The following is a 143,075-nucleotide window of genomic DNA, read 5'->3' as shown; positions in this document are numbered from 1 at the left end:
AGATGCACCAGAAGAGGGCATTGGCTTCCATTATAGATGGTTGTGAGCCACCATGTGGTTGCTGGGAATTGAAATCAGGACCTCTGGAAGAACAGTCAGTGCTCTCAATCACTGAGCCATTTCACCAGCTGAATAGGGCATTTCTTAAGTTATTGATGTGAGAGAGCCTAGCCCACTGTGGGTGTGGTCATGCCCTGTAATATTGGTCCTGGGTTCTGTAGAAAGCAGACTACGTGGGCCAGGAGGGGCAAGCCAGTGAGCAGCACTTCTCCTCAGGTTCTCCATCTGCTCCTGCCTTGTTTGATTTCCTGTCCGGATTGTCCCTATTACTCTTCTCATATTTTATCCTTACAGTTGCCATATTTTCCTTAAATGAGTTGTAGTTTTCCATATATAGTCTACAGAGTCCCACCTCCATGTCTCCTGCTTAACCATTTAGCATGTCAACAGGGTATTTACCCACATATGCCTATCTAAACTGTACTTAATCTTCAGAACTCAGATCAACAAGTCCATCCTTTATGAGTCTCCCCTGAACTTCCCTCTGGAATCAAGTGCTCCTTTTCTGAACTGTTGTATTGCCTTACTCTATATTATACTGTATATGACAGCTTCCTGTTTGAATGTCTTTCTCTTCTCCAATTAAAATGGAATTCTAAAGGATAGATCTTATCCTTTTGTAACTATTTTTTAGATTTACTTTGATTATTTTTAGGGGAGAGAGGGGCAGTTTATGTGGTACCCTGGAAGGCATTGGGTAACCTTGAAGCATACAGTTGTGAATCACAAAGTATGGGTGCTAGGAACTGAATTCATGTTCTCTGCAAGAATGGTATAGTCCATTATTTAACAGCCATCTCTCCAGCCCTAGCAAATGTCATCATATTCCTCATAATATTTTACATTAGCCATTTCATGTAAAATTATTTCATGGATATTTGTGGGGTGAAGCAGCATGTGCAAGAATGAATTAACCATCAAGAATGAATGGTTAAATGGATGATTGGTGTGCCAGTATTGCCTAGATTTGAGAAAACCAAAATCAGACCAAATGGTTGGCTGGGCTTCACTTGGATCTTTCTTAGCTGCTTCTTCCAGGTGAGACGACTGGGGCCAAGAAAGACTAAATCCTCCTAGGAGTCACACTGCCCATTCCCAATATAGAGCTCTTAATTCTAAACCATTCTGCTCAATATTGGTCTTTTATTTCTCAGTGTCTGGCACATATATCATGGAATTAACTTTAGGAACACACATGTACACTATTTCTTTTTGTACCCTTCTTACTAATACTTTCTTAGTTCTATGCCTTCCTAGAAATCATAAATGACTTTACCATAACAGAAGATGTCATGCTCAGGATAAGTCATACAGTTGTGGCAACACAGTCCAAAAAGCGTCACTTAAAATCAAATCTAATTCCCCTAGTAGAGTCTATGGGCACGCAGGGCCTTAGCTATTATCAAAATCAACGGAACCAGGCATGGTGGCACATGCCTGTGCTCTTAGTAATTGGTAGACTGAGGCAGAAGGATCTCAATTTGAGGCTAGATTGGATTACATAGAAAGACCTGTCAGAAGAAGGAGAGGAGGTGAGGAGACGGGAAGAGAGGAAAGAAAGAAAGAATAAAAAAAAAAAAAGAAAGAACCACACAACAGGGAAACCTAAGCAATAATCTATCATAGCTGCCTCAAGCTATTGCTTCATAAGCAAGGCCCACATAATGTCAATAGCAGCTGACAAATCATTTCACAAAGCCACATTCCTAGATGAAAAGCTATAGGTGACCAATGGCTACTCAAATGGAAAATCAGATTCCTCTAGGGTCTTTACTGATAGACTGTTCAATTCTTATTGTATGTGCAACACTAATGAGGTCACGAACTTGAGCAGGGATGAAAGGGAGAAAACTATGCATACAGTATGCATATATAAAGTTTTTGTTTTTAGAGAAGCAGAAGAAAACAGCTTTGTGGAAGAGTCTTCATGCCTTTGGCCACAACACCAGGATGTCTTTGGTTTATAGCTACCTAAACTTGGTTCAGATTCTACCAAAGGACATTCTAAGACTGAGCATCTATCTTGTCCTTCTGAAAACTGACCAGAGGAAAAAAAACACAACCCTCCAGGTCCTATCATAAAACAATCATCATACCTAAAAGATCAGGGGCCACCCCTCTGAGACAGAGTAGACAGGTGCTAGGGAATGTTGCTGGAACACAGCAGTGCAATGACCACTGCTAAGCATGCAGACTAAGCCCTACTCAAAGGAACTTCTGGGAAATGTTTGCACAACTTCATTTGTGTGAACAGCACTTGCTGATAAAACTCAGGATGCAGGCTGTGGCTGTTAGCACCTCTGGGCTGGGTCCTGAAACTCCCTTGATAGTCTTTCTGCATGCTAGAGAAAGAAAACTCTGGGGGCTGGCAGTATCAGAGATCAGTCTAGAAGAAACGGTATCTCCTGCCTGGACTTTCCAAGGATAGTATGCTAAGTAGCCTTGTGCCTTTATCTCCTGAAGGCCTCAAAGCTGAGCAATCCCTAAATCCCCCAAGCCACATCAAACCCAACTAGGCACTCTGACCAGTAAATAAATAAATAAATAAATAAATAAATAAATAAGAAACCTTCTTCCAGGAGCCTCTGGCATCAAAGGAGTACTTCCTCCACAATGGACCCTAGACCACTTTGGGCTCCCGGCTAAACTTTCTCCACCAGAGCCTCTACTGTGAGTTCCCTACTAAGGGTCTGTAGTGCTCTGCCTCAAATTTAAATTTTGCTGATTGTATCTTTGCCATCTAAATCACTCCTATGTCCTTCACATTTTATGTAACATAAAAACAAGTCCAAACACCTTTAAGAAATGAAGTTCAATTGTTTAGCCAAAAAAAAAAAAAAAAAAAAAACCAAAAACCAAAAAAAAAAAAAACCCCAAAACAAAACAAAACAAAAAAACCAAGAGACGATTGCTGCCACATCATACAAAGAGGCACGTGATATTTGGAGTGTAATGCTTTTAAGAAAAGAAGTGAATACCTTTGATTATCTTGAGCTATCAATTGTAACTGGTGATAAATTAGGTGACCTGGAGTATCAGATTTTCTACAACTTAGAAACATCTGCAGAAAATTCAGAAAATGATTTTGCTGGCTTCTTGCTCTTTCTCTCTCTGGAAAAATTGATGAAGGAAAAGAATGAGCTGTATGATAAAATTGAACAGCTTCAGATGCAGATAAACAATCTAAAGGTTTCTAAATGTCCCCTCGAAGAGAATCTTCTCTCCAGCAGCCATAGAACTAGAGTTGCAGAAAACCAAACTGAAGCTTTCACTATAAGGTTGGCTGAATTCTATCAGATCACTATGGACTAAGGCTGGCCTTCAACAACAACAAAAACATCAGAAAGCCCACATACACATGGAATCTGAACAACTCTTTTCTCAATGACAACTGCTTTGTGGAAGAGTCTCCATTCCTCTGGACACAACACCAGGATGTCTTTGGTTTATAGCTAATAAAATAATAAATGTGGAGGAAATGGACAATTTTCTAGACCAAGTACCAAAGCTAAATCAGGATCAGATAAACCATCTAAACAGTCCTGTAACTCCTAATAAATTCCTACTCAGTTCTTTATAGAGATAGAAAGAGCAATTTGCAAATTCATTTGGAATAACAAAAAACCCAGATAGCGAAAATTATCCTCAAGAATAAAAGAACTTCTGGGGGAATCACCATCCCTGACCTCAAGCAGTATTACAGAGAAATAGTCATAAAAACTGTATGGTATTGGTACAGAGACCGGCAGGTAGATCAGTGGAATAGAATTAAGACCCAGAAATGAACCCACACATCTACAGTCACTTGATTTTTGACAAAGGAGCTAAAACCATCCAGAGGAAAAAAGATAGCATTTTCAACAAATGGTGCTGGTTCAGCATGTGGAAGAATGCAAATTGATCCATTCTTACTGCCCTGCATGAAGCTTAAGTCCAAGTGGATCAAGGACCTCCACATTGAACCAGATACACTCAATCTAATAGAAAAAAAATTGGGGAAGAGTCTTGAACACATGGGCACTGGGGAAAATTTCCCAAACAAAATACCAATGGCTTATGCTCTAAGATCAAGAATTGATAAATGGGACCTCATAAAACTGCAAAGCTTCTGTAAGGCAAAGGACACTGTCATTAGGACAAAATGGCAACCAACATATTGGGAAAAGATCTTTACCAATCCTACATCTGATAGAGGGCCAATATCCAATATATACAAAGAACTCAAAAAGTTAGACTCCAGAGAATCAAATAACCCTATTAAAAATGGGGAACAGAGCTAAACAAAGAATTCCCAAATGAGAAATATCATGGCTGAGAAGCACCTAAAGGAATGCTCATCAGTTAAATGCAAATCACAACAACCCTGAGATTCCACCCCACACCAGTCAGAATGGCTAAGATATAAAACTCTGGTGACAACAGATGCTGGCGAGGATATGGAGAAAGAGGAACACTCCTCCATTAGTGGGATTGCAAGCTGGTATAGCCACTGTGGAAATCAGTCTGGCAGTTCCTCAGAAAATTGGACATTGAATTACCTGAGGACCCAGCTATACCTCTCCTGGGCATATAAAAGATGCTCCAACATACAACAAAGACACATGCTCCACTATGTTTATAGCAGCCTTATTTTATAATAGCCAGAAGCTGGAAGGAACCCAGATGTCCCTCAACAGAGGAATGGATACTGAAAATGTGCATTACATAATGGAATACTACTCAGCTATTAAAAGTAATGACTTCATGAAATTCATAGGCAAATGGATGAAACTAGAAAATATCATTCTGAGTGAGGTAAACCAATCAGAAAACACACACACATGGTATGCACTCACTGATATTAGTCCAAAAAGCTTGGTTTACCCAACATACAATCCACAGACCACATGAAGCTCAAGAAGAAGGATGACCAAGTGCAGATGCTTCAGTTCTTCTTAGAAAGGGGAACAAAAATATTCATAGGAGGAGATATGGAGACAAAGTTTGGAGCAGAGACTGAAGAAAAGCCATCCAGAGACTCCACCTGGGAATCCAGTCCATATACATACAGCCATCAAATCCAGTCACTATTGCTGATACCACGAAGTGCATGCTGGCAGGAGCTTGATAATGTTGTCTCCTGAGAGGCTGTGCCAGAGCATGCCAAATTCAGAGGCAAATGCTCACAGCCAACTATTGAAGTGAGAACAGGGTCCCCATTAGAGGAGTTAGAGAAAGGATTGAAGGAGCTGAAGGGGTTTGCAACCTCATAAGAACAATATCAACCAACCAGATCTCCTAGGGACTAAACCACCATCCAAAGAGTACACATGGAGACCCCTGGCTCCAGCTGCATATGTAGCAGGATGGCCTTGTTGGGCACCAATGGTAGGAGAATCCCTTGGTCCTGCCAAGGCTCCATGCCCCAGTGTAGGGAAATTTCAGGGTGGGGAGGCAGAAAGGGGTGAATGGGTGGGGAGCACCCTCATAGAAGCAAGGGTGGGGGAATGGCATAGGAGGTTTATGGACAGGAACCGGGAAAGGGGATAACATTTGAAATGTAAATATAAAAATATCCAATAAAAAATAAAAGAAAAAAATGCCCTATAGGCTTGCCTGCAGTTCAATCTCATGGATGCATTTTCTCAATTGAATTACCCACCTCTTAAATGACTTTAGCTTCTGGCTATTAGAAGTAAGGCTGCTATGAACACAGTGGAGCTTGTATCCTTGTTATATTTTGGAACACCTTTTGGGTATATGCCCAGGAGTGGTATAGCTGGGTCCTCAGGTAGCGCTATGTCCAATTTTCTGGGGATCCAACAGACTGATTTCCAGAGTGGTTGTAGCAGCTTTCAATCCCACCAACAATGGAAGAGTGTTCCTTTCTCCACATCCTTGCCAGCATCTGTTGTCACCTGAGTTTTTTATCTTAGCCATTCTGACTGGTGTGAGGTGGAGTCTCAGGGTTGTTTTGATTTGCATTTCCCTGATGACTCAGGATATTGAACATTTCTTTAGGTGCTTCTTGGCTATTCAATGTTCCTCAGTTGAGAATTCTTTGTTTGTACCCCATTTTTCATAGGGTTATTTTGGGGCTGGAGAAACGGCTCAGTGGTTAAAGCACTGACTGCTCTTTCAGAGGTCCTGACTTCCGCAGACCTCCTTCCACAGGGTCGGAACTATATCACACTCTGGGGAAGGACAACTGCAGGACGCGCCTGGTGAACTGACAGTGAAGTTGATGTCTGCCCAATGGTTTCCCAAGGGTGGGAGTTTGACAAGGTTTGCCAATGTACAGGATGCAAAAGTAGGCAGGTGGGATCCCAGAGCCTTTCATGTTGCCGCCCGTCTCTCAAGACTGAAGTGGCTTATCCCAAGTCCCACCCACTGCTTTACGGAGCCCATCTCTCCACACTCTCAAGATGGATTTCTCTCTGTGGTCAGTTAGGCCACTGTGTGGTTTCCCCTGCCGGATCCCCTTGTGGTTGGAGGGCAAACATTTTCTTGCCTGCTGGTGTGTGTGTATGCGTGTGTGTGTGTGTGTGTGTGTGTGTGTGTGTGTGTGCGCTCGCGTATGCGCTACACAGGAGGGTTTTATTTTACTTCCCTTGAATGGAATGGCAGTTATCCAACAGGCCTGGGAGCATGTATAAATAGAGGGACACGTAAGCCTGCATTTAATATCCAGAACATAAACCAGCCACCCCGTGTGCTACACTGTCATGTTTTGATTAAAGGCTGCTGACAGCTCTACAGACCATACTGTGAGGCCGGCAAACCAACTAATCCCATTGCTGTAGTTCAGGCACAGACGGGCACGTTCACTGCCAGGAACAGTTTCTCTCCAGCAACCAGCAACTCTGAGCTACTTTTGCCTTTTCTTTTTTCTTTCTTTTTCTTTTTATTCTTGTTTCGAGTTTATTTGTAAAAACAGCATAGGACACTGGTCATCTGCAAATAGTGTGTAGGTAGGTGTGTCACAGCCGTCCGTCTGTCTTCACACTGGCAGGAGCCCTTTCTATGGGGCCTTCACAGGAGCCTGGGCACCCTTGGGGGCCTGGGCCGGAGCTGAAGTCTGGGCCTTAGCTGGAGCTTTGGCCTCTGCCTTGGTTTGTACCTCTGGCTTTGGTTGGCAGAGCCTACGACCCTTGGCCATGTAGCTTCGAATCCATTTCCCAAGCTCGGGGTGAGCCATGAACACCACACAGCTGAGTTTGCGGCTGGGCCCCTTTGGCCTCTTGGGCCTTGACGGCCTGAGGCTTCACAAGGGCCTCGATGGCCTCTGCAAGTGCAGTCATTGCTTTTGCGTTGTTGGCCTGCAGCTTCTTCAGGCCTTTCTTTTTGTGCTACTTAGCAAAGCGCATGTTCCTCAGGAACGGGGGGAATCAACCCCCTTAAGAGATTCGTATCTTTGTGACTGGGGTTTCTTGATGCCATTTCTGTGCCATTTGCGGGACTGGCTGTGTGTGGTGTGGTTCTTGGACTTGGCCACGTCTGCAGGCTCCTGCAGTGCCTGGACCGGAAGAGGAGACTACTTTTGCCTTTTCTACCTCAGCTTCCTGTTACCTCTGAACCATGGCCAGAGGCCAAGTGCACATGGAAGACCGAACTGGACATGGAATCCCAAACAGTTGTCTTCTTTGATTCTTGACTTTTTTTTGTGCCAATAGTCATTCCCCAGTGTCTCTTGGACTTTAGAGCCATTTCAAAGGGGCCCATTGAAAAGTCTGCTTTTTTTTTTAAAATTTTTTTTCTTTTTTCAGTTTCCACACAAGAATGTCACTTTATGGCATATATGGCACAAAACAGAAACCTTTACTTCTAGTCAGTTCATCAATTGGATGAAAGTCATCTATCTTCTGTTTAAAACCATTACAGCTCCAGTGTCTGTGTAAAGAATGGTCTGTTTCCCAAGATCATCTCTCATTACTCTACTGTTCACTCCCTCTAGTTTAATTCTCTCTTTCTCTGCTAGCAACAGCATTTCCATCCACCTAGGCCTTCATGACCGTTCTCATTCCTCTGTGTCTTTCTCAAGACAGCACGGATTGTTTCCTAGTATTTGTTCAGTGACTAATTTATTACATGTGGTATTTTCTTTATCACCTTGTCTGCTGACTGCAGCAGACAGATTTTAGATTGGAATATAGATCTCTTGAGGATTAGAAACTCCGAAGGGAAAGGGGAGGGATCTGTGTGTCTTTGTAACACACACAGCGATGAATAGTCTGTTTGTTGATTGAATAACAATCCACTCTTGAAAAAACAGAATTCTGAGTACTTGCTAGTAAATCCAGTGAAATTTCAGTGGCATTCTCTGCCTAAATCCTGGGGAGCTGGGATACGCAGCAGTAATTCAAGTTATTTTCAGGCATCCAAGGGAGCCCAGAGAACATCATACCCCTGCTGCCCCAGAGCCCTCCAGAATGTCAGCTTGGAACTGAGCTTCCAGGTCGGATTGCTTTTAGTGCTTTTGGTTTCTCAGGATTTCATTTAATGAACTCAGAAGACCTAATTTTTACGATTGTTATCCTTTAAGAGCCTTAAAAGTTTCTACAAATCAATCAGAATTAAAAGGCCATGGACTAACATTTTATAAGATATTAAAGAAAATGTATAAGAAGTAAATTACTTTTATAGCAAATGTAGGGATTTTGTGCGTATGATAATGATGTTTGAAACTAGGGCCTCGTACATGCTAGATAAGTGCTCTATTATGGAGCCAAGCCCCTAGACACCCAAACAGCCTTTGAAATGCCTTACATATCTAAATATATCATCTCTGACTGTAAAAGTTGTTTTTAAATAGTTGATTTGACTTTAATTTATCTACATTATTTTTAAGCATGTGTGTGTGTGTGTGTGTGTGTGTGTGTGTGTGTGTGTGTGTGTGTGTTCACATGAATGTAGACACCCATGGAGGACAGAAGCATTGGATCCCCTGGAAGCTGGAGTTACAGGCAATCAAGAGCTGCTTGACCAAGGTGCTGTAAACCAAACTTAAGTCCCCTTTGAGAGAAAGAAGTGTACTTAACTGCTGAGCCATGTCTCCATCCCTGGACTTGACTTTGGAAACAATTTAAAGCTATTTTTGACTAATAAGATGGAGATTCCCATATGGTGTTTCCATTTAGTGTGTGCATACGCATGTGCTCCCCCAACACACAGATACAAGAATCTTGGATATGCATATAAAATGACTTCAAAGATACCCCAAAAGAGAATTGTCAGAAATGTAGTACATTTGAAAAATTATTCTGGTAGTAACAACTCCCATTTACTGAGTGGGTGCTGGAAACCAAACGAGTTCCCTGTCAGAGAAAATAAGTGTACCTAAATACTGAGCTGTGTCTCCCCAGTCCCTGGGTTCAACTTTTTGTGGGTTATTAAGTACTCCATCTCTCCATCTTAAAAAAAAAAATCTCACTTGAAGATAAAAACATTCCTGTGAGAGGCATTTTATTTTTAATGAGCTCTGAGTTCTGTTTTGAGGCTGCAGGTTATAACCAGGACAGGAATTTGGATTTCTCAGACTCCAAAGTCCATGCCCTACCATAAACCCCATCATAAAGGACAGACACCAGCTAGATAGATCTGGGTACATGTGCAAGGTAGCCCAGGGCTGCTCATATCTCAGCTCCAGGGTGTCACCTGACTGCTTGTAACATCTTGAGGGTTTTCTGACAAATCTCCAGAGCTAGAAGGAGCAGTTTTTAAGAAGGAGAGGGGTTCTAATTCACAGTTGCTCTAACGTTGGTTTTGGCATTCCTTTGTCACATGCATAGGGAAGGTCCCTGAACTGGAGGCATTCAATGTTAAGAAACTTCTAGATAAACTGTATTGGTACAGATAAATCAGAGTTCATATTACTTAGCATAGGATGAGATTTTTTTTGAGATAGTAATCCCCTGTGTAGCCCTGGCTGGCCTGCATCTCACACATATTCACCTACCTCTGACTCCTGAGTGATGGAATTAAAGGTACGTGCCATCATGCCCAGTGGGTGCCATGACTTACTTGTGCTTGTGATAACTGATGCCCTGACTCTTTGGACATCAGTTTACCCCTACTTTTTTTACCCCTAATTTTCTTTTTTTTAACTCCTAATTTTCAGTGCTAATTTAGTGCAGCACCATGAGCAATGGATGTCATATACAGGAGATGCAATGATCCAACAGGGAGAAGGATCCTGAGAATGGAAGATGAAAGACAGAGGACCACATAGACATAGACTTCAAGTAAGGATGCAAAGATGATTTCAGTTAGCAAGCTGGAGAAAGATTGAATTAAAATGACTATTTGCATTAGAGTTGTGGCATCTGGAAGATAGACTAAAAAATCTTTGGGTTCATGGGAATAAGAAGAATTCATTGTGATAGAGTTAGGGAAAACTTCAGGGAAGAGTCACATCTGATTTAATGCTTGAAGAGTGGGCAAGACCCTGACAAAGAGGAAGAGAAAGATTAGTGGGAAAAACATGAGGTAGAAGTGGCCTAATGGTCAAAATGAAAATTGACTCTTCCAGAGAATCCTGGTTCAATTCTCAGCACCCACACAGTAGCTCGCAACATCTGTAAATACAGTTTCAGATGATTCAACTGAAGATCTGAGGATTCTGGCCTCCAGTGGTAATGGATGTACATGTGGTACATAAATATACATACATATAAATAAATCTAAAGAGAAGATATTGTTGTTGTTGCTGATGATGCTGGTAATGATGATGATGTGTGTGGGTATGCCCTATGGGTAAGTGTGAAGGCAAGAGAATAGTCTTTGATATCTTTCCTCAGATATAATCAACATTCTTTTTTGAGACAGGGTCTCTCACTAGTCTTGAGTTCGCCAAACAGGCTGGGCTTTCCACTGGGCTAGTGAGCCTGAGAGATCTATCTTTGCCTCCCAAGTTCTGGCTGGGACTTCAAGCACACCACACCCAGCTTTTGAAAATGTGGGTTCTAAGGATCAAATTCAAGTCCCCATGCTTGAAGACAAATGTTTTAGTGATTAAGTGAGCTCACTAGCCTAATAGTTTAGGTTTAATATACAATGGCACTGATGAAGGCTTTAGAGCAGGGGAATTTTTTCCTGGAGATGTCTTCCTTGGCGTATGCAGCGTTAGCTGTATGACGTGGTGGGACAGTGTGTGTTTATTCTTTCCTGTCCAGAGCAGCTCTCCCAAGGAAAATGAATTTATACTGTTATTCCTGTCGGTCCCAACTTCTGTTTGATACTCTGCCATTCCTCATGTCTTTCCTTGCACATCTTTGGCAAGAGAGGAAACAGTATCATCTCATTCGTATTTCCTGCTAAGGTTTAAGTCAAGTGTTTGCTTTCACAGCCATTATCAAATGTCCTTTCTGGCGAATCAGAAGGATCGTGGACTAGGCAGTTAACCGTTGTCTAGCAGATGAAAACCCAGGTGAGTTTATGAAGGAAAAAGTTGGGAAAAGAAGCATACAGGCAGAGGTGCCGTATGGGTCAAAGCATAGATCAGCACACAACGGCTTGAGAAATATCTTAAAATAGAAGGTGCTTCTCCTGAGATTCACACTCCAGGTCCTGGCAGGTAGCCCACCCTTATCATTATTAATTTCTGGAGTTCATATCAGGCACCGCACCCTGGTGTTAAGCTGTTAACCTCCAGAATCAAGGTCACAGACACTGAAGAGAATTCCTCTGTCTCAAGCTGTGGCTTTGTCGAATCTTCTATTCAGACATACCACAAAGGGTAAATATTCCATCTAATCCCATGATTCTGGGATTCTATAAATACTTTGGTGCCTCCCACTCATTTATGCCAGGACACACACACACACACACACACACACACACACACACACTCACACACACTCACATACACACACAGAGAGGGGAGAGGGAGAGTGAAAGGGAGAGGGAGACTATAGTAATGGCATCATTAACTACTACCAAAGAAAGAATTTGGCCCCCACTCCCCATGTGTGTCCTTAGAAGCTTAGGTGTCTCTTTGTGGCTCTGATTTCTTCTATTACTCAAAAGAATAAAATCTAAAATAACGTGGAAATAGCAAAGCATTTCTAGAGCTGTCTTTTCACAATGAAAATCTGTCCTAGGTTGAGAGACAAATTTCATTCTCAGAGTCAGGAGATGTTTAGAGTTTATCCAGTTTCCCCTGCTATGTGCTATGAAATTACAGTCAAGCCATCAGCAGAGGGCCCTCTCAGCCATAGAGCTGGTAGGAACGCTTGGAAGGCTAACCAATATGAGTGGGTGAACCTCTGACTGTGAGTGTTAAACTTAACATTCCATACAAATCTCGGGAGTGTTCTTTTTATTTTCATGAAGTACAACATTGATATTTGATAGGTGTTGCATTAAATATGCAGATTACACCAGTAATATTAATTCTTCTAGCCCGTGAGTAGAAAATACTTTTCTTATTTGTTTGTGTCATCTTTAATTTCTTTTGTCAATATTTAATGATTTTCACTGTAGAGACCTTTCACCTCCTTGCTTAAATAGAATAAGAATAATAAAAAATAAGGTCTTAAACTTTTTTCTATGTTTAATTATTTATGATGTATATGTATGAATGTGATGTCATATATGTGGAGGCATTTGGGGTACTGGGAATTGAACTTAGGTACTCCAGAAGAGCAGCAAGTGTTCTTAACCACTGAACCATCTTTCTAGTCCCCGTAGTTTCTTTTCTTTCCTTTCTTCCCTCTTGTTCCTCCTTTCCTCCCTCCCCTTCTTCCCTCCTTCCTTCTTCTCCTCTTTCTTCCCCCTTTTTCTTTCTTAAGGCAATTAGAAATGCGAGCACGCTTCTTGATTTTGTATATGTGCTTTGTATCCTGTAACTTTATATTTATTAGCTCTAACAGCTCTTTTACTAGAGTTCTTAGGGTGTTCTCTATGTATGATCAAGCCATCTATAAACAGACTATTTGATTTCCTTTCCTCTAACCTGGCTGGTCTTTGATTCTTTCTCTTGTTTAGTTACTCTGGCTAGGACTTTTAGTCCTATGCTGAATAGACGTGGTGAAAATGGATATCCTTGCCTTGTTCCTGATTTTGGAGATCATAGTTAAGTGAAATAAGCCTGGCACACAAAGACACTCATAGGTGGAATCCAAGCTCACAGAACTATAGACAAGTACAGTGGTTACCAGATGCTGAAGATGAGGTAATGAGAGATATTGGGTAAAGGTACCTGTTGTAGCCAGACAGAAAGAATAAGTTTTGGTGTTGGGTTATACAGGTTAACCACAGTCAACAATACTATGTCATGTGATTCAAAATAGCTAAACGGGGCTGGGGAGGTGGCTGAGTGATAAAGAGCATATACTGTTCCTCCAGAGGACTGGGGTTCAATTCCCAGCAACTATATTAGGTGGCTCCCAACCTCCTGTAACTGTAGCTCTGGGCCAGAGCTTCCGTGGGTACCTGTTCTCATGTGCATATACTTATGCTTAGTTAAAAATATAATAATAAAATATTTTAAAAACAAAAATACCACAATATAGCTATAAGAGAGGATTTTAAAGGTTCTTATCACAGAAAAGTAGCAGATGGTTGAAATGATGGATAAATGATATATCTTAAGCTGTCCCTTACACAGTTTATAAAGTACCAAGCCCAACATTGTATTCTCTAAAGATGGCTGTCTTAGTGAGGGTTTTATTTCTGGGAACAGATCCATGTCCAAGACAACTCTTATAGTTTTCAATTAGCAATAATCGCGCCTCGGATAAACCTCATTGGCTACGATACTGCCACTGTGCAAAGCTAAGACAACTCTTATAAAGGACAATATTTAATTGGGGCTGGCTTACTGTCTCAGAGGTTCAGTCCATTATCAAGCACGGCAGTGTCCAGGCAGGTATGGGGCGGGAGGAGGTGAGAGTTCTCCATCTTGTTCTGAAGGCAAAGAGGAGAAGACTAATTTCCAGGCAGTGAGGACTAGGGTCTCAAAGCCTAAGTCCTAACACACTTCCTCCAACAAGGCTACACCCACTCTAACAAGGGCACACCTCTTTTAGTGCCACTCCCTGGGTCAAGTATATTCAAACCACCACAATAATTGTTAGTTCAATTAAAACAAATTCAAAGTAACTTTATAGAGAACCCATCCTGAAAACAGAGTGCTTTAGCAAGAAGATATTTGTCAGCATTTACATTAAATGACTCTGTTTAAATTCCTGGACCAAGTTCAGCACAATGTTTAGGCTCAATGAAACACACAGCCAAGTTATCCTTCAAAGAAACCAAGAAGCAGGGCAACTCCTTGTCCAACCATTTTAATGTTTCTGGCTGGGCCATTTGGCAGCTCCTAATTATCAAATCACAGAGCCATCAGTCACTGCCCTAGGTCTGGACCAAAGCTCTACGGATGCCAGAACGCTCATTGGCATTTGCTCAGATTCACCCAGCTGACTGGAGAGCACCTGGTGGACAAGGCTCCTGTAGTGGAGCTAACGGCCATTCCCTGCTGGGTACAGAAGGCTAACATCCCTGAATGAAAATGGAGAGACTATGTAGTGAAAATATAGGTGGGGAGAAGAAATTGGATACAGATGAAATGATATTTTTCTGCAGGTAGAGCCTCTTGGGGGATATTCTGGATTTCCTCTTTGAAGTCCATACCAATTCAACACCCAGTCTGGCTCTAATCACTTGGAATTTGCTAGACTGCAGATGTCCAGATTTTCCTATCTAATTCTCCTCTGCCTGGTCCCTATCAACTTGAAGTTCATAATCAGCGTCCTTTGTTGTGCATTATCTGAGATGTGTTACCGTGAGTTAAGTCCCTTCTTTTTTTTTTTTCCTTTTTTTCGGAGCTGGGGATCAAACCTAGGGCCTTGTGCTTGCTAGGCAAGCGCTCTACCACTGAGCTAAATCCCCAACCCCTTAAGTCCCTTCTTGTTTGCCACCAGGTATGTTTCTATGAGAAAATAGTGAGAAAAGTCTACCAAATTTCTTGACCAGATTGAAGAGGCTCCTTGGTCTTTCACTGTGGGCAATGGGGACATATCTGGTTAGCACAGAAGGCTTTCGACCTTTTCAAATTCTAGGGAAAAGAATAGACCACATTATGACCGAATGTTTACCTCATCAAACAGTATTGAACACAGCAATAAGGCCCAATGACGATGGGAAGACTTGCATAGACACTCAGGAGGAAGTGGAGGGAAAGCAGGGTTTGTGAGGTCAGGGCTCATCTGCATGTTCCGGACAGGCTTCCAGCAAGGAACATGTCTTCCTTGGGATGGAAAGGTCGATGCATAGAAGCAGAAACTGGGGAAGCCAGAGTGGCCCGAGGGTGGTGGGAAACTCCATGATTCCTGTTTGTCCTGGCTGCTTTCGTTCAGATGGTTCTCATCAACCACGTTCAGATTGATTTCATTTGCAAAGCTCTCCTGGCAGCCTCCGTGGATGAGGCTTGGTGGCAAACTTTCTGGCACTTTCTGATCCTGTCCAGGCCTTGTCTCCTTGTGTAGTTTCTTGGCACTTGGGCTGTGCAGCAGAAATTGGCTAAGTGGAGGCTGCTGCTGAACAAAGCCAAATGTAAAACAGAGCCCTGGCAAGCCAAAGCAAGGGAGTTTTCTTAGCCTGGGGGAGGGAGCGAAGTGGATAGGAAAGCGAGAGGTTTCCTCAGAACCCTACGGAATCAGGCTCTGGGGAAGGTTTGTCATGGTAGCACCTTATCAGCATCCTTGCTAATTATGGAAGGCCAAAGGTTCGGTCTCCTGTGTGCTTTGGTCCACTAGTGGGCACTCTATAAAATGTCTGGGTCCCACTCAGTGCTACCTTCTCATTTTCTGGTCCTCATGAGACTCTGACTCCTCTTATTCCTCTGACTCCTTGTCAGTCTTCAGCTCTATCTTCTCTTGGCTGCTTCTCCGCCTCCCCCTCCAACTCCCTAAGCCCAGCTGCCTCCCAGCCCACCATTTCCCACATATGTCCCAGGTCTACTCTTCCCCTGGAAGGCATCTTGCCTATATCCCCTTGCTCGTCACATTGCTCCTGCAAGTAGAGAGTGTCTGTCTGGAGCAATGGCAATTCCTTCCCGTCCTGTCAACTGGGAAGGGACCACTGCTGCCAGGTACCATTCTCTCTATTTTTCCAAAATAGACAGTGTGTGTTTTGTTGCTCAGGTCCTGCACCTTGGCTGTCTGGCGCTCATTTTATTCCTGACATACGTCCTATAAACTCTCTCTCTCTCTCTCTCTCTCTCTCTCTCTCTCTCTCTAGCAACCACGTATATTCACATGCATTCAGTGCAGGTTTACAGTAACATGGCTTATTATCCAAAAGGTACATAATGACAGATGTGAGACATTTTTATCTTCTGAGTTAGGTAGGGTTTCATTGCTGTGAAGAGACACCATGACCACAGTAACTCTTATAAAGGAAAACATTTCACTGGAGTTGGCTTACAGTTAGAGGTTTAGTCTTTTGTTGTCATGGTGGGAAGCATGGCCACACACAGGCAGACACAGTGCTGGAGAAGGAGTTGAGAATTCTACATCTGGATTGGCAGGAAGCAGGAAGTGAAGCTGACACTGGCTAGGCTTGAACTTCTGAGATCTCAAAACCTACCTCCAGTGACACACCTCCTCCAATGAAGCCACACCTAGTCCAACAAGGCCACACCTTCTAATAGTGCCACTCCTTTTGGGCCTAGGGGGACCATTTTTATTCAAACAATCATATCCCCCATCTTTCTAGTTTTACTCTGTAAATAAGTCCTCTATCCTTCCCAATATGCATGTGCAAAGGAGAAAAATACGTGTGTGTGTGTGTGTGTGTGTGTGTGTGTGTGTGTGTGTTCATGTTTCTACCACTAGTAGGACACTGCTTTATTATATTTTTAAAAACTCTTTTACTTTTGAAATTAAGGTATAATCACATTATTTCTCCCTTCATTTTCACTCCCTGATCCTTCTCATGTACCCACTTGTTCTTTCTCGAGTTCACAGACTCTATTTCTTTAATTGTTGTTACACATACATACGTGCATTTGTTCTTAAATATATGAATACAATGTGCTCAGTCCATATAATTACTTGAATGTGTATGATTTCCAGACTGACCACTTGGTGTTACGTAACTGCTGGTTTTATATCAACCTGACATTTATCTGAGAGGAGGGTACCTCAACTGAAACTCTCTGTAAGATCAGGGTAGGCAAGCCTGTAGAGTATTTTATTAATAAGTGATTGAAGGGGGAGGGTCCAGCCCATTGTGAGTGGTCCTGGCTTTCATTAAAAAAAAAGCAGGCTGAGGGTTGGAGATGTGATTCCATGTTTAAGTGCACTAGCTGTTCTTCCTTAGGTCTTGAGTTCAATTCTCAGCAAATGCACAGCAGTTCATAACCATCTATAATGGGATCTGTTGCTCTTTTCTGGCATGCAAGTAGGCAGAGCATTCATACATTAAAAGAATACACAAATAAATAATATTAAAAAACAAAATAAAACAGGCTGAGCAAGCCATGGGGAACAAACCAGTGACCAGTGCTCCTCCATACCTTCTGTGTCAGCTCCTGCCTCTAGGTTCCTGCCCTGTTTGAGTTCCTGTCTTGACTTCCTTCAGTGATGAGCAAGCAGTGCTGTGGAAGTGTAAGCTGAATAAAATCTTTCTTCTCCAACTTGCTTTTTGATCATGGTGTTTCATTGCAGCAATAGAAACTGAAACTGAGACAACTTTTCTCTCTCAATTTTGTGTGCTCCTTTTTAAATTCACTGAGTCCACTCAGTACCGCCAGTAGATGCATGGGGTCATCTACTAGAAATGAGGGCATCCTCTAGGGGTCAAAACCCGAAAGGCAATCAAAACTCTCCCTTCCTCAATAGCAGTCCTAGTTACCGTTCTATTGCTATGAAGAGACATCATGATCAAGGCAGCTTATAAAGACATTTAACTGAGGGCTTGCTTATATAGTTTCAGGGATAAATCCATTTCCATCGTGGTGGGAAGGGTGGTGGCATGTAGGCAGGAGGGTATATCACCAGAGCAGTTGTGGAGAACTCATACCTGATCTGCAGGTAGAGAGAGAATAAGACTGGGCCTGGTGGGGGCTTTTGAAACCCCAAAGCCACCCCCAGTGACACACCTCCTTCAACAAGGGCACACCCCAATCCTTCCCGAAGAGTTTCACTAACTGGGGACCCAGCATTCAAACATATGATCCCATGATGGCCATTCTCATTCAAACTACTGTAACAACTATGGATCGTCAATAGCTCTTTGGCTAGTGGTGGAACTTCATAAGCTCCTACTTAACCATGGTGGGATTGGTTGGTTTGATACTGTACAGGTCTTGTGCAGTCAATCACAGCCACTGTGAGTTCATGGCAAGCTGTTTATTTTGTTCTGTACCTTACTTGTTCCACTTTTGAAATGGCTGTACGGTATTTCACTGAATTCTATACATTTATAATGTAATTAGTCATACTCAGAAGGGCATCAGGTTGTTTTTAACTGATGTTATAAAAAGTAACTTCTAATGATCCCCATAACTTATGTTTATTTTCCAAGCTTCCACTCTCCTAAGGTGGAGGACCAGGGTTAGAGTTCTATATTTCTGCTAAGCCCAACACTAAAATAAAGTGCCACACATATGGTTGGATGTTGTGTATAATTCCTATAAACCTGCTTTAAGCTCTGGGCAGACTGTGCTATACCCCCACCTGGAGAATATTGGATCCGAGGATGAAACACACACACACACACACACAGAGAGAGAGAGAGAGAGAGAGAGAGAGAGAGAGAGAGAGAGAGAGAGAGGGAGAGGGAGAGGGAGAGAGAGAGAGAGAGAGAGAGAGAGAGAGAGAGAGAGAGAGAGAGAGAGAGAGCGCTCAATTTCAACCTGCTTATTGGCTCAATTACTAGGTGATTCTAATTTCCCATGGCTAGCGTGCCCTTCCCAATAATCTTAACACCTTTTAATCTGCCCTCAGCTTAGTGATCCTGTTACCTTCTCCTTGTTTAACAAGCCTCAACTGCCCTCACCTTAGTTGTGTTTCTAATCTTCCACCTGGAGAAGTGGCCTATGACCACTCCACCCAAGATCACATGGTTGGTTACCTTTTCTCCCTCTGAAGCATGGTGAAATCCCCCTTTCTCTTCCTTAGTCTCTTAGCCTGCCTGCAGAGACTCAGAAGTTCCACTCCTTTTCTTCTGCCCAGAAACTAGCCTCTGTCATCTTTATTGATTGATCAAGAACCAAATAGGGAATAGGACCTCAGCATCAGAACCACCACCTACAGTCAGACCTGTGAAGCTTTCTTTTGTTTGTTTTGCCTTTTTTTTCTTTTACTAAAAACATTATTAACACATATTAATTGTGGACATCAATAATAATGAATCTCATTATAACATTTCTATACATGTATTATAATAAGCATTATTAACAATCACCTTCTTCAAAAAACAGAGACCGAAGGAACACCCATTCAGAGCCTGCCCCACATGTGGCCCATACATATACAGCCACCCAATTAGACAAGATGGATGAAGCAAAGAAGTGCAGGCCGACAGGAGCCGGATGTAGATCTCTCCTGAGAGACACAGCCAGAATACAGCAAATACAGAGGCAAATGCCAGCAGCAATCCACTGAACTGAGAACAGGACCCCCGTTGATGGAATCAGAAAAAGGACTGAAAGAGCTCGAAGGGGCTTGAGACCCCATATGAACAACAATGCCAAGCAACCAGAGCTTCCAGGGACTAAGCCACTACCTAAAGACTATACATGGACTGACCCTGGACTCTGACCTCATAGGTAGCAATGCATATCCTAGTAAGAGCACCAGTGGAAGGGGAAGCCCTGGGTCCTGCTAAGACTGAACCCCCAGTGAACTAGATTGTTGGGGGGAGCGCGGCAATGGGGGGAGGGTGGGGAGGGGAATACCCATAAAGAAGGGGAGGGGGAGGGATTAGGGGGATGTTTGCCCGGAAACTGGGAAAGGGAATAACAATCGAAATGTATATAAGAAATACTCAAGTTAATAAAAAAAAAAAGAAAAAAAAATAATCACCTTCTTCCCCCCACCTTTTCTCCAACAGGCTGTGATACACAGCATTTATGCTTCAGATCCGGCTGTCCACTGGGTTAAGTAACTACACACTGTTTCTCCACCACTTCTTACATTCAGGGATTTTTGTAGCTGAAATGCCATTCCAACCTGTCACCTAACTGAATTTTATATATTAATTCTATAATTTGCCACACACATTCACATCTCATCCCTTTATTTATTAATTAAACTTTTTAATAAATAATGTCAGTGGGGTATTAACTGGGTGAAGAAAGTAGGGTCCACAGAAGCTGAGTTTGAAGGTTGCCCAAAGTCATCTACTTGATAATGACAGAGATAAAACTTGAAACCAGTCAACTTATCTTGTATTCTTCCTCTCCTTTCTGTCTCTCTCTGCCTCTGACTCTCTCTGCCTCTGTTTCTCTATGTCATATCTATGAAATCAAACTTTTGCTTTTGGAATATGATAGGAGACTGAAACTCTAGAAAATTCTTCCCAAGATTTATTTCAATCGACAATTATAGTAAACTATTCAAACAAGAGGAATTATGGATAAATTTACTAATTGATTACATCTATCTGTTAGGACAGTGCACAATGGCATTTGTCTGTTGTGGAGGACCAGTCTGGAAGGCTCTGACTGGAAGCTTGTGTCTAATGAGGAAGTCAGGATGTGGGCCTGCAATTAGGGAAAAAGGACAGCAGGAAAGAACATACACATGTGGAGGGTACACATTGTGCATACTTACCCATCCATCACTTGCAGGACTTGGAAAGGACCTTTGCACTAATTCATGTCAGGTCATGCAATGCTCTACCCAGCAGATGGGGCAATTCCCAAAGGCAGACAAAGGACTCACAACTGATGGTATCCAGACAGAGGGTTAGGCTCTGTGCTCATCTCAGAATGATCTTGTCTCTCAAGGACTCAAGCCCAGCTCAGTAAGACTCTTCACTCCCTAAAGATGGGATTTCTCTCCAGTAGCTTCAAAGCTACAGGGTCTGGGCAGGTTTACCACTTGTGTCTACTGCACACGCTCAGAGCACTGCTTCTGCTGCTTCTGCTGCTAAAGAGTACAGAGGACCTATGCCTACAGAAGAAATCTGCACGTTTTAGGGAGTACTGCTAAAAGACCGTGAAATGCAGAGGTAGTGTCTGGGGTGATTGTGGGCTCGACAAGTGAACTGGAGACTTTAGGTGGAAGCAGGAGCTGCTGAGGAGCTCTGAGGAAAGGTGACAAACCTCTCACCATTTTGTTTGTTTGCTAATTTATTTATTGGATTTGGTAGGATTTAAAGTTATTTTTATTTTGTGAGTATGAATGTTTTGTCTATGTATGTATCTGTATACCACTTGCAAGCCTGGTTTCTAGGGAGGCCAGAAGAGGGTATCTGATCCCACTGGGATTGGAGTTACAGACAACTGTGAGTCACCACATAGGGAATTGAGCCTGGGTCTTCTGCAAAGGCATCCAGTGCTCTTTTTTTTTTTTTTTTTTTTTTTTTTTGGTTCTTTTTTTCGGAGCTGGGGACCTGGAGCTGGGGACCTGGGGACGGAACCCAGGGCCTTGCGCTTCCTAGGTAAGCGCTCTACCACTGAGCTAAATCCCCAGCCCCCAGTGCTCTTAACTAATGAGCCATCTCTCCAGCAGCCTTGTTGCTTATCTGTATTTCACATACTTGTTCTCTGAACACCACTAACATATGTGAAGAACAGAAGTAGTGTTCGTAGATTTACTTGTTGGGAAAGTCTTACTTGAAGGGGAAGAAACCAGAATTTTGTCACATCTAAAAGAAAAATAAAACTCTTAAAGGGATTGCAGAAATGACTCAGTGGTTCAGAACACTAAGCTGCTCTTCCAGGGATCCTGGGTTCAATTCCCAGTAACCACATGGTGGGTCACAAGCATCTGTTATGGGATCTGATTCCATCTTGTGATGTGCATGAAGACAGAACACTCATATATATGAAGTACACGAATAAACAAATCTTTTTTTTTAAAGTCACTGTGAATAAAGTGAGGATAGGGTTAGAAGGTGGTCACATGGACCAGGAAAGGGTTAGGTAGCCATGCTGTGGCCAAGGATTCATAGATTCCGAGAAGGTGGCAGTGATGAGAGATAGAGAAGTATTGATACTTCAGCATCAGTGGACTGGTTGGCTGAGAAAGGAGGGGGAAAACAAAAGAGAGCCCATAGGTATAAGAACTGTGGGAGGAAGAGTGTTGAATCTGAGGGGAAAAAATGGAGCCAGGCCTAGTCATTGCAGAAGGGTAGTGAGTGCAACAGGCCTGACTGCTGTTCTCTAGATCACTGGCTGCAGGGTGTCCTTAGGCCAACATCTGGGAACCTGGCTTTCAGAATGACTCCCAAATGGTTAAGTGATAAGGTGGTTAGACTATGCAATCAATAGGAAGGTCTACTAGATTTTTGATAGTATTAAGAAGAAGGGGGCAACATGAATGGTCAACCTCAACTAAGCCCCATATCATCAAGTGTCTAATGGACTTCCTAACATGGAAATATCACCCCTGTGCTGCTGGGTTTTTGAGGCCAGGGGAGAGTGAATGAATCCCACTCTTCACAGAAGGGAGCTGGCATAGGCAGGCCGCATGTGGATTTCCCCAGATTCTGCCTGTGTGTGAACTGCCCATATTATTGATATGAGTATCTTTACTGCACCTCTATAACAAACCCTAGTCAGAGTTCAGCTGCAGACTGGGTCTTGAGTCCTGGAGAATCTCCAAGAGCTGGTGTGTTTTTAGGAGGTCCTTGACTCAAAAACCTCAGGATTTACACTTACACAGAGCACAGAAGAAACCAAAACCCAGAGGAACAGATGACGTCAGCCAGGAAGCGTGAGGTAGAACCTCTAGGATTCCACAACTGAGGCCTAAACAAAAGGAGACAACATACACAGGAGGGCCAGAGCTCAGGCGACGATTGAGGAATGTCTGCTGGATCCAGCACAAAGTCATTAATGACCTTGGCCAGACAGTTCCTGTGGGCAGTTGTGGGGAGAACTGGCTCGTTAGGGGTCGTGAGAGGGAAGCTGTCCTCTCAAATATGAGAGGGGCAGGGACATGTGAGAGAAGTGCACACATTTTGAAAGATGGAAGAAAAAGTGAGTCTTGGAGCAAGATCTAGAAACGCAAGTGAGATGTACTATGTGGCTCACAAAGCATGTGGTCCAGCATCGATAGTAGGAAGGAATCCAGTGTCCTGGAGTATCTGGAAAGCAATGTGCTTGCAACGTGTTCAGCCCACCCTGAGGATGACAGTGACCTTTAATTCAGGACTTGACTAATGAGCAGAAGATCATAGAAGTGTAGGAAATCAACATTCTGGAAGAGGGGAGATCATATGTGGATGTCTGGAAAGAGAGACAGTCCGTGCTTCTGAGGGGTGTGGAGAGCACGGGGGAGTGGGAAATGACAGGAGTGAGTGGACTTGGCCCTGTCGACATTCTAGAACGTGCAATGGTCAGTGGAGCGAGAGGTGGGAAGTATGAACCTCAAGGAGGTGGAAAGCTGGCTGTCTCCAAGGGACACATTTTGACAGGAGAAACATATCCTCCCATGTAATAAGAACAGAGTACCCCCAAAGAATTTTAGTCTGACAGGGTTGTTCACTCCTTTAATTCCAGCACTTGGGAGATAGAGGAAGGCAGGTCTCTGTGAGCTCAAGGCCAGCCTGGTCCACAATGTGAGTTCCAAGACAGCCAGGGCCACATTGTGAGACAAATACCTTTTTTTTCCCCTCACAGTGATTTTCTAAACAAGATCAGATCCTTTCAGTTTTCCACTGTAACCCTTCAATGGCTTTCCAATACCCTAAGGATATAAATCCAACTGCTTGACAGTTCCGTGGGAACTGTCGCCTGCTCGATGCCAGCCTCCATTCTCACCATTCTTCCTCTGGTGCCAGCTTCTCTTGTCAGTTTCTTCCCAATACTTTTCTCACCTAAGAGCTCCATGCATGGTGCTTGAAGCCTAGGAGCGTCTCTTAACCTGCTTATGATTGATCTCCCCTCAAATTATCACTGTGAGGATGGGGTGGGGAGGGGTTTTTGTTTTTGTTTTTTAAAGGATGGTTTCAGCAATTAGGTGTAACTTTAGAATTAGTGGGAGAAATAGATGGAGTTCTAAAACTTCTGTTTTCTGTGAATGAGGGTGTTTTTTTTTCTACCATGAATAAGGGAATGAAATATTCCTTCAATCTGACATAACTGTATGCGAGGAAAACAGAAGGGGACTTTTGCAAATAAGACTCAAAGTGGAGAAGGAGATATTCTTTAAGATTATAACACATTACAGATAGGCTGGCAGGAAGCCAAGACTGGCACTGGGAGAAATCATTTGTCTTTATGTGTGCTGTGTTGGTCTGGTTCCATTGTGGACCTTCCTCTCCCTTCCTCCATTGCTGGGATCTGAAGAGTTATCTCTACTCAATAGTGAGATGCTTTCATGGCTTGTAGATCATGGGCAGCCAAGATATAGTGCAAGTGGTGGGAACCAGAGGGCTTCGTTGATGACGGGGAACAAAGGCTGAGTCATGAGGAACCATGTGAACATTGATTTGTGTCTCTCCTAAGAGCTGAATAATGAACTGATAAACTAGTAGAGTTAATTATTGTATCTTCATTATTTATGGAATTGACATAAATTGTAATATGCTTCTCTACTCCAGAATAATGTAAAATTGTAATGTTCTAGATTTGTCTCTGCTGGATCTGTTGACAGTGTCTCTTCCCTGTCTACTGTGATAAGAAATGCATTGTTGTGTTCTACTGAGTACTAGAGCCTAATGCTTCTTATCACAGTGAAATGTGGCAGCATTGTGAACTTGAGACTAGTGGAGAAATCACAAAATCATTTTCCTGGAAACCTAGAGCTAGAGCTGTCTGCCTCGGTCCCTGGAACAGTTCCCAGTGGACACTATGATCTATAGTGGCACGCGATGGTCTGTGGTATAACTTTACCAGTTGTGTGGATTCTGCTTGATTCTATAATGAATATGAATATTGAGCAGAATGAGTCCAGAGTGGGTCTCTGCAGTGGAGGACAAGGAAAACTCAACAAAGTAGGCGGCCTGAGAGAGGAACCTGTGCCTTGGAAAGCATTAGAACTCCAGTCAGGTCTTCATGCTTCTGTTGGCCCTTGATGAGCTGGAGAGTAAGTATACATCTCATTCTGGGTTGTGCATATATCTGTGGCAGGCCCCTTGCATATTAGAAGAATGTACTTAAGGGAAGCTGGCAACCTCAGAAAGGGCTGAATATACCCATCTGAGGCTGGAGTATTGGGAAGAAAGTCAGTGGGTCAAGGGTGTTGAGATGTTCAATGTCCTTAAGGTGCTCGAACATAGAGTTTAAACGACCCAGGAAATGACACAGCGACAAGGGAGTAGAGGCAGATGAAGAAAGTACATAACATGGGGATGGTCAATGATCTGAGGCCATGAGGATGAAGGATGTGTGGTAGGGCTAGTGAAAGATCTGGAAAGATGGTAAGTTGTGGTCAGGGAGCAGGATATTTAGATTTATGACTTCAGAGGTGGAGAAGCTCTGAGTAATCCACAAGTCAGGAAGTGGTCGTGGGAGGGGCACTGTTGACCCTTGTCATCACTGGGACCCGGTCTTTGATCTGACACTGACAAGGCTCCTCTCTCTCCTTTTAGCATCTGATGTGCCTCCCAACTCCCCTTTCTCCTCTTTCTTGTCCGGCAAGAGGAACTCAACAGCATCTCTTCTTATTTCCGGGGAAATTTATTCCACATGTGTCTGATTCACTTGAGTTTACAGAAACTCGAAATCTCTAGTGTCCAAATAGCCTTTCAACTCTTTTTTTTCCCCTTCCCTTTCTTAGAAACAGGAAGTTGTGTTTGGCTGAGGACAACTCTCTCAGTGCTCCTGAGTCAAGATGTTTGGAATGGGGAACAGCGAGGCCTGGGGAAGGTTTCATTACTTTCCTCCTTGCTGGTGTGATTGTACATCACCTGCCAGGAGAGGTGAGGGGGAGCACTAGAATGTTCTGATCTCTTCTCTGAGCCAAGGCTAGAAGGAAAGTGCGTTCTAAAGGAGGCAGATGTCTTCCTCCTTCTCTGCCTTAGCTTGAAGTTTCAGTGTTTACATACTGGCATTTTTTCTCCCTTACCAGCAGTTTCTGAGAGGAACTCCTTTTTCTCTTCTGTGGTGTTTATCTGGGCTAGTCTGTAATGTTAAGAAAGGATGGCTACTTCTTTAGTGGAATGTCAGAGAATCTTCCCATTTGAAGCACAAACCAGGGAAATATGTGAGCTAGAAACAGATAGGTGCCTGGGAAGGGTCCCAATCTTCCTGAGGTAGAATGGGAGTCTCAGCTCACTTACAGTTTTCCATTAGTTCCTTTGGTGTGTTAGATAATATTGTTTAGAATATTCTTTCTCTATCTCTTCTCTAGCCTACATTTTTCTCCTTCCCCATTTTTTTTCCTGTGCTGGGGAATCAAAACCCAGGATTTCACTCATGCCAGCCATGCTTTCAACCCCAGAGCTACACTCCCAGACCTTCTACAATGTTTTCCCATGCAAAGCACATATATAGTGTTTGCTCCTTGAATAGTTGCCCATGAGCCTGCAGAAACGTCAGCTTCCATGGGTGACTTCTCTTTTATGTTTCATGCACAGAGATTTCCTCATAAAGCCATGCTGTCCTCCTGCCATGGGCCACCAAACTGCGAACCACAGTTTATCTTCTGTAATCTCAGGAGGAAGGTCTGTTTCCCACTTCCTCTGCCCTTTGTCTGCTCGTTCTGAATGATTTTAAGGTGGCTGAGGATCTGAATGATGAAGAATTTAGGGGTGTGGATTGTTGGCAGGGATGCACCCCTTTTCACTTGGGGAATTCCCTTCCCAAACTTTTAGTCTCTGCTCATGTATTTGGGAATAACAGACACAGGAGAAACCCCAGACAAGAATTCACTTGATCTTTAATTTTTATGACAGAGTCTCATTTTGTAGCCTAGACTAGCACTGAATTTAAGATCCTCTAGTCATGGCTTCATGAGTGCTAGGGCTGCATTGGTGTGCCACCATGACTGATTCTGGATTTACTTATCATAAGGATGAAAAATTGGGAAAGAAAGGAAGAAACAAACAAACTGAAAATCGATGCCAATGCACTACCTTTGGAATATTTTGGCTAGATGCTTCGAGTATCCAGGTTAGTGGCTGAGTTACCTGCTGAATCAGGGCCTTAGGGCCTCCAATGAGAAAGCACGGGTACCACTTTCCAGGAGCAACGGGTATAAGGCGCAACCGCTCAGCAGAGGAAATCCAGTCTTTCCTTCTATGAGCTAAAAGGGTGGCTGTGGTTGGCTAGGGCCTACAACGGTGTGGTCTTCCTCCACAGCTCTGTTTGTTGAGTGCTGAGCTGCAGCTGTTGAATTTCCAGACACAAACAAGTATGTATTCTGTGAGCCTTGCTGAGCCCACACAGCAAGGGAGAGCCAAGCCGGATTCCATTCTGCCTTGCACATAAGCAACTCTGTTGCCAGCTGAACTCCAGGGCAAACACTGTGTCTGGTAACGATACTGGCGGGCGGATGGCACAGCTGGCCTGACATGGGCAGTTAGTGAGGACACACTTGTCTTTGATTATTTGGGAGAGAGTGAGGAACGGAAGGGCATACAAGACTTGCAGCAAACACACACCAGCCTCAGCAAACTGGGGCACAGAAAGGGGGGAAAGTCCCTGCGTTTATCAGCCAGGAACAACATGCCTGTGTGCACATGCTTGTTTAGATTTGCGTAAGTCCTGCCTCCTACTCACTAAAAAACTAGACGGACATGAAAAAGGCACCAAGCAGACAAGTAGATGTCAACTGTCTAGAGGCCAGCGGAGAAGGACAGTGGTGGTTGCAGTGCTACTGGCTTTACCTTGTGCCCCAAGGGTCTAAGTTCTTATTTATACTCGGACTCCATTTAGCATTGTGTTTGTCCCTGTGTCTTGAGAGAAACTTGGAACGAAGGAAAAAGGGTAATGAAAAACAGGAAGATGTAAATAGAAGGCATTTCCCTTCTATTGCTAGAATGTCATTTATTTTTTCCTTTCTTTTCTCTTTTCGTGTGTGTGTGTGTGTGTGTGTGTGTGTGTGTGTGTGTGTGTGTATTTATGCATGTGGCAGTCAGAGGCTGATATCAGCTGTCATTTTTGATTATCTTCCACTTTCTTTATTGAGGCAAGGCATCTGGCTGAACCCTGCGATGACGGTTACTCTAGCCAGTCAGTCTGCCTGTCGTGCCCTGTCGCTGCCTCTTGAGCTTGGAATCACACGCAGGCTGTCCAGCCCACTTGGCTTTTGACATGGGTACAGAAGATGTGAACTCCTAACTTCATATGTGTACACCAGGCACTTTATGCATGGAATCATCTCCTCGGCTCCTAGGGTGTATATATATATATATATAATATATATATATATATATTATATATATATTTTAATGTCCACGTCATCTCATCCATTTGTGACCAAGGACTGGATTCCTTATATGGAAGACAGCCTGAGTGCTCTGCTGAACCTTGAGAGAGATGAGGAAGACAGGAGTTTAGAGGCTCTTGGGGAGACTTCCAATGGGTAGGGACTGGTCCAGGTTAATAGTGCTCATTGGGAAGCTGGAGTACAAAGAGTTTCAAGATAAGGATGAAATGTGGTGGTGGTGGGGTCACATGTTGAGCAGGAAGGGATGTCTCTGGAGTGATGGCCCCTAGGCAGAGGGTGTGAATTCTGGGATCCTAAAAGGCTCTTATGTTTTTTGTTTTTATTTTGCTTTTTGTTTGTTTTTGTTTTTGCTTAAATAAGGCAGGTCAGCACATAAGAAGGCTGATACAGCAGCTTGCTGAGTAGAACAATACTATTTCTCCAGAATAACAAGTCCCTGCCTCCAAAATAGATAGACAGACAGACAGACAGATTGATAGATAACCAGGTATGGTGGTACATACCTGCAATTCCAGCACTTGGGAGGTAGAGATAGGAGGATTAGAAGTTCAAGACCACCCTTGACTACATGGAGAGTTTAAGGTTAGCCTGGACTACATGAGATCCTCTCTCTAAATCAGAAAACACAATGAACATCAATGAAAAGATAGGGATCCCAGAGTCCTAAACTACATAACCTACAGGTTGGAATTTTCTTAAATGCAGGGTTCTTGGAATGCAGTCTCTAAAACTTCAGCCCTCCTATCACCTGATGGTTGCTGGGTATGCAGATCCACAGTCTGCTCAGCCATCATGTTGGACTGAGCCCTTTACAAGGCACTGGGGTTTGAGAACCACACTGATGTGCATCACACAGATGAACAGCTGCTTGCATGAGCTGGATTTAGCAGGCCTTTTAGATCCTAAGGCATCACTTTCTTACTGAAAGTTGAAGATACCCAGGGAAGACAGCGGCTGCCCTGTGTGTACCCCAGGTAAGCTCTGTTTAACCTTTGCCTTTGGATGCTGGGCCTCTGCCTCTTCCAAAGAAGTAATGAACCAGACTAGACAGTTTCATTGGTGTAAGATCACACTTTAGTTCAGAGACATATTTGCATAAATACTTGAAAGGGGTCCGCCCCAGCAGGAGGCAGCCTGAGAACAAGTGGCTTTCTATAACCCTGTGATGGACACCACCACCTTTTGAGACAACAGAGTTTTAATACTGAAAACAGCCATGGCCATTTCTGAAGATGGCTCGAAGATATCTATGGAGAGTGCCTTGGCACTCACCACTAACACCTGGCCTTATACACCAAGTTCCTCCCGCTGTGAGGTAGATTGATTATTGGAGAAACCAAAGAGAAAAAAAATTCTTCTTTCTCATTTAACCTTTCTAGTCCTTTGCAAAGAGGCTGGTTCTGAAATCTCACCTTTGGATCAATAAGCACACTTTTACCTTTTAACCTATACCATCTTCTTGGTCATAAACAAGGTCCAGTCCACTAGACAGTCAACTTTACAGTCTGTTACCCTTACATCCTCTTCTCTCTTCCTTATGAATTAGGTGGTACCCAAAGGGTTGTAGTAATAGAAGGCCTGGAAGGGCCATGCCATCTTGATATGTAGTGTCACCTCAGAGGAGACCTTTGTCTGTACGCCAGTAGCCCAAATCCATAAGCCTTAGACATGTCCACCAAGGGGATCAGAGGAGACATGGCTGGCTTCCACAGGGCTTGGCATCCTCAGGTTTCAGAGCCTCATCACAGGTGTCAGAGGCCTGACCTGAGGGGTCCCTGCATTCCACAGTCCGCCGCTGCCAGCCACCTCCACATGTGCTTGGACATTCAGACCAGTCCCCCAGCACCCACTCTGCATAGGGCAAGGACTGAATGATGTTGGTGCTTGCTCTTTCTTTGCTACTCTGCACGTTGAAGTCCGTGTCATTGGGGACGAAGAAGGTATATTTGACTTTTGGAGGGAAGACCTCACCAGACACAGTCAGGAGCTGTACTGTAAGAGGCTCAGGGAGGGCTTGGAAGCTCTGCAGCCGCTCCAGGGTGGCCATGGAACCACTGTACTTTAGGATGGTCCCCTTCATCAAGATGTCTTGCTCTATGGCAGAGATGGCTAGGTTACCATTGAGCAGGTACTGCCCATTGGCTGTCTTCAGTGCCAGGTAGCTGCCGTCATTCTGGACCCCTGGGTGGCTCCGTTGTTTCACATCAATATTTGTGGCACCAGCTGGGATGGTGACAATGTCATTGTAGCCATAACTATGATAGAGACAGAAAAACTCTGTTAGGGTTGGTGGCTTCCCAGCCTGGAAACTGAAATGGGTCCCCCAGCTGGTTGGGGGTGAACGGACAGAAGCAACTAGCAAATAACAAAGTGATTGACTCGAAGTTCAAAACAAATTAGATGCCAAGGCAGACAGAATTGTCTTGGGCATTGGGCTTTCTATGGCTTTCTGCTTCATCTGGCAATCTACTGCAGTGACTGAAGCAGTTAGATGCATTGATTTTGACAGCAACATAGGAGAGCCTAGGAGAAAAGGGCAGGCAACATACATTTACTACTTTGCAGTGGTAAAACTGGGCTTGGCTACCTCCAGACTCAGAGCTCAAACTCTTGTGGAAACATATGAGTCCTTTCCTTAGGCCAGAACCCAACCAGGACAGAGGACTGACACTGTCTCTTTGAATCAACCTGCATCTAGTGTTTGATTATTATGGACCTGGGAAGGGTGGGACATAAAGCTTGCTTCTTTGGAACCACTTCTTGAGTGTGCCCAAACACCAGGAGCACCATGGTTCTTAGTGATGGAATACTACTGGGGGAAATGCTTCCAGTCCATTGTAAACATGGGGCTTTATGTAGGATGTCAAAACCCAGTTACTATGGGAATCTGGGCTATTCAGGGTTGGGATAAACTATTAAGAAAGACCATCAGGTGGATTCCTTGCTATTCTTTCTGTATGTGCAGTCTAAGGTTAGGGGAGCTTTCTAAGGCCATATGTTTAGGAGGTAGGAGAAAGTGGTTAAGGTACCCATGATCTGAATAGCTCATGTTTTTTTTCATACTTATTTGAACTTACATTTGAAAACACTCCAGTGTTTTCTGGTTCTATTTTTTTTTTTGAGATATGTACTACCATAACATATGTAAAGAAGAAGATAGAAGAGAGGGGAGGGAGTGAAGGAGAAAGGAAGGAAAGGAGAGAGAGGAGGGATATGGAGAATTATGGAACAAGCTTCACTAGGTATAAAACCAGTCAGTAAAGGGACAAAAGCTCAGGTACTGGAGCTGGCTAGAAGGCTTAAATGCTAGAAAGTCACATGGATGTACTTGACACCAGAGAGACAAAAAAAACATTTGACCTTGACCTTGCTCTCCAGGAAGTGCAAGGGACAAACAATTGCCTGGTACTTAAAGAACCTGGTTTGCCACCCAGAGATGCCCTGGTTTTAATCTCGAGGATGGCAGGAAGAAGGAAAATGAAGAGGAAGAGGAAACAGAGGAAGAAAAAGAAATTCAGGTTTTCTGTCTATCACCAACTCTCAGTGTGACCTTAGAAGACTCAGCTAATCTTTTCCTGTCTCGGTCCCTTAATCTCAAGGTAGGGAATAACAGTTTTGTCCTTGTCTGGTAGAATAAAAGCACTTTGGAGAGCCCCAGGTGCTCTAACGCATGTGGGGTGCTCTAATGAATGTGGGGTGCTTGGGTGTGAGATTCTCTCCGAGCTCTTAGACCCGCAAGGCTACGGAACCACTGGTTTGCATCCTCTGCTCTGACGAAGGTCCAGTCACGGGAGTCAGGGCTCACTGGCCTTGGGGTTACATATCCTCTCCATAACAGGCCTAGGGGAAATGCTTTGTGGCTGAGCCCTGTGTTACTCAGTGTTGCTCTCCTGCTAACTGACTCAGAGCTGACGCATTCCCATCCATGTAGCCTTCAGCTCTAATAAAATAACGGCTACCCCAACCCATTCTCTTCAGAGCCAGACTCTGTTCCAGGTGCCCCACGCCTCCCACCTCAGTAAATCCTGACAATGACTGTGAGAAGAGGCAGCCACTGGAGCCTTGAAGTCTTTATAAGACCCCCTCACCCATCAACACAATTATTAACTACCAGCTGTTATCTAAGCTGGAGGCTATGAGTGTCCAAGGCCCTTTATGTTCCTCTGCCTAGGTACAACCTCTAGGAGACTCACCTGAAGGGGGTGAAAGAACCTGAGACCTTCCTACAGGCAGTGCCTTTGCCCCCACACACCCCACACTTGTCCAGCTTCTTAGGTGAGTTCACCACATGGTCACAGCCAGCCTTAACGCACTGTCCCCGCACACAGATGGCCAGAGTATCCGGTCCGCACAGAGTGCCATCGATCACCTGGGAAACGAAAGATAAGAGGGGGCACGTAGCACACAGAAACTGTCTGCAGGAGGACATCTCTGTCAGAGTCCAGGGGATTCTTTCTTACCTTAGTTTCAAACACTTTGAACTCACTCCTCCCACGGGCTCTGCAAAACAGTTTGCATCGGTCTCGGGGGGACACTCCTGAGTATTTGGGGACCCACTGAAGGAAATTCCCATCCAGGTCCGTGTGGTTGTAGGCATTATATTTTTCACACTGCTGCTCCCTGAAGCTTTTTCCTGAGAAGAGTAAGAAAAAGCATGGAGGACTGCTGAAGGACTCTGGTAAAGATCTAAATCTGGGCCTCCTTTTTCTCTAGGCTTTGGGCTCAGACCAAGGACACAGGCAAAAGCCCACTATTTCTAGACATACCTGGGTCAGGGAGGTATGCATGACCTTTTCTCAAAGGTCCATGAAAAGGAGCCATCCAGCCTCACACTTGGATTTCTGATACAAATATCTTTTCCATTTGAGGATGTATGATTGATACAGAGCTATATTTTCAGGACTCTGTGTTTATACTTTATGATGATTTCCCTAGTAACATCAAATATGTGGCAAGGGCACTTCTAGCCCTGGTCTTGCCTCTACAGCTCACTTTCTGTAATTCTGAATATCTATGGGAGAGCTCCATCTGCAGGTACTATAATTACTCCCCAACCAGAATTACCTATTCTTTCGATAATTGGTTTGGTATTCCTTATTATGCTCCAGAACGAGACTGGCACCTGGCATCCTGGACGTTCAAGCATCTCCCTGTGCTATTTCTAATCTATCATGGCATATTCTGCTAAATTCAGGAAAACTTGTCATTTCAAATGGCTGCATATAACTCTCATAATCCCAAGCCCAGGCACCCCTTGGGGACCCAGTACTCAGCTTCCGGTGATCTTCTCCACTGCTCATACATGAAAGCACATGTGCACAGCCTTCCGACCAATCTACCATTCAGATGTGAGTGTTTTCCTTGCACAATCCTGAATGAAGCCTGTTCTTCCCACCATGCATCTCTACCCTGGTTGTGCATCGGAATGGCCCACGGGGACTTCTAAACACAGATGCACAGTGCTGAGCTTGTTAGCTCATGTTGCTGAAGGGGTCCTGGCTGTACTTGGAAAAACATCGGGGTGACCTGACGGGAGAGTTGTCGTGGACAATCCACGAATGCTGGTTCGGGCTTTAAGGACTTTTTGTGGTCTGTCTTTGACATGCTGCAACTCCTGTTTGGCTCCTCCTGAGCAATCGATGGGGTTTATCATGCCTGTCTCTTCCTGGCATATAACTCTCTGTCTTGCCAGCATATCATCCTCTGGACCACTCTTGGCCTAAACTCTCTGAGCTTCCTTCTCTGATTTCCCCATATGCTCAGGGTTGCAGAGTAAGCCACGATTACTGTGCTGTGCAGAAGAGTTCACCATTAGACATTTTGCAAAGTCCTTGAGGACAGAGACCATGTTGCGTGCATTTATACCTTCTGCATCTATTGTGGTTACAGACACAGAGGCACTGACTGACACTTGATAGAAATGACTGATCTCTAAGTTAAAATCATTCATGCCTACCTTGGAGACTCTCATTAGTCTTCATTACCAGAAAGAAGTTTCTAGAGCTTATACTGAGGCTGAGCCTCCCTGTTTAGCAAAACTGTGGAGCCTACAGATTTCCTGATTAGATACCCAGCCCAATGCCAGGGCATCTATCTTGGAATTTCTCCTAAAGCTTCCCTTGCCTTTTCATGCTGCCAGTGCTTCCTGGAGCTGCCCAAACTGACACTGGAGGGGAAGGTGGCAAAAAAAAAAATCTGATTCCCTTTCCTAAGTTGGCTACTGCCCCCTTTCCACTTTGAATTCATGAGTGTGCTTTCTAGCATGACCTAGCGGGTGAGCAAGGGGAGTCAGAGGTGGTGTTCCTTCTGTGGAAGGCTGTCAGGCAGTTGCTATGGCTCCAAGGGAAGATGGGCAGCTCTTCTCAGAAGGAATGTACCCAGGAATCAATCACACCCAGAAACCCTCCCTCCTGCCTGGGCTGAGTGCTGGCTGGAGAGACCTTGGAGGTTTGGCTCTGACACTTGCTTTGGAAAGAGCTGCCATCTGCACAGAGAAGGGTTCAGATGCCTCCGAGAGGATTACTACCTTCCACTTAATCTGTCTTCAAAGGTCCCTCTCAGATTTGGTCGGGAGAGACATGCTTTGTCTCTCTCAACAGTTCGGAAGACCAGGACAAGAGTAATCTCTTTTTTGATATCACCATCCTCTTCCTAAAGTAAGGGTTCCCAAGCTTGGCATCTCGCAGAGCACATATCGATCTGGATGAGGGCTCTGTACCTGGGGAGATCCCCTCTCCTCCTCTTGGGACCTGGTGCACCTACACCATGAGCTATTCTGACAGATTAATTACCATTTGGTGGACATTCCTCTGTCTTGCAAGATTGGTACTTGACTCTCTCTCCCAGGCAAAATCTTCCTCCATTCTGAGGTGCTGGATTATCACACTCACGGTTCGAAAACTGTATCCCTCCACCACAGGTGCGAGAACATTGTCCCCAGGGTCCCCAGGGACCCCAGTCTCCATCTACCACAGCCTGCAACACACAATGACACTGAATCAGGACCAAAGGAGAAGAGGTTTCAGTCCTCTATGCCACCTGGTGGCGTGGGCCTAACTTCCTTGCCTGAGTGTCTGGACTTCTGCAAGTGATTTAATTGCTTGGTTAATGATAGTGTGGCTTAGTTGGATGTGGCTTCATGAGCAGTGTATATAAGCAGCACCTTACCCTATTCAGGTGCCCAACACAATAACGGCTGACTGAGTATGGGAGAGTCTTTCATGGGTAAGTTTGGGTCTGGTGCAAATTTCCATTGGTGCTCATGCTGCCCTCAATGGGCAGGGTCTGGAGTCAATGTAGCTGCCTCACTCGGGGAGAACATATGACCCTAGTAGTGGACCAAGACAATGGTTCTTCGAAATAACCAACAGTGCACAATCCCCACCAATCCTTTTCCAGCTCCAGTGTCACTAGTGCTGAGGCTGAGAATCCTTGGTCTAAAGAAATGGCTGCTGAGAGGTCTTGGCAGAATTCTATAAGCTATTGGCTCCAGTGCTAGGCCAGTGCTAGGCAACATACAGGATCACTTCCAAGTTCATAACTGACTTAGGAGAACAAAGCCTTTCCTTTGACAGTGCCATCAAGGATTCTAAATCACCTCTTTTCCTATTATTAAAGCAACATATTGCCCATATAAAATGAAAGCAGAAGACTGTAAAAATAAACACAGGGAGGAAGAAAGAGAAAAAAAAAAGCTTTAAAAATGTACCACTGCCCAGAAAGATACCACTCCCATGATTGTCATAGTATCCTCCCATCCCTTTGCTCTCAACATAAAATCCTACAGCAGTGATGAACTGATTTGACAGGGGCATGCTACTGCGACAGGGCCATGATACTGTGTACAAAGCTCAGTTTCCAACCCTGGCCTCTTCGTTTGGAGGATAGATGATCCTGTGACTGTTTTATGCCACTCTCAAGGTTCCGCCTCTGAGACAGGTAGTTGGACCCTTCTTCTCTGTCAGCACTATGAGAAGAGAATGAATGGGGAGATCGGGAGGTGGCTGAGCTGGAATCCATGAACACTGCACTAGCTCAGGCTTCTGGTGAGAATGTGTGGCTTCCACAGCCCAGGGAGGCTCCCCAGTCAACACAAGAGCATGCCACCAAGGACAGCCCTTGGAACGTGCTCAGGCCACCGTGGCGATTCAGTGCTGGGCAGGGCCCAGGCTGTGGAACTCATCGGATGGCATTTCATCACGAAGGCTCCATGGCTTGCAGTAGGAGAAATGTGATCAGCCTTGCTGTTTGGATGTATTAAGAGCAGAGAGAAGACGTGAACCACTTAAAACCCTCACTGGCATTGCCTTGGGGTTTCAAGCAAGTTTCCTCTGTACTGGGCCAAGGTTTCTCTCTCTGGACACAGGCCACTCGGATCCCTTCTCCCTTCCTCTCAGAGTATGACATTCTTACCATTACAGTTACTCTCTGATTTCTACTAAGGAACTCAGCTCAAACATGGCAAGCTATCGATACTCAGCCCTTATGAAATGCTCCTACTCCGTGTCACTCTCTATTTATAGTGGATTCCTCTGGGCTCTCACTTGCTGAGTGCCCACCTTCTGGCCTTCATGCCTTTACCCATCTGCACAAGCCCTCAAAACACCCATAAACAACACCAAGGAGGAGATGCTAAACTTTGAGGAGCAGTGCAACATCCCATTGACCATGAGCAAGCTTCAGTGCTCCCCATGTGTGGGGGTAATTACGGTTTGTTTTGTTGAAAGATGACTGGTTTTTTTCTCATGAGTAACACTTGCAGCTTGGCCTGAAGCATCTTAGATCCTGACTGTCACATGTAGGAGGGGCCTTTGCCTTCTCATTGTGTTTTCCCTCTTCTCTTTCTTTCCATTTCCCTTACCTTGGGATTCTCTACTTCCTCCCGGAGCACACAGCTACCATCCAGGCACAGGTGCCCAGGGCCACAGGGCGTACCATCAGCCCAGAGCAAGCTGCCATTCTTTGTGTGGCAAATGGGCTCATCACTATCCCGATGACGGCACCAGAGCTGGACACAGATGTCCTCCACAGAGGTGTTGGGGCAGTGTCGGAAATCAGGCCCAAAGATCTGCTTGCACTGCTGGTCCAGCTCATAGAGGGTGCTGTGGCCTGGGAGGCCCGTGGGGAGGGGCAGAACTGAGGTGGGGGCATCCAGGAGGCAGTCTCCTGAGAATTGAAGAAACAGATGAGTCAGAACAAGGGCAAGGCTCCGCTCTCAGCTTTGCATAATCTCCTACACTGAGCTCCTGCACTAAACTCCAATTCTGAATGACGTACTTTAGTGTCCAGGCAGCCCAGTTTCTTCATCCCTGATCTAAACACCACCAACATCCAACCATGTACATAGAACTTGTTTAATTCTGGGCAACTGTGGCAAACATTTCTGCAGGACGAGTTTTCTCGGGCTGTCCGGAATGTGTCGGCTGTATTTCCTGTGATATTTCAGTATGCACCTCATGATGGCCAGCCACTTGCAGTATAAAACCACATCCCACATAAAGTTTAAGAACCCTGACGTGCAAAGTAAGCCTGAATATTGACATTCGTACACTATTTTTGCCTTGGCTATATCTCTGCCTCCTTCAGAAGAAGCTAGAGTACTTGCTTCACTGCTTTGTTTCACAATCTAAACATCTTTAACTGAGCACCCTTGCCCTCGATCCTGGCTCTCATATGACCTGCCCGTCACAGGCTTTTTGTCATTTCTGAGGTGCTATTCAGTCTACCACCCCAGCCCGGAACATTCTCTTCTCTGCTCTTTCAAACTACAGCCTTCCATTCCTCTACGTTCTGCTTAAACTCACTGCCTCTGGACAGCCTTCTCAGACTAATTCCTTCTGTGTTGGAACGAATAAATCTAAGTCAGCCCAGAGCCCAGGCTATGGGAAGATGAGGACAAGGAGGAGCATTCTGGGGGGATGCTTAGCATGCCTTTCTAGAATGACGTGCCGCTGAAGGCTTTCCCCACCCTATGAGCTTTGTGAGAAAGCACAGCTGCAGGGAGTCCCCAGGCCACAGCAGGTGCCAACAGCCGTGAACAGCTCTGTAGCAGATGGGTGGGGAGAATATGAGGGGAGCTGAGTGGGGCATACCGTGACCATCATCCAGGAGCTCCGTGAGGTAGACAGCACTGCAGGGAGACCAGGGCAGCGTCTTGTTCACGTGGATGAAGAATGGCGCCATCATGTGGTACTTGCCCATGGGCCCAAACAGTCTCACGCATGGCTTAGAATCATCATGGGGCATGCTGAGGACGTGTCCTGGTTGTGGGTAAGGGAAGCAGAGAGCTGTGGTCCATTCCAGCTGTCCATACCTCCAAGTGCCTTGTTCTGCCTATATGATCCCTACATGGTCACCAGTGTTGAAGGTCTCAGCAGTTTTTTCCTGTTACCACCTCCCATTGGCATGGTCATGGGGACTCCCTGAACACATTTATTTTGGGTCTTATTCTAAGTGTCCTACTTCCAAGAAGTCTTTCAAGGACCATTGGAGACCCCTTTAGTTTTGGACCAAAGAGGATCTCACATCCCCTTTTACTATTGGTTGTCTAACATGGCTCTCTCTTCATAATCCACCTCCCCATGAAGCCCGACTACTTAGCTTCCTTAGATTGTCATGGTAACCATTTCTTCCATATTTTGGCATTCTCTGGGTAATGCTGCTATTGGCCCAGGACACCAATTTGGCATTTCGGTTTTATGCTCGGCGTAGGAATGGAGTTAGTAATATCAAGTACAACATCTGTACACATGGAACTACTTTGCCAATGGCTACCTGTGAGACCGCCTCCTTCTCGGAAGCCAGGCAGCGCCGCTGACTTCTGAAGCAAGTTGCTGGTATGATAAGTCTTACCTAGTTCATGGGCCAGGGTGTAGGCTGCCTGCAGTCCCTCATCCTTGATCACTGAGCAGCTCTTGTTGGGGTCACAGATGGTGCCAACATCTGCCATCCCCAGGGTGTCACACTGCTCTCCCTTCCTGCAGAAGTTCTGTTTGGTGAAGAGAGCATGCTAGGTTATTAGGATAGGCACAGAGACAAGAGGTAAGTGCCCAATGTCCCACTCAGTCTTTGGAGAGATAACACCTGATGGTAGGAGCATTGCTGAGCCTTCTAACATGTTATTTTTTAAAAATGGGAAAATCAGTAGAGCTCAGCACCTAGGCAGTCCACCTAGTTGTTCCAACTCTTTGTTTTTTCTGTCTTGGTTGTGACAGTTGGTTCACTCATGCCTTTTTTTCTAACCTGGAGAGGGGCCCAAGAAACATATCACTGTTAAGACAACACCAACATTAACACTAGCACCATATGTGCATGTGTGTGCACACACGAGTACACACACACACACACACACACACACACACACACACACACACACACACGGCAGTGTGGGGGGCAGTGAGTGACAGTTGGCCTGTCTGGGACTTCAAAGGCCTGCATTAGGAGGTGGATCTTCCCAATCGCTCAGAGGCTAGCCCTGCAGTAAGACTGCATGGGCTTAACTTTGGTTACTACTGCTGTATGGCCTCTTTTACCTCGGTTGCAAAATGGATACATCACCACTTTATTTCCACCCGTGGCTTCTGTGAGGACCAGTGACCTGGGCCTGACATACTCGACAGTGCCCACTGGTCTTCAGGAAAGCTGTTTAAGTCACTGTAGCCACCCTCCCGTGTGAAAACTCCAGGGATCCTTAGGCGACCATTCCTATGCCTAACCAGACTGAAGACAGAACCCCTTTCCCATTCTCATTTCCAGACTTCTCCCAGGGCTGCTTGAGCCTGCTTCCTCTTGGTCTGACCTCAGCAGACAGCTGGTCCCAAACATTTGGAAAAGTGCCCCTATTAGATTCTTCTCCCCTTGCAAAGGCCTCACACTTGTCCTCATGACCCTCTTCTCATCATTCCAGCAAGAGGCCTCCAAAGTCCAGCTGGGGCCAGCAGGGAGACAGTTCCCATGTTTGGGCAAGCCTCAAAGCCCTCCCTTTGATCTGCCCATCACATCTTCCAAAAGCCTCCCCAGGCTTTCAGAACCAGCCCACACACCTGTCTGGTGAACAAGATGGCCGTGTCATAGTGCTCGGGGTGGCGGTCGCTGGGCTTGTTGAAGCGCCGCTGCCAGGAGCAGAAGTTGCGCAGTGTGAGCCCCCCGTTGTCCGACACCTCCGGGCCCCATCCTTCCTCTTCCACTATTAGCACTTTCACCACCACAAGGTTGATGGAGTTCCTGATGCTCGGGTGCTTGTAGATTCGGGCTGCCATTGACATCACTGTGAGGATGTGGTTCTACCAGGAAGGGGGAAGAGTGGGAGAATGCCAATCACTTTCATTGCCTTGGCTGCCCACTCCTACCACCTCATTAGGAGATGCTTATCTTATAAATGTCAGGCTCTGACTGGGCTTTGTAGACATGCAGCATCCCATGAGGAGTAGAAAAACATTTGAGGATTTGGTGTTATTTCCCCAGAGAAGATCAAGCCTCAGTGGCTGGCCCAAGATCACAAACTAATGAACCATCATCTGATCCCTGTCCTGTTAGATCACAAAACTTACGCACTGAATATCTAGATCAGCTTATGGGTGACCTACTTCCTAATAATTAATTAAAATTCAACACACACGGTCCTTCCATTGCACCAGCAACATTTCAAATGCAGCAACAATTGTACATGAAACATGGCTGCTGCATGGGAACTGCAAATAAAACATTCTCTTGGGTCGAATGGCTTATTCTGACTGCCCAGGACACCAACCTTGCCAAGCATCCCCATCTTCCCTGGCTTCACTCCAGAAGCAACAGTCTGAGGTCTTACAGTCAGTGGAATTTCCCTCTTAGAATCTGTCTGAGCATTTTCCTGCTGTTCACTGGGATAACTTCTACTTTTCAGCATGAGAACTGTTAACTCTGAAAACTTTACTCTAATAATTACCATTAGCAACAGCTACCCTGCAGTAGTCACTGGCCATAGTTGACGCATTACCTCATTAGCTTCTCATAGCGACTCTAGATGAGGCATTGCTGTTCTGCTTATGAATGGAAGTCACTCAAGTTCAATAAATTCTTGAAGATCACACTACTTTCTTAAAGCCAAAATGCTGGCTCAGGTGTGTGTGTGTGTGTGTGTGTGTGTGTGTGTGTGTGTGTGTGTGTGTGTGTGTTTCACACTCCTTCCTAGAGTTCAGCCTTCTGGTTTCTTCATGAACAGTCCCCGCCCCCTCTCCCAGTATTTATTCACTTCTATTTGGAGCTTGAGAGAAGCCAGAGGGCCTAATGAGACTCACATACAGAGAGGATCCCACCTGCTTGCCGTTCCCCCAGGCCAACTGAAAGGCCTATAGCCTTACATCATTAGTTGGCCTCTGGCCTATCCTAGAGCTTCCAACTGCCTTTTTTTTTTTCTGGATTCCAAGGCTTTGAGGGGAGGCCAGATGAGAGCTTATTGTCCTGCTTTGGGGACCTTGTGGATTATTTTTCAGAGGCAGAGACAGCGGGTGACAAGCTGGCATGCCTTGAGCCCCTGGTGTGGCCAGCTGAGCAATTGCTTGCATGCTTTGCCTTTTTTGCTTCCTAGAGCCTCACCGCCCTCAGCTCCTCTCTCTCTGTTCTCCTGTGGTCTAAAAGGTGGGAGTAGAAGGGGAGGGAAGGCTATGGAGGGGACATTCCATTGAGGAAGGCCTTATGTGGGAGTTCCAGATGCATTCCATTATTTGTGCATGGGACCTGTCTGTTCATCCTGCAGGCGGTAGACCAGATGTTTCATTACTCCTACAAACAACTTGGCAGGTTTCTCAGCTCAGGTGACTCAGCATGCCATGCACTCCAGCTTGTTTAGGTTGATGTAAACATCTTATCAGCAAAGCTGCAACTTGGCATTTGTTCCCTGAGTCGGATGGCTGAGGGGGAAATATGCAACTACATCATTATGCAACGGAGGGTGAGTCCTGAGGAATGGTAGCTTGGGAGACAAGTTCCTGGCCAGATTTTGAGGGAGGACAGACAGTCTCCTGGTCTGTCTAGTGAGAGTAGAATCTGACTGGACCAACCCCTGGGGATCTCTTCTGGAGAAATCTACAACTATCCTTCCAGGGTTTCTTTCTCTTGAGTCCCAGTTCTGTGGTATGAAAACTAGGGAGGGTGAGGTCTTTTTAAAACAGTCTGGGGCCAAGATGCTGGCTTCTAGGTTTTCAAGAAGGTGGTTTAAAATGAGGTGTTGAAGATTTGGGGGACCCAAAATAGTCTGTATTCTGTATACTCAAGCTCACCAGGTCAGACCTGACTTAGGCAGAGTGACAGATGATTCCCTAGTCCCTCAGGGGAAAGGTAACAGGCTCCACGGAGGGAGGACAGCATAGGGAACTCAGGAGATCCTTTTCTCCAGATATTGAGCTGTGGTCAGACTGAGAAGGCCAAGGAATCATTGCCTCAGGCAACAGCTGACTATGAAGACAGCCTAAATTCTTTCCTATCACCAACTATCTCAGAAGATAATCTGCATGGGGAGGACCACAAAGATTCTGTGGTCCAATGTTCCTTTTAGAAGCTCCAGTCTCTGTCTCACTGAGAAGTAGGGCATCCCCATTATCTCCCATGGCCAGCTCTATCATCTAGATGCAATGGCAGGAGCTTTGCATCACAGTTCATCTCATAGCTCTCCAGGGACAAGGATTGCCAAGCTTGGGATAAGCCTGTCACCTGGCATCTGTATGCTTCTGATTCCCCATCTGTCCTCTCTAGATCCTGAAGGATGGACCTGACTTACTGATACAGGGAGCAGGCCCAGGTGCCAGTCGAGGAAAAGGTCAAATGGCTTGCTCGACCTGCCACCTGGTGTCTATTTATCCCTTCTTACCACACAAGTACAAACTGTGAGCTAAAGAGTGGGGATGAGATTCTTCCCCTATTGACTGAGGCCCCTGCTGTTTGGCAGGAACCTCCAGAACTATGCCAGAGTGGTAGGAGCCCATGGTCTCCACAGTCAAGGTGAGTCAAGCAACCTAAGTTTCCTCAGGTAAAGGTGGCATTTGTCTGGGGACCTTCTCAGTATACCCAGAATTCTTTGAGCTACAAGTAAAAAAATCCTTCTCCGGGATCCTAGATGCTCCTATGGCAGTGAAACCCTACTGTTGGGATTCTTGTGGAAGCCAAGCTTGGCAAAGTACACTAGCAGCCATGCCTCATCCTGGCTACCATGTCACCTGTACTTTGTAGCTCTTTGCTTAATGGCTTCCACACAGGAAGAACAAAGTCCTATATGGCATGTCTGGGGACATCAGAAAAGTGGCAATGTATGTCCACATGTGGTATCCTTAGTTCTCCTTCCTGATATGACCCTACGGCCTAGGATAGCTCTGTAAGTAGGAAAGGGAGAAGCAAAGGGAGAGGGAAGAGTGAGACTCACGTAGCCATCCTTTATCACACCTTGTTCCCCAAACAGCAAAAGGTGTTGTTGCAGAAGCTACCCTTCTTCAGAACTGCCAGAAGCTAATCATAAACACTCAGAGCTAGAGCAGTCTGAAAAGATGGTCTCTTTGCCATGTGGGACAGCAAAGCTGAAACGCAGTAGCTAGCATTCCAGTGATGAGTAGCCACACCGTTGTACCCGCACTGTCAAATGCTTTTAATCACCAACAGCAACTCTAGGAATAGAACTGTGCCTTGCCAAGCACCAACTACCTACCAGGCTCTGATGAGTTTCATGTTTTGTTACTTTCTGGGGACAGTCTTAGGACTTGGGTATGACTGGTCCCATTTCCCTGGTGAAGAAACCGAGGTGCAGAGAGATGGATAGTTGCCTTGGACCTCTCAGTTACATCTCTTTTCCTTCTAAGGCTATGTTCCCGGCTACTACACTATCATCAATCTTGGTTGCTACAAGGAAAACCAAACCCAAAGTTTGCAAGCAAATAAGCAAGCCCTGTCCTGAACTACACATACCCAAACACTTGGGTATTTGGATATTTTCTTTGGGAAATAGTCAGTGTCTTTGGTCATTCTCATTGCAGCAAGGGATGGCAAGGACACATTGTTTGGAAGGTGGGCTGAACATAATTAATGTAACATTCCTTTCTCCCACGAAAGCTGGCCTAAATATAGAGCTGATGAAGCCTAGACCTGTGTGTCACCGAAACCAGCTCACTATTGACATCAAAAGATGGCATTATTTGTTTTTATGCAGCCAGGCAGAGATGCCTCTGGGCAAGCCAGGGTATAGGATAACTATAGAACTAAGGCTTCTGGGGATCATTCACTGCAGAAGGACATGAGATGACCATAACAGCGTCTCTCTAGAATCAGCTCCCAGGACCTTGCATCCGGAAATGCTCTGGTCTGTTTTGAGGAGGAAGAACCACTCCTAGACTCTCCCTGCTGAGAAATAGGTTTAGAAGGTCTGGAACCTTCCCTGCTGGAACTCTGTTCTGCTCCAAGCCCACCCAGGGGACACTTAGCAGCATCTGAGATGTACGCAAAGTTAGTGGACTCTCCTGAGATGGTCCCTCTTTTCAGAAAGGCTCTCCTTTCCCAACTCTGACAGAAATCACGGATGTCCAGGCTTCAGTATTCCAGAGCTACTGAAGCAGGTCATCTGGTTCTGTTCATGTTATGCTGTTATGCTGACTTCTGCTTGAGGTTCAGGTGTGCTGCTCACACAGGGGCTTTCTCTGTGAAAGCCACCACCAAGTCCTGGTTCTTTAAGACCTGGCTTATTCAAAGCCAACTCCTCCATGTAGAAGCCAGTCCTTAACATGTAACCTGTAAGGAGGCTATGAGCAATCCATCCAGACAGATAGGAGTCACTCTGGGGTGCCTTTGGGTAATGGGTGGATGTTTGATGGTGACAATAAAAGCCCCTGGCTCTTTAAGGAACTTGGACAAGGTAATGATCTCTAGTCTAAACATTTGTGAGACTGTCTTATGATGAGCCCTTAACTCTGAAGCCAGATAAGAAAGTGGGAGGGAGGGGCCCCTCTTGTGAAGGGATTAAGTGAACTCACTTCCAGAATTCTTTCAAATGTCATTGTCACTTAGGCAATGACACCAGTCTGGATCATAGCCAATTCTTTCTTGAAGCTTTGAAGGCAATGCTGGTTTCTTTTTAGAACGGGGCTTGGCACTTCGATGGGGTATCTTGACCCTGCTGGATTTAAGGAGCCGTACCACAATGAGGACAGTTGGTAGAGGGTGAATAGAACTACAGATCTTCCTCATGAGAAGATACAGTATGGTACAGAGACTAAGAGTGATAGACTTAGGTTCAGGAAACCTGGGGTGTGTGCTACCAGTGTGACCTTAGGGAACTTCCAAATCCTTTTTGAGCTTATATTCTTCTTCCCCTGTCTCTCTCACAAGCATTTTCGCTGAGATCATGCGTGTAAAACCATTCTGTAAGTGGAAAGTGCTCAGAGAGTAGCTGAACCTTTTAGAAACTGGGCTCATGGTGAAACAGTCTCACAGATGCTCAGACCAGAGCGCATTACCTTGTCCAAGTGCCTTGCTGTTCCTTAGAGCGTTAGGGACGCCGCATTACCCAAAGGCATCCCAAAGTGACTTCAACCTGTCCAAATGGATTCTCAGAGCCTCCTCCCAGGTTACTTGTTAAGGACTGGAGGAGGTGGCTTTGAGTAAGACAGGTCTTAAAGTACCCAGACTTGGTGGTTTTCACAGAGATATGAGCAACACACCTGGACCTCAAGCAGAAGTCAGCATAATCTGGGTCTGAACCAGATGTCCTGCTTCTGTAGCTCTGGGACACTGGAGCCTGGACAGCTGTGAGATTTGGGGATGTCAAATACCCCAAGTACCTCCTTGAAGGAAATGTTTAACAACTCGCTGTTTAAATGAGGAGTTGAGAGAGCAGCTAGGGAAGGCATTTTGGCTCTGCATTCTGAAAAACTGACTTGTCTCAAAATCTCTCCATGTTCTTGTTGGTCTTTCTACTTTTTGGATTTCAAGCAGATGGCAGGGTCTTATTTGGGGGCAGATATAATTTTTAGCTTTGGGTTTGTTTCTGGAGAAGCCTAGAGCCAGATGTAGTGGTCTTGGGGAATTGGAAAGCCCCTCCCTCGACCTTCTCTACTTCTCTAATACATACCAGGAGAAAGGACTCAGAAGAAATGGTTGGTACCTCCTCTTAGGGCAGGCAGAGAATCAAATATGACATCAGCACAGATCAAACCTTAAGGGGCCAATGGCCCAGAGCGGTTTTGCAGTGTTTTGAGCGGAGCCAATACCACAAGACCATGCAGAGAGCCTGTCCCAGGTTTCATTGGTCTGTGCAGCAGATAGAACAGCCATCGGGTGGACCGCTTGCCCACAGTCCTTCCTGTTCTCCCCACATGGTTTGCTCCGGAACTTTCTCATCAAGCACCTCTTCATCACAGGAGGTGGGAAAGACCAGATGACAAGCAGAAGGTGTGCTGTGTCTTTGTCTGGTCATTCTGCAAAGGTAACATCCATGCCCATGGCACCCAAAGCAGATTCAGGCTCAGGCAGAATCTAACTAGGATAGGGACCCTGATCAAGGACACCATCACTGCCAACGTGCTGACTGGGCTGTTGCAGTGTTGGGATTCCTGACTGGGGGAATTATGAGCTCTGGACAGTTTCCTCTAGCTGAGCTAACATTTATGGTTTCATATATTCCAGAAAATGGGACCCTTACCTCTTCTGCTTCTGGTAAGATTTTTGCCCTATCTTGGGAGGGGAGGTAGTGGGAGCACTTCTTGCTGAGTCAGCACCAACTGCGTGTAGTAAGGAACGCTCAGCTACTAGCAATAATGTCTTGGACTCAATTTTTCTGCCAAGGTCAGTTGAAAGCTGTAAGGGTGGCTGGGTGGACCAACCTCAGCCCTGGTTCCTTTGAATACAATAACTGGAAAAGTTCATCCTTCAGCCCTGCTCCCTCCCCTTTCTCGCCGAAACTTCAGTTTTCTGGGCTGAGCCCCCAGGCAGAAATTCTGTTCTCCTTCCTTCTTGAGCTGGATGCTGGCATTGCCAAGTTCTGCCGGGGCTGAGCGCCAGGTTGGCAAGGTAGCCCATGCCCCTTGATCAGAACCAGCTGGGCGTACAGAAGTTGGGCAGCGTCTTCCCAGGTTCGTTTCCCTCTAACGACTTTTACTTACAGACACCTCAGTTCTGTACCCAAAGACAGTCACAGCCACCTTGTCCCAGCCCAGCTTCCTCTCCTAGGGAGTCTCAGAGAATCCCAGTATAGTAGAGAGTTGAGGGAAGCGGAACCAGAAAGGACAGGGTTCTTTCAAAAACACAGTTTTTAGATCCTTTTGGGAGAAGCAGGTGCCTGGGAAGGGCAGGAGACTCAGGATGCGGGCTCAGATGAGACAGAGCCAGCGCCTCTGCTGTAAATTGGAAGGGATTTAAGGATTGGGAAGTAGGAAGCCGGGGTGGCAGAAGTTAATGGAGTTACTGCTGTTTCTCAGAAAGAAGAAAGTCCCCTTCGGGGTTGGGCTTGGGAACCCGAGGGATTTTTCTCTCCCAATGGGAAAGGAAGAATTGAAAACCTCCGGGAAGCAATAGATTGTTAGAGGAAGCAATAGATTGTTAGACAGGGTCTGCGGAAGGCTCTCGAGTCCTACCTGCAGGTCCGTCCCATAGAAGGCAGCCATGGACGCATCAGCCACCAGAAGTATTTCCACGAAGCGAGCCTCGGATACAAATCTCTTGCTCCTAGTTTTGGATCCGAAGGGTGGTGTCACTTCGCGGGAGTCTTCTGTCTCTTTGCGCAACCCCTCTTTGTCCCGCTCCCTGTCCTCTTCGTTGTCACGTCTTCTCTGTCCCTGCCCATCACCCATCTCCACCTCCCATTCTAGTCCTTGAGGGAGGGGGAAGACCTCCGCGGCAGCGAGCCCGGGGTCCTCGCGGCGCTGTCCCGGCCCCCAGCGCTGCAGGCGATGCGGCTGGTCCAGGGAGTCCCCAGCGCCCTGTGGCTGGATGGTGAACTCCTCTCCAGCCAGCAAGAATGAGCCGCTCAGCCCACCACACAGGCTCATCGCCGCCAGCGACTCCCGCTCTCCATTCACTGTGCCAGAGAAGAAGCAGCCGCGCAGCCCCGGCTCGCCCCCGGCCGCCGCGCTCGAGCCCCCGAGTCGCTCGATCTTGAACTCCGGCGCCAGGAAGCTGGCGTCCGGCGCCAGGCGCAGCACGAAGCTCTGGCCGAAGGCGGACAGGTGGAAGGCGAGCTCGCTCGCGCTGCTGGGCAACCGCGTGGGCACCACTAGCTCCGAGGCCTGCGTCCGGGTTCCCGGCCTCGCCGGGGCGCCGCAGACGAGTGGTGGCGGCGGCAGCTGCAATAGCAGCAGCAGGAGGGGAGGCCACCGGGTGGCGGTGGGGTCGCGGAGCATGGGGGCAGAGGGCTGCGGAGCGGGGGAGAGGGAAAAAGACTGCCGCGCTCGGGCAGGTGCTGGTGGCCCGAGGCGGCCGGGCCGCTCTGTCCAGGAAAAATGATCAATCGGATGAGGAGACCCACTCGGCCAGCGGCAGCAGGCGTGGCGGTCCCCTGGCGGCCCCTCTGGATCGCGCAGCCCGCTCCTCCTGCGCCAGCCAAGCCAGCCAACCTACAGAACTCGAGCAGCTGGCGCCCCGGGCTGCGAGCGCGCGTCCTCCGCGGCGTCCCGTGCAGTCGCCTCCTTCCTCGGGAAACACCGAGTGGGCTGCCGAGCCCTTAGTATTTATACTTCCTTCCCGGCTTTGACATAAGAGGTTTATTTTTGATCGCTCACTATTCCCGTTTCCCCTCCCCTGGGGTCAGAGACAGAAACAGAAAAGGAGAGGAGGGGAAAAAAGGGATGAAATGTAAAACCAATCAGGAGTCAGTGAGCCCCTCCCGACAGTTAAGTAGTTAAGTGTCAACTACAGCTTTTTTTCCCTTTCTACATGACCACGTGAAGACCCACGCCAATTCCTGTAATGCTGGACACTCTCTGAAGGCAAGTCCTGGATGGGAGAGACACTAGCTTCTTCTTGTGCTAGAGCTAGGTGCTGGGGACAGACACACTCTGCACTGGTCTCAGCGACAGTATTCAGATTCCTGTACAAACCTGGCAGTGTTAAAAGAGGTTTGTGGGGAAGGTTCTAAAGTCCTTAACGGTCAAATACAAAGTGAGAGGTGGGAAAGTCATACTGAAACCACACTGTCCATTAAGAACCACCGCAGAACTTTAAGAATGCCACTGGTCAAGGCTGGCAAGGACGCTTAATGGCTTGCTTCTGAGCATAGTGGGGTGAAAGGCTACCACCAGCAAGGCAAAATAAATTCAACACCACTAATTTCCCATTTCCTATTGGTAGGAAGTACTTCACCAGTCTGCCTTCTGACATACAGTTCTTCCAGTTGCCTTGGTGACATGGGGAAAGGTGGCCAGGTCCCTTCGATGGCATTGCCCACAGCTCCAAATACATATCAATGTGTAAGAAGTTAACTCACTCTGCCATACACCACACCTTCCTGCCGAAGAGAGTGGGATCCAGGAAGAGTGATGGCGGTCTTAAGACCACAGAACGCAACATTTGTATCCACTACATTATTAAGGGTGCAGGTCCAGATTGAACTCAGAATCATGTTCTCTCAGTACCAGTACAATTCCCAGGCCCCTGCCCTGCGTCCTTTCTGAGTGGCAAATTACGGAGGGCACAGCACTTGGCAGCTAGCCTATTCCCAACTACGACGCAGCTTTTTGCTTATGTGGACAGAGGGTGCCTACAGCAGAGTCTTCTTTCCGTTTAGCCAGCCCAATCCATTTCTGTAGCTGTGAAGGATTCCTTAGGGCTTGTTACCCACGAAGAGGAGGCTCTTAAAGTGACGTATGTCACTACAGAACCTAGGGAAAGGCCCCGACACCCCAAGTTCTCTCCATTTTAATAGCAGTGCAAAGGAGCGGTTGAGAACCTTCAAGGTGCAGAATCTCCTTCTTTTCCTATACAGAGAACTGGAAGTTTGGGTGAAACACTCCTAGAGGCAGGGGAACGGGAAGCATCTCTGCTTTTTACCAAAAATGAGCAAGATGCTCATCCCTCAACAGTTTAATATCCCTGGGACAGTGTGACCTGTACAGTTAAATGGGCAATCCCATTCGCCTCAGGGCTGTGGTGACATTTCAATTACTGGTCTTTGCTATTAAGTTCCTTGTTCATTATTTTCCAGTTTGGAACTCTGTTGTTTTTTTCCTGGTTGTTTTTTTCTTTCTTGATACAGGTTCTCACCGCATAGTCCAGGCTGGCCTCAAACTTCTTAGCTTTTCACCTTCTAGACTTCTGAGTGCCGAGGTCACAGATAAGTGCTGCGGCCTCACGCCTGGCTTTCAACTTTTGGTTTTCAATAGTAGTTAGGCCCTTCACTTGAGCCTTCTTTCTCCTTTGTGACTATCCTATCCGAGAGCCCAGCTTCTCCTTTCTCCTTACATGTTAGTAGCTATAACCAGGCTGGGGAAAATTAAATGTCGCTTGTGTTTTCATTTGGGAAAGCTCTGCAAACTGCAGCTGCTACTGTTGTAAAACAGAAAAACTGCCTTTGGAGACAGACACTGAACTGTGGACTTCATCTCTGCCCCACTTTATTAACAACCACAACTACAACCACACAATAATTGCTGTCTGGCAAACTATCCTGGGAGCCGGCCTGGCTGCTAGGTAGAAACCTGCCGGCTTCATCCTTGTGCCCTTATGGTAACTTCCAGGGATGTGCCTGCAGTTTGCAATGCAGCCACAAGGTGTCATCCGTACCTTAGTTATGCTTAACCCAAGCCTTGCAGGGATGGTGGGTGACTTGTAGAGAAGCCCCTGAGAAATTTGGTGGGTGAAGTCCATGCAGCAAAACAAACACTATCCCAGCCCACCAGGGAAAATCCCAAATGGGTCGATCGTGGACTTCCTACATTGCCATCTTGAGCCTCAATATAATTGCCAAAAGGCTTGGCAAACTGTGGTGCCCGGACTAAGGCTGCTTTCATATATTACACGGACTAAATAAAAATGTTTTATGTATTTTCAGTGGTAAATAAACAAGTAAACTATTACTATTTCACGACGTTGAAAACGCCATGAAATCCAAACTTCCGTGTTTGGAAGAAAGTTTACTGGCCACAGACATTCACAGGACCCTGGTTGCATTTGAGCTGTAGAGGATATGGAAGAACGAGCTTAGAATATTTACTATCTGGCTATTTCTAGAAAGAGGTTGTTGACCAAATGTAAAACAGCATTGGTTTGAATTTCTTAAATTTGGAGCGTGGGAGATAGATGCCACCTATAGGATTCTTAGGAAGTAAGAAGCTCAAAATAATATATATATATATTTTGCTGTGAATATGAATAGGAAATTATCTGAAAAGTTAAGATGTCTTCAACTCTATGTTTAACAGCTATTCATTATTTAATTGGCATTTAAATGATTAATTGCTTTTGTATCGGCTTAAACTTTAGGCTTCACATGCGCCCATGAAGGTCAGAGGAAGGCATGGGATCCCCTGGAACTGGAGCTACAGATAGTTGTAAGCTGCCAGATGGGTGCTGGGAATCAAAACTGAGGTCCCCTGGACGAGTGGCCGGTGTGTTTAAGGGCTGATCTTTCTCTCTAGCTTCTTCATTTTTCTTGACATATTCATTTATTTATGTGTGTGTTTGTGTGAGTATTTGTCCATTTGCACATAATTCTACACATGCATGGAGACCAGAAGAAGGCCCTAGGTATCCTGCCTTACCATCCTCTGCCTATTCTTTTGAGGCAGGTTCTCTCCCTGAGCCTGGGATTTGCTTTTTCTTGACTAGGATGGAAACCAGCAAAACCCAGAGATTTTTTCCGTCTCCATTTCTCTTGGAACTGGTTATGGGGCTTGCATGGGCACTCACGAATATACAGCACGCTCTCTCAACTGGTGCATGGCTTTTGCAGCTCTGAATGTTTGTTATCTGAAGTTTTAAATTAATTCATACTATCTCTGCCTATCACTAGTAAGAGACTTACCCCATGCCTTTGTAGTGTGTACTAAGTTCTGGTGGTCTCTAGGCTTCCAGATTCTTTCAAAACCGGGTGAGACACTAGTGGCCAACTAATCCACTTCCGCTTGCATTTTGAAGAAGAGGGCAAACGCAAACTTACCCAGAGTTGTGTACATGATGGTGGCTTTCCTGCCGTAAAGGCTATGGTCCCTTCTACAGGGAGACAGAGATTCCTTTGTAATTTGTGTTTCTCCATTAACACTGAGTTTCAACTGTGGGTGAGGCTTTGTCTTGTGTGTCCACTTTCACTGACTTGGTCTCATTTGCTCCTTAGTGGTGATAGCTACTCTCTTTTGAGTGCTTGCAGTTGCTAAATGCTGACCTGAGGGGGCGGGGAGGGTTACACAGGTGATGTGCAGGCTTGGGGTACTTGTGTAAAGTGCTTACGGTTCCTTGGGTAACACTCGGGAGATACAGGATTCTTCACATGTGCAAACTGCTAATCATTGTTTTGGGAAGAACATCTCACACAGAGTTAAGCCATCATATTATAGAACTAGAGAGGAATGTTGGGATACAATAGACCAATGGACCAATGTCCTTCTTTGGGAGGATGCTTAAAAGTCTCTCTCTCTCTCTCTCTCTCTCTCTCTCTCTCTCTCTCTCTCTCTCTCTCATCTGGCCCTTCTGTCAAGGTTTCAAAGAAAGAAAGAAAATGGCTCCTCTCAAAGTCCAGCCACAGCCCTTAAATATACATACATAAGCAAAGTTCACTCTTTTTAAACCTTTATGTGCCATAAGTAAGTTCATTTTCTGTTATTTAGACTATCATGAGGTGGCCACAACTCCACCTAACAGTCACTGGAGAAAGGGCTTCACAGTGCCTCTCTGTCCTGCCATGGAACACGCATCTCAGGCATGCCTCAATCCATTTCCAGCATCGATTTCGCATCGACTCACACCTGTTTTCTCCCGTACACAGGCTTCAGTGTTCGTCCGTCACGTGTAAGAGAGGCTCCACCGGTACCTCTAGCTTCTCGGTCCTTTCTTAGTCCCAAGTGAAACCTCTGGGATAAAACTCAGTATTTCCAGAACCATTTGTTCATGTGCTCAAGTCGGCCGTGGCAGAGAACCAGTTCTTCTGATTAATCCCTGCTCTCATCTGGCTTCTGTGGTGTGCTCGGACAGTGTTCACAGCCATGCTTCCGGTTGTGTTATGGCTATCACCGGGAAGCAGACTAGCATGAACGACCTTATGGTAATACTGACTTCTTCTCCCTAACAAGAGTTTAATGGATTTAGAGAAGCAAAAGTGCCAATAACCCTGCTTGTGCTTTCTGTGTATGCTAATGAGTGCACAAAGTTGCTTAAGAGATGGCCCCTGTCTTCCAAGACACACACACACACACACACACACACCACACACACACACACACACACACACACACACACACACACACACACACACACACACACACACACACACACACAAGGCTGTAGCTGTCCAGGGTTCCAGATAGAATGCCTCCACAATTACAATCTGTGATTACTATGAAATTGACTTGCAAGGGTTCCTTGGATATTTTAACACTAACTATGGCCACAGTGAGAATAATGGCGTGGCTGCCTGTGACCAGAAGGTGGTGCTGTTGGAACTTGGTATTTCTAGAAGTAGCTATCATGTCATGTAAGATTAGAAAGAGCAGTCCTTCCTAATTTTACAGACCAGAAAGCTGAATGTTCACCAGATTCCTGGCAGCCGCTCGTTGAAGGAGGACAGCTGCCCATCTTATTTAACGGAACCTGTGTGCTTCTTTCCTTGCTAACTTTTCTTCACCTCCATCCTTGGTCTTCATTAAGACCAGCGCCTCTCAACTCAAGAGAAGCAGAAAAAGCTGAGATGTTTCCAGTGCCTGAGACCACCTCCGTCTCAAGAATGCCCTGGCTCCCGTACACCCAATTAGTTACTAATGCAAGCAGTACATTTCCCTAAATTGCCAGTATTTATTGCAACCACCAGATGGGAGTCTTGTTACATTTACCTTTCCTAGCTGCTCTAAGAGGGTCTGAAACCTCCTTAAACAATGGTCTCATCTCCATATAACTGTTTCTCAAGCGTGCGCGTGCGCTCTCTCTCTCTCTCTCTCTCTCTCTCTCTCTCTCTCTCTCTCTCTCTTTCTCTCTCCTGATTTTGTACCCGTTTAACCTTATTTCAAAAGGAGAGGGGAGAGGAATAAAAGGAGGTAGGCACTTCAGGATAGAGAATGATTTTTCAGACATGGCAAGGTGCTTACTAAAGATTATCAAGGGAACTGAGGGAAAAGCTAGCAAGTCATTTATTAATATGTTTACTATAAGTTAGAATGTGACGTGTCATGGCACAACTAACAGTTATAAATTACCACCACCACCACCACCACCACCACCACCACCACCACCACAGTCATCATTGACCTTGTGCTTTGAGGACCAGCAGAGAATCAGTAAGCCAGGAACACTTAGGCTTGGTAGTAACAACCACTAGGAACGTTCAAGTTGTAAGACAGCTGACAAAAGAGACCCAAGAGAAATTAACAACGAAAGGGTTTCAGGCACTGTCAGTGCAGCATGGGAGGGTCCAGGGCCACAGGCCATGTCTTCTTCAGCAATTGGGCTGCCTACCGCTGCGTGCTTCCAGGCAGAACTCTGTAACCGTAATCGGTCGGTGGAAGTATTCAAGCAATAGCAAGAGACACATGTAAGGGGGTTGGGGATTTAGCTCAGTGGTAGAGCGCTTGCCTAGGAAGCGCAAGGCCCTGGGTTCGGTCCCCAGCTCCGGGAAAAAAAAAAAAAGAACAAAAAAAAAAAAAAAAGAGACACATGTAAGAATGTTCAAAAGGAGGATTCTGAAGGGGAAAGGAGATGATATTGTAAGACTCGCCTGTTGGGATTATCAAATATTATTGAATGATGGGACATTCTTTTGATTCTGGGTAAGAACATCTAGTTTCTATTATTTGCTGTGTCTTGAGACATCATGCTTATTGAGAATTCTTCCCCTGTCCGCCAGTCTTCCTTATGTTGCAGGGATTATACTGTCCCCAAGTGTCCTTTCAGGCAGCCCAGTCTGTTTGGGTCTCATCCTGCTTGTTTTTTTCATTAAAGAATTTTGAAGAGAGGCATAGACAGTATAGGGGTTAGGACCTAAGAGATCCCCTTTCTGACAGATATGGAATGAGACTCTTAAGTCATCTGACCAGAGCCACATGGTTGATGGGAGGTTAAGGCTGGACCTTGGGTTCTCAACGCAGGTTGTCTCCATGTCACATGTGCATAGTGTGACCGAGAACCCATAACTGTCCATTGACAGGGCTGCCAGCAGAACTTGGCTTATCAGGGTGCAGGGGCTGTACTGATGTATTCCAGTGTTCTTCTTAGCACAGTGGATTCTGCACTTTCATTCTGACCCCTTCCTTTTATGATTGTCTTCTTTTAAAAGTGAGATATTTTTTATTTTCTAATTTTGCTTATGTGAATGTGTGTGCATGCCTGTGTGCATTTATGTGCACCATATGCATGCAAGTTCTCATAGAGGCCATAGGATGTCGAATCCCCTGGAGAGTTAACAGGTAGCTGTGAGTCAATACGGTGCTGGAAAATGAACTTGGGTCTTCTACAAGAACAGTAAAGGCTGTTAACTGCATCTAGCCATCTCTCTAGCCCTTTATGTTTTCTTTCAGTAAAAGAATATCCCATCACAGAAGAATTTGAAGTCTCCTGATTTTAGTCATAATGAGTGACTACAGAGGAGTGCCGCAGTTTACATGAACTCACTGAGAACATGAAGCTGACTTTTGTTTGTCTTAAAGGTGATTGGGAAAGGGGCCAGGCCTGAGGACACAGAAAGAGAATGGGTTTACAGCCTCAAGAAGTAGAGGCAGAGGGAGGACCAGATGTGGCTTTCATTGGATTATTGCATTATGTGTGTGTATAGTTCTCCCACCTAACCTACTTGCTGATCCACTTATACACACACACATGCACACAACAACCTTCCTACCCACTCATATACACACACAGGTACACACATACATATACACACACAACTTACCTACCCATTCATTTACACACACATACACACACATACAACCTTCCTACCCATCCATCTACACACACACACACACACACACACACACAACTAACCTACCCATTCATTTACACACATTCACAACCTTCCTATGCACCTATACACATGCATACACACACTACACACACTACACACACACACACACACACACACACACACACACACACACGAGTGGTGATAAGAAACAAGGCTCACTTTTCTTTTTTCTTTTTTTTCTTTTTTCTTTTTTTTCGGAGCTGGGGACCGAACCCAGAGCCTTGCGCTTGCTAGGCAAGCGCTCTACCACTGAGCTAAATCCCCAACCCCAAGGCTCACTTTTCTATTTTTCTTTCCTACTTTTCTCTTGCTTGACCCCTGGCTTCCACTTCATTCTCCTCTCTTCTCCTTGACTTTATTCACAGTTTTTCTTCTTTCTGCATCTTGTTCCTTCCTGCCTTTCCTCTCCTAGCTGCTCTCCACCTGTATCTTCACTCTCCCCCCCCCCACCCCCCGGGGCTGGGGACCGAACCCAGGACCTTGCGCTTCCTAGGTAAGCGCTCTACCACTGAGCCAAATCCCAACCCCTGTATCTTCACTCTTAATCATTTCACAAACCTCCCGTGTGCCAGAGCTGGTTCTAGACATCGGGACAAAGAAATGAGGAAAGGTAGTCCTGATGTTCCGATTGTCTGTTTCATCAAGACAGCCCTGGTCTCTCTTGAGACAGTCAAGTAACTGCCAGGTGACATTACAGGTGCAAGAGTGACACTGTATGGAAAAGCCTGGAGCAGAGAATGAAAGCTGAGTGAACACTGCCAGTGGACTAAAGCATTAAGTTATCTGAGCCCAGAGATATGTGTGTTTTGATGGGAAGAGAGCAGGTTGTGAAAGATTCTGTCTGGGTGTTTTTCTTTTCTTCTTAACTTCAATGAATGAATAGTTTATTAGGCACTAGAAGGAGAAAACTCTTACAAATGTGCAGCTGCATGTGCGTACATGCTCTCCCACACACTGACATTGAAGTGCCAGGTGGCTCTGATAAGAGGCGGGAATTGGCTGGATACATTGTAGCAAGTCTGTATTCCCAGCATTAGGAAGGCCGAGGCAGGTGGGATGCAAGTCTGAGGTTAGGCTGTGGGAAGATCCTGATTTAGAAAAGGCTGGAAATGCAACTCTGTGGTAGAGCACTTGCCTATCACGCCCAAGGCCCTGAGCTAAATCCTCAGTCCTAGAGACAGAGAGCACCTTCACAGGTTCGCAGTGTGGGAAACTGCCGAGGAACACTGCTGGGGAAGTTTGGGTGGGGGGCAGTGTATGAAAAGATGAACTGTCTTCCGGGCAGCCATCTAGACGCACCAAGGGCTTTTAAGCAGGGAAATGACATGGCTGCCTTGCTGTAGTTGGTAATTATCACAGAGACCCTCAGCTGGCTAAGGTGCAGAGGACAGGAGACTTCGGAATTCTCCGCCCCAGATGAGGCATCTGTATCACGTTCCCTCCTTGATATTGATAGGCCCAATGGTATTTGTGAAGGAACGGGCGGGAAGACTGTAAGAGACAAGGGGTGGTGGGTGACAAAAGAAAAGCATCATTCAGACAAGAACCTACCTCAATTGTGATAATATATACACAAGCCCCATGCAAACTCAAGCCAGAACGAATCCCTGCAAGAAGAGGGACATCAACACGGATGCTTTGCACGCATGTACGCCTGTACACAGTGTGTGTGCCTGGTGCCTATGGGGACCAGACCGTCCCTGGGAACTGGAGTTATGGGTGGTTGCGAACTGTCACGTGGGTGCTGGAAATCAAACCTGGGTCCTCTGGAAGAGGAACCTGTGCTCACAGGATTTACTCACTTCTCCACCTCTGGAGTGGAACGGAGAGATGGAGGAAGCTGGGAGGAAGGCAACGTCTATCCACTAGGTTACTGCCAAAGAGAGAAAGCCTGAGAGATGAGCATCTTACCGCACAGTTCAAAATGAGTCGCCAGACCAAAGACTCGGGGGCAGAAACCGACTTACTGCAAGCCTCCCCATCATGACGCTATTGGTGTCAGGAAAATGCTGGCTGGCTGGAGCATGGTTAGCAGGTAGGCTCAGCTGCCGCTCTGCTTCTGCTGGTCTTCACTGGCGAGCGTCATGTGTCTTAGAGTTGCATTCAGCCTGCGTGCTGACAGCAAAGATCGTCCTTTCTGGGTACTATCTGAGGCTCCGCTATCAGAACTTGGCTCTGAGAAATGATTTGACTCTTTTAAGGTGTAAATAAATACATACCGATGGGAGCCATTTTTGAGCTGTTATGACTTTCGCGTCAGTGTGAATGAAATGCTGGCAACACAGTCTAGAGAAAAGGGAGTGAAGATGCGTGGGAAGAGTGAGAGAGCCACAGAAAGCATAGTGGTGGTGGGAGGGGCAGCCAGCGAATGTGTGCACAGAGGGAGGCAGGCAGGCTCTGAGGAGACAGGAGTGGGGATGTGGAGGGGGCGCGGGGGAGTGTGCGAAAAGGTGTTTGCCATCTCTGGGTTTGCACAGGCCTTACTCTCTAATTTTTGCCTAAACGGAGTGAGCGGGAATCCACAACTCATCCCAGTTCTTCTTCTCAGAACAAATAAACTTCAAACTCCTGAAGCGAGAACTGTGTCACACTTTCTAATTACGAGTCCCAAATGGTGCTACTCACGCTGCTGATCCAATGTGTCTGTGCTCGTGAGAATAAGAATGTTGTCTCTAAGGAACAGGATAAGGAACTCAAAGCTCCAGGAGACTAGAGCGTGTAGCTAGTGCCTCCAAATGAAGCAGCATCAGACAACACTGCCTAGGGCCTGGCTTGTGGACCTCTGGTTGAACTGTGATTGTCCTGTTGGTCCTCTTTCTCCGCCATGACTCATTGTGCTCACACCATGCATAAACCTTTATAGTATTTCAAACATCTAATCAATTGGAGAAGAGACTTTTTTCTACTTTTTTTTTTTTTGGCCCTGGACAGGGCTGGCTATCCTTCTAGAAGTCAAAGAAGGGGCTACATGGAACCAAAGCTATGGGTAATATCTATGTGTGTGTGCTTCGGTGTCCTTTCAAGGGGAGGCTCCTCACTGTTTATGATGCTTTCTGAGGTTCCCAAATCATTAAGAATCTTTGTGCTGGAGCCCTGGTGAGTCCTGCAGATTTCCAGTAAGTTGAGTCCTCCCAGTGGTGCGGTGGCGGAGTGGTGCCTAATTAAAATAAGTGATGTGGGAAACACTCTCTTGGACTTCAACGTGAGCAGTGCCATTCTATTCTGAGAGTTGACTATAGATTTTTTTTTCTTTGTAGAAGCTCCAAAGAAGGTAGACAACACCACCTTAGACTCTTGTGTTAATTGTTGACCCAGGCAACTCATTGGATTGGATTCTTAGGAATTCCATGTAAGCCAACTTGCATGTGTTTAAGGAGTGTGCGATAGAGTCACCCATGGATGGATACTGAAGGTAGTGAACGTGGAAACAGGAGGGCCGAGGGGTCCCTGTGTAGAACTTAATATAAAATAAGTGTCATGGTCTTAACTCTGCCATGGACTCTTAACAAGGAGATTTGTGTCACTCATTCAAAGTCTGTGAGTCTTATTTATTTTTCTTGCTTAAATTCTTTGCTATTTTAAAACATTTCTTATTGTTGTCTATTATTGTTTTTTTATTTTTTTTATCAACTTGAGTATTTCTTATTTACATTTCGATTGTTATTCCCTTTCCCGGTTTCCAGGCCAACATCCCCCTAACCCCTCCCCCTCCCCTTCTTTATGGGTGTTCCCCTCCCCATCCTCCCCCCATTGCCGCCCTCCCTCCCAAAATCACGTTCACTGGGGGTTCAGTCTTAGGAGGACCAAGGGCTTCCCCTTCCACTGGTGATCTTACTAGGATATTCATTGCTACCTATGAGTTCAGAGTCCAGGGTCAGTCCATGTATAGTCTTTAGGTAGTGGCTTAGTCCCTGGAAGCTCTGGTTGCTTGGCATTGTTGTTCATATGGGGTCTCAAGCCCCTTCGAGCTCTTCCAGTTCTTTCTCTGATTCCTTCATTGTTGTCTATTATTAATGAATGTGTTTATATATAATGTGTGCATGTGATATGATATGTGTGCGAGAGAGAGAGAGAGAGAGAGAGAGCACATATGTGTGTGTGCTATGGTATGCCTGTGGAGGTCAGAGAACAACTTCTAGGAGAGGTTTTATCCTTCCACTATGGTTCTTGGATGGAAGTTTGGTCATAAGACTTGCTTAGAAATTTCCTTATCTATTGGGCTATCATGCTACCTCAAGACTAAGTTTATCTTACCCAAAGGAGAGGTATTAAAGATTCCTATTAGTCATAAGGGTAAAGTGAGAAGATATGTGTGAATTCTAAATTACATAGAATTTTGTAGGTTCCTGGTGTTCTACTAGAAAGAAAAATGGGTTGGTGGAGGAAATGAATTTACTTCTGGAGAATGATGAAAATTTAAACACTCTTTAATTTTTAGCAACTTCATATATGTAATCCATAGAGCTTGGTTATATCTATTCTGATCTCCCCTTCCTACTCCCCAGCCTGTCCTTCTCCTGTCACCATGTCCTCTGGAATGGTGGACTTTATCTCGGAGCTTCATCCAGTATCTAGAGGCTGTTCTCCATTACTATCCAGATGGAGCCTGAGGCTACAGGGCAAGCCCAATCTCAGAGGTTCTATCGTGGATAGAGTTTGGAACTTGTTTGGCAAAGCAATTGGATTGCTTTTGAAGTCTCTGGGCAGGAGTCAAGAACTTACATTTTAGCCATTTCAGTTCATCTCCACCGAAGGCATCCAGCCAGCTAAAAGCCAAAGGTGTGGTTACGAAGCCAACAGACAAGAAGTCCAAAGCAATTGACATTGGGGTGTGTACATGTGAAGCTATAAAGTAAATGGCTGAGTTGGGGAGCCTGAGCTCCGGGGGTGGTGGCTGGTATTTAAGACTATACGAGTGGAATTCAGGTCAGAAGAAGGACACAGTCTGGAATTACTTGCTGAGTTTGCGTAAGCCGAAGCAAGACCCTTGGTTCTGATCTGGCATTCGAAGGAACTAGTACAGGAAGTGACAGAGGAACTTCTACTTAAGTAGTTAAACCCAGAGAAAAGAACAGGAGTGGGTGGCTCAGAGGGAAAGTAGAGTTAAATATTTCCCTGAGCAATGAAGAATGAACCCAGCCCAGAGCTGTCATTCACAGGGACTTAGATGAACCTTCCCATCTGGAAGGATCGCTGTGAAGGGCCAAGCGGTGGTAGAAGCCAGTGGGCGCTCTCAGCTCCATGGTTTAACACTCCCTTGGTCCTCCAAGGTGCTCCTCAGTAAGGCTGGACCAATCTACTTCCCGTTTATTTTGCTTTTTTTTCTCCTCTTTGGTGTAGATTCCATGACGAGCAGGTGACTGCCTGACAACTTTTCAGGATCTTTGACAAAGAGTGATAAAGACATAAGAAGAATCGATAAGTCCACGCATCCATTTTCATGCTGTGGTGTAGAGCAAGGTCTAAATCCCAACTCGGTGAGCCAATGATTTAGTCTCCAATCTGAGAAATCAAAATGCTTCCAATCATTTTTCGAAAAATCTCGTCCAACCAGCACAGTGCTTGCTCCGCTAGCCTCCATGGTATGCTGCTTGGTTCATCTTGGTATTTTGGGAAGGACTCCCAGGATGCCCGGGCCAATATATTTGGTATTCACGTTAGAAAATCACCAGCCTTGCCTCTGACAGAAGCAAAATATAACCCGATTGTGGCTTCACCTGGCCTCGGTGCTTCCTGTCGAACTGACCTTCTCCCTGGAACCCCCTGAATGAACCTAGCCCAGCCATGCAGCCAACTCCTGTGCTGGAGACAGTCATGGAGATTGGCACAGAGGAAAAAGGAGCCGTGGTTTTGATGAGTTTCCAGGGCATGATGGCTGCAGCCCTGTCTCAGCCTCCTGGCTGGCTTTGTACAAACCAATTTACTCATTTGAACTTTCGATGTCTCAACCCTGAAATGAAGGTTCTGGGTGAGGTAATGAGCTAGTAGCTCCAGTTTGTGTCGGAGAGGTGGAGGGGCTAGGGGAGGAGTCATGGAGAATTGCAAAGGCAGTCAGTGTATTGGGGAGTCTACATCATGGGGCAGGTTTACTCCACCTGGTAGGTAAAATAGCTTGTCAGTTTTATAGCTATGGCTCACTAAGCTGAGCATAGAGCAGGTTTAATCATTCAATCAGGATTTATGGAGAGTCCGGAGGGCCCAGGACTATGCCAGGTCTGGAGGACTAGAATAGTGAGCAAGTCAAACAAGGTCCCACTCTTGTTCTGTCAGGTGTGTGTGTGTGTGTGTGTGTGTGTGTGTGTGTGTGTGTGTCCAGGGCCAAAGGGATTGCTTGGTAGACAGAGATATCTGCACTGCCTGAGATCCAGCCTCAGACCCCACAAGGTGGCAGGAGAGAACAGATTCCTGGTGAGTGTTTTGTGACCTCCACATTTCTGCCTTGCAGTCATACATGCAAACACATATGTGTACACTCCAAAAATAGAGATAGGTGCTAGGATTTAAACACAATATGCCATCATAATGGCACTGTGACATTTAGCTTTGGTGGCTTGGAGAGAGTCCTGGGAGGAGCTGCTTGTCGGGTGAGACTTCAAGAGTATTAAAGACGAGACTGAAATGTTGTTTAAGAGTGACAACACGGTTAGGCTCCTGATCTCTCTCTGGGAGGGAGGAGGTGTTACCTTTACCTCCCAAGGATAATCACATCATAGAGGACAGAGAGAAGCAAGGGGGTGGTACCTGTGGGGTCCTATCGCAGGGATTGGGCAACTGAGGCCACAATGGAGTCCCTTGCAGAGAAGGGGAGGATGTTTCTTCAGAAGGCCATGATGTCAACGGAAGGGCTTGGTAAAGCTTGGTATCGGTGGTCATGGTGACAATGATGATGGTGGCGATGATGATGATTGCAGGCAACATCTCTAGTAGATAATATTTTAAGAGACAATTTTACATATTCTAAACACTGTTCTTCCCTTTGGAAGTGTTCGTTATAGAATCTTCACAACTATTGGAGCTATCCTTGTCCCCTCCCCCATTTTAACAAAGGAGAAACTGAAGAATAGGAAATAGGAAAATATTGCAATGTGCCCAAGAGTTTGCAGCTGGTATTTGGTATCTGATTTCTGTTCTCTCTCTCTCTCTCTCTCTCTCTCTCTCTCTCTCTCTCTCTCTCTCACACACACACACACACACACACACACACACACATATTCTCTCTCTTGTTATCATATATGTAAAGAGTTCCATTGATTTCACATCTATCTATCTATCTATCTATCTATCTATCTATCTATCTATCTATCATCTATGTTTCATTACGCTGATCCCGTGCCTTTACCTGTGCGACACTGCCATCTGTAGGCCTCAGTCAAATCGTCATAAATACCTGATGTGGAAGTGTCTTTAGAAGTCAGAGCTTTCCAATGAGGTCCTTCCAATGGCAGAGGACCCCTTACCTAGATTGATCCCTGCTCACTCGACAGACAAGGAAATCTGGACTCTAAGAATCAGATCAGTAATAAAAGCACTGTGAGTTCTGAGTTCTCTTAACTTTGATTCATCTGTGCTTTCTACCCCCATATCCCACTGCCTTGACTTCCTCACTGGAAACCCCTGGCAGAAGTGACCAAATAGAATTGTCTTCCCAACACTAAAGAAGATAATACACACACAAAACTTTTGGTCCAGTACGTAGCCCCTAGTAAGTGTGCAACACACATGTCAGCGTCTTTGAGTCATTCCACAAGGTCAGGCTCCATGCTCAGGTATGCACTCTTTGGGCTGGGGAGGGGAGATTTGAAGTTCTTGGGAGGGGACACGTTTTCCTCTCCCAGGGTTTGCATGTTGATTGATAGGCAGTGAGACCTTGTTCAAACCCCCTCATAGTGAAAGTTAGATGTGATTGGGAATCTTGTAACCCACATCAAAACTGTCCGGTGTAGGGAAGGAACTGCCCACTCTAAATAAACGACTTTTCGTTGCTGAGCTGCTCTTTGAACACTCAGACACAAGGCCTTTGTAAAGTGTAACTCCCTTTTACACACATTCCTCCCATATGGCTACTTTCCCTTTCATTTATAGAGCATAAACACCCATCTCTTCTTACTCATTCAGCATAATGAATTTCAGATCCTTTGTCTCAGTTGAGGAGGAGCCTCAGTAGGATTATGGGCATCTGTCAGTCTTCCTGTTGCAAGGCCCTGGAGGGCTTGTTCAAGGTTCTTTATGGGGAGAAGATAATAGGCTCTTTGCTGGTGGACCTGACCAAGCTTTCTCCTTCCTTTGACAATGGAACCTGTTTCCGTGAGCAGACACATCTCACCTTCATAAAGAGCACCTTCTTTATCGTTAAACCAGTCACACTCCCTTCAAGCGTTCTCTTTCCCTTGCAAGCCAGGGAGATTTGTTTCTTCAAAGATTTTTCTAGTTGTCAAGAAAGACTAGGCAGGAAAGCCTCCTTACTCTATTGGGTTTCTTTTTGGTTGGGGGGAGATTCTGCACAGATTTATTTATTTTATTTTATGTACACAATTGCTTTGTCTGCGTGTGTGACAGGGCGTGTCTGTGCCTAAAGAGGTTAGAATGCATCAGATCCCCATGTGCTGGAGTTATGGATGGCTGTGAGCCACTGTGGTGGGTGCTGGGAACTGAACCTGGGTTCTCTGCAAGGACAAGCAAAGGCCCTTAACCACTGAGCTATATCTCCAGTTCCAGATTCTGCAAAGATATTGGAATCTCGAGGTCTGGTGCTACGTACAGGTACCCAGCCTTCTCTCCAAGCTGGATCGGAATGTTACAACGTGATTGTGGTGATTGTGCTTTCTCCGGCTGATCCACACTCAGTCTTCTATTCCAGTGCCTTGCCCTACACTTGGGTGAGGATCAAAATACATACAGAGGACGCAAGGTCTACTTTCTATTGCCCACCAGTCTGTTGGCTCGCCCCGCTAGAAGACAGCCAGCATTTGCTTGTCTGTTCCCTTCAGGCACTAGGATACTAATAAATGTGTGTATTAAGGGCTTGCCACCTCTCTTCAAGCCCTGCTAGCTAGCACTAGCTGTACCTCCACCAGGACCTAGTTTGAAAGCCAATTGCTATGTGGCTGTATGGGGAGATGGAGACACTAAGTGGAAGTCCATTTGAATTCCCACCTTCGGGGCTGGGGATTTAGCTCAGTGGTAGAGCACTTGCCTAGGAAGCGCAAGGCCCTGGGTTCGGTCCCCAGCTCCGAAAAAAAGAACCAAAAAAAAAAAAAAAAAAAAAAAAGAATTCCCACCTTCTTCTGCTCTTTTCTGGAAGCTCTGGGCTGTGTGTGTTGGGGGGCGGGGGGTTGAAGGCCTCAGTGGCTCAGGACCAGAGACAACAATCAGATAGTTAGGAAGTGATGGAGTTTTGAGAGTTTATCATCTTTGTTTTAAAATGCAATTTATTTAGTTATAAGCTTATATCATTTAGTTTTAAATGATGGTTGCATTTAACATCTGCCTGGCAGAGATCCTGAAAACCCGGGAGTCTGGTCTGAGCCCATCTAGCACAGTGCTGACCCCACAGGGCAGCCCCTGTGGGCCCGGGTGGCTCTGGGTTCAAGAAGGACTGGCTGTATTTCTTGAAGGTTGTTCTCCCAACACTAGGACGTTTAAAGGGCCCTCCTCAGTTTGAGGTCCGTTTGGAGACTTGATGGTTAAGAAGCAGGGTGGGAGCTTTTGCAATGGGAGGAAAGAGGTGGGTCTGGAAAAGGAGGTCAGTGCTGTGCTCCCGGAGCCAGCTGCCTTGGGAAGGCTAAGACTCAGGGAGTTCACAGATGTCCACAAGGCAGTAGTAACTGATGCATCTCTTCACTGGGGTACCTAGCGCAAAAAACCGCGAGTAGGTTCCAGCGTTCGTTTCTTAGGTCAGCCCACGCCTCCTGCCTCAGCATAACGCCACTCCCTCCCCTCCAAGTGGCTCTTGCTCAGGAGGCGGGACCGAGTTCTCCAGTGGCCCCTGGAGGCTCCAGGCTGCGAGCTCTGGGAGGCTGGGAGAGGAGTTAGGGGAGGGGCGCTGACTGGGCAGTCCAAAGAGGAGGGGGCCTTTAATAGGCTCGCCCAGCGCCTAGTTTGCTGCACCGCGAACGGCTACGGTTCGCAGAGCAGCCCGCCACCTCGCGTCACTTCTCCACCGCAAATTTTCGCCTGTGCACTTGACAGCGATCCTACTAGAGCTCCCAGAGCGCGTTTTGCTTAGGGAGGAACAGGTAGGAGGCGCGGGCTGCCCTGTGCACGCTCGCTGTTCTGGGAGGAGTCTCCCGGACTTGGTTGGCTGTCCTTTCTGGGAACTGCCCATTGTCCCGGGCGTTGGTGTGTGGGCTACAAGGGGACAGTGCTTGCCGTGGGAGCCGGGCTAAGTTTCATCCCAGAGCGCGTCTGTGCGCGGCCCGGCGCCATGCTTCTACTGGGCATCTCAATCCTGGCTCTTGCCTGGCGACCTGCTAGCAGCTCCGAGCCAGAGTGGGAGGTGGTCGTTCCAATCCGACGGGACCCGGACATCAATGGCCGCCACTACTACAGGAGGGGTACGGAGGACTCCGGGGATCAGGGTCTCATTTTTCAGATCACAGCTTTTCAGCAGGACTTTTATCTACACCTGACGCCAGATGCCCAGTTCCTGGCTCCCGCCTTTGCTACTGAGTATCTAGGTGTCCCCCTGCAGAGGCTCACTGGCAGCTCTCTAGACCTGCGACGCTGCTTCTATTCCGGGTATGTGAACGCGGAGCCAGACTCCTTTGCTGCTGTAAGCCTATGCGGGGGTCTCCGCGGAGCCTTTGGCTACCAAGGTGCGGAGTATGTCATTAGCCCTCTGCCCAACACCAGCGCGCCTGAGGCGCAGCGTCATAGCCAGGGCGCACACCTTCTCCAGCGCCGGGGTGCTCCCGTAGGGCCTTCCGGAGACCCTACCTCTCGCTGCGGGGTGGCCTCGGGCTGGAACCCCGCCATCCTGAGGGCCTTGGACCCTTATAAACCACGGCGGACGGGCGTGGGCGAAAGCCACAACCGGCGCAGGTCTGGGCGCGCCAAGCGCTTCGTGTCTATACCACGGTACGTGGAGACACTGGTGGTGGCGGACGAGTCAATGGTCAAGTTTCACGGCGCGGATTTGGAACATTATCTGCTGACGCTGCTGGCCACGGCGGCGCGACTCTACCGCCACCCCAGCATCCTCAACCCTATCAACATCGTTGTGGTCAAGGTGTTACTCTTAGGAGATCGTGACACTGGGCCCAAGGTCACAGGCAACGCGGCCCTGACTCTGCGCAACTTCTGTGCCTGGCAGAAAAAGTTGAACAAAGTGAGCGACAAGCACCCCGAGTACTGGGACACAGCCATCCTCTTCACCAGACAGGTGAGTTGATCTGTCACCTCTTTGGGTTCAACCCTATTTTTCTTAGGGTCATTGAGTTTAGAACTCCAAAGATCCTTGTCCCCTTTGGAGACACCCAATGTCCCCTTTAAACTGGTTTCTTTCGAATCCTAGCAATGGAAGTTCTAAATAGAGTCCTCTCCTAGGCTCAGCAGAGCTTCCACCTCATGTGTTTCTGGGAGGTTGGAGGAGATCCTGCTTTTTTCCGAAGGTGTTGTCCTGATGGGGCCAATCAGCGCCTTCTGGACCAGGCACTGAGGGGCTGGAACCTGGGAAGTTGCCGCCCCTGAGCTGCAGTTTGTCTTAGAGGCCGATAGGAGGCGCTATGAGGATGATGTTGTAGATGGTGGGAATGGGAACTCGTTCCCCTCTCCTCTGTGGGTGGCTAAGTTTTCTCTGACGTCTCCTAGCAGGCTAACGTTTGCTGGATGGAGTACTGGAAGGAGATTCAAGGTCAGTGCCCGCTACATTTCTAGTGGGCAACATGTCGTTCTTTCTCTATCTTGGGACTGGGAATCCTGGATTGAGATGGAGGGGATCATGGCAATAGTTTGTGAGTTGCTGTGAAAGGCCAGACTTGAGTATACGCTCCACCGCCGCTTTTCCCTACATCCTTTTCTGTTGGGCCTTGTCCATAGGATTCCTAGCGCGCAGTCTCGGAAGGCCACCTGTTGGAACTGGAGCCATTTCACTTGGAGCTTCACTTAGAATTGAGCTGGGGAAACTGCCTTTCAGTTTTCTCTGATCCTTGTTAGTAGATGGTGACCTGTTCACCTAGCTGTGTTCTAAGCAGTAGAGCAGGTAAGAGTGCTTACGCTTTAGTCCGAAGACCCTCCGTCGAGGGCAGGACTTCTGCTCTGCCCTTGTGCAAGGTGGTGTGAGCCTAGTCGAGAGTATTTGGACAGTCCAGCTGCAGGCTTGGGAAGATGGGACTAGAGACAGATCTAGATGTGGGAAGAGAGCCCTGCCTTCCTAGCGTCTTTAGCAGATCTTCTATCTCAAGAAGCTATTAACCTGTGAACATTTAGATCCCTAAATGTTCACCTAAAAGTTGGGTGCTGTGAAGATCTGGATTCCTGAAATTCTTTAGACGCTGGAGAAGAGTCATCCAAATGCCCTGCTTTCTCTGATTTTGGAGCTGTGATTTGAATCCCTGCAGCATCCTTGTTTTTATTTATTTTTTATCATCAGAACCACGGCATTCTGGCCACCGTACAGGGTTCTTTGTTACCTCCATGGCTCTCAGTCTCCTTGTTTCTAAACGGCCACTTAGAGTTGGTCTGGCGCCCACGAGCTGGAGCCGGAGTCTTCCACAGTAACCCATTTGGCACGGCTAGTCCTTTCTTGCGCTGGAACTTCCTCCTTTCCCAGCCTCTTCTCCTCCCACCACCTGGTTTCTCTAGGGAGGTCTTTGGCCCGAGCCTTGTTTCCTTGTGCTCATTCTTCCAACTGAGGTCTGTTGAGCGGCCGCAGCCCCAGCCCTAGAAGCCCTGCTTGAGTCACGGGGAAACTGCGGAAGAGGCTTCAGCTTCTGCACCCAGGTTGCTGGGAGAAAAAGCAAAGGCCAAGGACAGGATATCTTAATGAGTGAAGCAGCTGCTGTCCCTTCCGCTACCTGAGATGACCCTGTGGAGGTCACTCCCTGGCTCTAGAGTATCAGAGCTCAGTCCAGTTAAGGCTGACTTTTGGAGCCCACCCCGAGAAGAGCCCCCGCTGGGAAAGTAGGCCGCTCCATCAGAAGAGGTGGTCTTTCTGAAGAAGCAATCAAACAGCATGGCAGCTTCTGTTTCTCAGTGGTGGTCCCCCAGTGGGCCATGTCATCTGAGCATAGTGGGTAAAAGCAGCACGGCCACTTGGGTCAGGAGCGGTGATGTGTGGATGTGAGTGTGAGAAGCTGGTTTTCTCTTAGGTATTTAGAGGGTAAAGCTAGAGGGTCATCAAGGTTCCAGTGTCAAGCTTGGATAAACAGCTCCTCCCCCACCTCCTCACCAGCTCGGATTTTGGGGCCTGCCGTGCTCTCAGAGTCCTAGGAACATCTCATTCCTGAGGCACAACCCCTCCTCCCACAAATCTCCCCGGGGAAGGTACAGTATTGGATGAGAACACGGGCAAACAGCTGTTCTTTCTAGACCAAGACAAATGTGGTCTCCAGGAACCTTAGCTGTCCGGAAGAGAGAATACATTGATCATACAGCAAGTGTTTTGACAATTGGAAGAGTTTCTGTAAGGATTCAGAATAAGCTCGTGGACAAAGAGAGCACATCTGATTTTGCAAAGCAGCCAGCATCCAGGCTCCTAACAGCAGGGTGAGGTCAGCCCAGGAACAGATCGAGCCAGAGTCCTTCTCATTTATGTCTGCGAAGAGTGCGACTTCTCTGGCTTCTCCTTGCATGGGGGCTGCAGATGCCAGGTACTTACTGCTGTGACTCCTTAGGCCCTGGTTTGCTGAGCCCCCCCCCCCCCCCCCCTGTTCTTAGGCCCAGTGCCTCTGCTGCTTCTGTAACCCTTTGTGGTACAAATGGCTTTTGTCCATTCATTCCTTCGTTCTCTTGTGCATCTGTGACTTTCAGGTACCATTCTGGCTGGAGCTGTTCATTCTAAGAAGGTGTGGCCCAAGCCCTCGTAGGAACTGTCAGTGTGACCAAGAGCTGTCAATCACAGCATAGTATGTTAAGTGCTTCCCTGTGGGGCCCTCTCTCTCTCTCTCTCTCTCTCTCTCTCTCTCTCTCTCTCTCTCTCTCTCTCTCTCTGTGCAGAAAGGGTTCCTGGCTTATGGAGCACTGGAGTGAGGAGCTGTCTATCTCTGTTATAAATGACCTTCTCTCCAACTGCTTCGCTATTTGTAATGTTCCCTCTTCTGACATGACTTCATTTTCCTTTTTATGACTTGCACTTTACATCTCCCTCCTGCTTTCACGCATTTTATTTCTCTTTGCTCAGTGTCATTTCACAGCATTCTCCTTCCCTTCTTCCTCCTTTGGGGATTATCGAGGTGGACTCCACTGTCTTACAGTCTTCATCCACACTCCAAACTTTCCCGTTCACAACCCCGAAGCCTGACATTGATTATTGTGGTATTTGGTTTTGAGCGGTGCCATATTTTCTGGGGGAGGACTGGTGTGTGTGTGTGTGTGTGTGTGTGTGTGTGTGTGTGTGTGTGTGTGTGTGTGTGACACCCGCATGTGCATGTGCGAATGAGTGTATCTGCCCTTGGAGGTCAGACATGTAAGATTCCCCCTAAAGCTGGAGTCATAAGTGGTTTTGTGCTGCTTGACTTGGGAGCTGGGAACTGAGCTCAGATCAGTATGTGCTCTTAACTGTTAAGCCATTTTTCCAGATCCTATGTGTTGGGCACGGAGTGGGATGTTTTCTATACTGTGCAGAGCAGAATCTTTAAGGAAGCAGAGCTTGATGTTTGCTATGAATCAAGTACTTGCAGTGGGTAGTGCATTCAGTGTTCAGATTAACAGCTATGAGTTGTAAAGTGACGATTCGTGTTTTATATCCACCTCCCGACATGGTGAGAAGGAATTGCTATTGCATCAGGCTCTGTTCTGAAGTCAGACTTTGGAAGCTATTAGGAGAGAGGGGCCCTTCTTTACTTGCTCCCTCCCCACCCTCTTCATATTCTTACTTCATATTTTCTTACGACACAGCTCAGGTTGGCTTCAAAGTCCTCATCCTCCTGCCTCATCCTCCTTCCTTTCACCCACTGCTTTTGTTAAAAACATTGTTTATTTTATGTGCATTAGATGATTCACCACATGTGTGCATGAGCATCACGGGTGCTCTTGGTACCTTCCTGAGTCACAAGAAGGCTTTGGATCCTGTGGAACCGGAGTTCTGGATGGTGTGAGCCACCATGTGGATGCTGGGAACTGAAAGTGCTTTTAACGATTGAGCCATCTCTCCGGCTCCAATCCTTCTTTTTAACACAGGGTTAGTTGACCAAAGCAATCTCTCCTTCCTTAGGTATTGCTCTCTACCTTCCTTTGAACTCCGCCATGGCTGTTTTCTTCCCTCCACACCTCAGTGCGCTTCCCACTGTGTCTTGATTCCTTGACTTGGACACATGGTCCAATGAAAAGGCCACTGGCTTGGAGTTGAGTAGAGCCGAGTTAGAATCTCAGCACTTGGACTTCCTGTCACTGGAATGTGAGTCTATTTGAACTCTGCTTTCCTCATCTTTAGCCGGCATGATACTCCCTTGTGGGGGCCATTTTGAGGATGAGCTCTTTATCATCTAGCATAGTCATCCAATGGGAGCATTTCTCATTTGTATTACCTCAGCAGTTTCTCTAGCTATGTTTCTTGTTCTTCCACAAGTACATACAGATTCCCTTGCCAAAATGTAAATTTAAGATAGTCTTGATTTAAAGCATTCTATCTCATTGCCCTTGCAATCCTACTTGCCTGATTAATACCTTTGTATTTGTGTGGGGATTATGGGTGCCAGTACTTGCCAATCCCTTTAAGGCAGGGATCACGTCATATCTTTGTAGCCCCGCACAGGCCCATGTATCTGGTGGTTCATCAAGTGCATGGAGGGTTCAGGGGGAAGTGTGGGCTGCTCGAAGCTATAGAGTACTTGGGTACTTTGCCTCGGCCTGGGGACTATTAATCCAACGTTCAGGCTGTCAGACTTCAGTGTTGATTTCTTCTGGCACTTCTCCTTGGATCTCTGCCGAGAGGCTTTGCCCTAGCGAAAGGTAGGGCCCCTTCAAGGAGCATGTTAATCCACTCTGGAGTCAGAAGACAGGGTGCACAGCTGGGACAGGGTCAGTGTCTATGCAGGTGTGAGGCAAGGAGCCAGTCGCTTGTTCAACCAGCATGGCCTATATCATATGCCACTGTTAGCCTTTAATCTAACCAGTTCCCTCTCCCCCGGGCTCTCCCTACCTATGATCACCAGCACTGTCTTGACCTGGTGGTCTAGGGCGGCTGATCATTCCTTCTTGAGTATCTTCTGCATCTTCGTCTCGGAATAGTTGTACTCCAGAAGCGATAAGGAATCCCAGCTAGAGCTCAGTCCAGGGCCTGTACTCCCCACCTTTCTGCTCTACTCTACTCAACCAGGGGATCTTTGCAACCCTGGGATAATTACTCACCGAACGTGGGTCTCTTCTGTAAAACAAGGCTTAGCAATGGCATCTCTTTCAAAAGGGGGATTCAGCAAGTAGTCCAGGTAGAACTCATGCCGCAGCAGCATCTGGGACCCTGTGGCAGCCCAATAAAGGCTCGCTGTCATCATAGAGGTGACAAGTGCCCTCTCTTGAAGTCCTAGTTTCTAGAGAAGTCCAGCTTTCCTGCAAGGGTTGGCTTCTGTTCTTCCTCAGCGAGGAAATTCCTGTCCTTTGGACTATTCTAGTCTCTTGCGGTAATACTATTTTTCTACATCTGGAAGGATTTACATGAATGATCACACCGCATTTGTTAATAGTGCTAACCCACCTTCCGGACTTTGCCCTATACCCCTTTTAACTTAATTGCATAAGTTCTGAATTGCCAGATTGCACTCCTGGAAAAGCAAATCCATAATTAGAAATCATAAACAAATGGATTTTGCGATGGACCAAAAAATGGTGTTACATGGCATGGCTTAGGGTGGGAAATGAGTTAAGGGCCCTGTTGTTGCTTTCTGTGGGTGATCGTGGTATCCTTCCTAGTTAGATATAATTTGGAGCAAAGAACACTGCTGTGTTGACCCCAGTGTCTAAAGCTATGAATTCAAGATCCTAAGCTTCACTTGATAGTACACGGCCTTAGGTGTGTTACCTTTGCTGATCAGCAAAGTGAGAGGCTGGTTCTGAAGTTCTTTGACCATCCTGGATGCTAGAATACGGTTCTCATGATGGACCCTGGCTCACAAACTTGGTCACATGAGAACACATAGATTCTTCCCTGCCAAATTAAAATAAAATAACTGTGTTTGGGTTTTTTTGGTTCCCCTTCTCTTCTCCCTTTGTACTGCTGGAAAACAGCATCTCAGTTTGCACATGTGAAACAGAGGAGGTAAGGAAGAGTGTAAGGTTAGTGGGGAATTTTGGTAACAATTGTGTGTGGAGCAATGTTGGTAAAGAGGGACCTGGCCACCACAGAGTGCCAGCCTTAATTACTTAAAACACCAATCCTATCGAGGAAAAGTCAGGAAACGAGTATAGGAGGATTAAGTTCTTGGCTAAGATGATTCTTGGATCCTCTGGGAAAAGCAACTGTGACTGTAAGAGAAAATGGCAAATTTCCAGACAGAATGAATTGGGTAGGGACCGGGCTGAAAGGTGCCTTCGTCTTCTGGGATAAAGAAACAGGACAGATTCTGTATTTTAGAGCTGGTGCCTGAGCTAAGGAGGTTAAAGCAATTCAAGTGGCTCTAAGTTCATTCAAGAAGGGTGGAGACATTCCGTGCTCTGCATCTTAGATTTGTCGTCTGCTTCCTTTACTGGGTGAAGGGGGACAGACTCTCTGTCCTAGCAGCATGCCTTCTCACCTCAAAGATGCTGGTGACCGGCTGGTGACTGGGGGACCTCTGTCTCCTGCTACACCCTTCCCCTCAGGACCTTGCTGGCTTTTCCTTGTTCCTTTTGTTTAATCCATGAAGTGGAGGCTTCTGGACAGAAAGAAGAGCTTGCTCCTGGCCAGGAAGGACCTACAATTGCATGTGTGTAAGAGGGAGATTCACTCTCTGTAAAGAAAAGATGTCTAGATGCAGAGACGCCCCCCACCAGCTACAGAAGCTGCTACAGGGGAGTTAGGATCTCACATCAGTGCTGGTTCTGCTCTGGTCACTTCTGAGGGGCAGGGTGGGAACAGGCAGTGTAGTGACAGTTGAGGCAGAGGAACCTGTGTTTCCCTGTGAGTTATAGTGCTCAGCATGCTCTAGCCGGTACCTTAGTGGGTCCTTATGGTTCTAAAAGTAGGCAGTGCTCTGTGTTCTTGTCGTAACCAACAGTGCCAAAAGGTACTGAGCATTTAGACTGGAGAAAGAAGGAAAGGCTTAAGCTATCGGATGGTTCAAGTTCTAGTTGAGAACTGGTTCTCTTCCAGGGCAGCAAACAGATATTGAGGGAAGGAGGGATTTGGCCAAAGACACACACCCACTTAGCACGGGGACCCAGTTTTCTAGGCTTCTGTGCCTATGTCTCCCCCCTTCTCTTGCTTGGGACGTGGGTGAGTGTGTGGGTGGTCTGGGAACCACGGAATGTGCTTGTCCTATAGGCTTTGGGCTTCACTCATAGGGCTAACAACTCCAGGTCACCACCTCCACCAACTGGGATCCTGTGATTTGGTGTTCAGGGACACGGTGCTCTGGCCGAACTTTTGTTCCGTTACTATGTGTTTCTCTCAGATCTTCCCTTTTTCTCTCCTGTCCCAAGCTTGCCTGTGATATTTTGACAGTGGTTGTTTCTTAGCTTTTTAGAGCTCTTGGGGGAGTGCTTTCTAGAACATGAGGCCTTTGAAAAAGGAAAGGAAAGGAAAGGAAGGAAAAGGAAAGAAAAAGAAGGAAAAGGAAAGGAAAGGAAAAGGAAAGAAAAGGAAGGGAAAGGAAAGGAAAGGAAAGGAAAGGGAGGGAAGGGAAAGGAAGGGAAGAGAAGGAAAAGGAAGGGAAAGGAAGGGAAAGGAAGGGAAAGGAAGGGAAAGGAAGGGAATTTGAAGTCTCTAGCGAAGCTCCTGGAAGTGGAAGAGAAACATCACTCACACAGGCAGGAAAACAAAGGTTGGGCATTCATAGTGCCTGTCACTGACTCTGACCCCTTGGGTTCAGGCTGGTCACCCTCATGATTTTCTTTGGCCAGGAAAACTGTTAACTCATTAGGAGGTGTGACTATCACCTGCCTGTGGGAAGCTGAGTTTGACTGCCCGGGTGGTAAACTTCTGAGTGCTTTGGATTAAACTTCGCTGATTCTGACTGTACTATGACCCATGCCTTCTGGCCCCAATAACCCTGCTGCTTCCCACTCCCCCTCAGAACAGCATATGTACACACACACACACACACACACACACACACACACACTCACATACACATATACACATATACACACACAAGTACACTCATAAAGATAAATACATAGATATACACAGACACATACCCATAGACACACACACACACATAGAGACAAACACAAACACATATCCACACTCAGACACACACACACAGAGACACACCCATCCACACTCAGACACACAGACAGACATACACAGAGACATCCACCCACCCACACTCAGACACAGACAGACACACACAAACACACACACACACACACACACACACACACACACACACACACACACACACAAAGGGAACAAAATTGAGTAGAGTTCTGCATGCATGTTTACCTTGACCTCCTAGATTTCACAGAAGAGTATGACGTCTTCTCAAGTATTGCTGAGCCACTGGTGGTGACATCTAAATCCCCAGGCATACAGACCCTCAGGTCATGACTCTGCAATGTGATCCGAGACTCCTGAAGCATCAGCTTCTTGTGCGTGGGAGGGGATAATTAGCCCTTGCTTTAGTGGACTGCAGTGAAGATTAGATAGAGTCATGCATGTGTAACGCATGCGTGGTGTCAGCACTTAGTGAACTGTGGCCATGATTAATTACAAGCCTTAGTTTCCACTCTTCACAAATAGATAAGACTGTCGTGAGGACCAAATCCCCATATGCTTTAAAGACAATGACGTAAAGAAGAGTTTGTTGATGTGACTGACTTAACATCCACCTTCTCAGGGAAACAAATTGTGCATGAGTGTTTTATCCCATTTCCAATTTCTTAGTTCTCAAGGTTACCAGATGATTCACGGGCCTATAACACTGAATAAAGTCTTTGAGAAAAAAGACCTTAGCATCCCCTGGAAATGCTTCCTAATACAGTGTGCTGCTGGGAGGCCTACCTTCTGCAGCATCAGGCTTCTAGATCTTTCTGCTTAGGTGATGATCTCTAGCTTTTATCCCTTGCAACTCTTGAGCCTATGTTCCCCTCGGGCTTTGGTAGCTCATTAAACTGTGTGTACACAGTGGCTCAGGTCCACCTCTTTCTGCTTCCTGTCAGCTCAAGGAAGCCAAGTCTCTGGCGGGGGTTAGATCTTTGGCCGGCCAACCTGTGGCTGGGAATCTGAACTTAATTCAGAGTTGTCCAAAAAGTCATCACTCTACAAAAATAGAGACTGCTCAGAGTTGCCTGTGGATGGCGAATGTGGTTGCTTTTTACCCCAATGTGCCTCAGGAAGCCATGATCAGAACCTCAGTCTACTGCGGGAGTCACTGTTTTTCTGACCTTCTCTATATAAAGCTGTGGCCCTTGTCGTTTAATTTTGTACCACTTCATTTCCTCCCACAGGACTTCATGGATAGGGTGCACCCTTCTTTGTAGCCACACAGCTTTCTTCTTGGGGCCACCTCCTTTGGCCTGGGTTGATTCCATGAATAGTTCCACAGGCCTTTAGCAAGAAAGCTCTGTCTGGCTGGCCACTGTGAATACCCTCAGGATGCCCTTCATTTTCCTCAGGCTCCTTCTGTTACTATGTCTAATTTTAGTCTGGTTTTTCGTCTCTTCCCTTGGCAGGACCTATGCGGGGCTACCACCTGTGACACCTTGGGCATGGCTGATGTGGGCACCATGTGTGATCCCAAGAGAAGCTGCTCTGTCATCGAGGACGATGGGCTTCCGTCGGCCTTCACCACTGCCCATGAGCTGGGTAAGGCTGGAGGCAGGGAGGCTTTCCTCCAGGGTTGATCTGGATTTGCACTGGGTGCTTTGGTGGGAGAGGAAATATTTACCTCTGCTTCCTCCTCTTCAGGAGATGTAGGGAATCCTTTCTTGGGTCCAGAAGCTGCCTTGATGTGGGCTTTCATTCTTGTCTAATTGCTGTAGCCCAGTTGACACTTGGGTACTTGGGGTGGAATATGTTAAAGACAAGGTGACACACTCCTGTCCTTACCTAGCTCACAGCCCAAGGGAGGAGATAGGAGACACATGGTAGCACAGGGTCTGTAGGTCATCTACAAAACAGACGGTGCTGATAGCCAGTTTTGAAAACCACTGCAGGGCTTTCTTGCTTCTCCCATTGCCTCTTGCAGCCCTTCCTGCCCATTCTCAGATCTTTGCTCCTGCCCCATGAATCATTTTGCTTCATCCCACAGGCCATGTGTTCAACATGCCCCATGACAACGTGAAGGTGTGTGAGGAGGTGTTTGGGAAGCTCAGAGCCAACCACATGATGTCTCCGACACTCATCCAGATCGACCGTGCCAACCCCTGGTCAGCCTGCAGTGCTGCCATTATCACCGACTTCCTGGACAGCGGGCACGGTAAGCCAGGTGGTGGAGAGGGGCAGGGCTGAGTGGGAAGGGCTCGGTGGCAATGTTTACTATCCCTTTAGATGTCCTCTGTACCCGAAAGGTGACAAGGAGTTGGGTTCTGCCTCACCTAGTTTAGTTATCTCTTGCTTCACTTTCTCCCTACTATTTACATTATAAGCCAGCCAGGCTCACCTTTTCCAGCTTGTCCCAACTAATGGCCCTGGATCTATGCAGGTGACTGCCTCCTGGACCAGCCCAGCAAGCCCATCACCCTGCCTGAGGACCTGCCAGGCACAAGCTACAGTTTGAGCCAACAGTGCGAGCTGGCCTTTGGGGTGGGCTCTAAGCCCTGCCCATATATGCAGTACTGTACAAAGCTGTGGTGCACCGGCAAGGCCAAGGGGCAGATGGTGTGCCAGACTCGCCACTTCCCCTGGGCAGATGGCACCAGCTGTGGTGAGGGCAAGTTCTGCCTCAAGGGAGCCTGCGTGGAGAGACACAACCCAAACAAGTACCGGGTGAGCTCTTGTGTCAGGGAATGCTGGGAGACGGATGAGCCTGGGCCTCCATTGCCTTGGTTTGGATGGAAGTTGCTGGTCACATTATGACTGTGCCACATTCCATTGCAGTGCCTCCATTTTCTGTCTGTGGACTTCTCTCTCTCTCTCTCTCTCTCTCTCTCTCTCTCTCTCTCCCTCTCTCTCCTTCTCTCTCTCTCTCTCTCTCTCCCTCTCTCTCTCTCTCGTGTGTGTATGTGTGTGATGTATATGTGTGGTGTATGCTTACATGTGACATGTGTGTGTATGAATATGTATGTGTGTGATATGCATTTATGTATGAGTGTGTGATGTATTCATGTGTGTGATGTATACATGTGTGTGCGGGGATGTGTGTGTGTGTGTGCGTTTGTGTGATTTATGCTTGTGTGTGCCTGTCCAAGTGCATTTGACAGAGATTTATGCCAGATTGTTTTCCTCAACTGAATTTTCACTTTATTTTTTTGAGGCAGGGTCTCTCACTGAATCAAGCACTTTCTAATGAGCCTGTGGGCTGTACCTATCTCTGTTCTGTAGCTCTGAGGTCACAGGCACCTACCACAGCAAACTTTCATGCGGGTGCTGGAGGTCTGGATCTAGGTACTTGCATAGCAAATACTTTATCTAATGAACCCCCATGTCACCTCCGGTCCCCTATTTTCTTTTTGACACTAAGACTGGAGAAACACTATAGCGGGCCAGGTAATGTCATGAGGCTTTGTATACAAGAGAGGCTTTGGGCAGGACTGGGGATTCTTAGTTCTAAGCCCTGGGCTTTCCTGTGTGGGGAAGAGCTCTGGCATAGAACTAAAGGTCTTAATGTGAGTAGCTCTCACCCCGGCTCTATCTTCCTTCCATCCCCAGGGGGTGGTTCACACAGATGAGCCAGGCTTAGGAGTGAGATGAGGCAAACCCAGAGTATGTACTTCAGTGACCTGTCACATCCCGAACTCAGATACACGTGTGCTTCTTTTTTAAGAGGAAGTATAACTGAACAAAAGTTTCCCTCCAGATAAACAAGACTAGCAATTAATCTGGACCCACAGCACTCCAAGTCTTCTTTGAATGCGATTCAGAGTTTATGTTCTTTAGGCCTTGTGTTAGGGAGGCAAAGGCATCTGTACTTTTCCAGCAGGAGCAGGAAGCCCATGCTTGACCCTGGGGATGAGTGCCCCTCCTACCCTTGCCCATGGTTGGGAGAAGACACGGTCAGGTCAAGTGCAAAGTGACAGCATTACAAATGCGTGCTTTTCAAGTACCGAATCCATCCATGGTCTGGAAATGGCTGTGGTGCAGTGTTATTTTCTCAAAATCCTTTTCTCAAACCTGAGAATGTATAGTTAACCAAACCTGCACCTACTTACCAGGCCAATTCCAAGTTTGGGGCTTTAAGAAATATTCATGACGAGAAAACAATAGGTAACTCAGGTTGCCAGAGAGACCGCAGTCTAGTCCCCTGTCATGGGGGACACTACCTTGATCAGTCAAAGACCAGTGGATTATTCTATAAGTGACTGCAGCCTTGAGGGACACCTTTAGCATCCTCATTCAAAACATCTATCTGTCCTGGTGTCAAATTGTTCCACTTATTACCACCCAGATTTTTGGATTCCAGCAATTCTTCAGTCTGAACCTATAGTCGCTCACATAACTGTCTTTCTGTTTCCTTCCCATGACCCCCCCCCTACTTCTTCCCTGTTGTGCTGAGAGGCTGCAGTCCATTGGTCAAAAATCACCTTTGACCCCCTCCCCATCTCTCTGTGTCATAGCCTCTTAGATTAGCCACCACCTTGGCTCAGTCCGGTTCTCTCTCCGCATGTGTGCCTGCATAGGTGAATGTGGCTGGAGTCAAATGTATAGTTGTGCTCACTGGTCTCAGTTCAAATAAAAACTCTGGAGACTCAGAAGGGTGGTAACAAGTGTGGAGGGCAGAGGTCAACCTCGGGTGTCATTCCCTGTGCACACAGATAGGCCGTGTACCGCTGAGCCGCGTCTCCAGCCCCAAACTACTTCTATGTTTAAATGAATCTTGGCAAGTCCATTTGGACACCTGATAAACATTTTAAACACAGCAGCTATAAAAATGGGCTCCTCACCACATCCCCTAAACCGGCTTTGGCAACTGTACCTTCCACTTGTTTACGCCAAAACCCATTTTCTCATACGCTTAGCATCTAATATCTTAGCCATTCCCATTGACCCTGTGTTCAAAATTGACTCAGAACCTCATTTCTCACTGCTTCCTTGCTGTCAAACCGTTCCAGGCCGCATTCCCTCTTGCCTGGAATTTGGCAGTCTTTCTGCATCAGCTCTCCGCGTTTCTGATCTTACAGACTGTCACAAACAGAGCAGCCAGTGGGATCCCTTTAAAATAGGAGTTAGACTCTGCCACTTTCCTGTTCGCACCCTGCAGGGCCTTTGCACTGAGCTTGGCAGAAGACAGCACAGTCTCTGCTTCCTCGTGCTGTTCCTGCTCGGTCTGCTGTGATGACCCTGGACCCTCCCTGTAGGGCGCATCCTTTCTTAGCCAAATTCCTTGCTCCCTCTGCTTGGAATGCTCTTTTCCTAATACCCACCTGGCTCATACCCGTTATTCTTTGAGGCAGGCATGAATCTGGGAACCCAAAAGCCTCTTACACAAAGGCTTCTGTTACCATCACCACCACCTACTTTTAAGCCCGGGAGATACGTCAGCTGCACAAACTCCAGCTCACTTTCTATGTCCCCCCTCGCTGGGCGGTAGTGACTTTTAGAGCAGGGATTTGCTGCACTTGGTGTCAAGTGTAGAGTAGGAAGTCAGCAAATATTCAGTGAAGAATGAATGGAAGGTTCACAGGCAAAGTTTTTGTCCAAATAGATGGAAACATTGTATCAAATAGATTTTTTGTCTTAGAAGCTGTAGGTGCAGTGCTGAAGCCTGAAGAGAAGCTGAGATAATAAGGTCTGGACGTGGTTCACTGCTGACTTTGGAGAGAGCACTTTAGTTGGAGGTTACCCAAATGCAGGCTCTGCTAAGGCTCTGTGAGTGACAGGGTACTGCCAGTCTGTACATCTCAGCTGCTGCTCGGTGCCCAGGTGACACGTGTTCAGGGTGTGAGAAGCCATTCCACTAGCATCCTACAAAAACACAATGAAGATTGTAAATCTTCTCTCCTCACCTCTTATGAACAAATGGCAACAACCACAAACTCACTGCGTAATTTGTCCCAAAGCTGGACGGTGGCTTGGGGATGCTTCCTTCTCTCTAACACATTCTCTAGGCACACACGTTACCTAGCAAAGCTAATTATCAAGCTGCTGCTTGAACTTTCTCATAGGCAGCTCCCGACGGAGTTCAACATCAGTTTGGTTTGGTAAAAAGTCAGACTATACAACATTTTCACATAGAAGAGTTCCAACACCCATGGCAACATTGGGTATTGGTCTGGCTGGTGGCTGCACCTGACCAAGGTCTGGAGATTACTGTAGTTACACGAACTGCACACAGGAAAAGACTTGGAAATCCGTCATGGAGTCAGGCCAGAGGCACTCATTCAATTTAAATCTGCCATCTAACCTCAGATCTAATTATTTCTGGCCTCATTTTGGGCAGGTGAAGTGTGAGACCTAAGGTGGTTTGGCCATCAGCTAAGCCCACTCCTGTGGAACAGGCAGAGGCAGTGAAACTCGGTTCTCTGGGCTCACAGCCCAAGATGCCTCTTCAGAGAACTCATTTGTAACTGGGAACAGTTAGTGTTTGCTGACAAACCAATTTAAGTGTTGGGTGGATCTTGAACATACAGATTGTTTGCTTTTCTTTGTTTCTTGTTCCTTCCTTCCTTCCTTCCCTTCTTCCTTTCTTCCTCCCTCCCTCCCTCCCTTCTTTCCTTCCTCCCTCCCTCCCTCCTTCCCTTCCTTCTCTCATGATACAAGGTGGACTTCATTCTAGTACGGTGGGCCGGGAACGGATAGGCTTTTCCGGGAGCTTCCGTAGGTGAGTGGCTGGGTGTGGCACCTGGGCCTGCCGGAGTGTAACCTGCTCTTCCGCACAGGTGGACGGCTCTTGGGCCAAGTGGGAGCCTTATGGTCCCTGCTCGCGCACCTGCGGTGGGGGCGTGCAGCTGGCCCGGAGGCAGTGCAGCAACCCTACCCCTGCCAACGGCGGGAAGTACTGCGAGGGAGTGAGAGTGAAATACCGATCTTGCAACTTGGAGCCCTGCCCCAGCTCAGGTGAGACACAGGGCGGCGGCAGCCTGGGCGTCTGGGCCGTGTGGCTGGAGGTCATTCTTGGTCACAAATATTGCAGTCAAGATCCAGGAAAGAGCTGGTATGAGAAAATTGCAGACGCCCCTTCGCATCATTCCGTTAGCCGTTCAACTTCGGCAAAGGTGTTTTCTTTTTGGTGCTTAGACTGGGAGACTGAGTGGAGGGCTAGGCCTTTAGAAGTCTTCATAGTTTTTACATTGCTTTTTTTTTACTTGCCTATCTTTTAAGCAGGAATTCAGAGTCTATGAACTTGGTGGAGAAATTTTACATTTTAATTTTCAACGACCCTTCCATCTAAAACGTAGTTTCCCCTTGAATTATAGATTTAGCTTTTTTTTTTTTTTTTTTTTTGAAACAGGGTTTCACTATGTATCCCTGACTGGCCTTGAACCCACAAAGATCTGCCTACTCAGTTCAGTCCTTTTAATCTTTTCATCGGAAACCACTTAGGCAACAAAGGACTATGGAAGTAGAAATGTTTGTGACTTTGACATCAGTTGAAACTATGAATATTGTTTTAATACGGTACTTCAATTGTTGAAGAATTCTCAAAAATGCCACTATGTTCCTCCTTATGTCAAAATCACAGAAATTATTTGCATGGTCATTGAATATTGCCTTTTTTTTTTTTTTGGTTCTTTTTTTCGGAGCTGGGGACCGAACCCAGGGCCTTGCGCTTCCTAGGCAAGCGCTCTACCACTGAGCTAAATCCCCAGCCCCGAATATTGCCTTTTTAATGCATTACAAAGAATACATCTATCAGAAGTATGTTTCAAAGTATCTCAATAGTTGTTTAATCAATGTAACTTTTGTTAATGATGTCATTTCTGTAAGGCGTTTAACAATGTAACAAGAAGAGACTTAATAGGTTGCTGAACAGTTTCATCATCCAAAAAATTGTTTAAGACACCTGTTAGAGAGGGAATTTGAGACTAGATTACTGGAGAAGGTGACACATTGCTTATGAGATGTCTTTTTTTTTTTTATTAACTTGAGTATTTCTTATATACATTTCAAGTGTTATTCCCTTTCCCGGTATCCGGGCAAACATCCCCCCCCTCCCCTTCCTTGCTTATGAGATGTCTTATTGTATATGGTATCTTTTGGTTCCAGGCTGTTTTAATCTTACGAGATGAGGGACGACTACCACACTGTCACAGAGGCAGTGGGGCTTTGAGAGCTTGGCACCTTTGAGAGGGACGTTGTCTTTTGTACTTAACTTGGCTCCTCTTTTCAACTGTCTTTATGTGTTTCCTCCCTGTCCAGCCTCTGGCAAGAGCTTCCGGGAAGAGCAGTGTGAGGCTTTCAATGGCTACAACCACAGTACCAACAGGCTCACTTTAGCTGTGGCATGGGTACCCAAGTACTCCGGCGTGTCACCACGTGACAAGTGTAAGCTCATCTGCCGAGCCAATGGTACTGGCTACTTCTATGTGCTAGCACCTAAGGTAAGTGTGCAGTGACAGGAGACTGGTCAGGGTCTGACCCTCAGAGCAGCATCTCACTGAGCTGCCTTTCTCCCCTTCTATTTTGGGGATGCTGCAGGTGGTGGATGGTACGCTGTGTACTCCCGACTCCACCTCGGTCTGTGTCCAAGGCAAGTGCATCAAGGCTGGCTGTGATGGGAACCTGGGCTCCAAGAAGAAATTTGACAAATGTGGCGTGTGTGGTGGAGACAATAAGAGCTGCAAGAGGGTGACAGGACTCTTCACCAAGCCTATGTAAGTTCTGAGCCCTGAAGGGTACAGGCAAGGGGAGTGGGTGGCTTGATGGAAGTAGAATTACTCGTAGGCATTGAAAGCTTGGGTTAGAGTGCAGTGAATGTAAGGATGGGCATATTATTACTGTTGGCCACTCATGCTCTTTATGGGAGGACAATCCATCCATGTGTTTATGCATCCATCCATCCATCCATCCATCATCCATCCATCCATCCATCCATCCAACAAAGATGAATACCAAGATGACCGAATAAAGACACTCCTCAACAGGAGATGAGATTCAGAGACATGGGAATGCTGTTAGCATCTGTCTAGCATTTTTGAGCTGCACTGTGCTGGCTAGTTTTATGCTAACATGACTCAGGTTAGAGGTGTCAGAGAGGAGGGAGCCTCAGCTAAATAAATACCCCCATAAGATTAGGTGTAGGTGAGTCTGTAGGGCATTTTCTTAATTAGCAGTTGATGGGGAAGGGCCCATGGTTGTCCTGGGTTCTATGAAAGCAGGCTGAGCAAACCAGTAGGCAGCCTCCCTCCATGGCCTCTGCATCAGCGCCTGCCTCCAGGTTCCTGTCCTGCTTCAATTCCTGTCCTGACTTTCTTGGGTCCAAATCTTTCTGGAGTAGGACTGTCCCCTTTGGATATGACGATATGATATCCTCTATTGAGCCCCTGGGGGGATGCACAGGGAGGTTCCCCTGATCCTTTTCTCAGAGCTCAGTTGTAGATGCAAGTTTGTTTGTTTGTTTTTTTTAAAGCTGTTGTTCTGAAGGATGTGCAGAGGGCTGGATACATGAGGAGTTAGAGGAACTTGATGGAACCATAACACCCTGTGTAGATGAGGACTCAGCAACCCGTAGCAACTAGCTGACTTACTTAAAGGGGATTGGTATCTGAGTCAAGACCCCTGACCCTGACTCTAAGCTCATTACTTGAATGCATCCAAATAACCAACCTTGGGCTTGAGCACTGTACACTTAAATCCTTTTGGTCCTCGTCCGATGGAACTGATGCCTCTCGAATTCTCTGTGTCAGGTGCTACTCACTGTGATTTATGTTCTATGGGCTCCTTTATGCCCCCTGCCCCCAACAGTTTTGTGGTATGTGGCTATGGGCTCTAGCTGGGCCCTCTCACATCAATTGCTAATTAAGAAAATGCCCTACAGACTTGCCTACCGCCTGATCTTATGGGGGTATTTATTCAGTTGAGGCTCCCTCCTCTCTGACACCTCTAACTTGAGGTCTTGTTGACATAAAAGTAGCCAACGCTGTGTAGTTTTATGTAGCTCCAGAATTTTAGTGAGCGAGAGAATAGACTTAGAGATGCTGGGACTATTCTGAGACCAACAGTGAGGCGAGGGGAAGTGGTAGCCTCAAACATGTTTTTACTATATTTTGGATTCACCCAAAAAGACAAATTTACAAGGAGACAAGACCAGAAGGTCCTACAGCCTAGTCATTCAGCCCAGCTTTCAGCTTTCTGCCTCCTTGACCCTGGGCTGGTGTTGGTTAATGAGCTTTGTGCTATGCTGCCCCAACCCCACAATCAGTTATTACTTTGAAGGAGATGGAGGGCATTAGTTCGGGCACCTGTATAATGTACAATCTCGTTCCTCCAGGCACGGCTACAATTTTGTAGTGGCCATCCCTGCAGGCGCCTCCAGCATTGACATCCGCCAGCGTGGTTACAAGGGGCTCATTGGGGATGACAACTATCTGGCCCTGAAGAACAGCCAAGGCAAATACCTGCTCAATGGGCACTTTGTGGTATCTGCTGTAGAGAGGGACCTGGTGGTAAAGGGCAGTGTGCTACGCTATAGTGGCACTGGCACTGCGGTGGAGAGCCTGCAGGCGTCTCGACCCATCCTGGAGCCACTAACCGTGGAGGTCCTGTCCGTGGGGAAGATGACACCGCCCCGTGTACGTTATTCCTTCTATCTGCCCAAAGAGCCTCGGGAGGACAAATCCTCTCGCCCCAAGGACCCTCGGGGTCCCCCAGTGTTGCGCAACAGTGTTCTCAGCCTTTCCAACCAAGTAGAGCAGCCAGACAACAGGCCTCCTGCGCGCTGGGTGGCAGGCAACTGGGGGCCTTGCTCGGTGAGCTGTGGCAGTGGCCTACAGAAGCGAGCAGTGGACTGCCGGGACTCCCCAGGGCAGCAAGGAATCTCTGCTTGTGATGTAGACCATCGGCCAGTGGAGAAGCGAGCCTGTGGTGAGCCCTGCCCAACCTGGGAGCTCGGCAACTGGTCGCCCTGTTCTAAGAGCTGTGGCCGTGGATTTAAGAGGCGTCCGCTCAAGTGTGTGGGCCATGGAGGCAGGCTGCTGGCTCGGGACCAGTGTGACCTACGCCGCAAGCCCCAGGAATTAGACTTCTGTGTCTTGAGACCCTGCTGAGGGGTACTGTTTCTTCTACTCCTCTATTCTAAACCCGCTGCTGTGCTGGTGCTGTGGTCAGCTGGAGCAGAGGACAGCGGCCAGTGGTCTGTGTCACAGTGTCACTCACATCCAGAATGAGGACCATGGGTCTGGGCGAGAGGTTCCTTCCTCCTTGGACTCGGCAGGGGGAAGCTAACTAATGCACAGTCTACCTCATGCCCTGCTCCTCGGGCCCAGTTGTGGGGAGAGGCTTCAAGAGATGGGTGCTGGGCAGAAGGTGCTGAAGGCCAGCTTCCAAGGAACCTGGAAGTTGGGTGCCTTCCAGGCAGAACTTCAGGGACCTTGGCCCCCATAATGGAGGTCACAGGCTGCTGGAAGAGCCATGGCCTGCAGCTTGGCACCCTCAGGTGATCCCAGGAGCTCTGAGCAGTCCCTGAACAAGGCAGGGGTCTGGTGGTGATTTCCACCTTCTTTGTTTTTTGACTGATGTGGACCTAACAGTAAAACTGTTCAGGGGTTACTAGAAGCCAAAGGGACAATGAGATTGGGTTCATTTGGGCGCAACTTTCCTGTTTGCTCATCTTCAGTCTTGATCCTCCTTGGAAGATCAGCACTTTGTAATCTGGATGGCCAGGGCATTAGACCAGCTGGGGAAGCCTCGTTGTGGCCCCTGATGCTTTGAAGGCAGCCCGAGAAACTACAGGGACCATTTGTTGGTCAAGAGAGAGCAACTATGTCAAACAGATACTTGTCATGTCAAAGGGGAAATGATTTGGTGGCTGAAGCAAGGAACAAAAAAGCTTAGAGGGCTCTTCTCTCAGTAGGGTTAGAGGGTGGAGGTGTTGACCTTCAAGAATGTCATCCTGGGATAGCGAAAAGGAGTTCTGACACTTTTGTCATCTAGCGAGGAACATGTAAGGAGGCTGATGATGCCCTAGTGACCTTCCAAAGTGACCATAGCCCTGTACCCACTGAGGGGGAGTGGTGGTGCCTGGGAGTGTGAGGTGCTGAGTGTCCACGTGCTGGCAGGTCAGCATTCCGCTCGCTCGGGCGGCTCCTGCTGTCTCCTGTGGGCATGCTACATTACATCTCCCAGCCTTCATCTCTCTGGTAGGTAAACGGGGCTCATTGTTTGCTACCTCAGATCACGCTCTCTAGGACAGAAGAAACCTGGTGCTTCTACCAGTCTCAGCTGGATGTGCCCAACCATAAAGATGGGTTTGTGTGTGGCTTTCCTGCTTCCCACAGCCTGGCTATCATCTGGGGCCCTAAATACGAAGACAGGAGTCAGGTAGAGTGTCTTTTTCCCTCAGGTTCCTTGGGATCAGGTCTTAGGAAACGCTAAGAGTCAATACCCTGACCTTGAGACACTCGGAAGCCACCGGTTGGGACTACTGGAGACCCATCTGTCATCCTTGTAGACATGACAGTGAAATAGAAATCCAGGCATTTCTTATAGCAGGGTATTTTTTTTGAAGACCTGGAAGCTCCAGTGTATACAGGGCATCTTCAAAGAATCAGCAGTGCATCCAGGACCTCAGTGGAGGGTTAGATGGAGACGAGACCAAAACCCTTGTCTTCACATGGAGGATAGCAGTCTTTGTCAATCCTTTTACATGTTTCCAGGGAGTCAAAATCCACACAGCAGCCAGTGGGCCTGTTTTGCCCCTAGAGCAGTAGTTCTCAACCTCCTAATGTTGCAACCTTTAATACAGTTCCTCATGTTGTGGTGACCCTCAACCATAAAAGTATTTTCATTGTTACTTCATAACTCATTTTGCTACTGTTATGAATCTTAACGTAAATTTCTGTGTTTTCCGATGGTCTTAGTCAACCCCTGTGAAAAGGTTGATTGTCCTCCAAAGGGGCCGCATGACCCACAGGTTGAGAACTACTACTCTAGACTGTTATTCTAACCCTGCTCTGTCTCTGGGCTGGAGACCTAGGACAGAGCTCCTACAGTGGGCGAAGGGCATGTGACCCTTTGAGGCTGGGCTGTGAAGGACAGCATTGGGGTGGGTGGGGGTGGGGTGGGAGGAATGAGTACTTCAGAGCTGTAGAGACAAAAGGTCCCCAAGGCCTGAGGCTAAAGGGGAGCCTTGCTAGCTGAGGAGAGCATGGTACCCAGTGCTTGGTGCATTCTTTCCCTGTGAGGAGAGGTAGTGCTGGGCTGGGTAGAAGAGGTAGAGGTACAGGCAGGTGGGCAGTGAGGTGCCCTCACCGAGGTGACTGGCCTCTAACAGAGTAGCATTGCTGTCAGCTGTTTTACAAGTCATTTCAAGGAGGGTTGGCCACTCTTGTTCCTGATACATGCCAGGTGTTCACACTCTTTTTCTGTCACAATAGTTTTAATTTTTTTTTTATTTTTTAAACTTCTTCTTTTTAAGAGAAGTATGACGAAGACAGCTTTGTAAGTTCGTCTTGCCTTTGTACATCTTCTGTCAACCCCTTGCTGAGCAGAGATGGGGCGAGGGCACAGGTTTCTAATGATGGAATAAAAAGTCAAAGTGATGTCTCACAACTATAGGGGAGGACGTTCTGGGGGGCTCCAGGAACGTCTTCATCAGGTTATGGACCAGTAAGACTTTGGTTTGGGATCCCCTAGTCTCTTCTGCCTATTGTGTGCACTGATTGGAGGATTTAGACCCAAATACCCTCCTTTTATGGACCATGTCATGTTGGGGAGGGGGCTGAAAGGAGCCCAGTTTGGAAGTCGGCTCCTGGAGACTCTAGACACCAATGCTAGAGGCTCTTCCCCTATGGGTTAACTACTTTTGCATTTTGTGTACTGCAGAAGGATGAGAGGGTCTGGGGACTGGCTGAGCGTGTATACTGTGTATACATGGGAGCTGGCTGCTGAGGTGACAGCAACCTACTCCTAATAAAGTTGGATGTCTTTAAAACTTGCATCTCGTGTCTGACGCTGTATCTCATCCCTGGGCACATTCTTCATGCTGTGGTGGGCTGACGGAGACAATGGTGTCAATGCGTGAAGTCTCAGATGATCAGGAGGTAGAGCCTAGGCCACAAAAGTGAAGGGGCGCTGTCATGAGAATCTGCAGAAAGTGTGAAGAAGAAAGCCAACCAATGCTAAGAAAGAGGCCCTGGTCCCAATGTTTGTGAGCAGTGGACAGAATAACTAGTCATGGATTTTACAGAAGAGGAGTACAAGTCCAGACTGGGGGCTTAGAGAGGACTTCTTGGTCTGTATTTGCTGAGGGGGGTGAGCCATGAGGACAGGTCAGCATAGTTCACTATACAGGACTTTCAGTTGCTCACCTTAGGAGAAATCTTGTTTCCTAAAGAAAAGATTGATTGTCTTGGGAGATTATCTACCTTTTTCTAGTTCCATGTTGGTTGACAACTTCAGCATATATGCAGGCCTGGGATAGGTCTCAAATGACAGCAAACAACAGACAACCAACCAACACCCCCAAACGTTCAGAAACCCGAGTTGGCCCAGAATCTGAGGTGCTCTCTTAGAATTTCATCATACATATAGATGGTGTGATGGCTATTCCTGGTCATCAACTTGACTACATCTGGAATGAACTATGATCCAGAAATGGAGGGCACAACTCTGATCCAGCTCTTGAGACTGGAAGACACAAACAGGCTTCTGACTCGGATCTTGACCTGGAATGATACATGCTCTTGATCCAGATCTTGAGGCAAAAAGCTTAGGCCCAGTGAAGGTAATACATGGCTTTAGTCCCAGGAGACTGAGACAAGCAGATCTGAGTTCAAGGCCAGCCTGGGACAAAGCAAGTGGAAAATCCAGGAATGGTGGTATATACCTTTAATCTGGGTCATATCTTCTGCTGGAGGCCTAAACAGGGACAATGGAAGAAGGAAGGCTCACTCTTCTTTGCCTGCTTGCACTTACTTGCAATCACATCTGTTAGAACCTATCTCTTTAGGATTCCAGCTTACACAGAAGCCCAGCTGAAACAACCAGCCTCATGGGACTGAGCAACTACTAGACTTTTGGATTTTCCATTCACAGCTGCCCATTGTTGGGGTAGTTGGACTATAGACTGTAAGTCATTGCAATAAATTTCCTTAATATACAGAGGCATTCCTTAAGTTCTGCGACTCTAAAGAACTCTGAATAATAAAGATAGCTTTGTCTTTTTGACTTTCTGGCTGAGCAAGACCAGGGGGACTAATTTCTCCATGAGCTGAACAGCTCCTTCAGGTTTGCTGATGAGAAGGACAGACAAGAGCTTTGCACAAAGCTTCAGCCCTTAGGGGTTCCGGGAAAGGGCAGAAGAGCCCACAAGACTCTATGGGCTACCAGGGGCCTGGAAAGGCCATTGAGAGGTTTGGGTCAATGCCTAAGCCTAATTGATTCCTGTAATAACTTCATACTGTAATAACTTTGTAACATTGCCCATAACATGGTTATCTTGCGGGTAATTTTTGTTTGCCCTCTGGTTTCCATTGCAGCAATTGCTAGTAGCACTTATCTAAGGTAAAGTTCATGTGAACTGGTTTTGGGGGTGGGGTGTCAGCAATGGAGGAAACAGAAGAGGTTTGCTTCTGCTGTATAACCAGGCTTGGAGTCTCAGGAGAACGGCCAAGGTAACATTGAGGCCGTGAAAGCTGCCTTCCAGAGCAGACAAACCTACTGTTATGTGTTTCTAAGCTTTCTAGTGAAGAAGAAGGAGCAGTTTCCTAGCTTCTGACTTTTGATGACAGGTAAGAACAGTTTGCTTTGTGATGCATCTGTAGGAAGAAAATGCATCCCTGTCCTACTAAGGGTGTGTGTGTGTGTGTCCGGGGTGGGGGGGGTGGAGAGTTTTGCAGAATAGTGTTGACTCCCTGAGCTAAGCTCTGCCTGCCTAGTGAGTCCTGGCAGGCACCCAGCAGGCTGAGCTGGCAGAGCCAAGGGCATCGTGCATGACCCTAGAGTCTTTCCATTGATCCTTGGCTTGTACCCAGCCCTCCCTGGGTGAGTCAGCCTTCAAGCTGCAATCCTGGCAACAAATCCCAGAAGAACGAGTCTCCCTTCAGGCCCTTCAGATGCCACCGTGTCACCTCCCAAGCCACACAGCTCTGAGAATGAAATGTTCACGGATCCCAAGCAAGAGAGGCTGCTAAGCAGAGCACAGCACAGAGCAAACTCATTGCCCAACCCAGGCCCTGGTCGATTTGCCCCACCCACAGGATCTGCCCCTTGGAGCCTTATTGGGAAGCCCTTCCATTGTCCTGTTCTGGGCTATGGTCAGTGATGCAAATCAAGTTCCAAGTATGGACAGAAAGGAGGTTAGGATAGGCGGCATTTCCAAAGGAAGAAGCAGAACAATTTGCCTCTGTCCTAAAGAGCTGTTTGGGAGGAAAGGACAAAACAGAGGGAGATGACAAAACACAAAACAAAATAAAACAAAAACCAAACAACAACAACAACAACAACAACAAAAACAACAACAAAAAATTGTATATTTGGAAAATTGGAGAGAAGATAGCCCTGGTAAATGGTGGGAACCTGTTTTTGCTTCCCTGTCCCCTTTCCACCCTGCTACAGTCCTATACAAAATATAGGGTCTTGGACCCTCGGTCCTTGACTCTGACCAACTTTTCTGATGAACCAGAATCCTGAGATTGTAGTCTCCATACAAGACCTTTCTCATAGCTAGAGAGTCAGCAAACATGGTAGGTTTGCTGTTGAAAGGACAGCCTTTGGGTGTCCCAGGGAAGTGTGGCCAGGATGCTAACCTCTTGGAATGGCCTCTTTTGGTGAGATGTGCCAGGTGGGCAGGGGTGTTCTGGGGCTTTGGAGGGGCCTCCTTCTAGTTGCTCATCAGTGTCTTTTAGGAATATTTGTCTGTCTCTTAGAGAGACAGGGAGCCATTTACTCAACCCACTGCTTTGCCCTGAAAAATTTCTGGTAGGGAGCATGTTCCTGATACCAGCCTCCATGGTCCCCATGGACACACATCAACACACCCTGAACTTGCCCAGGATTCCTGTAACGTCTCCTACTAGGAAACCTATTCTTTTAATTGCTTTCTTGGCGTGATTCCCAGTGGTGCTGCATCTGCCATCTCAGGGTTGGGATTTGGCACATGGAAATCACTTTGCCACCAAATGAACCTTGACTCAGAGAAGCTCTGAAACCTGGGGTAGTCTGAGCTACTTTGAGTGACAAAGAATGAGAAAAGTATAAGAAGTGAATCAAACTCTTGGGCACAGAAGCCCTTATTTCTCCAGAAACATCTAGAACTGTTGCCACCTTCCTTTCTTTAACACAATTGTGAAATATTTAAGATATACAGAGGTATGAAGAATAATAAACTAAAACCTAGGTACCAATCACACAGTACAAAATATAAAAACACTATTGGGTGTGTTGTGTGCACCTGAAATCCTACCAATTAGGAGGCTGAGGTAGGAAGATTATGAGTTCAAGGCTAGCCAGTATTATATAGTGAGATCCTGTCTCAAAAAAGAAGGAGGAGGATGAGGAAAAGAAGGAGGAGGAGGAGAAGGAGAAGGAGAAGGAGAAGGAGAAGGAGAAGAAGAAGAAGAAGAAGAAGAAGAAGAAGAAGAAGAAGAAGAAGAAGAAGAAGAAGAAGTTGTTCATCATTCAACAACTCAGTGAATCTGTCAGATCAATAAGTAGTTAAGACTCCCAGAGATGCCTCCACATCTCCCTTCTCCTGTTACAGGTAAATGTTATCTCTTTTGGTGTTTATCCCTCCCTGTCTTTCCTAGAGTCCTTTTCTACATGTATGTATTCCTAAGCAGTGGATAGCCTGCTTTTCATGCTTCTTGCCTGTGGATAGACAGGGTAGCATGTTACATGCTCTCCCTTCCAAATTACTTTCCTATCTTTCTGTGTTTGTGGGGACACAGTTGATTACAGCGCAGTGTTCTTATGGTCTGGTATATTTTTTCAGTGTATGAATATGAATGCAGATGTGTAGGTTGTCTCCACTATTTCACTGCATAATTCTGTTGTGAACATTCTCCTACATGTTCTGCAAGTACAGACTATGTGAATTTGTAGAAATGGTGTTTCTGAACCATGGAGTATGTGTACCTTTAACTTTATTGCTAGCTACTTCTAAATAATTCTTCAAAAGGTTAAAATAATTTTTAAAAATCACACCAAAGTATTAATGAATTGCTCTACCCTAGTCTGCCAATCTCTCTCCCCATACCTCCCTCTCTCCCTCCCACTTCCCCTCTCCCTGTCTTTCTCCTTCTGACCCACCTTCTCCTGTCAGTCAGGTTTCCAGGACATATACATCACACTCAATTTAAGAGTGGGGTGAGGAGACAGTTGAATAAAGAACATTTTATGGTGCCCAGGCAGATAGCTTGTTTAGTCAGTAAAATGCAAACTGTAAAAACATGAAGAACTGACTCTAATCTTCAAAATCTACATTTTTAAAAAATATAGGCTTGGTAACACATGCTTGCAATTCCGGAACTGAGAAGGCAGAGATAGGCAGATCCCTGGGGCTCACAGGCCAGCCAGAGAGTTTTCTGGAAATTGAGAGACTGTCTCTCAACAAAACAAAACAGAGCACAAAACAAACAAACAACAACAACAAAATTCCAGGGTGGTGTCTCCTGAGAAATGGCACCTGAGGTTGACCTCAGGCTTCTCCATACACATGAACACATATGTGCACCAACACAAGCATATATTGGCATACATATATGCAAAGAGAGACATAAACACAGAGACAGACAAAGAGAGAAAACAATTAGCAAAAATTCAGGCAGGGGATAAGAATACCCATGAGTTCTAACTCATGATAGCACCCTAGGCTGGTGACTGAATATCCTTGGAGGTGAACGGATAGGTGGTTATGAGGACAGAGTTAGTGTCTTAGGGTTTCATTGCTATGAACAGACACCATGACCAAGGCAACTAAGGACAACATTTAACTGGGACTGGATTAGAGGTTCAGAGGTTCAGTTCATTATTATCAAGGTGGGAGCATGGCAATGTCCAGGCAGGCATGGCGCAGGAGGAGTTGAATGCTCTACATCCTTATCTGAAGGTTGCTAGGAGAAGACTGACTTCCAGGTAGCTAGGATGAGGGCCTTAAAGCCCACACCCATAGTGACACACCTAAGAACATCACACCTACTCTAACAAGGCCATACCTCCTAATAGTGACATTGCCTGGGCCAAGCATATACAAAGCACCACAGAGAGGTCTTTTTAATAGAACTTCCAGACAGGAGCTGTATTAGTCCCTTTTACACTATTGTAACAAAATACTAGAGCTTGGACAACTTATAAAAAAACCCAAGTTTATTTTGTTTGTAGTTTTGGACGCCAAGCATTGAAACAGCCTGTACTGACTTTGTCATTATATCATGACAGATGACATTATGGTGGTGAACACAGAAAAAGGTTCAAATGGGAAGACAAGACAGGAAGTCAGATAATGGAGAGGGACCACTAAACTAACCAGAATCCCTGGAGAATTATGCAGACTGTTTTTAAGGTCGGTGCCCCCAAGGACCTCCCACCAGGACCCACCTCTTAAAGACCTCACCATTTTCTCCATAACCACATTAGGACCTATACATGGACTGTGGAGAACATGTTCAAGCTGGAGCAGAAATTGTACTTTGGGTTATAAGATATAGCTTCAGGAAACTTAGCGTTAACCCAATGAGTTTAGAGATTTAGTGCCAGCTTAATATAAAGCGAGCATTCAATTTGTCTCAGCTAGACACTACTCTAAACAGAGAGATGTTCCTGGGGAGAGAATTTTCATAGTTGCCAATTTCAATCTGTGTTCTGTGTTAAATCACTGGGTAAAGCCAAGCATGGTGGCACACACCTTTATTTTCAGCATTCAGGAGGCAGAGTCAGGTGGATCCCTGTGTTTGATGGCCAACCTCAAACTATAGAGTAAATTCCAGGAAAGTAAGGACTCTACAGAGAAACCTGTCTCAAAAACCTAACCAACCAAGCCAACCAACCAAGCCAACCAACCAGCCAACCAACCAGCCAACCAACCAGCCAACCAACTAACCAACTAACTAACCAGCCAATGAACAAGCTAAGCAACCAAGCAACCAAGCAACCAGCCAATGAACCAGCCAACGAACCAGCTAAGCAACCAAGCAACCATCCATCCATCCATCGATCCATCCATTGATCCATCAATCCATCGATCCATCCATCATCCATCCATCCATCCATCCATCCATCCATCCATCCATCCATCTATCCATCCATCCATCCAGTCAGCCAGCCAGTCAGTCTGACAACCAACCAGACAACCATGCAACCAAATAAGATCTATCACTGAAGGTTATTCTTCTTATAACCATTTCCCTAACAAAAAACAACAAAACAAAACAACAAAAACATGTGTGGTGGGGCTTTTCCAGTTGCAGGCTCTCATGACTTAACATGAAGTCTGCCTTCTGGATATTAATGATCTGATTTGGGGTGGTGACTCCAATAATCTGGAGACTAAATTTCTCACTCTGTCTTCAGGTTTTTTTCTATGGGAAATATCAGATTTCATAAACTGAAAAAACAATCTTGAAGGAATAAATGGACAGTCATGTGTCTCTCCCTCACAGCTTGTAATTATTATGATTTTTATCACATCCGATTCATCTTCTCATAGAGAGCTTTTGTTTAGACAAGCTAGAAGGTTGCAGGCTGACAACTGTACTAACTCCTTTAGCTTGTATTTCCTGAGAATGGGGTGTTTGAGATGCAGAAGCTCAAGGCCTGTCTCTCCTCAACACTGAACAGTCAAAGAAAGCAAGGCAAAATAATAGGTACACCCTGCTCCTGTGACGAGCCTTTCAGACCCTTTGAATTTGAGTGGGCATTTAAATCCAGTTATTTTTAAGACTGCTTTTTTTTTTCCATCTTGGATAAGTGTATACATGAGAGGTTACATTGTATGTGGAGGTCAGAGGTTAGAGGAGTGTTTTTTTCCCCACTACCATATGGGTTCTTGGGATCAAACTCAGGTTGCTGTATTTAGTGGGCAAGCGCTTTTACCTGTTAAGCCATTTAAAATTTTTTTTGTTAGTTTTTCAAGACAGGGTTTCTCTGTGTAGCCTTGCCTGGCCTTGAACTCACAAAGATATGCCTGCCTGGAATTAAAGGTGTGAGTCACTCACTATGCCTGACTCTCTTGAGCCGTTTTGCTGGCCCCCAATCCAGACGTTTTAAATGAATCTCAGTGGTAGAGAACACTTAGCATCCATGAGGCCTTGAGTTTAATTTCTAGCATCAAAGAAAGAGAAACTTTTCTCCTTCATGTATCCTACAAATATCACGTATGCATCCTCGGATGTCAAGCACAAAAGGAAATGAAGAACGGTACATTTGCTTCCTCGGGGCTTCTGAGCTAGCGTTATCCTTTCTGTGAATCTTTTTAGTTCATTATTCCTCATGAGCTTTTCTTTCCCTGTTAGCCTTATACTGGCTAGTGTTCCATGCAACCCTCTGCTTAGTTCACTTCACATACTTTTCTAGAGGGCTCTCATGCTCACTCATTGCTTTAGGAGAAGCCAATGTATTAAGGGTTCCCAAATCTCTGTACTTAACCTTTTTCAGACCCCAATGCTCTCCATGCTGTTAGCTGGGGGCTGAGCCTTAGAGGTTAAAGGGATAAATAAATGGGTTATGAGGACAGAGTTGGAGAGACTCCTAGTTTTGGGATTGAAGGTTGAAACAGCCTGCGCTGGCTCCGGTGGTGGTCCTCCTGGCTACCTTACGTCATAGCATCATGCACACCAGTATGCCTCATCTGGAGTATGTCAGATTTGCCTTCTTTGTTTCTAGTTCCCTCCCGTTTCGATTTCAGCAGTAGGCGTTCCATCCTGAGCTCTATTGGTTCCCTCTCCATTTCATGCATTGCTTGTGTTGGCTTGCACTCCAAGGAGCTGAGACTTAATTGTCCTTAAACTAAGTAAATGTTTGGCACACAGTACAAATACTGTACTAGTTAGGATTTTCTAGAGAACAGAAATGATACAATGAATCTATACATTTAGGAAGGGGATTTAGTAGAGTAGCTTACAGGGTGGTCTTGTGAGTTAAAAATGGCTGTCAAGCAATGGAAAGTGCCAGAATCCAGTAGTTGTTCAGTCCACGAGGCTGGATGCCTCAGCTGGTTTTCAGTCTACAGCAGAAGAATCTTGAAGAAGTAAGCTCTAATACTGGTGAAGGAATGGACTGGCCAGGGAGAGTGAGAGCAATGAAGGCAAAGAGCGAAAGCTTCCTTTTTTCCTGTTCTTTATATAGAATGCCACCAGAGGTGTGGCCCAGATCAAAGGTAGATTTTCCTACTTCAAAAGATCTGGATGAAAACAATTCTTCCCACTTCAAGTGATTTAACTAAGAAAACATCTCTCACAGGTGTACCCAGTCATTTTAGGTTTTAGTTAACAAACTAGAAAAGCTGACAACCAAGAACAGCCATGGCAATAATGACATGGGTCAACTCCTAATGTCAACAGTATATTAAGGGTGGTCTTAGTTATGGTTTCTATTTGTTGGGATAAAACACCAAGACTAAAAGCAACTTGAGGAAGAAAGTTTACGATCTTACACTTCCAGTGAAGGGAGTCAGGGTAGGAGAGGCAGGAACAGAAGCAGAGACAAGGAGGAACACTGCTTCTTGTCTGCTTCCCAAGGCTTGCTCAGCATGCTTCCCTATACTTCTAAAACCACTGGGCCAGAGGTGGCAATATCCACAGTGGGTCGGACCTTCCCATACCAATCACCAATTAAGAAAGTGTCCCACAGACTTGACTAGAGGTCAGTATTTGGAGGCATTTCCTCAATTGTGACTTCTTCTTCTCAGATGACTTGTGTAAAGCTGATATAAAACTAATCAAGACAAATGCCTTATGTTTGTAACAGAGTTTTGAATTGTAGTCTATCATTACCTCGGCTTATATACGAAGAAACTTACAACCAGAGTGCGAGGAGCGTTGTTTCTGTGGCTTGCAAGTGGTAAGTAGAAGAGTTAGGAATCTGAACTCTATATTCATGGAATGAGTTGTCCCATGAGTCCCCTTGTTCAGTTCCTTAAGACATTTGGATGGGAAGCAGGTACAAGCATGAACTAGGAGGCAGTATGAAGGGGTCTGGGTGGGGTTCTGTGTTACATACGGCCAACACAAGCCATTGCAGGACTCTGAGTTGATCTGGAAAGACCTTATAGAGAACATTGCACTTAAACTGAGCTTCAAAGAATGAATGAGGGTAAGGAGGCTGCCTAGATTGTTGGATACCACAGGGAGGTTGGTTTTCAAAATCTTGCCATGGCTGGATAAATACAATATATGAGAGGCAGCTGGGCTCGGGGGCTTGGTTAGTCTGACCAGGAAGGAGGCAGGAGCTTTTGCTTTGTTAAGGAACAGAGACCCATTTTGCATATGTCCTTCAAATCAGATCAGATTTTAATCAGCCCACAACTCTGGCTAGCCAGTGTGAGCGTGGTTTGGGATAAGAACAGATGGAACCGAAAGACCATGTTAGAGACTCCTGCAGCAAGCTTAGGTTAACTCTTGTTTGACCAAACTTCCTCTGGGGAGACACAACACAGACTCAAGCCAGATAGGCAGCCCATGACAGACCAAAGTCTAGATACCACCAAAGTCCAGCTTGGAGAGCCAGTGAGTTTTATTGAGGTTATTTACAGGAGCAGAAACGACTCAAAGACAGCTGCATCACCAAAGCCCACGCCAGTATGGGTGACAGTTCTCAAAATGCTGGAAAACTTGGAGCACACTGCGCAGCTTTTAGGCAACTGAGAGTGTTGTTTTCAAGTGACTTGGTTGGTCTAAACATCTTCCAGGAGTCTCATCTGTTTTCTATATCTTCCAGGCTGCTTGGCTGGTCTCAGTGTCTACTTTGTAACTTGGCTTTTCTACCCTGGCAGGGAGGAGCCTAGTGAATCTGGTCACTTTCAGGGACTTCCTGAAGTTATTTTGCTTTGTTTACCTTGCTGCTTAATGGGCTTCCCTGCCAATTTCCAGTCTCTGAGGAAATTGTTACAAAGTCACACTGCAGATTATTGTTTCAACAATTTCTCTGCTTTTTCAAAGCAGTACCCAGTCCCTGAGAGTCTTAACATGTGAATAAACAATGGTGTAGTGAGGGGGAAAAGCAGAAATGCTTAATAGCCCTTGGGATGAAGCTTCTAATGCATAAATTGCCAGAATTTAAAGGGAGAGGGATGACTGACTCTCGGCTGTTTCTGACTTCCCACCATACCTCTCTACACACTGACTTAATTTCCTCTCTCACACCTCCCAGAGCTCTGGTCTTAGTATTTTGTGGTTAGCTTGGCTCTGGGAAAATATACTAGAAGTCATGGGAGATTGAAAGACAGGAGGATAGAGAGATCAGAGAATATGTCAGAGGGCGTCTACAAACATTACTGTAAAGGCAACGGGATGATATTTCAAATGTGTTTCAGCACAGATCATATAAACATATTTATTTTTTAATATACCCCCTGTATCTTTCGACTAACCATATGTTGTGCATAATATATCTCAATGCTTGTATCTCAGGATGGGAATAGCAGAAGCATATGTTAGCCGAGTTCTATTAACTCTAGGGACAATATGACTGAGTTACGAGATATTGTGGCTACATGTTTCAGTAACATATGTTACCCATAAGGAACCCCAAGCTTTAATGTGTAATATAGTCTGGACTGGACTGACAAGTGGATTGGAGTCAGCCTGAGAAAATGAACATCTTCAGAATGCAGAGTGCTAAATATTTGGGTCAGAAAAATCTTCCTTACAAAACCTGTTTGAATCTCCTTGCTGCTCAGCAATGAAATGGGGAATCTGGATGGTTTAGGTCACTGCTCCTTTGTTCCTAACATCTTGAGAAAACTTGACCCACATATTGCTTTACAGATTATTAGATAAATACCTTATGGGCGAATGGAATGTTTTCTCTGTTCCCATAAGTCTGGAGTGCTGTTCGTTTTGTTCTTATTTGTTCATAACCCACCTGTTTGGAGATGGGTCAAGTAGCCTGAGTGATTACTCTGATGGTCAATCTTCATTATTGATTAATTAGATTGGATTGAGTGGTGCCCAAGAAAATTAGTGGAGCATACTCCTGGGTGCATCTGTGAAGGTGTGTGTGTGTGTGTGTGTGTGTGTGTGTGTGTGTGTGTGTGTGTTGTGTACAAGACACACCTTCAAGGGCCTGGGTGGAATAAAAAGGAAAACAGAAAGTCCTACTCTTTGTGTTTCATCTGTCTGTCTGTCTGTCTCTATTATCTTTCTCTCTTCCTGGCTGGCATGAGGGGAATAATCTCCTCTCACACTCCCACCACCATGTTTTGTTTCATTAAGACCCAGAAACAAAGAACTAGCTGACCCCGGATGAAAATCTTTGAAACTATGTGCCCAAACAGATCTATCCTCCTTTAAACTGACTCTCTTGGGCAAGTTATCCAGGGTATTAAACGACAGCTCTGCCAGCCAGAAATCTTGTGGGAAGGACTTGTTCTTTGAGGGTTCTACTTCTTCAGTTACTAGATGAGGCATGGGCTTTGATCATCCTCACACTCTCTCTCTCCCAAGTGTAGACCCGCGTAGACCCGTTGATTCCTTGCATTCAAAATATTATCTCCAAGGGGATTTTCAAAAGCTTTTGTGTCCTGGTGTCTCAAACAAAAGGAGATGTGTCATTTTGATTGTGTACTTTCCACTCCTGTTTGGAAGTTCCTTGCCCAAGGCACATCTACCTGTTTCCATCTGTGGGCTGTCTTTCTGTAGAGTAAGTCATTGGGAAATCTCACCAGTAGGGTTGCGACTGCCTCTGGGGTTTGCTTAGCTCCCTCCATGCTATAAGAAGTTTTTGAAGTCATGGACCAGGAAAATGATACTTGTGCTAATTAATTTATCATTTTCTCTCCCATATTTAACAAAGGGGTCCTCTTTGAACTCGGTGTTGTGGTCTAGTGGGTACCTTTCTCTGTTTCAGCCTTGAGGAGGGATACCCAGGCTCCTTTAGGAAGTCCATAATATATCTGTTGCCCTACTAACAAAAATTTTCTATTCACATGCATTTAATGTGTTTATAGATTGCAAGTTGTATAAACTACATATGGTTTGCCTTCATAACAACTTGAGAAAGTACATTATATAAGTGGCCCCACTTTGCAGATAAGAAAACTGACTTTTGTAAGACTTGATAAGTAACAGACCCTCTGTAGGGTTTAGGGCTAGGAACAGTGGGCTGGTTTCTCCTGGACTTGGAATCCCACAGAGATTTCTCAACAGCTGAGTTTCTGACTTGGCTGCTTATGTGGACTCAGTGGTAGACGGTATTTTCAGTACAGCTTATAAGTACATGTGGCAGTGTGTGCTCAGAGGCAAAGCATGACCCTGGTCCTTAAAAGGTTTGTGGTCCAAATCAGGGAACTGTGCTTATGTATATTTGAAAGTGACTAAATAGTATAGAGTTGTCCAGTGGAGGAAGAGTGAGAAATAATTATAGGTCAAGTTCGGAGGCTTAAGAAGAGAGGGGAGATAGCCAGTAGTTTTGGGGTTGGGGGAGGCTTAGAAGGGTAATCTTGAGGCTGGGGCTATGCCATTATCTGTTCCTGTTCTCCTCTTCCCTTTAAGTGTTGTGATTATCTCTCTATATTCGAAGAGTATGGAACCAAGACCATCCAATGGTGAGACCATGTGCAGAAGCCTGGAAGGGCATCTTCTGGCTCCTTTATGGGTGGTGACAACTGTGTCTAATGGAAGGCCATGTACTTGACAGGTTTTGGGGTGGGAATGAGGCAGAGTTAGATTCTGGTATGCCCAAAGTTGAGTCTTGATGCTAAAACATCATAGCCATTGAGAGACAGGTTTCTAAACAAGGGGCCAGCATTCTGAAACCATGCGGCAGTGATGTTTTTAGGTAAGAGAAATTAGGGGAGGAGAGAGGATTGTGCTTTGTGCCAGAAATGAGTCTGCGTTAAATGTGTCGAACTCTTTGAAACCAGCTTTGGAGAACGCCCCCACACTGTCACGCCACAGCCTGCCCCCACCCAGAGCTATTCCTGGAGGGATTCAGAGTGACAGCAGGGACATATTTAGCTCTGCCAACCATATTGACTTCTAGTGTCACATTGCTTCTTAGGTTCTTTATAGGGTTCCCCTAAAGTTTAAGGAATTTCAGGGAGCTGACGAGATGATGCCCCACCCCCCGGAATCTAGAGATTCAATTTGACCCCCAGACCACACCACGATGTCCACGGAGCTGGAAGTTCCATTGTTTTCTGTGGCTAAGTATGTGAATGACTTTTTTTTTAAACCTTTCTTTTTGAAAGCTGCCTCTCTGGGAAGGTCAAATGCAGTCTAAGAAATAAAATGGGTAACTTAAAAAAAAATGTAGGAAGATAGGTCATTCCCGGGAAAGACCACTAGGGATTAGTTAACAGACAGTGCAAGTGCAAGCCGAAAATTCCAGGAAATAAGTATAAGACAGGCTTCTCATTGAACATGGAACTCTTTCCTGATGAATCTGAAATATAGAAACATTCAGAAAAGCAACCTCCCTTTTATTTTAGTAACTTTTAAAATAAAAGAGGAAGAGAGAGATTAAACATCTAATATAAAATGGGGTTATTTAAATAAATTATGGTCCATTCATAAAATAGAATCCTATGTAGCAGTTAAAAGGAAATTTGGTGAAGTTGCATATTTGTTTATTGGAGCTGTCTGGAAGCTTAAACAAAGGAACAGGGTTTCTTACAATTCTGGAGGCTACAAGTCCAAGATCAAGGTTTCAGCAGGCTTGGTTACTTCTGAGTCCCTTCCCTTGGTCTACACTCTGTGTCTTATTTGTTTTCACCTCCCTCTCTCATTGTATTGCTTTTCCTGGATAGACGTATATGCTGCTATGGCTTGACCATGATTTGTCCCTTCAGAAACGTAAGCTGACTATACTGTTTAGAGATGGGGACCTTTGAGAAGTAATTTGGTGAGATAACTTTACCAGAGTCCAGAGTAGAGCAGAGCATTATAAAAAGAGAAAGACCAGAGGGGATGTGCGCGCGCGCGCGCACACACACACACACACACACACACACACACACACACACACACACGCACTCACACAGATGCACACACATGTGCAGACACATGTAATTCCATTTGGCAATGGCTTCTCTAAACAGTTGAGTTACATTTGCAATTAGAAAAATAAGACTTCTTGTGATAGTCAATTAGACAACAAAAGCAATACATTAGGCACAATGCTTGGTACCTGTACTCATTAGTTTTATGTCAACTTGACACTAACTAGAATCATCAGAGGAAGGAGCTTCAACTGAGAAAATGCCTTCATAAGACTGGGCTGTAGGCAAGCTTGTAGGGTATTTTCTTTTTTTTTTTTTTTTTCTTTTCTTTTTTTTTTTTTTCGGAGCTGGGGACCGAACCCAGGGCCTAGCAAGTGCTCTACCACTGAGCTAAATCCCCAACCCAGGGCATTTTCTTAATGATTGATTGATGGGGAGTGTCCAGCCAATTGCTTGTGATATCATTCCTGGGTTAGTGGTCCTGGGTTTGATAAGAAGGTAGGCTGAGCAAGTCATGGGAATCAAGCCAGTAAGTACCACATGCTCATGGCTTCTGCATTAGCTCCTGCCTCTAGGTTTCTGCCCTGCTTGAGTTCCCGTCTTAACTTCCTTTGATGATGAGCTGTATTGTGGGAAGTGTAAACTGGATAAATTGCTTCGTCAAGTTGCTTTGGTCATGGTGTTCCATTGTAGCATTAGTAACCCGAAGACAGCACCCAATAAGATTAACAAGTGGTAACTACTTTTATTATTATGATAGCAAAGAAGAAAAATTCTCACTTGCAAGGTTGCGTCAAGAGGCACGATGTTCTTAAACCAAGGGTATTAGTGTCAACGAAATACTGTGCAGTTTAACTGATTAAATGGTAGAGAGCCCATCATACATGTGATGCACCCTGCTAAAATCTGCAGAGGAACAAAGGTAGTCAGAGCAAAGCCTGCTTCTCTGTAGCTTGACAATAGCCAGCTATGAGTTCATCTATTCACATCTATATAATCACAGCAGTATGGTGACTGTTTAATGAGGAAATATAGTACTTAGAACTCAATTCACGGCAATAATCATTGTTACTTGTTTGTCTTTTATAGAAAAATGTACCTGGGAAGTAAATTTAGAGGGTAGCTCAGGAAATACAGATTTAGGAATATTACAGAAAGTGCCACCAAAGTATTCAGAGTCCGGACATTCTAGGCATCTCTAGAAACAGATAGAAATGGTGACCAAAGACTGTAGATGATAGGAATGGTGACCAAAGACCACAGATGCTCAACTCCCTTGTACAGAATGGTTTACTTTCCTGTAACGTGATATGCCTTCCTTTGTACCTCATTTCAGCAGTTATTTTATTACTTTTTGAGAATTTTATGAGTCCTATCTACATTATTTCCACTCCTCTTGCTCTGCCTTCAATGTCAAATCATGACCTCTTCTTAATTTATGTATTTATATATTTCTATAATATAGATATTTTCTACTGAGTCCATCTAGTGTTGCTCATATATGTATGTGTTTAGGGCTGACCACTTGGAATTGGATAACCCTTGTAGGATGGGGGGCTTGATCCTGGAGAAGATTGATTCTCCCTCACTTAGAAGCCATTTATTGCCCATAGCTCTTCATCAAGGTATGGGAACTTGGAAGATTTCCTCTGTCTTAGTTAATGTTTTGTTGTTTTGAAGAGACACCATGACCAAGCCAACTTATAACAGCAAGCATTTAATTGGGGCACATAGTTTCAGAGGCACAGATCCTGAGCATCACGGCAGGGAGTGGGACGGCAGGCATGAAGGCATGGCGCTAGAGCAGTAGCTGAGAGCTTATATCCTGATCCACAGCCAGGAAGCAGAAAGAGAACAAGACAGGACCTTTTGAAAATGCAAAGCCCACCCCCAGTGATACACCTCCTCCAAGGTCACACCTTCTAATCCTTCCTAAAACCTGTGAGTCTGTCAGAGATGTTCTCCTTGAAGCTAACACATCCTCCATCCAGACTGGCATGTTTACAGATGTGATTGTCACAGTCTTGTTTAGGTGACCATATTGTTGATATTTCACAGGTACAGCTCTCTGTAATTTCTGTCCTTTAAATCATAACTTGATGTACTTACGTGCACACCTCACACACAAGTGCACACACACATATATACTTAAAAATTAAAAAAATAATTTCTAGGTGACTTATCATACCTAATATAATGTAGAAATATGCAAATAGTAGTTTATGCTATATTGTTTAGAAAATCAAGACTGGACATAGTGAATTCATATGTTACTTTTTTTCTGATTTTTATAAAATATATGACTGGTTGGATCTTTAGATTCAGAGTGTGCAGATGTGGAGCGGGATTGCAGCTGTGATGAAGAGGACAGGGTGTTGTCTTTCAACACTGGGGATCTGACAGAATACCTCTGCACCGCTCCTTTTTGATGACCAAGTGTGTCTTTAGCTACAGTTTTAGCAGAGAGACATGTTACAGCTCTGAGGGCTAGACACAGCTGTTGGCTTCTTTTTCTCCTCCACTTCCCAACACATGACAGATTCTCATGCCTATGTCTTGAAATGTTTGTTGGCCCTAGGCAACCAGTCCTTGGTCATCTCTCTACCACAGCCATCCTCCTGAGTGATAATAGTGGGGTTCTGCTCCCAAGGCTCTGCCCTGGGCTCATGCATTGGCACCAGGTTCTTAACAACATGCCTGCAGTGCATCTGTGACCACATCTGCTCATGGCCTGTGTGTTGCCACTGGAGTCTGAGTCCTCAGCTTATTCCTAAGAGACTAGTTTAGCAAGCCCAGATGGACAAAACTAAAGAGTTCTTGGGCCAGACATAGGGGAATGCTTAGTTTGTGTTTTCATTTTTCCTTTGGGGGAAGTTGTGTGGGACTGGTGTTTTAAGTGAATGAGATGAGGGAAGGAAGAATAACATTTCTGCATGCACGATGTGGCTCTTCTCTGAAGGGCGTCAAGCATTTCTGAAACTGCGCGAACTTCCTGGTGGGCATTTATGAAAACCTATTAGCTTAGCCTCCTACACACCTGGGCTGTATGATGTGCAGTCACAGCACAGCCTGTCCTCTCTGAAGCAATAATGAACTGATCAGTGTGAGCACAGCTTGGGAGAAAGGTAAAGAAAGGGTGGATAGGAGAAGCTGCTCAGTTAGCATTGTGCACTGCTTTATAGTAAACTTGTACTTTTAATAAGTGGAGGGAACTCTGTAAGATAGTAATAGCATGATGGAGCCCTGAATAATGGATGCATCAGCCAGTCACACAGCTCTTTATTGTCACCTACTGAATCTTAAGTACTGTACAGAATTGTAGGTGCTGCATATTGTTCGTCTGGGGTTTCAGTACTACAGACATGTGGGTAATGCATGGTGCTGTGGTGTTAGGATGCTGTGACCTCACTAGGTGACTAAGAGTTTTCAGCATCCTTCTAACTCCTGTAACAGTCAACTGAATTGTCATCTGAATGGAAAACGACCTAACTGGTCGAGTTGGGCAGAGTCTGGTGAATGGGAATTCAGGTGAGAATCCTGGGGGCAGAAATACACCAGGATGCTGGGTGTGGTGGGTCTGTGGGAAGCTAGGCAGCTGTAAGGGAGGGAGGGAGGGAGGGAGGGAGGGAGGGAGAGAGAGAGAGAGAGAGAGAGAGAGAGAGAGAGAGAGAGAGAGAGAGGAGGCACAGGGGGCACAGGGACTCAATTCAGTCTCCCTTGCTATGAACTTCAGGTGACTTTGGGTGAACCCTGCCCCACCCTATGTTTGGTTTCCTTATCCGTAAACAGGTTGTGCCCGCCCCTTAGGCTAGCTGAGGGGATTAAGTGAGATAACCTAAGGAAGGTGCTCAGAACACCTAGTGCCTGGCTGGACTGCTATTGCTCCGGGGTGGGGGGTGGGGGGTGGGGGGAGGGCTAGGGGCGAGCACACAGGAGCTCACGAACACTAGTGGGGAGGAAGAAGGGAGGGGATCTTCCCTGGTTCCCAAGCCTCTCCAGGTCTCGTGTCTGTGGGAAGAATCTGTGGAAAAGGTCAAAGTGAACCATGAAGGTCACTTTGTCAAGGCGTTAGCTTGGGAGGCAACACTTCTCTGACCATCAGCCACATGATCCCTTCTGTACAGATCTTACTCTCTCTCTCTCTCTCTCTCTCTCTCTCTCTCTCTCTCTCTCTCTCTGTGTGTGTGTGTGTGTGTGTGTGTGTGTGTGTGTTTTTCCAGCCCTGGCCTCACAGGCCTAGAGGGCAGAGGACTGTGTTACAGTTGCAGCTGTTCCTGGACAGGCTCCTTCCTGGAACAGAGGGCCTGCAGCCCCTCTGACTTTCTGTGGTGAACAAATCCTGGCTCTTTTTGGACATTCATGTTGGAAATATGAAGTGCGACTTCCCTTGCCCAGGGAAGCCTGAGCCAGCCCAGGCTGGCCTTATCTCTCTACTCAGCCCAGTGTTTGTTTGAAGAAAGTCAAAGCATGTTCTTTTTCTGTTTTCTTCAAAGGGAAGGAGAGAATGGTGCTGGCCACTGCAAGAGGAGAGGGGACTGAGGGTTGTGCGGGTGGAGTGGTCACATCAGAGCTTCTGTTTCAGCCTCTTTGCTTCTGGTTAACTTCTAGGTCTTTCTCAGGCTGTCTTCATGGAATTATTAGACTAGCATTAGTAACTCCAGAGTCAAGGCTCTGCATGGGGCATCCTCTGAGTTTGACTCTGAATGGGCATATTGCCTGGAGTTTATGGGGCTCACGTTGTATTTCATATCTAGAACGTTGCTTATGAAATGTTTAAATTTCTTAATTTCCTGTACTAGTTTTATCTATTAATTGGACCCAGTTCTATAAGAAGCTTAACAACCTCTATGACTCCCCTCACTTGTCAGCTGCCATCTTTTACCTCCAACACCCCTGAAGCACAGGGAACAGGGGAAGCACCAAGTGAGTGACATCCTGGGTGAAGGGGTTTGGTTGACCTGGGCATGACCGTGTCCAGGACTCCAAGGCTTTGAACACAGAGAAACTGGTAAAGCTGTCACCAATGTAGGCCAGGCTCAAGAGGGTTGGCAAAGCTATCCTTGGAGGTGAGGGGGTATCCCAGTATGAGTGTTTATGGAGGAGTGACAGTGTGTAAAAAGACCGGCTACTGCAGGTTCCTCCTCCCGGATGTTTATAGCCTGAGACTTCTTGCTTTTAGAGATCTTCTACCAAGACTAGCCAACCCCTCCTGTGTTTTAGTAAACACCCCAGGTTCAGGGCTGTTAGGGTAGCTGGCCCTACCTGATCCTATATTTTCCTTTACATGTGCCTGTGTGTCTGTACTTTCTTCTTTCCCACGACACCCCAAGTCAGCCTTCCATGACCCAAACCATGCTGTCGTTCAGACCACTTCTTCTCTGCAGTGTTTGCAGGTGACAGGCCCTGGCTCTTCTGGAATGCCACATTCCGTGTCTGCCCATTTATGCCTTCTCTCTTCTCTGCCCCTCTTCCCGTCCCTGAGAACAGGATCCCATCCCCTCTCCAGGAAGGCTCATAATCCTAAACTTTGCCTTCTTTCGTTGAGAGTCAGCTTATTCAGGCGTTTTCCAGAGCTGAGTCCAGCCCCGGGGCCAGGAGCAACCTGTTCATTGTTTGAGATGCTTCTAGGTTCACTCAGACGATACTAGGTCCCTGGGTAGCCTCAGCCACAACTGAATAGGGTATGGCTTATGTGTGAACTCTGGAAAGCCATGCCGAGTTGTGATCTGTTGACTCAGAGCGTCTGTGAACACATTATCCCCTGGATAGAACTTTATGGTGCACACATGGCTTTTCATATCTAGAACATTGCTTATGAAATGTGTAAAATATTTTAATTCATTATTGTGTATTATATTTCACATAATGTCATACATTTCATGTGTTAGATGTATTCCATCAACTGGACCCAGTGCGATATTCCCATACATGCATATGGCTTGCACTGGTCAAATTGACCACCTTTCCTCCCTCACCTTCATGTTTCCTAATCTCCTGTAATGGTGATTCACTATTTTGCTTTCTGGTTGACTTCCCCTTCCCCATCCCCTACAGTCTTCTCCCTTCCTTTCTCCTCCCCTTCCCTCCCTTCCCTTCCCTTCTTTTTCCTTTCCTTTCCTCCCCTCTTACTCAACCCTCTCCTCCCTTTTCCTCTTCCCTTCCACATACAGGAGAGAGAACATGATACTGTCGACCACTGGTGTCTGCCTCATTGCACTGAACATGAAATCCTCCAGCCCCATCCGTTTTCCTGCAGATGCAGGATTTTATTCTTTACTAATGAATAGCGCTCCTTGGTGCACACTCTATGCTTTCGTTATCCGTTCATCTATTGACCGCTACCTAGGCTGGTTCTGTGTTTAGCTGGTGAGAACAGTATTGTAATAGAGTTGGGTACCGAATCCATTTCCTTTGGCCATACACCTCGAAGTAGACTACATGGATCAAAATTATGTAGATCTGTTTTTAGTTTTTCTAAACAAAACAAAACAAAACACCTCCCCCCAAACCCCTTATTGTTGTCCATGATGGCTGTGCTGATTTACATTTCAAACCATAAAGTTTAAGAGTTGTCCTTGTCCCCATCCCACATTCTGCCAGATTTATTAGTTTTGCTTATAGTGCCATTCTAACTGGAGTTAGATGGTATCTCACTGTAGTTTTGACTTGCATAAAATATCTTTATTGGTGAATATGGTGACTATCCTGTAATCCTAAGCCCTGGGTTGTGCAGATAGTACAATTGTGAGTTTGAGGTCAGCTTGGGCTGCATAGTGTGATGCAATGTCAAAAAAATATTCTTTTTCTATTATAGTTCTCAATATAAATCAAATTTCAAATATTTATAAATGTTCAAACAGAGATGCTGTAACCAGAGTACAAGAACTTACTGCCAGGATTCAGACTCAACCTCTCTCCCTCTCTTACTCATTCCTTCTTAGATCTGGGGCCGATAGTGCCCTCTTAACTTGCAAACTGTCACGACTCCTCTTGGACGAAACTGGAACATTCCTTCTTGCCACAGCCAACAGGAAGCCAACTCTATTATTAGGGTGTCTTATGATGGCTCACGTTTTAGACCCAGGAGTCAGTCTCTGTTTTACTAAGGATCTCAATCTAGTGACCAGTCATGGTAAGGAAGAAGAGCCCCGCCTGACGATAAGCTGAGAAGGGCTGCTCCAGTCAGAGTTTTTCCTGATTTCAGTCAAGACAACATCAAGCAATGATGAGATTGGTCAATTCCTAATGGCAGCTGCTTGGGGTTGGACATCAGTCGAGGACTAGTTCATTACTGACAGCCCTCTCTAATCCTCCACTCAAGCAGGGCCCCAAGTACATCGGGAGCCCTTCCCCAGCCTTGCTAATTTGCCAATGGTTTTATTCAAGGATGCCTTCCATAAGTTACCTACTGGCCTTTGAAAAGGAATGATGTTGGGGCTGGGGATTTAGCTCAGTGGTAGAGCGCTTACCTAGGAAGCTCAAGGCCCTGGGTTCGGTCCCCAGCTCCGAAAAAAAGAACCAAAAAAAAAAAAAAAAAAGAAAAAAAAAGAAAAGGAATGATGTTGTAATTCCTACTAGAAGGCAGTGCCAGGAAAGGTTTGTCTTCCTTGATAACTGACTTTTTTTTTTTTTTTTAAAACAACATCATTGTGTTTTGCTTCTTGCCTTGACTACCAGGAAGATTTCTTCTGAATTTAGGGCTCATTAGAGTGACTGTTTCGCCTACGATTGCAGTGAATTTATCTCAGCAGATTTCCTCTATCTGATTTCCGATTTCCTTCTTATCTTTATAACACCAGGGCATGGAGGTTTTATTGTATCTGGGCTTCATTTTCATCTCTTTAAAGTTAGGAGTGGTAGAAAGGAAAAACAAAAGCAAACAGAATTGGACTGTGCCTTTCCTGCAGACTCTATCTATCTATAGAGCCTTGTTTGCTGGAAACTCAAAGGGTCTAAAGTACCAGTCCAAGATTAATAGTGGGAAAACGCAGGATTATCAGCGCTCTCAAGCATGCAGAGCATTCATGCTTTAGCATGTATGATTTAAGCCTTTAAAAGAGCTTCCGTGAATCCTGATTCAGTTCATTCTTGATTTATTATTTCAACATACACTCACTTCCACTTTATATGCTAGGTGCTGTAGGTGGATCAATAAAGATAGACAAACATTTATCTGCTGAGAATTTATAGTTTACTGTTGAATACCAGACATGTTCATCCGATTATAACGCAAGATAAGAAATGTGGGAGTGTTTTCGATAAAAAATTTATTGGGTTGAGAGGAGGAAGAACTTAACAGTATTTGGAAATGAGGACTGAAAGTGGATTTTTAAGAGATGACTGACATGTAAAGCTGCTTTAAATAAATTTTTATTTTCATTGAAAGTGGGTTCTTCTCTCATGCGATACACCCTGACCACAGTTTTCCCTCTCTCCATGATGTCCAGGTTCCCCCTACCTCCCCCTCACCCCCAGATCCACTCCCTTCCATTTCTGAGAGATGACAGGCATTCTTAAAGGAGGGGGGAAGTAGGTATATGAATCTTTTTGTCTACTGCTTTCTTCATTCTACAGAGGATACAACCAATCAGTTCAGAGAGAGAAGCTTCTCACCCAGCCCAGTTAGAATTATTTTTATCAAGACCATGCCTGTGTTGGAGGCTGATCCCACGGCATCTGCAGGTTGGACACATTCATTCAGAAGGGGCAAGTATGGGTGGGCATTCAGATTTGCAAGTTCTGTGCCCACAGATTCAATGGGTGATAGGCACATAAGCAGTGCACATGAATGATAAAGTAAAACATCTGAGACATGCTTGCATCCCTAGAGCATCTCCTATTTGGTTGTGCTATATATTTTTCTTCTTCTTGTTTTTTTAAATACAATGTTGGTTTGGATTTTGTAGATAGTTTCTGCATGTGTGTTTATAAGTATTGGCCTATAACTTTCTTTTCTTTCAGTGTTTGTCTGGCATCATAAATAAATCAGGAAATACTCCTTCTGTTTATGTCTCCTAGGAAAGATGCTGCAGAATTGGCATAATTTCTTCATTAAGTGTTTGATAAAGCTCATCAGTGAACTCAGGGGGATTACATCAAGTTTTGGAATGATATTCACTATGAATTCCATTTAATTTATAAATATGGGTATATTAAAATTATTTATCCTTTAAAGGAGTTAGTTCGTTTCATTGAGAGAATGCATGGGTATGGGGTTGGGCATAGCATTAGTTTTAAAAATGTGTTCTTTTGAGGATACTGGAGATTCAGTGGTTAAGAGAATTGGCTATTCTCCCAGAGGACCCAGTTTTGATTCCAGTATCCACCAGGTAGTTCACAACTATCTGTAACTCCAATTCTAAAGGAAGCCAGTACCCTCTTCTGGCCTCTGTGGGTAACAGCACATAAGCAGTGAATATACATACATGCAGACAAGCACTCATACACATAAAATAAAATAAATAGATATTTTAAAAAATATTCTTTTGAGTCCAAACACTTTGATATGTGCTTCATGTTGGCCTTGAACTCAAGACTTTTCTGCCTCAGCATCCTGAGTGCTGGATGTGCATGGGTTACAGATTATACAGTTGTGCATCACCATGCCTGGCTCAGGACTATTATCCACTGACTGTTCATGGGATTGGTACTGATGCCCCCTTTTCCAGTCTTGATACTGTAAAGTGTGCCTCTTTTCTCTCTTCCTCTCTCTTAAAAGACGTCTAACTGTAATTATTGACTTTATTGGCCTTCTCAAAGGGCCAGCCTTCAAAAAAATCCTCTACTGATTTCATGTTTTGTGTTCCATTGATTTTTATTTGTTTGTTTTTTTTCTTTTTTTTTTCCCAGAGCTGGGGACCGAACCCAGGGCCTTGCGCTTGCTAGGCAAGTGCTCTACCACTGAACTAAATCCCCAACCCCTGTTCCATTGATTTTTATCTCTAATTCTTATTCTCTTTGCTCTTAATTTCTCAAGTCTCCCAGACAGAAACTTAAATTACTGAATTTTATTATGCTTTTCTTTTTGTGTTCTTATTTATTTACTGAAAATATATTTTTTCATACAATGTGTTCTGATTGTGGTTTCCCCTCCCTCATCTCCTCCCAGATTCTCCCCCACCTTCCCACCCGTTCAACTCCATGCCTTCTTTTTCTCTGTGTTCAGAAAACAAACAGGCGAATTAAAAAACAAACAAAAACCCAAATAAAATAAAATAAAATAAAATAAAATAAAAAAAGTAAATCTTGACAAACACAGACAAACACAGACACAGACATGAATACAGGCACGCGCGCACACACACACACACACACACACCACACACACACACACATCACACACACCACACACACACACACACACACACACACACACACACACCACACACACACACCAAAACAACAATGACAACAGAACAAAACCCCATTAAAATCACAAAACTATAAATAAATACACAGATAAGTAAAAGATGAGTAAGGTTTTAAAAAAAATAGCCAAATAAAGCAAAATGAGGCCAAAACCAAAACAATCTCCCAAAATATCATTGAGTGCATTTTGTGTTGGCCATTTACTGCAGGACATGGGGTTTGCCCGTAAGTTTCTCCATTGGAGAAGACAGTTTTTTGCCTTGGTAAGCAATTGTCAGTTGCTTGTGTTCACTTCCTCTCTCAGTGCTGGGGCCCTGTCTGGCTTGGACCTGTGCAGACCCTGTGCATGCTGCCACGGTCTCTGTGAGTTCACGTGCATTAGCCCTGTGATGTCTGGGAGGTACTATGTCTCTGGAGTCATCTGCCCCATTGGCTCTTACAGAGCTTTGTTAAATGCCGTGAAGCCCCACCTAAGCTGCTTTCATCGACTCCCACAGTTTTTGGTAAGTTACACTTTCATTTTAATTGGTTTCAAAATATTCCGAATGTTCTTTTGGGTTTCTTCTTTGGCTCATGCGTTATCGTGCGAGCACATTCTAAGGTCTGTTCCTTTGGATTTGTGAGGACTGTTCTGTTAAACTTTAAAGGTTTGCTTAATGACTCAGAAGGTGATCAACCTTGCTGAACGCTCCGCATATTTGAAGAATTTGCTCCATAGATGACAGTTATATCCCACTGACTACTGGGCTACTGAAGTCAACTGTGTCCCATTGTGTTCTGTGTCCTAGTTCTGCCTACTTCTCACGGAGGGATGTTCAGGTCTTCAGTAATGAGATCAATTCATCTTTCATTACTGAATTCTAACAGATTTTTGCCTCATACATTTGACATATATGAATAAATTAGGACACTGATGGCTATTAACATACTTTTCTAAATCTTTTTATTTTACTCTCTCTCTCTTTTTTTTTTTTTAGTTTTCTCTGAGTACTGAGGATGGAAGCCAGAGCCTCATACATGCTCACCAAGAGCTTTACCTCGGAGCCACACCCCTATCCCATTCATTCTTTTATTTTTAACAAACATGATTCATCATCTTTCCAGTGGGATTCTTGTGAACAATATTCAGTTGGGTCTTTAATGGCAATCTTTGTCTTTTAATTGTTGTATGGAGGTCATTCATTGATGGGTAAAGAAATTCTTGTTATGGTTGGATTTAAATTTACTATATTTTCTACTGTTTTGTATTTACTGCCCTTAATTTTTGTATTTTGTCATTATTCACTTTTTGCCTTTCGTGGGCTTTTAAAAACAGATTTATTTTTGAGTGTGTGTATGCATGCACTCACAGGCATGTGCTTGTCTGATCATACGTGAGTGTAGATACCTGTGGAGGAGAGAAGAGGGCATCAGATCCCCTGGAACTGAGTTATAGGTTGTTGTGAACCTTTAGACATGGATGTTGGGAATGGAACTCCGGCCCTCTGCAAGAGCGGTACCCACACTGTACCACTGACCTGTCTATCCCGATCCCTTTTGTGTTTCTTTTGTGCTTTTAATTGAACATTTTACACCATTCTTTCTCTCCCTTCTTTTTTTTTTCTTTTTTCTTTTTTTCGGAGCTGGGGACCGAACCCAGGGCCTTGCATTTGCTAGGCAAGAGCTCTACCACTGAGCTAAATCCCCAACCCCCTTTTCTCTCCCTTCTTAACATAAGTTATTCTTCTTTATAAAACTCTTTTAGTAGTTATGCCACAGTTTGTAGCGTACATCCACAATTTATTTAAATTCACCTTCAAATAACTGTATTACTGTAGAAGTGGGACAATACCCTCCTGCCCCTTACATCACTGCCATCACCCATTGTACTTACACACGAGTGCTATTTATAATATATAAAACGTGTACCTTAGCATAAATAATCAAACACACTCTTGCATTATTGCTTTGAGCAAATCTATAGGTTAGATCAATAAAGCCAAGCAAAAGAAAAGTCTTTTTTCCCTTTTCCTTTCTTTATGTTGCTCCGCGTTTCTGACTTGTTAATATTTCTTCTCTCTGGAAAAATTTTTGAAAACATTCCTTGCGAGCATGTCTTTGGAAAGAGGTTCTCTTAATTTTTGTCTGTTGGAGAAACTACTTTTATTTCTGTTCTGAGCGTTAACTTTACAGAAATTACATATAGAATTTGTTATTAGTTACTTTCCTGTGACTGTGATAGAATACCAAAACCGAGAGCAACTTAGAGAAGAAAGATCTTGTTCTGGTTCAAGCCTGTGGAGGGATGAGCCTGTGCGGTCGGGATGCGAAGCAGCAGTTAGGCATGGAGGTCAGAATGTGAAGCCGAGAGCTCCTCTCCTCAACTGTAAGCAGAAGGCAGTCCGAGTGCGTGGGCTGGAATTCAAGTGAGGCTATGCATGCCAAAGCCTTCCTCATGATGTGCTTCCTCCAGTAAGGTCGTATATCCTAAGCTTTCCAAAACAGCACTGTCAACTGAGTCTATGGGAGACATTTCTCACTCTAACTACCACAGAATTCCAGGCACATATTTTATCTGTATTTAAACTACCTTCAGTAGTTTATAAGCAGTTGGATATAACTCTTACCTTTGCTCCATGTAGATAAGGTATTTTCTTTTGTTGGCGTCTTTGAGGATAATTTCTCATCTTTGTTTGTCCGCGGTGTCTCGTTTTGTGTTGTTTATTCTGTTTGGTGGTTTTTGAACTTCCTGGACCAGCACATAGTTTGGCGACATCGGTCTAGGGAAATCCTCAGCCATGCTCACTTTGAAAAGTAAGAAGTAGAAATTTTCCTGGTGTTCCATTTTTGTGTGTGGCGAACATCTCCTGGTCTCATAATTTTTGGATACTCTGTTAATTATTCAGTACTTTTCTTCTTTATGTTCCTTTTCATTTTTCCCGCTTTTCTTTTGCAATATTTTCAAGTTTGCAGGCCTTACTTCAACCATATCCACTCCACCCATGAAACAGGCAAGCACTCCACCTCCAAGCCCCATCTCTGTCCTCTCACATTCCCGTCTGGTTCTTTCTTAGAACTTCAACGGCTCTGTTACACCACCTATTTGTTGTTGCACACTATCTACCTTACATCTTGGAGACTTTACTGTATTTGGAGTGACTTCAAATTCTTCATTCAATAATGGCTGTGTCCTTGCCAAGTAAGTCTGATGCTGATGCTGGTCTGTCTTAAAATTTTTGTTTTGCCTTTTATTGTGCTTTGTAAACCCCACCCCCATCTGTCTTTGTAAAACAGTGTTTTGATTTGCAGCCAAGTGTACATATCAGAATCTTCCTGTCTCAGCTTCTGAAGGGCTGCCATTGCATGAATGTACCAGCAGACCTGGAGTTGGGGAAAGAACCTGTAGTCAGTGGGCTTTAGTGATTTCAGAAAGCAAAGGTGAGTGAGGGAAGTCCCTAGTTTTTTGATGAACTTGCATCCCTGGACTGAATGCCACCAATGCCTTGCAGTTGGGGTGGTAGGCTTCTGGGTTCACTTGTGCATTCTAGATCATTGTTCTCATCTCGGGGTTGATAGACTCCTGAGCAAAGCCTTTCTATCACAGGTAACTATTCTTATGTTGGGGGGCTGTTCTGTAGGATTAAGAGTTCCTGGGATTCAAGGTGATAGAAGGTTTGGGCTAATGACTTTCTTTTGTGTTTTCAGCTTTAAAATTCGAAGAGCCAGGTTGGGCATAACCGGGTCCCATATGGACACTGCTTAGTGCCTATTTTGCCAGTGAGAAATCTTCCAGGGATCCGACCCCAAAGTAAAGGAGACAGACACAAAGTGAAAGTAGAGATGCCAGGCTTTCATCCTGGTCCTTGTCCCCTTGGCCAAGCGACTTCTAAATGTCTGTTACAGTTGGCGTAGATGTGCAGTGAAAACTCGAGTGGCTTTAATTCAGTCGTTCCTAAGTCCCTAACGAAGTTCAACATACTGTCAATATGCTCCCTTCCCACCTTATATCTTCTTGGGTAAAAAGGTCTCCTTTTATCTTTAGCCTGTCTTACTGGTTCATTTAAAGACAGGACTTTTCAACATGTATTATAATGTTCTTTGCAAATAGGAATTGTCTCTCTTCATTTCAAATCTGTGCATTTTTTCATTGCTTCCATGGGCAAGAACTTCCAGTGTTATGGTAAACAAAAGCAGCAAGCAGGGCTGATGACCCACTTGATACACTGGTGAGGCGCCTCATAAAATACTTGCCTAGTGTCTCAGAAGTCCTTCAACAACGGGGCACAGTTTTGCACACCTATAAGCCCCAACCTCAGAAGTTCAGGTCACCCTCAACTATATAATGCACTCCAGGCTAGCCTGGGTTACGTGAGGCTCAAAACCAGAGGGAAAAACTGGTAACAAAACTAGACACCCCAGATCTTGTTCCTGAATTTAGCAGGGGCAGGAGGACACACAGAGTTAATTTTTATCATAAAGTATACTAGGTGACATTGCATGAATTGAGTCAGACGTTTGTGTTTGGAATAAACCCCGCTGGTCAGATGTATTATTTCTTCAACTATTGCTGAATTCCTTTTGTTCTTCTTTTGCTTTGTTGTTTTTCTTGAGATAGGATCTTGGCAGGTAACCCAGGCTTGCCTCAAACTCGTTATCTTTCTACCCTCACCTCGTCAGTGCTGGACGCCCCCCTCCCCCAAATTGCTCAGCCTGAATTTGCTTAATTCTACTTGCTAATATTTCACTGCGGATTAATTTGTATATATCAGTGTATAGCTTTGAATCTCTCTTTTTCTCGAGGGACGCTGAAATGAAATAGCAGGTAAAAGTTCTTGTCTCTAAGCCCACCAACCTGACTTTGATCTTCCTGTCTCTGCCTCCTAAGTGCTGGGTCTATAGGGCTGGGCCACCAAGTTCATCTTCGTTTTCATTTTTCTGTGAACATCTCTGGTTTTGGTTCGAAGGGGATCATAATCTGGATTGAGCAGTAGTTTTAATGTCTTACTACTTCTGGACTAGAAGAGATGTAGTGAGTGTGACCGCTTCTTAACTGTCCTGTGGAATTCTCTACTGAAATCATCTGGGTCTGAAGTTTTGTCTTTCCGGCAGAATGTTAAAATCACAAATTAAATTTCCTTAATAGTAATAGAATCATTCACATTAAATGCTTGCATTGGGTGAATTATGACAGCTTTGGTCTTCCCAGGACCTAGGCCTCTTCATCTAAGTTGTCAGATGTGTGCAAGTGGAGTTGTGTGAGGCAGACATTTGTGGCACTCTGGGTTGCTTTCCTTCTGTCAGTAATTTGTGCTCTTACTCCTTTCTATGTGTCAGTCTTAAAGGCTTGCAGCTTTGTGGATTGGCTCAAGAACGACCTGACTTTTTGCTTCATTAATCTTATCAAGTCTGTGGATCTACGTTCTCATCCTTGCTTTCTCCCTTCTCACAGCTCGGGTCTGTGATGTCCTCAGGTGGCTCTTGGGCTGAAGCGTATTTTCCAGCTTGGTGCTGCGGGAAGTGGCGAGACTTACTGTGGTCTAGTTGGAGGTGGCAGGTCTTGTGAAGGGTGTGCACTTCCAAGGGATTATAGGATACCAGTTTCTTGTTCTCTCTCTATTCCTCCCCTCCCCCCATCTCACCCACCACTGCCTTTGTGTGTGTGGGGGGTTGTTTCACTAAGTGTTCCCTGACATCATGGGCTGGCTTATCCCAGGCTCAAAGTCATACTTGCCATACTACATACAAGCTCTAAGCCATGAACCAAATTAATCTTTTTTTTTTTTTTGTGCTTCTAAGGTTATTATTTTCTTGGGTATTTTGTTACAACAATGAAAGGCAGAGTCACATAAAAGGGTTCTTTTACTTAACTTTGGATTATTTTCCCTGTTTTTTAAAATTTTTAATCAATTTTTTTTTAGGTTTTTAAAGTAAGAGCCTAGACTGTCAATTCAAACACACACACACACACACACGCACGCACGCACGCACGCACGCACGCACGCACGCACGCACGCACGCACGTACTACCTCATTATGTAGCCAGGCCTCATCTTGAACTTTTTTTTTTTTTTTTATTAACTTGAGTATTTCTTATATACATTTCGAGTGTTATTCCCTTTCCTGATTTCCGGGCAAACATCACCCTCCCCCCTCCCCTTCCTTATGGGTGTTCCCCTCCCCATCCTCCCCCCATTGCCGCCCTCCCTCCAACAATCTAGTTCACTGGGGATTCAGTATTAGCAGGACCCAGGGCTTCCCCTTCCACTGGTGCTCTTACTAGGATATTCATTGCTACCTATGAGGTCAGAGTCCAGGGTCAGTCCATGTATAGTCTTTAGGTAGTGGCTTAGTCCCTGGAAGCTCTGGTTGCTTGGCATTGTTGTACATATGGGGTCTCAAGCCCCTTCAAGCTCTTCCAGTTCTTTCTCTGATTCCTTCAACGGGGGTCCTATTCTCAGTTCAGTGGTTTGCTGCTGGCATTCGCCTCTGTATTTGCTGTATTCTGGCTGTGTCTCTCAGGAGCGATCTACATCCGGCTCCTGTTGGTCTGCACTTCTTTGCTTCATCCATCTTGTCTAATTGGGTGGCTGTATATGTATGGGCCACATGTGGGGAAGGCTCTGAATGGGTGTTCCTTCTGTGTCTGTTTTAATCTTTGCCTCTCTCTTCCCTGCCAAGGGTATTCTTGTTCCCCTTTTAGAGAAGGAGTGAAGCATTCACATTTTGATCATCTGTCTTGAGTTTCACTTGTTCTAGGCATCTAGGGTAATTCAAGCATTTGGGCTAATAGCCACTTATCAATGAGTGCATACCATGTGTGTTTTTCTGTGATTGGGTTACCTCACTCAGGATGATATTTTCCAGTCCCAACCATTTGCCTACGAATTTCATAAAGTCATTGTTTTTGATAGCTGAGTAACATTCCATTGTCTAGATGTACCACATTTTCTGTATCCATTCCTCTGTTGAAGGGCATCTGGGTTCTTTCCAGCTTCTGGCTATTATAAATAAGGCTGCGATGAACATAGTGGAGCACGTGTCTTTTTTATATGTTGGGGCAACTTTTGGGTATATGCCCAAGAGAGGTATAGCTGGATCCTCAGGCGTTCAATGTTCAATTTTCTGAGGAACCTCCAGACTGATTTCCAGAATGGTTGTACCAGTCTGCAACCCCACCAACAATGGAGGAGTGTTCCTCTTTCTCCGCATCCTCGCCAGCATCTGCTGTCATCGAGTTTTTGATCTTAGACATTCTCACTGGTGTGAGGTGAAATCTCAGGGTTGTTTTGATTTGCATTTCCCTTATGACTAAAGATGTTGAACATTTCTTTAGGTGTTTCTCAGCCATTCGGCATTCCTCAGCTGTGAATTCTTTGTTTAGCTCTGAACCCCATTTTTTAATAGGGTTATTTGTCTCCCTGCGGTCTAACTTCTTGAGTTCTTTGTATATTTTGGATATAAGGCCTCTATCTGTTGTAGGATTGGTAAAGGTCTTTTCCCAATCTGTTGGTTGCCATTTTGTCCTAACCACAGTGTCCTTTGCCTTACAGAAGCTTTGTAGTTTTATAAGATCCCATTTGTCGATTCTTGATCTTAGAGCATAAGCCATTGGTGTTTTGTTCAGGAAATTTTTTCCAGTGCCCATGTGTTCCAGATGCTTCCCTAGTTTTTCTTCTATTAGTTTGAGTGTGTCTGGTTTGATGTGGAGGTCCTTGATCCACTTGGATCTAAGCTTTGTACAGGGTGATAAGCATGGATCGATCTGCATTCTTCTACATGTTGACCTCCAGTTGAACCAGCACCATTTGCTGAAAATGCTGTCTTTTTTCCATTTGATGGTTTTGGCTCCTTTGTCAAAAATCAAGTGCCCATAGGTGTGTGGGTTCATTTCTGGGTCTTCAATTCTGTTCCATTGGTCTATCTGTCTATCTCTGTACCAATACCATGCAGTTTTTATCACTATTGCTCTGTAATACTGCTTGAGTTCAGGGATAGTGATTCCCCCTGAAGTCCTTTTATTGTTGAGGATAGTTTTAGCTATCCTGGGTTTTTTGTTATTCCAGATGAATTTGCAAATTATTCTGTCTAGCTCTTTGAAGAATTGGATTGGTATTTTGATGGGGATTGCATTGAATCTGTAGATCGCTTTTGGTAAAATGGCCATTTTTACTATATTAATCCTGCCAATCCATGAGCATGGGAGATCTTTCCATCTTCTGAGGTCTTCTTCAATTTCTTTCTTCAGAGTCTTGAAGTTCTTATTGTACAAATCTTTTACTTGCTTGGTTAAAGTCACACCGAGGTACTTTATATTATTTGGGTCTATTATGAAGGGTGTCATTTCCCTAATTTCTTTCTCGGCTTGTTTTTCTTTTGTGTAGAGGAAGGCTAGTGATTTATTTGAGTTAATTGTATACACAGCCACTTGGCTGAAGTTGTTTATCAGCTTTAGTAGTTCTCTGGTGGAACTTTTGGGATCACTTAAATATACTATCATATCATCTGCAAATAGTGATATTTTGACTTCTTCTTTTCCGATCTGTATCCCCTTGACCTCCTTTTGTTGTCTGATTGCTCTGGCTAGAACTTCAAGAACTATATTGAATAAGTAGGGAGAGAGTGGGCAGCCTTGTCTAGTCCCTGATTTTAGTGGGATTGCTTCAAGTTTCTCTCCATTTAGTTTAATGTTAGCAACTGGTTTGCTGTGTATAGCTTTTACTATGTTTAGGTATGGGCCTTGAATTCCAATTCTTTCCAGGACTTTTATCATGAAGGGGTGTTTAATTTTGTCAAATGCTTTCTCAGCACCTAATGAAATGATCATGTGGTTTTGTTCTTTCAGTTTGTTTATATAATGGATCACGCTAATGGTTTTCCGTATATTAAACCATCCCTGCATGCCTGGGATGAAGCCTACTTGATCATGGTGGATGATTGTTTTGATGTACTCTTGGATTCGGTTTGCCAGAATTTTATTGAGTATTTTTGCGTCGATATTCATAAGGGAAATTGGTCTGAAGTTCTCTTTCTTTGTTGGGTCTTTGTGTGGTTTAGGTATAAGAGTAATTGTGGCTTCATAGAAGGAATTCGGCAGTGCTCCATCTGTTTCAATCTTGTGGAATAGTTTGGATAATATTGGTATGAGGTCTTCTATGAAGGTCTGATAGAATTCTGTACTAAACCCGTCTGGACCTGGGCTCTTTTTGGTTGGGAGACCTTTAATGACTGCTTCTATTTCCTTAGGAGTTATGGGGTTGTTTAACTGGTTTATCTGTTCCTGATTTAACTTTGGTACCTGGTATCTGTCTAGGAAATTGTCCATTTCCTGCAGATTTTCAAGTTTTGTTGAATATAGGCTTTTATAGTAAGATTTGATGATTTTTTGAATTTCCTCTGAATCTGTTGTTATGTCTCCCCTTTCATTTCTGATTTTGTTAATTTGGACACACTCTCTGTGTCCTCTCGTTAGTCTGGCTAAGGGTTTATCTATCTTGTTGATATTCTCAAAGAACCAACTTTTGGTTCTGTTGATTCTTTCTATGGTCCTTTTTGTTTCTACTTGGTTGATTTCAGCTCTGAGTTTGATTATTTCCTGCCTTCTACTCCTCCTGGGTGTATTTGCTTCTTTTTGTTCTAGAGCTTTTAGGTGTGCTGTCAAGCTGCTGACATGTGCTCTTTCCTGTTTCTTTCTGCAGGCACTCAGCGCTATGAGTTTTCCTCTTAGCACAGCTTTCATTGTGTCCCATAAGTTTGGGTATGTTGTACCTTCATTTTCATTAAATTCTAAAAAGTCTTTAATTTCTTTCTTTATTTCTTCCTTGACCAGGTTATCATTGAGTAGAGCATTATTCAATTTCCACGTATATGTGGGCATTCTTCCCTTATTATTATTGAAGACCAATTTTAGGCCGTGGTGGTCTGATAGCACGCATGGGATTATTTCTATCTTTCTGTACCTGTTGAGGCCCATTTTTTGACCAATTATATGGTCAATTTTGGAGAAAGTACCATGAGGAGCTGAGAAGAAGATATATTCTTTTGCTTTAGGATAGAATGTTCTATAAATATCTGTTAAGTCCATTTGGCTCATGACTTCTCTTAGTCTGTCTACGTCTTTGTTTAATTTCTGTTTCTATGATCTGTCCATTGATGAGAGTGGGGTGTTGAAGTCTCCTCCTATTATTGTGTGAGGTGCAATGTGTGTTTTGAGCTTTAGTAAGGTTTCTTTTACGTATGTATGTGCCCTTGTATTTGGGGCATAGATATTTAGGATTGAGAGTTCATCTTGGTGGATTTTTCCTTTGATGAATATGAAGTGTCCTTCCTTATCTTTTTTGATGAATTTTAGTTGAAAATTGATTGTATTTGATATTAGAATGGCTACTCCAGCTTGCTTCTTCTGACCATTTGCTTGGAAAGTTGTTTTCCAGCCTTTCACTCTGAGGTAATGTCTGTCTTTGTCTCTGAGGTGTGTTTCCTGTAGGCAGCAGAATGTAGGGTCCTCGTTGCGTATCCAGTTTGTTAATCTATGCCTTTTTATTGGGGAGTTGAGGCCATTGATATTGAGAGATATTAAGGAATAGTGATTATTGCTTCCTGTTATAGTCATATTTGGATGTGAGGTTATGTTTGTGTGCTTTTCTTCTCTTTGTTTTGTTGCCAAGACGATTAGTTTCTTGCTTCTTCTAGGGTATAGCTTGCCTCCTTATGTTGGGCTTTACCATTTATTATCCTTTGTAGTGCTGGATTTGTAGAAAGATATTGTGTAAATTTGGTTTTGTCATGGAATATCTTGGTTTCTCCATCTATGTTAATTGAGAGTTTTGCAGGATACAGTAACCTGGGCTGGCATTTGTGTTCTCTTAGGGTCTGTATGACATCTGTCCAGGATCTTCTGGCTTTCATAGTTTCTGGCGAAAAGTCTGGTGTGTTTCTGATAGGTCTGCCTTTATATGTTACTTGACCTTTTCCCCTTACTGCTTTTAATATTCTTTCTTTATTTTGTGCGTTTGGTGTTTCGACTATTATGTGACGGGAAGTGTTTCTTTTCTGGTCCAATCTATTTGGAGTTTTGTAGGCTTCTTGTATGCTTATGGGTATCTCTTTCTTTAGGTTAGGGAAGTTTTCTTCTATGATTGTGTTGAAGATATTTCCTGGTCCTTTGAGCTGGGAGTCTTCACTCTCTTCTATACCTATTATCCTTAGGTTTGATCTTCTCATTGAGTCCTGGATTTCCTGTATGTTTTGGACCAGTAGCTTTTTCCGCTTTACATTATCTTTCACAGTTGAGTCGATGATTTCTATGGAATCTTCTGCTCCTGAGATTCTCTCTTCCATCTCTTGTATTCTGTTGGTGAAGCTCATATCTACAGCTCCTTGTCTCTTCTTTTGGTTTTCTATATCCAGGGTTGTTTCCATGTGTTCTTTCTTGATTGCTTCTATTTCCATTTTTAATTCCTTCAACTGTTTGATTGTGTTTTCCTGGAATTCTTTCAGGGATTTTTGTGACTCCTCTCTATGGGCTTCTACTTGTTTATTTATGTTTTCCTGGAATTCTTTCAGGGATTTTGGTGACTCCTCTCTATGGGCTTCTACTTGTTTATTTATGTTTCCCTGGAATTCTTTCAGGGATTTTTGTGACTCCTCTCTATGGGCTTCTACTTGTTTATTTATGTTTTCCTGGAATTCTTTCAGGGATTTTTGCGATTCCTCTCTGTAGGCTTCTACTTGTTCTCTAAGGGAGTTTTTCATGTCTTTCTTGAAGTCCTCCAGCATCATGATCAAATATGATTTTGAAACTAGATCTTGCTTTTCTGGTGTGTTTGGATATTCTGTGTTTGCTTTGGTGGGAGAATTGGGCTCCGATGATGCCATGTAGTCTTGGTTTCTGTTGCTTGGGTTCCTGCGCTTGCCTCTCACCATCAGATTATCTCTAGTGTTACTTTGTTCTGCTATTTCTGACAGTGGCTAGACTGTCCTATAAGCCTGTGTGTCAGCAGTGCTGTAGACCTGTTTTCCTGTTTTCTTTCAGCCAGTTATGGGGACAGAGTGCTCTGCTTTCGGGCGTGTAGTTTTTCCTCTCTACAGGTCTTCAGCTGTTCCTGTGGGCCTGTGTCTTGAGTTCACCAGTCAGGTGGCTTGGAGCAGAAAAGTTGGTCTTACCTGTGGTCCCGAGGCTCAAGTTTGCTTGTGGGGTGCTGCCTATGAGCTCTCCGTCGGGGCAGCAACCAGGAAGATCTGCGCCACCCTTTCCGGGAGCTTCTGTGCACCAGGGTTCCAGATGGCGTTTGGTGTTTTCCTCTGGTGTCAGAGATGTGTGCAGAGTGCAGTCTCTTCTGGTTTCCCAGGCGTGTCTGCCTCTCTGAAGGTTTAGCTCTCCCTCCCACGGGATTTGGGTGCAGAAAACTGTTTATCCGGTCGGTCCCTTCCGGTTCTGGCGGTGTCTCAGACACAGTGGATCTGCTGCTCCTGGACCCTCCTCTACAGGGACCCAGAGGCCGTATACAGTTTCCTCTTGGGCCAGGGATGTGAGCAGGGGTGGGCAGTGTTGGTGGTCTCTTCCACTCTGCAGCCTCAGGAGTGCTCACCTGACCACGCGGTGAGGTCTCTCTCTCTCCCACGGGGTTTGGGAGCAGAGAGCTGCTGCGGGCAGGGACTTCCCTCATCTTGAACTTTTAATCTTCCTTTCTCAGCCTTTCAAGGGTTGGAATTGTAAATGTGTGTCGCAACACTGAAAAGTCATTAAAAAATGACACATCATTTAGCTCTATAAACTTTCCTTGGATCACTGTTCTAACTTCCATTCAGTACAACATCTTTTCATTTCTTTGTCCTTAGCACTTCCTGTTTGAATTATGGATTATTTGTAGATGTTCGTTTTCCCATATCTTTCTGCTATCGATTTCCAATTTGATTCCACTGTTATTGAGGAATCCAGTGTGATTTTAATGAAAACTTTTTGAGGTTTGTCTTACAGCCCCAAACGTGGCCTACCTTATGGCTGATGCTCTGTAGGCAGGGGAGAGAACACGAGTTCTTCTCAGTGAGCGGAATGGTGCACAACTTCCAGTCAGGTCCTATTAGTTTATGATGGTATTGGACTGTTCTATATTCTTTCTTAGTTTTCTTTTCTTCAAGTCAGTATTTAGTTATTATTAGTTATTATTATAGCGAGTATGGGCATACCTCTGCCATGGCATGGGTGTGCTATGGTGCATATGAAAAGCTCAGAGACAATACTGAGGCGTTTATTCCCTTCTTCTACAATACGAGGCCAAATATCTATCTATCTATTTATCTATCTATCTATCTATCTATCTATCTATCTATCTATCTATCTATCATCTATCTATCATCTACCTATCTATCATCTATCTATCTATCTATCTATCTATCTATCTATCTATCTATCTATCTATCTATCTATCATCTACCTATCTATCATCTACCTATCTATCATCTATCTATCTATCTATCTATCTATCTATCTATCTATCTATCTATCCATCCATCCATTTACTTTTACATTAAGACCACAGTTTCCCCTCCCTCTTCTCCTCCCAGGCCCTGACCTGATCCACCTACTCCTCCTCTACTTTTCTTCAGAAAAGCGCAGGCCTCCTCCCATGGATATCAACCAGCCATGGCATATCATGTTGCAGTAAGACTGCGTTCCTCCTCTCCTCTTAAGGCTGGATGAGGCAATCCAGTAGGAGAAAAGAGTCCCTTCCTATGGGGCTGTCTGTGACTCAGTTGCAAGGTCCCTTTCGCACGGTCACATTGCATGCTCCAAGTAAGCTGATTCCAAGTTTCTAGGTGCTTCTCTTGTTTCTGCCTCCCATCCTGGCAGAGATTGTTGGGATTAGAGATTCGTGCCTCTGCCTGTTTAAGAATCTACTACAGTGGTCGTTTTTCCAATTTTGAATGAAATGTTAATAGATGCTTTTTCTTAAGCCTCAGCTTTTCCATTTTGAACACAGCTGTATTAAATATTTGCTCTATAGACATTAAAAAAAATCCTCCATACTGCGTTTTGTTCTCAATGTTTCCCAGATTCCTACCCTTACAATTATTTCCTGTTTGGAGACCTTCCATTAGCTCTTCTTTGGGATCTGTTGGTGACAAACTCTCAGTTCTCTTCATGTGACATCTTGGTCATCCTCCCCTCCTCCCAGAATGATGTTTCTGTTAGTTACAGAACTGGGAGTCATCAGTACATTTTCATTCAACACTTGAAAAATTATCCCTGCTGGGCAGTGCTGGCACGTGCCTTTAATCCTAGCACTTGGGAGGCAGAGGCAGGCAGATCTCCAAGTTAGAGGCTAGCCTCATCTACAGAGTTCCAGGACAGCCAGGGCTACACAGTGAAATCTTGTTTTGAAGAAATGAACAAGAAAAAGAAGAAGGGAAAAATGAAAAAAGGAGAAAGAGAAAAAGAAAAATGTTATCCTTCCTGGTGTCTGGTGAGAGAACACTGCCTTCACGTTCTCTCCCCTCCACAGAGTATTCCTTGCCTCCAGCAGGGCCTGCCCTGTGTGTAGTTGTCCTATATCATCCACGGTGTGGGTTGCTTTGCATTTATCCTTTAAAACTTGTTCAGGTCCTCAGGTCCATAGTTATGCCTTCTCTAAATTTGGGAAGTTTTAAGCCAATATTTCTTTCTTTCTTTTTTTTTTTTTCCGGAGCTGGGGACCGAACCCAGGGCCTTGTGCTTGCTAGGCAGGTGCTCTACCACTGAGCTAAATCCCCAACCCCAAGCCAATATTTCTTAAAGTCTCTTTCAGCTCTGCCCTCTTTCTCCTCTCCTTTCAAGACTCTGATAACACGTTAGGATTTGTTTGTTGTGTCACTGTTTCTCATATCCTCATTGTTAATTTTTATTACCATTTCTTTAAATTTACTGTTTTCTTCCTGATTCTTTGCATCTTTTGTTTTTAAACTTGCTTAGACATCCAGATTCCTTAGACATTCAGGAATGCGTATGAATTGCTCACTGAAGCATTTTAATGCTGATTACTTTGTCAGACACCTCAGGATACTGGTGTTCTTGTCTCTTATGCTTGGAGCCTGGAATGTGCCCCACAGGCTCATGGATTTGAATAGCCGATTGACAGCAGGTGGTGCTGTCTCAGGGGCTGGGTTGTGGGATCTTTGTGATGAGTGGTTATGCTCACTCCTGGTACAAGACAAAACTTGCAGCCTTTTGATTGGCTGAGATGGAAACAGGCTTCACTACTTGCTTTTACTGCAGTACCTTTTCCATTGTGATGGACCACACTCCTTGAAATCTTGAGCCGAAATAAGTCCTCCCTTCCTTAAGTTGCATCTGTTGAGTTTTTGTCACAGTGAGGGGGAAAGTCACTATTAGACCACCACTAGATACTGTCTGCCTCTCTCCAGTTTTCAGAAGATTGTAGTTCATATATAGAGTCTAGTGTGTTAGTTAAAATAGTTAACAGTTGTTTCATTCCTGAGAGGTTGAGGATTCAGTAGCTGCTTGGAACAGTCCTCAAGTGGCTGTCTCATATTGGAGAGGCCTACAACCGGTAGCTGCTCAGTCCACAGGCTTGGTGCCTCAGTAGTCCCCATCTGTCATGGGAAACCAGAAAGGTCTCTGAGGAGGGGCTGGTCCTCAGTCATAGAGCCTGGCAGTTCTGTTCCTATATCATTGAAGGAATATCTCCAGCAGCAACAGGGAAAGCTGAAGAGGCAAGACAGTAAGTAAGTCAAGCCACCCAAAATTAACCTTCCCATTGCTATGCTCTCCTAAAAGAGAATTCTGTGCTATGATCAGAAGGTGCCATGCATACTGTAGGGTCCTCCTGAATCAAGAAAGGCAATGCTTCAGGTGAGGCTCCCTACTCAGATGACTCTAATTTGTGGCAAGTTGACATTAAAATCAACCACCACACCTAGGATGTTTAGTTGAACTGAGTGGAAGGGATAGAAAAATGATGTCTATTCACACTCTGCATGAAGTACAAATTCAGCATTCTTCTTTTTGTTTTGCACATGTATGTGTGTGGTGTGTGTGTATATGTATTTGTTCATGTGTATTCATGTGCACGTGTGTGTACTTTTGTGTATTGAGGCTGGACATTGACATTGACTGTCTTCCTCAGTTATTTTTCATCATTTTTTCAAGACAGAATCTCTCACTGAATTTGGGGGGGAGGGGTTACTGATTCTGATAGATAAGCTGGCCAGAGAACTCTAGGGTCCCACCTACCTCTGTCCTCCCAGCATGAAGGTGTGCTTTTTACACAAGTACTAGTGATCCAAATTAAGATCTCTATGCATGGTAAACACTTTGCTGATGGACCCATCTCTCCAGTCCATCAGTATTCCTCCTGACCCCTCACAAAAATGATCATGATGATTTAAATTGTGCCTCAGATCCTGGAGAAGGACAGCTTTTATAGAATTTAAAATCATTGACTATTAAAAATAAAAAAGATTGTATTTAATATGTGTGAGTGTTTGTTTGCATGCCTGTATGTACACCATATGTATGCTTGGTACCATCAATGTCAGGATATGGCCCCAGATCCCTTGGGAATGGAGTTATAGATGATTATGAATAAACATGTGGGTGCTAGGAAGCAAACCCAGGTTCTTTGTAAGAACAACAAGTGCTCTTACCCACTGGGCCATCTCTCCAACCCCAAATTTAATTGCTATATTTTAGGTGTACATGTATTTAATATTTGCTATTAGGTATTCAGTAGCTCTAACTGAATATTGTAAGCTGCTTTCCAAATGTCATTTCATGCAGCCCTTACAATCACTCTTTATGTAGGTACAGTTTTTATCTGAGACTACACAGAACTGAAACTCAGGCTCAGAAAGTAAAGGCAAGGCTGAGCCTTGAGACCCTGAGACCAACTCTTGTTCTCTATAAACTGTCTCCAAGTACCTTCATGGGCCAATAGGATCCTAACAGGTACTGGTGATCATAATGCTTTTCTGCCTGGGAGACCTGACAGACTGCTGAAGTACTGAAGGGATTTGGCCAAAATCTTACTTGCTAATGGTATTGCCACCTTTGAGATTCTCACTGAATCAGGCCCGAATTGGGCCAGTTTCTTAGGGCCATCATTTCTAGTTTCCAAACCTAAATGAGTTCTCTCTCTCTCTCTCTCTCTCTCTCTCTCTCTTTCTCTTTTTTTGAGCTGAGGACTGAACCCAGGGCCTTGTGCTTGCTAGGCAAGTGCTCTACCACTGAGCTAAATCCCCAACTCCGAGTCATTTCTCTTAAAAAGGATCTATTCTACTCATCTTTTGCAGGACTTGGGGTTGATTAAAAGTCTGGGCCAGCTTATTCAAAGTAGACTTGAGTTTGTGATCTTGTGTGTATGTCTCTCTACTCCCAACCCCTCATTCCTGAGTTTGAACCCAGGCCTTGTGACCTGAATCTTGATTTTTTTCTTTCGAGAAAGAGTCTTATGTTGTCCAAGGCATCCTTGAACTCACTATGTAGCTGAGGGTGGTTTCGAACTTCTGATCCTTCTGTCTCTACTCCAGAGTGCTAGGATCTGCTAGCAGATCACACTGAGAACCCTGAGATTGTGTTACTTACTGGAAAAACCTGCTTTTAGTTGCAGCATGGCTCAGTCTTTGCACACACCTTTAATCCAAGAGCTTTCTGCTCGAATATTGTAGGCAGGATTAAATGAAGTCAACCATAGGTCAAGAGGCAGAGCAAGTAACCCATTGACAGGAAGTGAAATAGGATTATCAAGACAAAACCATAGAGAGTAAGAGGGAGTCGGGAGGATGGATAGAAAGATGCACAGGGAGCAGAAGGGGGGCATTCAGTATGAAGGAGGTTGTTTGAGCTGGTGTGAGAGGGACATTCCTTCTGGGATGGATTCCTCTGAGGAAGAGGGTGAGTTGACTGATTTCTCTGTCTCTGAGCTAGCAAGCTTTCACTCCAGCATCTGGCTCCAGAGTCTTCACTGGTAAAAATCAAACAATGGGGATTTTGTTAAACAACAAGGACTTATGGGCTTGCGTCTCTGTGTGTAGTTTTATGTGGTGCTGAGGATCTAACCCAGTGTGTTGTGTGTGCTAGGCAAGCGCTCTCCTAACCACATTACACCCTAGCCCTAGTCTGGGTCTTTAAGCAACAGATGAAGAAAATCTCCTCCCATCCAAGGAGCTCTGTGACCTTGCCCAGGAAGGCCTGTGAAAAGTAGTTTGCTATATGGATTCTGTGAAAGATAGTTTCCTCGTATGGATTCTTCAGCGCAGGAGCCCTGGTTTTAAAAACAAACACCAAACATTTGTCTTGGACCTTGACCAACTCCACCAATCTGATATTCTCTCTTAAGCACAGTTATGAGTCTAAAGTATGTGATAAAGGAGAAAAGGAGCAAACTTCAGACTTCACATCTTTGTCCTCGTAGGAAAGGAGATTCCATTTCTGAACCGGTTGTTTGTGAGGGGCTTGTCCCTTCTGAGGAAGTGACTGGGCTGAGGAGAATACTGAGGAACCATTTCTCTTTATGCCATACCTGAGGCCTGTAGAAGGACACAGGCAGGAAGTTGAATTGACAAATTCCCAGGAAAGTTAATCTCATGCAAACACACACACACACACACACACACACACACACACACACACACACACACACACACACAAGAGAAAGAGAGATATTTGAGGGAGTGCTATTTGTATACTTGTTCAAGTGAAGGAAAAGAGAATAAATTTGTTCTTCCTTAGCTCTTGATGGGTTGGGTGATACCCACTCACATGGGTGAAAGTATATCTATATTACTCAGTCTACTGACTCAATTTCTGACCTCTTCCAGAAACATTTTCACAGACACACCCAGGAATAACTTATTAGCCGTCTGGGCACCTCTTAGCCTAGTCTCCAGCATTTAAGATTCCCATCAAAGCCTTTATACTAGACATTTGTGAGTTCTTGGCATGATCAAAAGGCAACTTAATGTTTTCGTGTGTCTCATTGCCATTTAAGGTTATCTATGGGTGTAATGTTGCTGCCTTTTTTTTTTCTTTTCTTTTTTTCGGAGCTGGGGACTGAACCCAGGGCCTTGCGCTTCCTAGGCAAGCGCTCTACCAGTGAGCTAAATCCCCAACCCCCTATGTTGCTGCCTTGAAGGAAAGGAATACACTGTCAACACGTTAGGCTTCCCAGTGCCTTTATCTAAAAGCTTCGATGTCCAGAGACAGTTGCTCATCAAAATTCTGAGCTAGACTTAATGCTAATCATTCTTGATTATGGCAGGTAAGCCATTGGATGAATGTTCCAGCGCCATCAGGGACAGAGAGACAGAGAGAGAGGGAGAGGGGGAAGAGGGAGACAGAGAGGGAGAGGGAGAGGGAGGGGGGGAGGGAGAGAGGGAAGGGAACTAGAGGCAGAGATGGGGAGAGAACACAGAAGGGGCCTGAGTGACATCATGCTTCGTGTGCACAGACCACTCTCCTCCGTGGACATTGAGTTTTTCGATTCCCACTAGCCTCCTTTCTGTAAATCCCTTGAGCCAGAGGCTGTATTTTTAATGGACAAGAACCTGAAGAAAGGACACCTATATGATACTAAGTTTTTCTTGTTTTAAACATCCCATTCTTCTGATTGTGAATTTCAGAGCACAGATCCAGTCAGTGAAAAATCAAAACTACAAATAACCCGAGGCAAATCAGCACCATGAGGTGCTAAATGGAATCGGAAAATGTTATGTTTACAAACCACACTGTTTACGTTTGGCACATCGTTTTGGCCTGAGCATTGTGAATGATAGGCAGCCCACGCAGGCATGGTGCAGTGCCATTGGACATGCTATGTACTATAAGGCAATATTTGTTACAATTCTCTGCCTGTGTCCATATTCCCATGACTATAAATGGGTGCTTACTTTTAGCTGCAGGTCTCGGTAGTCCTCTTGTCCTCTTCGGTTTATACAGTCCTTTGACCTTAGGTGAACCTAAGCCCAGTCCTAATGCTTTCTTCTGGGATAATATTTAATACCTGGGGATTCTATGCATTCTTGTCTAATTTCCATCCACCTACCTCCCCAGGGCCATGTGTATCTTTCCTTTTGCACAAGTGAGTTCAGATGCCCTGTCTCTGTCTCCTAGTATTAAGAGCATCAGCAAAGGTTTTCTTAGAATGTATTGTGTGCACATGTGTGCATATATGTACATGTGTGTATGGTATGTGTGGGTATATGAGAGAGAGAGAGAGAGAGAGAGAGAGAGAGAGAGAGAGAGAGAGAGAGAGAGAGAGAGAGGTTGTGAATGTGGGCATGTGCGTCAGTGAGCCGATTCTGGCCTTCCACTTCGTTGGGTCAGAACCTTGCTTGTTTTTGCTGCCACCACCTCTTCATACTTCAGGCTGGCACGTAAATGAGCTTCGAAGCTAGCAAGCAGATGCTTGGACTGCGTTTGCTTCCTATCTCTCCTTAATGGTGTTGGGAGGGTCACTCGGCTTCTCCCTGGATTTGGGGATGGAATTCCCATTGGGAGTTGGCAGGGCTTGCACCTGACCCAGTGAGCTGTCTTCCACGCCCTTACTTTAGATTTCCAAGTCCTTTAGATTGGGTTTAGAGGGAACCTCCAGGGTTGGAGGCAGTGGTGATTGCAGAGGGGTACTGGCTTTTACTATGCAAGTTCTTTTGCTGAAACCTTAATTCTCGCATGTGGGTTTTCTTTTTCATTTTAGTTATAGGCCTTTTCAGTGCTGAACCCTGGCTAAATCTTCCCCTTATGCCTTCCAGGTGGAGGCTGGGTTTGGTTACCCCACTTTATCTTCTTTTGAGATCTGTTGTCGAAAGCTTTGAAGATCTGGCCACTAGCAACTGCCTTGGTCTTTAGTGGGGCTTTCTTACAGGTCAAGATTTGGCTTCAAATGGACCTTTGCCATGGAAACAAGTGGGCATGGCTGAGGTGGCCGAGAGCATGAAGGGAGAAGCCGGTGAGCAGCCTTGGTGGCACAGTTTGAAACCTGCAGCAGGACTCAGTGGCCAGTGGGCAGGACAGAGACTCTGGCAGAGCTTCGACAGAGAGGAATGGCAAGGTAGCTGGTGTCCAGGGAACTGAGAAGGAGGATGGCACTGGGAGGTGGAGGACAGGGTGCCAGAGAAGGCTCCCATCCAAGTTGTCGGATCCCCTGAAGTGCTTGGAAAAATCTACCTGGGATTCCCTCTGCATTTACTTTTCTTAATAAACACAGAGCTCTAATGGGGGTGAATTTCAGAATTTCAGAGGTCAAGAGGACAGGGACTGAGCCGGAATAGGTACAGTTTCTTTTTCCAGACTTTTTGTTCAAATGGCTGGATAAACCAGGGCTGGTTCCTTTGCTCCTAGCTCAGGACCTCTCTGCTGGTAAAAGCTGGCCACAGTCTGAGATGTGAGCAGGCCCAGGGAGGAGCTCTGTGCACCCTTTCTGACCTGGCCTGATGCCTGCATGCTGGCTCAGATGGGACACACACTTAGTTCTCGTGCTGGGGCAGTGGCCTCATCTCCTGCAGCCTTCACATGGCTCCAGCTGACAATTTATGGGTGTCCATTAACTCTGTTAAAATGCTCAGCTTTTAGGAAGATCTCTGCTCTGTGGTAGGGAAAGTTGTGACATTTGCGGGGACATGTGCTTAGACTTCTCCTGAGTACAGGGCAGGCTCCCGGAGGGACACGGGGGAAGTTCAGGCACCTTTCCATGTTTACCAACTGCAAACGTCCTCCCAGGAGGTCTTTCCCAAGCTAAGGTACCTCCTTAGCCTCTAGCGATTGCCTTACAGTGTGGCATAGTCTCTGGGATCTGCCTGGCCCTCTTGCCTCTTGTACCTGCCCTCCTATTCCGTTTCTGATGGAGGGAAGGACAGTTTATGATAAATCTAGACTAGCGGTTCTTAAACCTAAGAATATATGAAAACATTGCTGAGTCCCATCCTTAGAGTTTCTCATGGGGTGGGTACAGGGTCCTGTCTGCATTTTTAACAAGTCCCCAGGTGTTTGTGATGCTGGAGTTAGGAGCTACCTGTTGGCAAGTATGGTCTTGAGCAGTCTGGGACTGGGCATCTCTTTTGAAAGGTTAGAGATTACTCAAGCCGAAGCAGAGGATTGATTGACTTCAGGAATAGACCGAGGAGAGGTAGATTTGGGTGAGAAGTTTTTGAGAGCGTTTCTAAGTAGAGACTAAGTGACTCAGAGCACCAAATTCCAAGATATTCTGGATTATAGATCACTCAATATCCAGAGAGTGCCAGGGAGTAAATTATTACTCTTATTCAATTAAGTACAAATCAGCCCCAGCTCGGTTCAGGAAACCAGCAGCAGAATCGGACCCAAGAACATCATGGGTTGCTTCTGGGCAGATGGCTGTGCCTGCTGCGCTGTCTAGGTTTCCATGGACCAGTGTGCTCACTCAGTGAGCCTCATGAATGAGTCCATGTTGCTGATGTTGAAGCATCTGATATACAGATTGCCTATTGGAGAGGTTGGTGGACCCCAGCTCTCTTTTGGGGACACTTAGCTATTGAATATCTTCTCCCCACCACCACCTCCTCCTCCTAATCCTTAGAATGAACAGAAGGGCCACCTTTCCATTGCTACCTGTAGCAGAGGGCCAGGATTAAAGCTACTGACTGCTTCAGAAACCAGCCAGGGCCAAGAGCCTGAACTAGGCTCGAGACAGTGAGTCTGTCTACTACACAAGCAGTGGTCAGTGTGAGCACGGGTGAAAAAAAGAGCTGGCATTGTCTTGAAATGTGCTTGTCAAAGTAAAGGGTGCAGCTCTGTCTGGGGCTGAGGGAACAATGCAAGGATCTGCAGTATTGGTGCTCATGGGATGGAGAGTAGAGAAAATCTGGGCTGAGCCAGTAATCTTTCAGCAGAGCTGAAGGAGCAGGGCGGGCTTGGGCTTGGCTAGGGACAGTGAGTCAGATTGCTGACACCAGGAGAGAACATAGAAAGTTGTCCCTGAGAGAGATGGCCATCTTGAAAAGTGACACTCTGTTGCAAAATAAACTCTTGGAGGCTTGTTGGCCAGGTAACTGAGGAGGGCCATGTGAGGACACACTGTCCTTGTAGTAGCTGCCTCTGTCTTCCTTTGCTCTGTCTGATGCTTCTCTGCATTTATTCTTGCATGTCGGGGTCTGGTGGTAGAGTTTGTGGCTGGAAGGAAGCTGTATGGTGGGAGAGAATGATACTCAGTTCTGTGTATTTTGGGGGGAGGGTATAGCTGGACATTGCACAGCGAAATAGAACAAGCAGAGAATTTACATAGAAAAACCCTGTTGAATTGCCTAAGGTAGCTGTGACTTGGCAGAATTGGGATTTGGTTTCAGGAATCTGGACTCCATTTCTCCTACTCATTGATGTGCCTTGCCCGAGCTGCCCCAGGCTTCCTCAGAGTTCCCAGAGGGAGTGGGAGTAAGGGATGGTGCCATGCTTTTGTGTACAGCTCACCTACACCTATACTGCTGTTTATACAGGTGCGTCGCTGCATATGCCATCAAGGTTAATGAGAGAAGCAAACCCACTGTGAGTCATGGGATGAGAGATCCTTTAGCAATGAAACCTGTACAGGATGGCCAGAGTTGGGGAGTAGTCAACTGAAGAAGGAAAGTCACTGATGGAGCTTGGGGAAATGGGAGCTGGTGGGAATGTAGACAAGGGGCCAGACCTGTGAAGATGGCCGGGAGTCTGTGGATGGGTGAAAAAACACATCTTTACTGTGAAGATGGCCAGTACAGGGGGTGGTCCATACTCAGAAGAGATGGGTGAGGATGGGGATGGTGAGGACATGCTCAGAGGTACCTCTTGTGCGATGGTTTGTCTATGCTTGGCCCAGGGAGTGGCACTATTAGGAGGTGTGGCCCTGTTGGAGTAGGTGTGTCACTGTAGCTGTGGGCTATAAGACCCTCATCCCAGCTGCCTGGAAGTCAGTGTTCTGCTAGCAGCCTTCAGGTGAAGATGTAGAACTCTCAGCTCTACCTATGCTCTGCCTGTCTGGATGCCACCATGTTCCAGCCTTGATGATAATGGACTGAACCTCTGAACCTGTAATCCTGCCCCAATTAAATGTTGTCCTTTATAAGATTTGCATTGGTCATGATGTCTGTTTATAGCAGTAAAACCCTAACTAAGACACTCTTGTAAGCACATGGGATCATTTTGCTACCAACAGTGGTAGATATCCATGTCCTCTGCCTCATATCTGCTTTCTCCATTCCTAGGCAACTGACTAGAATCTACTCAGGGAAATAGTACCAGGAAAGCCACAGGGAAACTGTGAATGTCTAGATTGATGGTGTTTTCCTCTCCTACCTGTTTTAGTTTACTCATAAAACTCCCAGCCAAAGAGGAGAGGAGAGGAGAGGAGAGGAGAAGAGAGCAGAGGAGAGAGACCCTAAGAGTTCCAAAAAGTTCTCCAAAAGAACTCTATCTTTAACCCAAATTTACTGATTTTTCTTTTCAAAGCAAAGTTCCTATAGCTAACCCTGAAAAGCCATTGTCCTGAGCTCCACAGCAGGGGATCAATGCCCTGGTTCAGGCTGGTGTTATTATCAGTATCGCCTGGCAGTTTCAAGGGCCTGCCACTTTGAATGTCAAATTTCACCTAGTCACATGGCCTTCAGCTCCATACTGAACTTACAGTTGGAGGTATGAGGAGGAGGATGGGGAAACCGAGAGTCAGGGAACCAGGACTCCTAGGATTTCCCTGTGGCTCCTACCACCCTCCCTCTGTCATCCAGGGTGCCACAAATGAAGCAGTCATTGTTGGCTTGTTACACATTCCTGGGTCTGTTCTTCTGTAGGTTACACTAGTCCCCTGACCTTCTTTCTGTCAATTTTTGTTTCTCCTGGAGTCCCATTCATTGGCCCATAAGAGTTCTTGAGTTCTTGCTTCACTATCTTTACAGTTAATATACACACCCATGAGAAGAGATGTGATCTTCTCTCCCTAGGAGGTGATTGGACCTTAACAAAGGGAAAATCTTTCCTTTTTGTTCCATCCTGGTACCTAGTGCATGGGTCCCACCTGCAGTGATGTCTGATGACATCATGCAGAATGTTAGACACAGTCATCTTTCTACTAGCAAGATTGTGTGAGAAGACACATTTGAGAAGAGCTGAGAGCTTAGTACACTTTCATGTATTTCCCTGCAGCATTCTCAAGATTGCATATAGCTGGCCCTCTACCCATATTTCCCTAGGTGGAGTCAGGAGTCTGCAGAAATACAAAGGTGAGGAGACCCCGGGGCCTCAGAAAGTGGCAGCAACTGCATTTCAGCCGTAGGGACCTTGAGGTTAGAAGTATAAATGTGCCTGTTGGGCAAATGTTGGCTTTAGAAAAAGGACTGGTGGCCCAGTGGCATTCTTTGCCATTGATCTTTGCTTGCTATCCACAAGAGGCTCTCTTGTGACCAAGAACAACAAGCTGTGGCCTGCAGGGACATCATTTATGATCATGTGTGTGATGTATGGAATCGTGTAGAGAGGGGCAGAGGGAAAGGGAAGGAGTAAGACATGGCTAAGACACCATCTAGGTTGATGATTGCGGGACGATGGACACTGTAGGAGCATTGGGATTGAGCTGTCACAGTCTTCTACTCAACAAAAGCTCCCTAGACAAATGTATATCATAGAAAGGAAAGCCAGGAGGGAGGTGGAGAGCCTGCGGAATCTCTATTAGGCATGGTCAGATCTGGGATTCTAGACCTTCTCCTTCCTGCCTTGACCTAGAGGATAAACTAATATCTCGCCCCCTCTCTCCCTTCCTTTTCACACCTAACCCACAACCACAGTCTTACTCTGTCTCCTAGCTGTCATAAATATATATCCAGGCTGGTCTCAAACTCAACATCCTGTTTTCTTATCTCCAGCTCCTGATTGCTGGTATTATATGAGTGAGCTTTATACCGGGCACTGATGTCTTACAACTAGAAAAGGACTTTGAGTGAATGGGAGCTGACATTTAGCTTGGGTCTGAATCTCTCTCCTTTTTTTTCCTGAGATTATGCAGCCCGAAGGTGATACTCTTACTTTAGGCTCCTACACCTCTGTTCTGTTATAGTCAAAAAGTTTGCCCAATGGATCAGACAGAAGGCTCTGAGGACTCTGTGTGCTGTGTACTTGATAGTCTGCCTAGGGGTGGAGGGAGCAGATACCCTGAGAGGGGCTGCTGTGTATAGTAGAATTGGTGTATGAGGTATGGCTGTGTGAGTGTCTGTGTGGGGTCTGGGTGGGGAAGAGGCCACAGATGGGGTGTGCACATCCTATGTGTGGTCCTCCTGGCCTTGAAGCCCCCCAGGAGGCTCTGGTTTGGAGTCACTGGGCGTTGGAGGCTCTTGGGTTGCTTCCAGCAGGGATGGTTGGTGTTGAAGGGACCGTCTGATGGCTGTGGGAATGGCACCAGTCTGCCTGGTCTCTGAGGTGGCTGATTTCCTCTGTGTCTCTGGGAGTGGACGGTAGTGTCACAAATTGCGTGGGAAAAAAAGGCTGCCTGGGGCGGGGCCCAGGCCAGCAGGGGTGTAGACTGGGAGGGGCTGGAGAGGGAGGTGGATGGCTGAGTCTTTGGAGAATAAGGAGAAAAGGATTTGAAAGCCAGGATAAAGCATTCCCCTAGCACTTGGCTCTCTTCGTCTATTAAAATTAAAGCCAGGCCTCTCCTGGAACGTTCCATTTGAGATTCTTCTGGGAAATTCAAAAGATTGGGGAGGAGTGGGTGGTGAGTTGGGCTTTTCTGCCTCAGTTGATAGTGTATGTGCTGGGCTAGGCAACAGAGCAGTTTGGTATTTGTTTTAGTTTTGAGTACTCTCTGAGTTCTAGGCCTTGACTTAATGGATATGTAAAATAGTCACAGTCTGATGGAGAATGCAGATAAATAAACATGCTGATGGGATAACTCACGCTGGAGAATGTTAATTGTAAATATGCACGCACCGTTGATATACTTAGAGGGTGTGTGTGTGTGTGTGTGTGTGTGTGTGTGTGTGTGTGTGCATGCGTGCATGTGTATGCTGTTCCTTGGATTTCCACAAAGACAAATGTAGATCTACCTATTGATCTATCTATAAAAAAATGACTATTTCCCTACACAGACCAAGTCATGCATTGCTTAATAACTGGGATGTATTCTGAGAAGTAGTACGTTGTTAAGCAATTATGGTGTGATCTGAGTATCACAAATGCCTTTGTGATATGGATTCATTACTCCACAAGGCCTCCAGGCCATCGCAAGACACAAAAAACACAAGACCTATGAGACCGCAGATGGGATGCTTTACTCTGTTTTATAGCAAACTTGGATTAGTTTCTATAAAATGTAGTTACACCCCAAAGCAACAGGTTGAAAGCACAATCTAGTTACACACAAACTAACAGGTGATTGAATTATGCTCTCTGGGGCCTACACACGAGCAGTAGAATTGGTTTGTTGGCACTAACTTCACCACAGATATGTGAGTAATTGGTTTCCATATGCAATCACAATGGCCACAATGTTACTAGGCAACGGAGAAGCTGTGCTCCATTGCTGTCTTCTAGGACCACCACTGCATATGCCATTTGTCATTGAATGAGACCTTATTTGTAGTCCGTGACTCTTGTTCGCAAGCACTTTGAACTGTGGGTGAGCTCGAAGCACGTTGCCACTCTCCTTTTTTTCCAGATCAAATATTCCTTGCAGCAAGCAAGCAAATGGAGTGACTGGAACTCAGGCAGTCTTCCTTAAAGGTCTTCTCTTAATAACTCTCTGTAGAGGTGAGCCCAGAAAACAAGAGGAGGTTAGCGATAAGGGTATTTAACTTTGCTCCTGGGACCCAAGAGAGCCTCCCCAGAGGAAGAATCAAGTTGCAAAGACTAAAAGCTCCCAGGTTGGATTGCATCTGTGTGTGGGCGTACTGGGGTGCCGGTGTTCTGAGGGAGGATTCAGAACTGTCCATGGCGGGAGTGTGAAAGAGACAAGGCACCTCATTTTTGGCCAGTCAAGAGCAGGTCAATTTAGCCCAACTCTCTCATCTCACACCAAGGAAGGCAGGGTCAAGGCCCCAAACATGTGCACGGCTCTAATCAGCTGACTGTACTCCAGGCTCCAGGCTCTCCTCATGATGACAGCAGTGCAGATGTAGCCAGCACCAGGAGGGAGGGAGTCCACCAGGGAGAGGGAGGGGGGTTGGAGCCAGTTTATTTCCCAGCAGCGATACCACCCCAGCCATCAGCTCCTTGCCAGCAGGGTCAGCACAGGCATGGTGAGAGGGAGGTGGAGGAACTGTCTGCACTGTTGCTCAACCTCCGGCACGTGGAGCCCGATGGCCTGGGTCAGCTGTTATCTGGGTCTTGTTTAACATCCCTCCTCCTGTGAGCCCTGCTCTCTGGCCCATCTGTCCGGCTGATGAGAAGGTTTGCAGGCAAGGAATGCTGTTCTCCCAGGTCTAGCCATATTTCTCTAGCCAAACAGATGCGCA

General features: G+C 45.5%; 2 protein-coding genes, 2 long non-coding RNA genes and 1 pseudogene across 12 annotated transcripts in view; 3 read left to right on the top strand and 2 right to left on the bottom strand.

Moving 5' to 3' along the window:
* Positions 1-13,737: 13,737 nt before the first annotated feature.
* Positions 13,738-13,814, bottom strand: LOC120094540 (U4 spliceosomal RNA; annotated as a pseudogene).
* A 15,792-nt stretch (positions 13,815-29,606) lies between these two features.
* Adamts8 (ADAM metallopeptidase with thrombospondin type 1 motif, 8) lies at positions 29,607-49,203 on the bottom strand. Its single transcript, NM_001427178.1, has 9 exons — positions 48,137-49,203; positions 40,592-40,831; positions 39,402-39,537; positions 38,642-38,809; positions 37,411-37,715; positions 35,342-35,525; positions 33,011-33,183; positions 32,744-32,919; positions 29,607-30,805 (listed from the first exon to the last, which is right to left on the bottom strand). Exons 1-9 carry the CDS (start codon positions 48,899-48,901, stop codon positions 30,235-30,237), a joined length of 2,718 nt encoding a protein of 905 aa, NP_001414107.1. The 5' UTR covers positions 48,902-49,203; the 3' UTR covers positions 29,607-30,234.
* LOC120094102 (uncharacterized) lies at positions 46,239-59,003 on the top strand. 5 transcript variants are annotated; one of them, XR_005488031.2, is made up of 4 exons: positions 46,239-46,989; positions 47,190-49,259; positions 49,448-53,751; positions 56,213-59,003. It is a non-coding gene; the product is annotated as an uncharacterized LOC120094102 (long non-coding RNA). The 5 variants fall into 5 exon arrangements; XR_005488030.2 differs by having other exon boundaries at positions 46,240-46,989; positions 47,190-47,219; positions 47,522-53,751; XR_005488029.2 differs by having other exon boundaries at positions 46,240-46,989; positions 47,190-53,751; positions 56,213-56,341; positions 57,353-59,003.
* A 7,754-nt stretch (positions 59,004-66,757) lies between these two features.
* Positions 66,758-90,140, top strand: Adamts15 (ADAM metallopeptidase with thrombospondin type 1 motif, 15). Of its 5 annotated transcripts, XM_039081019.1 has the most exons (9): positions 68,561-70,463; positions 70,624-70,718; positions 77,620-77,752; positions 78,198-78,365; positions 78,591-78,874; positions 82,924-83,101; positions 84,404-84,585; positions 84,683-84,858; positions 86,475-90,140. In XM_039081019.1, the coding sequence occupies exons 3-9, from the start codon at positions 77,656-77,658 to the stop codon at positions 87,247-87,249; spliced, it is 1,860 nt and encodes a 619-aa protein (XP_038936947.1). In that variant the 5' UTR covers positions 68,561-70,463; positions 70,624-70,718; positions 77,620-77,655; the 3' UTR covers positions 87,250-90,140. The 5 variants fall into 5 exon arrangements, with proteins under 5 accessions (NP_001100280.1, XP_038936949.1, XP_038936947.1 ...); NM_001106810.1 differs by lacking the exons at positions 68,561-70,463; positions 70,624-70,718 and adding an exon at positions 66,758-68,035 and having other exon boundaries at positions 86,475-90,139; XM_039081021.2 differs by lacking the exons at positions 68,561-70,463; positions 70,624-70,718 and adding an exon at positions 68,079-68,506.
* Positions 90,141-125,431: 35,291 nt separating this feature from the next.
* LOC134480010 (uncharacterized) overlaps positions 125,432-143,075 on the top strand; it is an 18,608-nt gene continuing 964 nt past the window's right edge. Inside the window, exon 1 of the long non-coding RNA XR_010054111.1 lies at positions 125,432-142,371. This is a non-coding gene — a long non-coding RNA (uncharacterized LOC134480010). The remainder of the gene's footprint in view (positions 142,372-143,075) is intronic.

This window comes from Rattus norvegicus, chromosome 8 (assembly GCF_036323735.1).
Source record: "Rattus norvegicus strain BN/NHsdMcwi chromosome 8, GRCr8, whole genome shotgun sequence".
NCBI classification, from domain to species: domain Eukaryota; kingdom Metazoa; phylum Chordata; class Mammalia; order Rodentia; family Muridae; genus Rattus; species Rattus norvegicus.
This window is presented reverse-complemented; position numbering and strand designations above follow the sequence as displayed.

Coding starts and splice junctions, on each gene's coding strand:
- Adamts8 (NM_001427178.1), bottom strand. CDS start 48,901: ATGCTCCGCGACCCCACCGCCACCCGGTGGCCTCCCCTCCTGCTGCTG. Junction 40,832..48,136: donor TCTATGGGACGGACCTGCAG/GTAGGACTCGAG, acceptor CCTTCCTGGTAG/AACCACATCCTCACAGTGAT. Junction 39,538..40,591: donor CCATCTTGTTCACCAGACAG/GTGTGTGGGCTG, acceptor TTCACCAAACAG/AACTTCTGCAGGAAGGGAGA.
- Adamts15 (NM_001106810.1), top strand. CDS start 67,079: ATGCTTCTACTGGGCATCTCAATCCTGGCTCTTGCCTGGCGACCTGCT. Junction 78,366..78,590: donor CTTCCTGGACAGCGGGCACG/GTAAGCCAGGTG, acceptor GGATCTATGCAG/GTGACTGCCTCCTGGACCAG. Junction 84,859..86,474: donor GGACTCTTCACCAAGCCTAT/GTAAGTTCTGAG, acceptor TCGTTCCTCCAG/GCACGGCTACAATTTTGTAG.